Source organism: Carcharodon carcharias, chromosome 6 (genome assembly GCF_017639515.1).
Source record: "Carcharodon carcharias isolate sCarCar2 chromosome 6, sCarCar2.pri, whole genome shotgun sequence".
In the NCBI taxonomy this organism is placed as follows: Eukaryota; Metazoa; Chordata; class Chondrichthyes; order Lamniformes; family Lamnidae; genus Carcharodon; species Carcharodon carcharias.
In genome coordinates this window covers 183,929,675-184,057,281 of record NC_054472.1, presented here as the reverse complement: position 1 = coordinate 184,057,281, position 127,607 = coordinate 183,929,675, and the positions used below count along the sequence as shown (strand labels likewise).

Sequence of the window (127,607 nt, the reverse complement as noted above, 5' to 3'; positions counted from 1 at the left end):
GCCCCGAAAGGCAAAAAGACTGTAGCCCCCAAGGTTCAATGACGCGTTCCTCGAGTTCTTTTTGGAAGCAGTAGAGGCTCGTCGAGATGTCCTCTACCCCCTCTCTGGCCACAGGAGGAGCAGCAGCATCACCTATCCAGCGGTGGTCGGTGCCAGTGGCCTGCAAAAGAGGACCCAGATCCACAAGAGGATGAATGGTCTGATCCGTTCTGCCAGGGTAATTCACTCTTCTCCTCACTCTCAACTCACACTCTCACAAACCCATCACACATCCACAGGATCTCACACCTCTAACCCTCACACACCCCCTCACATCTCCATCAGGCTCATACCCTCTGGAGCTCACATCCTCATCCTGTCCATGTCTCCGCTCACCACAGAAACATTCCCCTCAGTGCCATGTGTCCTGCTCACACTCTCTCCATCTGTTTTCATGCAGGAGAAGCTGGCTCACATCAGCAGGGAGAGGTCCCAGACCGGGGGGTGGAGTGGTCCACATTAGGCCCCTCACTCACTTTGAGGAGTGAGCTGACTGGTGAGGGTGGGGACCGTGCCTGTGGTGACAGTGAGGTCAGCGGTGAACACCCACGTGAGGATCCTGCACCACATCATCCCTCTCTCAACGCAACTGTGAGTGTCTCTCTCTCTCCTGCTTTTGACTCTGCTGCCATGCACTCATTATCTCTACTTTGGGTCACAGGGAGCTCTGCCAAGTGACCAACACCCTCAGCCAGCCAGTCCCTCAGCTCCATCCACATCCTCACCTCCAGCCAAGAGGACTCCTCCTCCATTGAAGAGCTGGAAATAAGCAGCCTGGAAGACCCATCACAGCACTTACCCACGCCCTGCACCAGCGCAGAGACACACACCTCGGTGGGACCTAGATCTAGAGCAGGCTCGGGTTCACAATCTGGTGGTCACCACACGGACACGTGTCCCCAGCAGCAGGAGGAGGCAGGTTCAACCGAGCTCCCTGGTACACGGAGGACTGCTGGGTAAGAGGCATCTGTGAGGCCCGAGTCAGATGACGAGCCTCTGGATTCAGCCTTCCAACTCATCGTGGAGTTGGCAGAAGGAGAAGGTGGGGGGGGAGCATCACGTTGAGCTGTTGGAAACCCTCAGCAGAGTGGCACGTGAGTTGGAGGAGTGCGTCCGCTTGCTTTCTATTGAAGTGGTGCCCACATGTGCGTGTTTGGACGTCTCCATGGGGAGGATGTCAGATACCTGAGCCCTTGGCTCTCCACAGGAACCACGCTGAAGGCATTAGAAGCAATAGGGCCAACCATTACACAGGCTGTCTCCACCCCTGCTGAAGAAGGCAGGACAGCAGCTAGAAGTCAAAGGCATTCAAAAGTTAAGAAATTCTGATCGCAGTTGATTGTACGAGTGAATGCATCTTGTCACTTTACAATCTGGATATATATTAACTTTCAGTGAATAATGTGCAATGATGTCTTTCAGCTTCATTGACAGGCTTCGTGAGTTCTCCCACTGTACCGCACCTCCCCACATCACCCCCCACATCCCCCCCACACCCCCCCACATCCCCCCACATCCCCCCCCCATATCCTCCCCCACATCGTCCCCCCACATCCCCAACATCCTCCCCACATCCCCCCCCACATCCCCCCCACATCCCCCCCCACATCACATCCCACATCCCCCCACAACCCCCCCACATTCCCCCACACCCCCCCACATCACCCCCACATCCCCCCCCACATCCCCCCCACATCCCACATCCCCCCCACACCCCCCCACATCCCCCCCCACATCCCCCCCCACATCCCCCCCACACCCCCCCACACACCCCCCACATCCCCCCCCACATCCCCCCCCACATCCCCCCCCACATCCCCCCCACATCCCCCCCAACACCCCCCCACATCCTCCCCACATCCCCACATCCCCACATCCCCCCCACATCCCCCCCACACCCCCCCCACATCCCCCCCAACACCCCCCCACATCCCCCCCCACATCCCCCCCCACATTCCCCCCACATCCCCCCCACATCCCCCCCCACATCCCCCCCAACACCCCCCCACATCCCCCCCCACATCCCCCCCACATCCCCCCCCCACATCCCCCCCCACATCCCCCCCAACATCCCCACATCCCCCCCACATCCCCCCCACATCCCCCCCAACAACCCCCCACATCCCCCCCAACATCCCCCCCACATCCCCCCCCACATCCCCACATCCCCCCCACACCCCCCCACATCCCCCCCCACATCCCCCCCACATCCCCCCCACATCCCACATCCCCCCCACACCCCCCCACATCCCCCCCCACATCCCCCCCCACATCCCCCCCCACATCCCCCCAACACCCCCCCACATCCTCCCCACATCCCCCCCCACATCCCCCCCACATCCCCACATCCCCCCGCCACAACCCCCCACATCCTCCCCACATCCCCCCCCACATCCCCACATCCCCCCCAACACCCCCCCACATCCTCCCCACATCCCCCCCCACATCCCCACATCCCCCCCAACACCCCCCCACATCCCCCCCACATCCCCCCCACATCCCCCCCCACATCCCCCCCACATCCTCCCCACATCCCCCCCCACATCCCCACATCCCCCCCAACACCCCCCCACATCCTCCCCACATCCCCCCCACATCCCCACATCCCCCCCAACACCCCCCCACATCCCCCCCCACATCCCCCCCACATCCCCCCCCACATCCCCCCCCACATCCCCCCCACATCCCCCCCAACGCCCCCCCACATCCTCCCCACATCCCCCCCCACATCCCCACATCCCCCGCCACATCCCCCCCACATCCTCCCCACATCCCCCCCCACATCCCCACATCCCCCCCACACCCCCCCACATCCCCCCACATCCCCCCCCATATCCTCCCCCACATCCCCCCAACATCCCCCCCCACATCCTCCCCACATCCCCACATCCCCCCCCACATCCCCCCAACATCCCCCCCCACATCCTCCCCACATCCCCACACCCCCCCCACATCCCCCCCAACACCCCCCCACATCCCCCCCCACATCCCCCCCACATCCCCCCCCACATCCCCCCCCACATCCCCCCCAACATCCCCACATCCCCCCCACATCCCCCCCACATCCCCCCCAACAACCCCCCACATCCCCCCCAACATCCCCCCCACATCCCCCCCCACATCCCCACATCCCCCCCACACCCCCCCACATCCCCCCCCACATCCCCCCCACATCCCCCCCCACATCCCCACATCCCCCCCACACCCCCCCACATCCCCCCCCACATCCCCCCCCACATCCCCCCCCACATCCCCCCCAACACCCCCCCACATCCTCCCCACATCCCCCCCCACATCCCCCCCACATCCCCACATCCCCCCGCCACATCCCCCCCACATCCTCCCCACATCCCCCCCCACATCCCCACATCCCCCCCAACACCCCCCCACATCCTCCCCACATCCCCCCCCACATCCCCACATCCCCCCCAACACCCCCCCACATCCCCCCCCACATCCCCCCCACATCCCCCCCACATCCCCCCCACATCCTCCCCACATCCCCCCCCACATCCCCACATCCCCCCCAACACCCCCCCACATCCTCCCCACATCCCCCCCCACATCCCCACATCCCCCCCAACACCCCCCCACATCCCCCCCCACATCCCCCCCACATCCCCCCCCACATCCCCCCCCACATCCCCCCCCACATCCCCCCCAACACCCCCCCCACATCCTCCCCACATCCCCCCCCACATCCCCACATCCCCCGCCACATCCCCCCCACATCCTCCCCACATCCCCCCCCACATCCCCACATCCCCCCCACACCCCCCCACATCCCCCCACATCCTCCCCACATCCCCCCCCACATCCCCCCACATCCCCCAACATCCTCCCCACATCCCTCCCCACATCCCCCCACATTCTCCCCCACATCGTCCCCCGACATCCCCCCCACATCCACCCCCACATCCCCCCCCACACCCCCCCCACATCCTCCCCCACATCCCCCCACATCCCCCCCCCGACATCCCCCCCACATCCACCCCCACATCCCCCCCACATCCTCCCCGACATCATCCCCCCACATCCCCCCCACATCCTCCCCCACATCGTCCCCACATCCCCCCCCCACATCATCCCCCACATTGTCCCCCCACATCCCCCAACATCCTCCCCACATCCCCCCCCACATCCCCCCCCACATTCCCCCCCCCACATCATCCCCCACATTGTCCCCCCACATCCCCTCAACATCCCCCTCCACATCCTCCCCCACATCCTCCCCCACATCCCCCCCCACATCCCCCCCCCACATCATCCCCCACATTGTCCCCCCACATCCCCCAACATCCTCCCCACACCCCCCCCACATCGTCCCCCCACATCCCCTCAACATCCCCCCCCACATCTTCCCCCACATCCTCCCCCACATCCTCCCCCACACCCCCCCCACATCATCCCCCACATTGTCCCCCCACATCCCCCAACATCCTCCCCACACCCCCCCCACATCCTCCCCCACATCGTCCCCCCACATCCCCTCAACATCCCCCCCCACATCTTCCCCCACATCCTCCCCCACATCGTCCCCCACATCCCCTCAACATCCCCCTCCACATCCTCCCCCACATCCTCCCCCACATCCCCACATCCCCCCCAACACCCCCCCCCACATCCTCCCCCACATCCCCCCCCACACCCCCCCCACATCGTCCCCCCACATCCTCCCCACATCCCCCCACATCCTCCCCCACATCCCCCCACATCCCCCCCCACATCCCCCCCCACATCCCCCCCCCACATCATCCCCCACATTGTCCCCCCACATCCCCCAACATCCTCCCCACATCCCCCCACATCCTCCCCCACATCCCCCCACATCCTCCCCACATCCCCCCCACATCCCCCCACATCCCCCCCCACATCCCCCAACATCCTCCCCACATCCCCCCACATCCCCCCCCACATCCCCCAACATCCTCCCCACATCTCCACATCCCCCCCACATCCCCCCCACATCCCCCCCACATCCCCCCCACATCCCCCCCACATCCCCCCACATCCCCCCCACATCCTCCCCCACATCCTCCCCCACATCCCCCCCCACATCCCCCCCCCACATCCCCCCCCACATCCCCCCCCACATCCCCCAACATCCTCCCCACATCTCCACATCCCCCCCACATCCCCCCCACATCCCCCCCACATCCCCCCCACATCCCCCCCCCACATCCCCCCACATCCCCCCCACATCCCCCCACATCCCCCAACATCCCCCAACATCCCCCCCACATCCCCCCCCCCCCCATTAACAGTTCAGCTGCACGCAGCTGGCCCACGAGTGATTCTGGAGAGAGAGGTGTGTGTGGGGCAGGGCCTGTCAGAGCCTCGTGCAAGCACTTTCCCACCCACATGGATCCTTCCTGTATCACACTCACCTCAATGTCCTGAGCATTTTGAATGCTGCCTGCTGGGATTCGCTTTCAGTTGTCCATCTGAGCTGACCCACATCTCCGCCCACCCACTGTTCACACTCCCATGCAGCACCTGATCTCGCCCACCACGACTCTCATTTCACTTTCCATTTAGCGAGTTTGGTATCAATAGTTTTTCTTTCGTTGCCCCCATCCTTTCCCCCTCCCCCAGTCACCCATTTCCTATCCCCCGTTAATGTCCAACCCCTTGGCATTACCTTCCACCTCTCACCTGTGACCTGCCAGCCACACCCCTTTACTTCCGGGGATGTCCAGGTGAATGTGCACGTTCCTTTCCTTCCCAAAAATCCCACCCCCATCCACTTAACCTCCCTGACCTCCTCCTTCCCACCCCCAGGAAAGTTGCCTCTGAGTCCCCACCAACCACCCTCACCATCCCTTCTACCTCGACCATTGAACCCTCACCCTCCCACCCTACTGCCTCACTCTGTCCTCGGTCATTCTCACCATTCTTTCATTCCATGCCACCCTCAGTTCACTCCCCAGGAGGTAATCATGGACTCATCTGAGCCCTCCCTTGCATGTTCACCTGGACATCAGCCTCTCCTGACTCCTTCCACCTCTGGAACTCCCTCACTGGAACTCCTTCCACCTCTGGAACTCCCTCACTGGAACTTCTTCCACCTCTGGAACTCCTTCACTGGAACTCCTTCCACCTCTGGAACTCCCTCACTGGAACTCCTTTCACCTCTGGAACTCCTTCCCCCTTGCAATCTCTTTGCCCCTCCCTGGACTCCTCCACCCTTAGTCCTTCTCTCCCTGCCCCAGACACACCTCGACTCCCCACCCCCGTCCCAGCCTCCCCACTTAGTCATTCCCCCTTTCTGACGCCTTCAGGCACCCTTACTTCTTCCGCCACCCTTGGTCCTTCTCCCCTCCCAACTCCTTCCTTCAGCTTTGCTTCTTCCTCCACCCTTACTCTCTCCCTTCTCTGTACTCCTTGCTCCCCACGGACTCCTGCCTCCTCCAGACTCCTTCCCCTCTTCGCACTCCTTCACCCTCCGAACTCCTTCCCTTACACTTTACACCCTCCCTTACACCTACCTCCCAAGTTGCTGTCTTTCCCCCGTTAATCCCTCCTCCCCCTGTAGTCCCTCCCACCCCAACCTCCCCCACCAACACTTTTGTTCCCTCCTCCCAACCTCACCCAACCCCCCCCCACCTGACCCTGACACCTCTTCTTCTCCCATTCGATCCTAGACCTTCCTCTCCTCCTGGCACATCTTCCTGTCCCAAACACAGCTGGACCTTCCTCTCCACCACCTCGACCATCATCCGTTGTGAACAGACCCTCAATGGTGACTTTCCAACATCCGTGAGCTGCTTCATGGTGGAGCCATGTCCATGAGAACCCACCCAGGATGCCATGGACGTTCCTCCAGTGTGCCGTTGCTGTCTTCTGCCCCTCGGAAGTCTGCGATGTGGGCAAGGCCCTGACGGTAAGTCCTGACTTCTGCGCGTCACATTTGTCAAGGCGTGTTCTGCACCGGCCTGTTTTCCCACCGATGTGGGCAGACGATCCAGTGTGGTAGGGGGCGGAAACGATTCAGGCGGGCTGGTCTTATAATGATATGCAGGCCTATCACAATGAGGTTCCTGATGTCCGATGGCGGGAAATGTGGTCCGGCATTGACGGGCTGAGCGGATGATCTCAAACTGGTTTCACGACGTCATGACGTTTGCTTTACTCGCCATATCGTCCACTCACACCACCGAACGTACCTGACACCCGCAAGCGTGGAAAATTCCACCCTTGGAGAGGGCTGCAGGTGGGCAGCTGACCTTTTTAAGTTCTTTGGGCAGAGGACTGGCCCAGTGCCTGCGTGTTAGGGTAAACAGCGTGAAAATCTGAGTCGGCTGACCAGGAGTGAAGCTCCGTTAGAAACAAGTGCCCCAGGCAGGGGACAGGGAGAGGGGACAGGCAGCGGTCCCAAAGGGAGGGGAACAGAGAGAGGTCCCAAAAGAAGCGCACCAGACAGGGGGCAGGGACAGGAAACAGTCCCGGTTCAGTCAAAAAGAGAGGAGCAGAGAAAGAGGCTCCAAACAGGAAAAGGATGATGGGTAGCAGTGAAAAGGGCTCAGGAGAAACGCCGGCAATCAAAGAGAACTACCCTGAAAATCCAGGAAGCAGAATGTCAGTGACTCCGTGCCGTGTGCCGTTTGGGCAAAGCTCCCCTGTTTGGAGCAGTGGTGTTCTGGTCGATGCGGCCGAAGAGCTGAAGCTATGAGTCGGTGCTGGAGTGCAGGCTCAGAAATCCAGGGGAACGGAAGCTTGGGAGACGAGATTGAAACCCTGCGAGGTGGGCCATCGTTGATGCCGCTCAAGTTGGAGCGACTTTTGGAGAGAATTTCCAGGTTGGATCTCCGAAGATGAAGACGGGAATGCCTCGTGAGTTTACAGCATTGTTCAACGATCCTCCCATTGGGAATCGGAGGATGTGGCAGAGGCATTGCTGATGAAATTTTCCTAGTGCTCTTATGTGTCACTGATACAAGCCCAGGTCTCACTGCAGTACTGGAGTGTGGTGATGGCAAGTGCTCTGTCCAGTAGGTCGTTTGTTGACTTGCGGAGGCCTTTGTTGTCAAACTCTTGCTGCTGTAGATTGTGGAAGGCTGAACTACTACAGCTGATCCAGTGTTGGATCTCCTCGTCAATGGTAGAGGTGCGGGCTGCCAAGGAATGGGAAGTGCTCAACATATTCCAGAATATCTCCTTCAACATATACGAGAGGTGGAATATTTGGCTGACCAGGTGTAGGTTGATATATGGGTTTGTTTTGGCAACATTCAAGGCCAGGCCGAGTCTCTTTGCCGAATTGAAGAGATTGAGACTGGCTTGCAAAACTGGTGCGGAGTGAGCAATGCCATTGCAGTCATCGCAAACTGTAGATCTTGCACATCTACGGTGGTCAGTTTAGTTTTGACACAGAGCTGAATAAGGATAAAGGGTTTTCCATCTAGGCAGTGAATAATATTGACACCAGAGGGCAGTTGTTGAGGTGAAAAGCCACTTTCAGGCAGATTGTAAATAGTATAGGGGCTATCAGACTATCTCTTCTTACAACAAGTAACTTGTATTTATATATAGTCTCTTTAACATGATAAAATATCCAAAAGGCACTTCATGGAAGCATTATAAAGCAAAATTCGACACCGATTAGGGCAGAACGTCAAAAGGGTAGGTTTTAAGGAATTTCTTAAGGGAAGAAAAAGATGTTGAGAGGCAGAGAGGTGTAGGGAGGGAACTCTAGTGTTTAGAGCTCAGGCAGCTGAAGGCACAGCTGCCAATGGTGGAGTGATTAAAATCTGGAAGTGCACAAGAGGCCAGAATCGGTAGAGCACAGAGATCCTGGAGGGTGTGGTGGCTGGAGGAGATTCCAGAGATGGGTTGGGCCGAGACCATGGCCAGATTTGAAAGCAGCGATGAGAACTTTAAGATCGAGGCAATGCTTCATCAGTAGCCAACGGAGGTCAGCGAGCACAGGTGAAAAGGACTTGATGCAAGTCAGGACATGGGCAGCAGAGTTCTGTGTGACCTCGGGTGTACAGATAGATGGTCAGAGATTATAGGTAGATTACTGACTGTGATTACCCAGCACTTGTGTGGCATAATAGCTATTTATGAGCCCAAGCCTGTTGTTCAGGTCACGTCTGTGAAACCCTTGATGAAATATATGCTAAGAATTGGATGGGTTTTTAACTGAAAGCCCTAACTTTATGTAATTAAGCTGTTTATGAATATGAAATAATTCAATTCTGTTCTGTTTCACATGCAAATGTGGAGAAAAGTCAAGATTTTTTTTGTATAAAATGGTTATGTAGGATGTACTACCAGGAATAAAGTTCTTTTCCATGTTGCCTTGTCTAAAATGAGAAGGAGAACTTAAATTCAACTTGACTTTATCTGGTCTTGTAGCTTCCTGGAATCCTGTCACTAATGAGAAAATTGTTTTGATCAGCTGACAGGGGGAAATTCTGATCCAATATTTGCGGGTATTGTGTATGTGAATGAGGTAGCAACCACAGTAAACAAATTCATCAATCCAAAGGCCCTCGGCAATCTTCTGACCTTTACTCCACACAAAGGAATCATTTTCAAATAATCACCTTTCCTTTGTAACGGAAGTACTCGATGTTAAAATGTGACTCAACAAATGTGGCTTAAGTCAACCTATTGTGGATTATATTAATGTTTACACTGGCAACACCCCATTCTGAATCACACAAACCATCGGAGTAAATAGATTAATGTCTTCTTGCAGCCCTGACAATCAGTTCAATTAGGTAACTAATGGCCTTAACAGGTCTTTGACGGTTAGGCAGGTGCACAGCCCACTCCGGTGCGCGTCCGCCGAACTGAAGATCGGAGTGACATGTCATTTTACGCATCGGCGCGTAGGGCCCACCCCTACATGCCGAACAGAAGATTCTGTCCTTGAACTTCACAACCCACCTCAAACAAGAATCCCACGTACATTCTATTATCACATGGCTCGTGGCTTCACCTCCAAGTTTAAAAATTGCAAACCCTTCCAACAAAGTAGCACCACCCAATTGACCTTCAATAGTGTGCTATTTCTATCCACAGAAGTGGACTTTTGCTAACAGAAAAATTACACTTTGCACTGAGTGATAAATATTTTCTCATTTTAAATTGAAACTCACCGCTCTTACAAATGCCAGCACGGAGCATATCACAGGTGAGCAAAGTACTGCAGGTGCTGGGAATCTGAAATCTAAACAGAAAATGCTGGAATTACTCAGCAGGTCAAGCAGTTTCTGTGGAGAGGAACAGAGTCAACGTTTTGATCTGCAAGGGTCACTGACGTCTTTTTCTCTCTGCACAGGCGTGACCAGATGTGCTGAGCATTTCCAACACTTCCTGTTTCTACAGGAGCGAAAATAACCCCTTTTTTTCCAGCCCATCAAAAAGCAATCAGACTCTGTGAGCCTTTCACTGCTCTCAGCAAGAAAACCCCAGCAGCAGCTGCCTGACATCTGGACTGGCACATAATTAAACACGAATTTCAAAAAAACTATGCTAAGCTATGAAGAAAACATAAACAACTTGCTGAGCAAAAAAATACAAAATGTCAAAGCAATAAATTGATCATTTAAAAAAATAATAATTAATAAAAATGACCATTAAAAAGTGCCAAGCAGCAGAGCAAACTAATAAAACCTTGCTTAAGAGGCAGAGCTTCTTCTTCAGAGGAGGAGAGGCAGACCAGGGCCCAAGTCCTGATCAACAGGGAAAGGGGAGGGGACCAGGGCCAAGCTAAGGAGCTGGATTTAACTAACATTGAACTTGCGATCGCCTCTGGTAGCGCACATGATGAGCTGACCTCAGCAGAGTTCATATGTAGGTGGGTGTCAGAAGTGAGTCGCCTTTTAACCTGGGTGTTCCTCCTCTCCCGTCTCAGTGGGTGGATAGAAGGGAGGAGGTGGATGGGGAGGGTGTCTGTGTGTGTGTGTCCCCATACTGAACAGCCTGTGTGTGTGTGTGTGTGTGTGTGTGTACATCTGTGTGTGCGTACGCATGCGTGTCCAGCTCATTCCCAGACTCAGAGTTCACACATGCTCACTCGCACTCACACACACTCACTTGCTCTCACGTACAGACTCGCTCTCATGTACACACTCGCACTCATGTGCACACTCACTCGTTTTCAAGCACAATCGCTTGCTCTCACACGCACTCACACTCTCACGCACACTCACTCTTACACACACACTCACTCCCTCTCACGCACTTTCACATATTGTAATAACTTGATGGAGCAGCAGGTTTGGTGAAAAGGCTAAACTTTATTTAGGAGACATGTGGAGGTGCTTACACACTAGACGCGATCTCTCTGTCGGAACTCCCCGCCCAAAAGATTATTAATCAAAGCCCCCTGTAATTGCATCACAATGATGAGTGATTGACAGGAGGGAGGGAAAATACATCTAGTTACTACACTTCTTCCCCTTTTAGGTTTCTTACATTTACAATTAAAAAAAAATGTCAGAAAAACCAGCAAACATTTGTACAGTCTCTGGTGATTATAAATCAAGTCTCTGAGGAGCTCGACGGAGATGGTTAGAGTGGCGTAGCTCTACTGAAGCAGGTTCCTGAACAGGATTCACGGGATCTGGATCTGTACTAGGAGATACATCCTTGTAATTGCTTGGGTTCTGTATTTGGCAACTCATTAGATAGATCTGGAATATAGCTCTAGGATGATCACACACCTTAGAAGCGACAAGCACAGGCTGATCTTGCATTCGTTGGGATGTTCCTCTAGCCCCCAATATGATCTGCGTGCTTACATACAATTCTATCTTCTACTTACGCTTGAAAAGATAATGGACCAGTCTCTGAAATGATGGGTCCTGGAGCCCAACGGGGTCCACTTCCAAAATGACACACGTGCACAGGGGCACATACATGGAACCCACGAGCCTCGCTGGTCCAGTTTTTGATTATTCTGGCCGTGCCACCTTGCCCTCCGGATTTAGAAACACCGAGTGCAAACACGTACACAAAAGGCATCTCAGCATTAACTCTGACAGTGCTGAGCCCGTAGTAGTACGTGGTGTTGTAAGAGAAATCTGGAAAGGCGAGACTCCAGAGTCCCTCCACCTTGCTTCTTCATACCAGCTTCTGAGGCCATTAGAGAAGTCATTGAAAGCTATTTTTTGCCTCCTGTCCATCCTTACGGTTGGCAGGTGCTGAATAGGCCAAGCGGCCTTTGCATTTTTTAGGAAGCCTCATCCACGGGCGGGACGATGTTTCCAACGGCAAATTTTAAAAAAAAATAAACCATTTTTAACACCATTTTTGAAACATGTCCCTCTTCATGTGACTGAGTCACATGTGGGGATATGTTTATATCATCGTTTTAAAATTCTTCAGCTTCCTGAGGCAGCTCGCGCTCCACCCACCCCCACCCTGGCAACGCTGAGGCTCTCACGCCTTTCACGCTGTGGCTGGTCATTAATCGGCCAGTCAGCGTGAAATTGCGGCTGGAGCCCGGTCGCGGGCGGTGGTCCGTGTGTGAACTCCGGGTCTGCCCGCCATACCCACCGACAAAGGGGAAATCCTGCCCGATCTCTCTGTCAGAAGCCCCGCCCAAAGGGTCACCCGTGCAATAAGCTTATTGGCCGGAGCCCCCGCAATCTCATCACATGATGAGTGATCAACAGGAGGGAGGGAAAACACATCTAGTTACGAACATACTAAATAGGAGAAGTAGGCCATTTGGCCCCTCAAGCCTGCTCCGCCGTTCAATAGGATCTTGGCTGTTGTGTTTCCAGTTCTACATTCATTTACCCTCGATAACTTTCGATTTCTTTGCCTAACAAGAATCGGTCTACTTCCGCCTTAAAAATATTCAGTGACCCCGCTTCCACCGCCTCCTGAGGCAGAGAGTTCCAAAATCACACGACTCTCTGAGAGAAAAAATTTCTCCTCATCTCTGTCCTAAAAAGGTGACGCCTAATTTTAAAACAGTGCTCCCTAGCTCTGGACTCACCCACAAGAGGAAACATCCTTCCCACGTCCACCTTGTCAAGGTCGTTCAGGATCTTGTAAACTTCAGTCAAATCACCCCTCACTCTTCTAAACTCCAGTGGAAACAAGCCCAGTCTGTCCAACCTTTCCTCATAAGACAACCCACTCATTCCAGGTATTGATCTAGTAAACCTCCTCTGAACCGCCTCCAATACATTTACAACCTTCCTTAATAAGGGGACTAAAACTGCACACAATATTCAAGATGTGGTCTCACCAATACTCTGTATAACTGAAGCATAACATCCTTACTTTTATGTTCAATTCCTTTCATAATAAAGGATAGCATTCCATTAGCCTTCTTAATTACTCACTGTACCTACAGACTAACTTCTTGTGACTCGTGCACTAGGACACCTGGATCCCTCTGCACCTTGGAAGCTAGGGAATTTTGCAAAATTAACACAACGCATCTACAACACAGTCACTCACTCTGACACACACACTTACTCGCTCTCACATACACATCACTCGCTCTCACACACACATTCACTCGCTCTCATATACACACATTCACTCGCTCTCATACACACACACACACACACTCACTCGCTCTCACACACACATTCACTCGCTCGCTCGCTCTCACGCAGCTGCGATTTCCCTCGCATGACCAACCCATAGCCCAACCTATCAGCTGGAATTCTGCCCTGTGCAGATGGTGGCAAACTCAAGAGGGGAAGGGAAGGGCCCTGGCTGGCTGAGGGCCTTCCCCTCCTATCCTCTTCTCTGAGTCCTGAATTCTTTTCAGTCCAGTCCCCTGGCGGTGGTTTGTGTGGCTCAGGGCTCTGCCCCTCCCAACCTCGGTGAAATTTGAATCCCACGAAACCATTACCAATTGTTGTAAAAACCCTTCTGGTTCACCAATGCCTTTTAGGGAAGGAAATCTGCTGTCCTTAACTGGTCTGGCCTACATGTGACTCCAGACCCACAGCTATGTGGTTGACTCTTAAATGCCCCAAGAACAAGAGCAATTAGGGATGGGCAATAAATGCTGACCTAGCCAGTGATGCCCACATTCCATGAATGAATTTTTTTAAAATACATTTGTAGATGGAGCAGAGATCACTGTATGAGTGTGGCCAAGTCAAAAAGAATCGGGAGGGAAGGGCCTTCAGAGGTGAAGTAAAGTAAACATAGAGGCACTTCGCTTGCGCTCTAGCAACCTCCAGGCTCCAGCCAGGGGAGAAAGCAGCACAGGAATCTGGGAAAATGCCCAAGCAGAAGTCCATGAGGAGGTAGGTAAGGGAAAGCAGGCCTGGGGATTGTGGCACATCCCACTGGGAGCATGATTGCTGCTGCTCAGAACAAGAGGAATCATTGGCCAAGTAGCCTGTCAATCAGGATGTTCTACATGCCTGATTGGCTGCTTTGGGCACTGACCACCCAGAATAATAGGCAGCTTGACCAATGACCCCCAACCCCCCAGAGTACAGGCCCCGGTGATTAGCATTGTCTGCTCCGCACCCCCACACCACCCCCCCCACCCCCACCTCCCCCCCACCACCCCCGCCCCTGGGAGGGTAGATGGGTGCGGTAGTTGAGGTTGGGTAGTCAAAATGGTAATCGGTCTTGGGGGTATGGCAGAGTTTATGGGGTGGGGGGAATGGGTGGTGTAGGTTAATTGGGGGGGCGGGGTGGATTGGGAGAGGAGTGGGAGATGGGGTAAGATAGTTGGTGGGTGAGGGTAGTTGGGGGGGTGCTGGTTGTGAGGGTAGTCAGGGTTGTGGGTGTTAGTTGGAGTATCGGGGTGCGGTCAGGGATTGGGGGTATAGTTGGATAGGGGTTTCTGGGGGTTGCAGGTGTAGTTGAGGCGTGGGAAAGTTGTCAGAGATGGTAAGGGGGTAGTCGGGGGGGGGGGTTGTTGGGGGTGGGGGGGATCGAGGCAGAGTGGGGAGGTGGCAGAAGTGAGAGTGACGGTTCCTCTGGGGAGTGCAGCCACGCTCATGGCACTGAGAGGTGGTCAGTACTATATTTATCCACGAGTTAGAAGTGGTTTTAATTCTTCTAACTTCTCCTCTGCTGAGAGTCAGAGCTATCCAAAGTCTCCAATTTTAATTGGAGTATTGGATGGTTCCCAGTTCAGTGGAAGATTGAACTTTATAGGCAATCCCCGTGCAGTCATTGTGTGGTGACTTCCAGGTGGTCCTTCAGAGCATCTTCTGGGGTATGACACCACCCCCACCCCCCACCCCAGAAATCGGACGTTCTGGGCCTGCAATTTTCCAAGTATGTTAGCTTTGATGTAATCTTTAGCCAATCAGAGTGACTATTGCAAGGATTTCCTTTTGACATAAATACATTGGAGATGTACATAAACAAAAGAACGATTTACATTTATATAACACTTTCACAACCACTGGACATCTCAAAGCACTTTACAGCCAATGAAGTACTTTTGAAGTATTGTGTGGAAAACATGGCAGCCAATTTGCGCACAGCAAGCTCCCATGAACAGCAAAGCGATAATCACCAGATAATCTGGTTTATTTTGTGATGTTAATTGAGGGATGAATATTGGCTAGGACACCTGGGATAACTTGTCTTCAAAATAGTGCCATGGGGTCCATTATCCACATGAGCAGACAGTTTGATGTCTCGTCCGAAAGGCCATACCACCAACAATGCAGCACTCCCCCACCACTGCACTGGAGTGTCAGCCTTGATTTCTATGCTCGTAGACATGAATCCAGGATGGTGCATGGGATTTGAACTCAGAATCTTGTGACTCAAGGGAACCAATGCTACGAGCTGAAGTGGGAAGTCTGAGACACTCCTTGCGCTCTGACCGACCATGTGTGCAGGAAGTGCCACCAGCTACAGCTAGTTCAGCTCCGGGCTTCAGGGCTTGAGCGGCAGCTGGAGGCACCGAGTTGCATCCACGAGGCTGAGAGTTTCGTGGATAGCACATTTTTAGACATTTTAACTCACGGAAGTGCAGACAGAGAGGGAATGGGTGACCACCAGTCAGAAGAAGAAAGATGTCAGGCAGGTAGTCAGGAAACCCCCGGGGCACATCTCGCTCGAGAACTGGTTTTCTGCGTTGGAAAACGGTGAGAGTGACGGTTCCTCTGGGGAATGCAACCACGCTCACGGCACTGAGAGTAGCTCAGTTGCACAGGGGTGGGGAGGGAAAAGAGGGGAAGAGCAATAGTGGGAGGAGACTCGATAGTTAGGGGAGCAGACAGGTGTTTTTGCGGCTGTAGACGTGACTCCAGGATGGTATGTTACCTCCCTGGTGCCAGGATTAAGGATGTCACTGAACAGCTGCAGGGCATTTTAAAGAGGGAGGGCAAACAGACAGAGATCATGGTAAATATTGGTACCAATGACATAGGCAGAAAGAGGGATGAGGTCCTGCAAGCAGAATTTAGGGAGCGAGGAAACAGATTAAAAAACAGGACTTCAAAGGTAGTAATCTCTGGATTACTTCCAGTGCCATGCGCTAGTGAGTATAGAAATAGGAGGTTAGTTCAGATGAATGTATGGCTGGAGAGATGGTGCAGGAGGGAGGGCTTTAGATTTCTGGGACATTGGGGCCATTTCTGGGGGCGGTGGGACCTGTACAAGGTGGATGAGTTGCACCTGAACCAGAATGGGACCAACATCCTTGCAGGGAGGTTTGCTAGTGCTGCCGGGGAGGGTTTAAACTAACTTGGCAGGGGCATGGATCCTGAGAGGAGGTTCAGCAGGGGGAGATGTACAGCCAAAATTAGAAGAGAGAGCAAGTGAGTCTGGAAGGTATAGAAATTATAGGCCAGTTAAGGCACAAGGGAGTTTGGCAAGGTTGGATGTTATTTATTTTAATGCAAGGAATCTGACGGAATGGCCTTTCATTCGCCGTTGACAAACCTGGTTCTTACCTAAAGTTCTGGATACTGGTCAGATGTGGAAGTGCATTGAACAATTTTGCTAACTTTAAGAGCAACTTTCCTACATTTTCTACCTTGAAATGCAAGTTGTGTTTGCTCATTCCAACAGTGAATGATTCCTCGCCTTCTCTTTCCTTTTCCCTCTCTCTCCACAGTTGCTGCCAGACCTGCTGAGTTTTCCCAGCACATTCTGTTTTCATTCCAGACCTCCTGCATTTTGCTTTTGTTTCAAGGATTCTTTATGTCCTTGTGCCATCTTGAAGTGCCCATGGCTTTCAACATTAGCTCTTCCCGTTTTCCCGGAAGTCTGCAGGTTTACTGTAAGCAACATTTTTGGCTACGTTTGCTACAACTGACACAATTTGCTCAACTGCTTTTTGGAAATTTTTTTTATTATTCGTTCACAGACCAGCATTACTGCGAACAAATTTCCTCGCGGGAAATTCCTCTAAATGTCGAATCCTGGTCATGCTGTGCACCTGGCAACAACATATTTTGAGGTGCATTTTTCAAGAGAAGTAGCAGCTAGTTTTTTCACATACTTGTATCGATAAAAGACTTGATAAGCATCTATCAAAGTTGGATATCAAACACAGGAAGACAGAAATCATCTGAGCATAAACGCTAAGCAGAAAACAAGACACAGTGCAAATGACCTCCACAATAATAAGAATGTTTATGAAAGTATCTTTATAAAATGGAATTTGCTCACTTCGGAAGTGCCAAGTTTGCCACTTGGAAGATACAAAACTGTTGTTGCAACATGAGTGAATTGTTACTGATCTGTTACCACGATAATGCTGATTATCAGGGAATTTCCAAGCAGCCTTATTTCTTGGACCACAGCTGCAGAGCCAACATGCCAACAGTGCAGTTTCAATTTCTCCCAAAGATATGCCGCCTGTCACAAGGTCCAGCGTAGGAAGGTCCTTGATCCTGTTCTGCTGGACCTAATGTCTAAACTTTCCGGTCCTGCCCTCCGCAGGAATTGTAGCGGGGCAGGGCGGATAATTTGACGGACTCCAGCCAAAGGTCCGGTGACTCCGGGCAGGAACTTCTGGTCTTGTGGTGGGTGAGTCTCTTTTCTGGCACTGTTGGTGGGCCAGCAAGAGGAGGTGTCATTCTACTTGCCCCCCACCATAAGCTACGCTGCTTCATTTCCCCCTGATCGGTTGACCACCCCATTATGCTGCGATTGGACCTTCCCCTCCCCATGACCTGATGTCCTCCCTGATCTTCACCCCTCCCAGTGGGAGGCCATTTGGCCCATTGTGCCTGTGCTGTGTAGGGGTTCCCCTTTCCCCTCAGAGACCCTGCCCACATTCAAGTTTGTGACACCAGATTCACAAGTGTATGGCTTGAACAGAGTGGCCACTAGGACAAGTTTCTTCTGATAATTCACAATTGCTTTATTGAATCACCCACAACCTCACAGTATAAAACCCCCACATTTAAAACAACCGGTTCCCAGTACCCAACACAATGTCCCCACGACTCGGTTAAAACTTACAAAAACACAGGCAAAAACACAGGCAAAACACTACGTCCTGTCCTAAAACCATAAGGAAAAAAAAACCCCTCATATCAATATCACCAAGATATGGCTGAAACAATTTACAAGGTACCAGCAAAAAACACCAAGCTTTCGCCCCAAGCCTTCACAAAACTCTCAGACCAATATCACTACAATTTGACAGTATCGGCGGAGAAAAAAAGAGTTGACGTTTCGAGTCCTCATGACCCTTCAACAGAACTAAGTAAAAATAGGAAACGGGTGAAATATAAGCTGGTTTGGGGGGCGTGGGGGGCAGCTGGGGTTTGTTGGGACAGGTAGCCAGTAATAGATAACCAACAGATGTTACAGACAAAAGGACAAAGAGGTGTTGAAGGTGGTGATATTATCCAAAGGAGTATGCTAATTAAGAGTGGAGAGCAGGACAGACAAGGTACAGATAGCCCTAGTGGGGGTGGGGGAATATTAAAAGGGCTAAAAGGTAGAGATAAACAATGGGTGTAAATACATTTAAAAATAATGGAAATAGGTGGGAAAAGAAAAATCTATATAAATTATGGAAAAAACAAAAAGGAGGGGGAAGAAACGGAAAGGGGGTGGGGATGGAGGAGGTAGTTCAAGATCTAAAATTGTTGAACTCAATATTCAGTCCGGAAGGCTGTAAAGTGTCTAGTCGGAAGTTGAGGTGCTGTTCCTCCTGTTTGCATTGAGCTTCACTGGAACAATGCAGCAGGCCAAGGACAGACATGAGAGCAGGGTGGAGTGTTGAAATGGCAAGCGACAGGGAGGTCTGGGTCATGGTTGCAGACAGACCGAAGGTGTTCTGCAAAGTGGTCGCCCAGTCTGCGTTTGGTCTCTCCTATGTAGAGGAAACCACATTGGGAGCAACAAATGCAGTAGACTAAGTTGAGGGAAGTACAGGTGAAATGCTGCTTCACTTGAAAGGAGCACCTTGGATGGTGAGGAGAGGGGAAGTAAAGGGGCAGGTGTTGCACCTTCTGCAGTTGCATGGGAAGGTGCCGTGGGAGGGGGTTGAGGAGTAAGGGGTGATGGAGGAGTGGATCAGGGTGTCACGGAGGGAATGATCCCTACGGAATGCCGCCAGGGGGTGGTGAAGGGAAGATGTGTTTGGTGGTGGCATCATGCTGGAGTTGGCGGAAATGGCGGAGGAAATTTTTAAAATTTACTTTTTAAATTTTTAAATGTTTTAAATTTAATTTTCACTCATTTTCATCTGCATCCCCTGTTTGTACTTTGAAGTAATCACACAGTGCAGAAGAGGCCCTTCGGCCCATCGAGTCTGCACTGACATGTGAGAAACACCTGACCTACCTACCTAATCCCATTTACCAGCACTTGGCCCATAGCCTTGAATGTTATGACATGCCAAGTGCTCATCCAGGTACTTTTTAAAGGATGTGAGGCAATCTGCCTCCACCACCCTCCAATTTTTTTACCCAGAGGGTGGTGAGGGTCTGGAATGCGCTGCCTGGGAGGGTGGTGGAGGCGGGTTGCCTCACATCCTTTAAAAAGTACCTGGATGAGCACTTGGCACCGTCATAACATTCAAGGCTATGGGCCAAGTGCTGGTAAATGGGATTAGGGAGGTAGGTCAGGTGTTTCTCACATGTCAGTGCAGACTCGATGGGCCGAAGGGCCTCTTCTGCACTGTGTGATTACTTCAAAGTACAAACAGAGGATGCAGATGAAAATGAGTGAAAAGTAAATTTAAAACATTTAAAAATTTAAAAAGTAAATTTTAAAAATTTCCTCCTCCATTTCCACCAACTCCAGCATGATGCCACCACCAAACACATCTTCCCTTCACCACCCCCTGGCGGCATTCCGTAGGGATCATTCCCTCCCTGACACCCTGATCCACTCCTCCATCACCCCTTACTCCTCAACCCCCACCTACGGAACCTTTCCATGCAACTGCAGAAGGTGCAACACCTGCCCCTTTAATTCCCCTCTCCTCACCATCCAAGGTGCTCCTTTCAAGTGAAGCAGCATTTCACATGTACTTCCCTCAACTTAGTCTACTGCATTCGTTGCTTCCACTGTGGTTTCCTCTACATTGGAGAGACCAAACGCAGACTGGGCGACCGCTTTGCAGAACACCTTCGGTCTGTCTGCAACCATGACCCAGACCTCCCTGTCGCTTGCCATTTTAACACTCCACCCTGCTCTCTTGCCCACATGTCTGTCCTTGGCTTGCTGCATTGTTCCAGTGAAGCTCAACGCAAACTGGAGGAACAGCACCTCATCTTCCGACTAGGTACTTTACAGCCTTCCGGACTGAATATTGAATTCAACAGTTTTAGATCTTGAACTCCCTCTTCCATCCCCACCCCCTTTCCGTTTCTTCTCCCCCTTTTTGTTTTTTCCATAATTTATATAGATTTTTCTTTTCCCACCTATTTCCATTATTTTTAAATGTATTTACACCCATTGTTTATCTCTACCTTTTAGCCCTTTTAATATTCCCCCACCCCCACTAGGGCTATCTGTACCTTGTCTGTCCTGCTCTCCACTCTTAATTAGCACACTCCTTTGGATAATATCACCACCTTCAACACCTCTTTGTCCTTTTGTCTGTGACATCTGTTGGTTATCTATTACTGGCTGCTTGTCCCAACAAACCCCAGCTGCCCCCCACACCCCCCAAACCAGCTTATATTTCACCCCTTTCCAATTTTTACTTAGTTCTGTTGAAGGGTCATGAGGACTCGAAACGTCAACTCTTTTCTTCTCCGCCGATGCTGCCAGACCTGCTGAGTTTTTCCAGGTAATTCTGATTTTGTTTTGGATTTCCAGCGTCCGCAGTTTTTTTGTTTTGATCACTACAATTTGGCTGAACTTGCAATCCCCAACGTGGCTGGTCTGTCCGGTGTTGGCTGCCGGCCTGAGTCAAGGTGACCAAACTCAAGCCTTCTTCCAACTGCAGCCTCTCAGCCCCAGATCTGCTCCTCTTTTATAATAATTTAGCTCAGACATGTCAAAATATATTTCCTGTTATTCCAATGTCCATTTACTTGATTCCACAAAGTCCAGACAAATGTCATCAGCTCCTGCTGGTTGCAACAATAATGGGTTTTCCATGGACGATGTATCCAGATGAATATTATCAGTTCTCAGTGTACAAGCCATTCTCCTGCTATTTGAGGTGGCACAGTTTCAGCTCCAAAGTTAATGAGGGTTTGAATGACCCTATTCCAGTACTATTGTATGTGGTGCTTGAATAATTCCTTAAGTGTATTGGATTGATGATATGCCATTTGTACCATTGTATTGGGTAATCAGACTTCTTGATCACGTTAGTCAATGTCCAAACCCTTTTGATGAGTCACTGTGTTTTCACTAAATGTCGGAATTAACCCCTTGCTGCCCAGTCCTGTACTGCTGACTGCAGCTTATCTGTTTGAAATTTATAGTTCCAACCATGAGGTCAAAAAGTCCGTGGGTTTGAAATTATGTTCCATAAATTTCCCAGTTGGAGGGGATTTCAATCCTACAGCTGGCTTTTGAAAGAGCTCTCTAATTAGTCCCATACCTCTCTTCTTTACCCATAAGCATTTTTGTTATTTCCTTTACTAGTACTTTCCCAATTCTCTTTTGAAAGTTACTATTGAATCTGTTTCCAGTGCCCTCTCGGGCAGAATTTCCCAGATCATAACAAATTCCTCCATATCCCATCCGTGTTTTTTGCCATTTTACTTGTCACCCCCCTCCCTGCCGGCAGCGGGTGAAAGGCCAGTGCAAAATACACTTCCCATCAACTGTTTAGCATAAGAAATCAGACACTGCAGCAAGTTTTAAGGAAGTTGAAATGTGAGTTTTAATTTTGTGGCAATAGCAGGGGAAGAAGTTTATGAAGCTGCAGGAACTTTATTTTTATTCATTCACGGGATTTGGGCTTCGCTGGCTAGGCCAGCGTTTATTGCCCATCCCTAATTGCCCTTGAGAAGGTGGTGATGAGCTGCCTTCTTGAACCACTGCAGTCCATGTGGTGTAGGTACATCCACAATGCTGTTAGGGAGTGAGGTCCAGAACCTTGACCCAGCGACAGTGAAAGAATGGCGATATATTTCCAAGTCAGGGTGGTGAACGACTTGGAGGAGAACTTCTAGGTGGTGGTGTTCTCATCTATCTGCTACCTTCAAGATGGTAGTGGTCGTGGGTTTGGAAGGTGCTGTTGAAGGAGCCCTGGAGATTTCCAGCAGTGCATCTTGTAGATGCTACACACTGCTGCTACTGTGCATCGGTGGTGGAGGGAGTGAATGTTTATGGATGTGGTGCCAATCAAGGGGGCTGCTTTGTCCTGGGCCATGTCAAGCTTCTTGAGTTTTGTGGGAGCTGCACTCATCCAGGCAAATGGGGAGTATTCCATCACACTCTTGACTTGTACCTTGTAGATGGTGGAAAAGCTTAGGGGGGTCAGGAGGTGAGCTACTCATCGCACAATTCCTAGCCTCTGACCTGCTTTTGTAGCCACAGTAATTATATGGCTGGTCCAGTTCAGTTTCTGATCAATGGTAACCCCAAGGATGTTGATAGTGGAGGACTCAGTGATGGTAATTCCATTGAACATCATGGGGTGATGGTTGGATTCTCTCTTGTTGGAGATGGTCATTGCCTGACACTTGTGTGGCACAAATGTTACTTGCCACTTGTCAGCCCAAGCCTGGATATTGTCCAGGTCTTGCTGAATTTGGACATGGACTGCTTCAATACCTGAGGAGTTGCAAATGGAGCTGAACATTGTGCAATCTTCAGCAAACATCCCCACTTCTGACCTTATGATGGAAGGAAGGTCATTGATGAAGTAGCTGAAGATGGTTGGGCCGAGGACACTACCCTGAGGAACTCCTGCAGTGATGTCCTGGAACTGAGATGACTGACCTCCATCAGCCACAACCATCTTCCTTTGGGCTAGGCTCCAACCAGCAGAGAGCTTTCCCCCTGATTCCCATTGACTCCAGTTTTGCTAGGGCTCCTTGATGCCACACTCAGTCAGCTGCAGCCTTGATGTCAAAGGCAGTCACTCTTACCTCACCTCAGGAGTTCAGCTCTTTTGTCCATGTTTGAGCCAGGGCTGTAATGATGTCAGGAGCTGATTGGCCCTGATGGAACCCAAACTGGGCATCAGTAAGCAGGCTATTGCTAAGCAAGTGCCGCTTGATAGTACTGTTGATGACTCCTTCCCTTACTTTACTGATGATGGAGAGTAGACTGATGGGACGGTAATTGGCTGGGTTAGATTTGTTCTGTGTACAGGACATACCTGGACAATTTTCCACATAGCCGGGTAGATGCCAGTGTTGTAGCTGTACTGGAACATGTTGGCTAGGGGCGCAGCAAATTCTGGAGCACAAGTCTTCAGTACTATTGCTGGAATATTATCAGGGCCCGTAGCATTTGCAGTATCCAGTGCCTTCAGCCATTTTCTTGATATGATGTGGAGTGAATCAAATTGGCTAAAGGCTGCCATCTGTGATGCTGGAGATCTCTGGAGGAGACCAAGATGGATCATCCACTTGGCACTTCTGGCTGAAGATTGTAGCAAATGCTTCAGCCTCATCTTTTGCACTGATGTGCTGGGTTCCCCCATCATTGAGGATGGGGATATTTGTGGAGCCTCCTCCTCCAGTGAGTTGTTTAACTGTCCACCACCATTCAGGACTGGATGTGGCAAGACTGCAGAGCTTAGATCTGATCCATTGGTTGTGGGATTGCTTAGCCCTGTCTATCACTTGTTGCTTATACTGTTTGGTACGCAAGTAGTCCTGTGTTATAGCTTCACCAGGTTGACACCTCATTTTTAGGTATGCCTGTTGCTGATCCTGGCAGGCCCTCCTGCACCCTTCATTGAACCAGGCTTGATGGTAATGGTAGAGTGGGGGATATGCCAGGCCATGAGGTTACAGATTGTGTTCGAGTGCAATTCTGTACGCGACAATGACATTATCATCGCTGAATACCCCACTGTTAATAGCCCTGGGGATTACCATTGACCAGAAATTGAACTGGACTAGCCATATAAATACTGTGGCTACAAGAGCAGGTCAGGCTATGAATCCTGTGGCAAATAACTCACCTCCTGACTCCCCAAAGCCTGTTCACCAGCTAAAAGGCACAGGTTAGGAGTGTGATGGAATGCTCCCCACTTGCCTGGGTGAGTGCAGCTCCAACAACACTCAAGAAGCTTGACACCATTCAGGACAAAGCAGCCCACTTGATTGGCACCGCATCCGCAAACATTCACTCCCTCCACCATCAACGCACAATGGCAGCAGTGTGTACCATCTACAAGATGCACTGCTGGAACTCACTGGGCTCCTTGGACAGCATCTTCCAAACCCACGACTGCTACCACCTTGAAGGACAAGGGCAGCAGACACATGGGAAACACCACCACCTGGAACTTCCCCTCCAAGCCACTCACCATCCTAATTGGAAATATATCGCCATTACTTCACTGTCGCTGGGTCGCAATCTTGGAACTCTCTTCCTAACAGCACTGTGGATGTACCTACACCACATGGACTGCGGCGGTTCAAGAAGGTAGCTCACCACCACCTTCTCAAGGGCAATTAGGGATGAGCAATAAATGCTGACCTAGCCAGCGATGCCCAGATCCCATGATTTTTTTTTAAAATGCCTGTTATGAAAGTACTATTGTGCTGAAATGCTCTGTTGTTTGTGTGACCTCCGAGCTATGTGAGTAAGCATTGAATGTCCCTAATTACTGCAGCCAGATTCAAATGAAGTGAGGTAGCACTGATAACTTGCCAAACCCATCCATGCATTCACCTGAGGGCATTGATGCCAAGAAATGTTCCCCACTGGCGTCAATCAGATGGTTGGGAAATTCTCAAATTGTACAGCTTTCAGATTCTAAGAACAAAATGTCACCTTTAAATGTTCACAGAATCAACTATGCTTACAGAAGCCTTGGTGATAACAGGGCCAAAAACATTCCTTTTCTGGCCTCTTGAGCATTCGTGATTTCAATTGCTCCACTGCTGGTGGCTGTGACTTCCAGTTACCTTGACCCTAAAACTTACAAGTTCCCCCCCTACACCTCTCCGTGCCTCTACCTCTCTTTCCTCCTTTAAGATGCCCCTTAAAACCTACCTCTTTGACTAAGCTTTTGGTCATTTCAACTAATATCTCCACACATGACCGGATGTCATATTTTGTTGTGCAACGTTCCTGGGAAGCACCTTGGGATGTTTTTTGATGTTAACAGTGCTATATAAGTGTAAGTTGTTGTTGTCTTCATGTCACGACTCATAGGCTTAGACTCTCTCTGATTGAGTGAACTAGATAGTGGACATCTATCACCACCACTACTCCGCTCCCCCCGTCCACAACGCCCCCCACCCCGCCCCCACATCATGGAAAGTCATTTCCTATTGGGTGATTGAGAATTATGCTAATTAAGTCTAACATTAATATTGCAGGCAAGCGCCATGTTTTAAGAATGCTGCTCTTTGGGAGTTTGCCTGTTGCATCTGGCGATCAGCGAGCTGTCACAGCAATTTAAAGCCTGTAGCTGCTAAAGCGACAGGCGCCCACCAGGACAGATATATGGGGAGAGGGGTGTGGAAGGTTTTCTTCAGCAAATAGGCCCTCAAGAGGGTAAAGAGGCCTCCAGTTCACTGATGCAGCTGTAGAAATTCTGCTGCAGGGAGCCAGACAGATGAGGTTGGCTCTGGCTGGAATGGAGCGATGCAGACCCTCAGACTTGGACTTCCAGAAGGCCTTTGACAAGGTGCCGCACAGGAGGCTGCTCAGTAAGATAAGAGCCCATGGTGTTAGAGGCAAGGTACTAGCATGGAACGAAGATTGGCTGTCTGGCAGGAGGCAGAGAGTGGGGATAAGGGGGAACAAAAACAGAAATACCTGGAAAAACTCAGCAGGTCTGGCAGCATCAGCGGAGAAGAGCACAGTTGACGTTTCGAGTCCTCATGAACTAAGTAGAAATAGGAAAGGGGTGAAATATAAGCTGGTTTAAGGGGGGGGGGGGCGAAAGAGGTGGGGGGTGTTGCTGGGACAAGCAAGCAGTGATAGGAGGAGATAACCAAAAGATGTCACAGACAAAAGAACAAAGAGGTGTTGAAGGTGGTGATATTATCTAAAAGAATGTGCTAATTAAGAGTGGAGAGCAGGACAACAAGGTAGCTCTAGTGGGGGTGGGGTGAAATAAGCGATGGGTGGAATACATTTAAAAATAATGGAAATAGGTGGGAAAAGAAAAATTTATATAAATTATTGGAAAAAACAAAAGGGAGAGGGAAGAAACGGAAAGGGGGTGGAGATGGAGGAGAGAGTTCATGATCTAAAGTTGTTGAATTCAATATTCAGTCCGGAAGGCTGTAAAGAGCCTAGTCGGAAGATGAGGTGCTGTTCCTCCAGTTTGCGTTGAGCTTCACTGGAACAATGCAGCAAACCAAAGACAGACATGTGGGCATGAGAGCAGGGTGGAGTGTTGAAATAGCAAGCGACAGGGAGGGCTGGGTAATGCTTGTGGACAGACCGAAGGTGTTCTGCAAAGTGGTCACCCAGTCTGCGTTTGGTCTCTCCAATGTAGAGGAAACCACATTGGGAGCAACGAATGCAGTAGACTAAGTTGAAGGAAGTGCAAGTGAAATGCTGCTTCACTTGAAAGGAGTGTTTGGGCCCTTGGACAGTGAGGAGAGAGGAAGTGAAGGGGCAGGTGTTGCATATCTTGCGTTCACATGGGGAGGTGCCGTAGGTGGGGGTCGAGGAGTAGGGAGTGATGGAGTAGTGGACCAGGGTGTCATGGAGGGAACGATCCCTACGGAATGCCGCCGCGAGGGTGAAGGGAAGATGTGTTTGGTGGTGGCATCATGCTGGAGTTGGCAGAAATGGCGGAGGATGATTCTTTGAATGCGGAGGCTGGTGGGGTGATAAGTGAGGACAAGGGGGACCCTATCATGTTTCTGGGAGGGAGGAGAAGGCGTGAGGGCGGATGTGGGGATAAGGGGGTCCTTCTCAGGATGGCGGCCGGTGACTAGTGGAGTTCCGCAGGGGTCAATGTTAGGACCACAACTTTTCACTTTATACATTAATGATCTGGATGAAGGAACTGAGGGCATTTTGGCTAAGTTTGCAAATGATACAAAGATAGGTGGAGGGACAGGTGGTATTGAGGAGGCAGGGAGGGTGCAGAAGGATTTGGACAGTTTAGGAGAATGGGCAAAGAAATGGCAGATGGAATACAATGTGGGGAAGTGTGAGGTCATGCACTTTGGTAGGAAGAATAGAGGCATAGACTATTTTCTAAATGGGGAGAGAATTCAGAAATCTGGAGTGCAAAGGGACTTGGGAGTCCTAGTCCAGGATTCTCTTAAGGTTAACTTGCAGGTTGAGTCGGTAGTTAGGAAAGCAAATGCAATGTTGGCATTTATTTTGGGAGGACTAGAATATAAAAGCAGGGATGTGCTGCTGAGGCTTTATAAGGCTCTGGTCAGACCACATTTAGAATATTGTGAGCAATTTTGGGCCCCGTATCTCAGGAAGGTTGTGCTGGCCCTGGAGATGGTCCAGAGGAGGTTCACGAGAACGATGCCAGGAATGAAAGGCTTAACATATTAGAAACATTTGAGGACTCTGGATCTATACTCGATGGAGTTTAGAAGGATGAGGGGGGAACTGATTGAAACTTACAGAATACTGAAAGGCCTGGATGGAGTGGATGTGGGGAAGATGTTTCCATTAGTAGGAAAGACTAGGACCCAAGGGCACAGCCTCAGAGTAAAGGAAAGACCTTTTAGAACAGAGATGAGGAGAAACTTCTTGAGCCAGAGAGTGGTGAATCTATGGAATTCATTGCCACAGAAGGCTGTGGAGGCCAGGTCATTGAGTGTATTTAAGACCGAGATAGATAGGTTCTTGATTGGTAAGGGGATCAAAGGTTACAGGGAGAAGGCGGGAGAATGGGGTATAGAAACTTATCAGCCATGATTGAATTGAAGACTCGATGGGCCGAATGGCCTAATTTCTGCTCCCATGTCTTATGGTCTTATGGTCTTAAATGGCCGAAGGCACTGGGTACTGCAAAGGCTATGGGCCTATTCCAGCAATTGTACAGAAGACCCGTGCTCCAGAACTTGCCGCACCCCTAGCCAAGCTGTTCCAGTACAACTACAACACTGGCATCTACCCAGCATTGTGGAAAATTGTCCAGGTATGTCCTGTATACAGAAAGAACAAAGAACATAGAAAAGTACAGCACAGGAACAGGCCCTTCAATCCTCCAAGCCTGCGCCGATCATATTGCCCATCAACTAAAACATTTTGCAATTCCGGGGTCCATATCCCTCTATTCCCATCCTTTTCATGTATTTGTTTTCATGTATAAAAGCAGGACAAATCCAACCTGACCAATTACCGCCCCATCAGTTTACCCCGATCATCACTAAAGTAATAGAAGGGGTCATCAGCAGTGCTATCAAGTGGTACTTGCTTAGCAATAACCTGCTCACTGGCATTCAGTTTGGGTTCCACCAGGGTCACTCAGCTTCTGATCTCATTACAGTCTTGGTTCAAACATGGACAAAAGAGCTGAACTCCAGAGGTGAGGTGAGAGTGACTGCCCTTGACATCAAGGCAGCATTTGATTGAGTGTGACATCAAGGAGCCCTAGCAAAACTGGAATCAATGGGAATCAGGGGGAAAACTCTCCGTTGGTTAGAGTCATACCTAGCGCAAAGGTTGGAGGTCAATCACCTCAGTTCCAGGACATCACTGCAGGAGTTCCTCAGGATAGTGTCCTCGGCTCAACCATCTTCAGCTGCTTCACCAATGACCTTCCTTGCATCATAAGATCAGAAGTGGGATGTTCACTGATGATTGCAGGATGTTCAGCACTATTCGCAAGTCCTCAGGTGCTGAAGCAGTCCATGTCCAAATGCAACAAGACCTGGACAATATCCAGGCTTGGGCTCACAAATGGCAATTAACATTCACACCACCCAAGTGCCAGGCAATGACCATCTCCAATAAGAGAGAATCTAACCACCTCCCCTTGACATTCATTGGTGTTACTATCACTAAATCCCCCCATTATCAACATCCTAGGGGTTACCATTGACCAGAAACTTAACTGAACTAGCCATATAAATACTGTGGCTACAAGAGCAGATCAGAGGCTAGGAATCCTGCGGCAAGACTCCCCAAAGCCTGTCCACCATCTACAAGGCACAGGTCAGGAGTGTGATAGAATATTCTCCACTTGCCTGGATGAATGCAGCTCCCACAACACTCAAGAAGCCCAACACCACCCAGGATAAAGCAGCCCGCTTGATTGGCACCACATCCGCAGACAAGCAGAAACGTGGGAACACCAACGCCTGGAGGTTCCCCTCCGGGTCACTCACACCCTGACTTGGAAATATATCACTGTTCCTTCACTGTCACTGAGTCAAAATCCTGGAACTCCCTTCCTAACTGTGGGTGTACCTGCACCACATGGACTGCAGCGGCTCAAGAAGGCAGCTCACCACCACCTTCTCAAGGGGCAGCGAGGGATGGGCAATAAATGCTGGCCCAGTCAGCGAAGCCCACATCCCGTGAATGAATAAAATGAAAAACAAACTTTCAGGGTGCCCCATTCTTTCAGGTTTTCGTTGTTGGAGAGCGTAACACTGCAAATCTTTAGTTTGAATTTGTTTTTATTGGATAATTATTTAAATAGAAGCAACGTGCAGGGTTATGGGGGTGGGGGTGGTGAAGGCAGGAAATTGGCACGGAGTTAAAATGCTCAGAGAGCCGGTGCAGAGACGATGGGCCGAATGGCCTCCTTCTGCACCCGTAACAACTCCCCGTGAATCTGTAGTTCCTTCCAGTCTGTCTTCTCCCCTACCCCACCTCACCCCTGGGGTAACTTTTGGGGGGAATTTTGAAGTGGGTGGGGGGGGGGTGGCTGGGGTGGGGGGGTCGGTGCCCGACGTGAAATAAGCATCTTTTGGCTTCGCCCGGTCGATCTCATCCCGCGGCGAGTACAGAATCCGAAAGGGAAAGTGCGCTTCCCGCCCCCGCCCCCGCCCCCGCCTCCTGGGGGATTTCACGGCGTAATTTGGGATCCCCCTTCTCCAACCAGTGAAGTCAGAGCGAAGCGAGCTGCCGCCGTGCCGGTTTGCCTTGCCCTCGGATATCCCCTACCCCCTGAGTCTCTCGCTTTGCCTTTCCCTGCCCCCTACCCACCCACCCACCCGCCCGCCCGCCCGCCCGCCGGGAGGGTGCCCGAACCCTTGATGGGCTCAGCCCACGCCGCCCTCCGGTGTGAAGCCACCGTCGAGCTGGACCGGTTAGACTCCGGGGAAGCGGCGGACTATGAGTGCCCGATCTGCCTGCAGGCGCTGGAGAGACCGATCGAAACCCGGTGTGGCCACATGTGAGTAACCTTTGGAAATCAGCGGAGGGTTCGAGCAACTCCTTTCTGTGGAGTTGGGACTGGTTTTCCTTGGAGAAGAGAGAAGGGGGTGCCTGGAGGAGATTGGATGGGGCTATTCAAAGTCCTGATTGGGGGTGTGGGGGTGGGTCAGGACAGAGTAGATCCTTTACCCTTTCACAGGCTGTGGGCATCGCTGGCGGGGCCAGCGTTTGTTGCCCATCCCTAATTACCCGCAAACTGACCTTGCTAGGTCATTTCAGAGGTCAGTTAAGAGTCAACCATGTTACAGTGGGTCTGGAGTCACACGTAGACCAGGTAAGGACAGCAGACTACTGAAGAAGAAATCACAGAGTGCAGAAGAGGTCCTTCGGCCCATTGAGTCTACACTGACACATGGGAAGCACCTGACCTACCTACCTTCCTCACCCCATTTACCAGCACTTGGCCCATAGCCTTGAATGTTATGACTTGCTGGGTGCTCATCCAGGTATATGGACTCCGAACCTTAACTCTGTTTCTCTCTCTCAAGATGCTGTCAGACCTGCTGAGCTTTTCCAACATTTTCTGTCCTTGTTAAGGATGGCAGATTTCCTTCCCTAAAGGAGATTAGTAAACCAGATGGGTTTTTTAACCACAATCAATGATAGTTTCATGGTCACTGTTACTTTCTATATTCTGGATGTATTAATTTAATTCAAATTCCACCAGCTGTTGTGGGATTTGAACTCATGTCCCCAGAGCATTAACCTGGGTCTCACTGAATTACTAGTCCAGTAACATAACCAATGCAACATCATCTCCCTCAGATGGGGGAGGGTCGGGTGGGGGGGGGGTGGGTGGGTGGTGGGATCTGTTCCTTTTGTTGGAAGGGTCCAGAAGCAGAGGGCACTGACTTAAGGTGATTGGCAAAAGGGGCAAGCGCAATATGAAGAAATACCTTTTTTTACACCGCCAGTGGTTGGGATCTGGAATGCGCTGCCTGACAGTGTGGCAGAAGCAGGTTTAGTCATGACTTTCAAAAAGGAATTGGATAATTTTCTGGACAAGATGAAAATTGCAGGGCTATGGGGAAAAGGTCGGGGGTGGGGGTGGGGGGGGGGGTGGGGTGCGGAGTATAATTGAGTTGCTCTTGCAGAGAGCCAGCAAGGACACGATGGACAGAATGACCTCTTTCTGTGCTGTAACCATTTGTTCTATGGTTGCGAATAAATACTATCAAATTATAACCAACTTCAAAGATGCTCAATTTGCTTTAATCCCTGATTAAGTTGATTAAACTGTTTCTGCAGGTTGATAAATGACTTGTACAGATACAGATTTATCCAATACTAGTTTGAAAGGAATAGGATTAAGAGAGTGAGTGAGTAATGTTTTCAGGAATTTAAAATCCATCTACAAACTCACTTCAAAATACTGGGAGATAAAGTAATCCATATTGAGGTCAGCCTGTGTAAATCCACAGCTGTTACAGTACAGAAGGAGACCATTCAGCCCATTCTGCCGACATTGCCTCTTTCAAAGAGATATTCAGCTAGATCCATCCCCCTGCTCTTTCCACCTATCCCTGGAAATATTTCCTTTTAATGTTTGTCCTGCCTGCACGTGAATAAAATCAGTGCTTTTACATCCTGATGGAATATACTTTCAACTGATAAAACATCACAATGTCTATATTTTTCAGATGTTTTTTAAATTGAACCAATGGAGTCAGAATTCAGATGTGGATGTCTTTTTTTGAGGTGTGAGACAAGAGCAAAGCATACTGATTCAACAGTGGCTGGCCATGGGGGGAGTGGGGTGAGGGAGGAGAGGAGGGGAGAGGAGTGGACGAGAGTAGAGGATAGGATAAGATGATGGCCATAATGGCAGGGGGTGGTGGTGTAATGGTAACGTCACCAGACAAGTAATCCAAAACAAAAACAGAATTACCTGGAAAAACTCAGCAGGTCTGGCAGCATCGGCGGAGAAGAAAAGAGTTGACGTTTCGAGTCCTCATGACCCTTCAACAGAACTGATTTTTCTTTACAAGGAGAGGGGTGAAATATAGGCTGGTTTAAGGTGGCGGGGGGTGGGGTGGGGTGGGGGGGGGGGGAAGTAATCCAAAAGATGGATTCTGGGGACATGGGTTCAAATCCTGCCATAGCAGTGGTTGCCTAATGTTGTCCAACCCTAATTGCCCTTGTACTGGCATTTAAGAGTCAACCATATTGTTGTGGGTCTGGAGTTACATTTGGCCAGACCAGGTAATTAATAATCTGGGATTGAAAGCTTGTCTCATTAATGGTGATTATGAAACTATTGTTGGTTCACTAAAAAATTCTTACCCAGTCTGGCCTACATGTGACTCCAGATCTACAGCAAATGTGGTTGTCTCATAATGAATGAGCCACTCAGCTCAAGGGCAACAAATGCTGCCCTTGCCAGTGATGCCCACATCCCACAAAAGAGTTTTAAAAAACCATGCTGGGTCAGAGGCAATAGAAGCTCTGATGTTCTTGTGAGTACAGGCACTAAGTGCTGGCCCAACTATTCCTTACTCAGTGTGTGCTTTACAGTCTGAGTCATATAGCGGGGGAGATCCAACATGACAAAAGATGCGTTGGTGACATGAACAAATACCTTTTCACACGGCGAGTGATAAGGATCAGGAATGCACTGCCTGAAAGTATGCTGGAGGCAGGTTCAGTCGAAGCTTTCAAATTCCACCAGCAGCTTCAAACACAGGTCCCCAGAGCATTACCCTGGCTGTACTGGATTACCAGTCCAGTGACAATGCCACAACACCACCACCTCCCCCATAGATAATTGGGAAAAAAATAGAGGTGGCATGAATATTTTACATGGCAAGATGTTGTGATCTGGAGTGTGCTGCCTGAAAGGGTGGTGGAAGCAGATCCAATAGTGACTTTCAAAAGAGAATTAGATAAATACTTGCAGGGAAAAACAGGGCTATGGGGTAAGAGAAGGGGCATGGAACTAATTGGATAGTTCCTTCAAAATCCAGCACACAACCGATGGGCCGAAAGATCTCCTTACGTACTGTATCATTCAAAGTTTGTGAAGAGCAATGATCTCTGTGAGACTTTAGTAATTGTTACTAGTACCATTAACATTTGCTTGCTGAGAATTCCATCAATTCCAACACAAGATTTGCCAAAACAAAAACAGAATTACCTGGAAAAACTCAGCAGGTCTGGCAGCATCGGCGGAGAAGAAAAGAGTTGACGTTTCGAGTCCTCATGACCCTACGACAGAACTTGAGTTCGAGTCCAGGAAAGAGCTGAAATATAAGCTGGTTTAAGGTGTGTGTATGGGGGGCGGAGAGATAGAGAGACAGAGAGGTGGAGAGGGGGGTGTGGTTGTACGGACAAACAAGCAGTGACCTTCCCCTCTCCGATGCTGAATGTTCAGTGCTCAGCAAAGGACTTAGTTTCATACCCTTACGCCCTCACCTCAATGAATTTCGGGCTCGGCATGATACTGAACTCTTCTTCCGCCATCTTCGTCTCCGGGCTCACTTCTTTGGGCAGGAGTCCTCTCCCAGTTCAACGGATCCTTTTACCCATTTCCAATATTCTCCCACCACCTGGACCCCTCCCTCTGGATTCTTAACTTCTCTCGATCTTTTCATTGAGAACTGTCGGCGTGACCTTAGTAGTCTCAATTTCTCTGCTCCTCTCACCCATTCTAACCTGTCTCTCTCTGAACTTACTGCACTCCATTCTCTCAGGTCCAACCCTGACATTGTCATGAAACCTGCTGACAAGGGTGGTGCTGTTGTTGTCTGGCGCACTGACCTCTACCTCGCGGAGGCTGAGCGTCAACTCGCAGACACTTCCTCCTACCTCTCCCTGGACCATGACCCCACCACTGAACATCAAGCCACTGTTTCCAGGACTGTCACTGACCTCATCTCCTCTGGGGATCTCCCTCCCACAGCTTCCAACCTGATAGTCGCCCAACCTCAGACGGCCCGCTTCTATCTCCTACCCAAAATCCACAAACAGAATTGCCCCGGTAGACCGATCATCTCAGCTTGCTCCTGCCCCACAGAACTCATTTCTCGTTATCTTGACTCCCTTCTCTCTCCCCTTGTCCAGTCCCTTCCCACCTACATCCGTGATTCCTCTGACACCTTACGTCACATCAACAATTTCCAGTTCCCTGGCCCCTACCGCTTCCTCTTCACCATGGACGTCCAATCCCTCTACACCTCCATCCCCCACCAGGATGGTCTGAGGGCCCTTAGCTTCTTCCTCGAACAAAGGCCCGAACAATCCCCATCCACCACTACTCTCCTCCGTCTGGCTGAACTTGTTCTCACGCTGAACAATTTCTCCTTCAACTCCTCTCACTTCCTCCAAATAAAAGGTGTGGCTATGGGTACCCGCATGGGCCCCAGCTATGCCTGTCTCTTTATGGGGTATGTGGAAAATTCCTTGTTCCAGTCCTACTCCGGCCCCCTTCCACAACTCTTTCTCCAGTACATCGATGATTACTTCGGTGCCGCTTCATGCTCTCGTCAGGACTTGGAAAAATTTATTAATTTTGCTTCCAATCTCCACCCCTCCATCATTTTCATGTGGTCCATCTCTGACACTTCCCTTCCCTTCCTTGACCTCTCTGTCTCAATCTCTGGTGATAGACTGTCCACCAATATCCATTACAAACCCACCGACTCCCACAGCTACCTCGACTACAGCTCCTCACACCCCGCTTCCTGTAAGGACTCCATCCCATTCTCTCAGTTCCTTCGCCTCCGTCGCATCTGTTCCGATGATGCTACATTCAAAAACAGTTCCTCTGACATGTCCTCCTTCTTCCTTAACCGAGGTTTTCCACCCACGGTCGTTGACAGGGCCCTCAACCGTGTCCGGCCCATCTCCCGCGCATCCGCCCTCACGCCTTCTCCTCCCTCCCAGAAACATGATAGGGTCCCCCTTGTCCTCACTTATCACCCCACCAGCCTCCGCATTCAAAGGATCATCCTCCGCCATTTCCGCCAACTCCAGCATGATGCCACCACCAAACACATCTTCCCTTCACCCCCCTTATCGGCATTCCGTAGGGATCGCTCCCTCCGGGACACCCTGGTCCACTCCTCCATCACCCCCTACTCCTCAACCCCCTCCTATGGCACAACCCCATGCCCACGCAAAAGATGCAGCACCTGCCCCTTCACTTCCTCTCTCCTCACCATCCAAGGACCCAAACACTCCTTTCAAGTGAAGCAGCATTTCACTTGCATTTCCCCCAACTTAGTCTACTGCATTCGTTGCTCCCAATGTGGTCTCCTCTACATTGGAGAGACTAAACGTAAACTGGGCGACCGCTTTGCAGAACACCTGCGGTCTGTCCGCAAGAATGACCCAAACCTCCCTGTCGCTTGCCATTTTAACACTCCACCCTGCTCTCTTGCCCACATGTCTGTCCTTGGCTTGCTGCATTGTTCCAGTGAAGCCCAACGCAAACTGGAGGAACAACACTTCATCTTCCGACTAGGGACTTTACAGCCTTCCAGACTGAATATTGAATTCAACAACTTTAGGTCGTGAGCTCCCTCCCCCATCCCCACCCCCTTTCTGTTTCCCCCTTTTTTTTCCCAATAAATTATAAAGATTTTCCTTTTCCCACCTATTTCCATTATAAAAAAAAACCCCACTAGAGCTATACCTTGAGTGCCCTACCATCCATTCTTAATTAGCACATTCGTTTAGATAATATCACCAACTTTAACTTTAACACCTATGTGTTCTATTGTACTATTGTCGTTGACATCTTTTGATGATCTGCTTCTATCACTGCTTGTTTGTCCCTACTACCACACCCCCCCTCCACCTCTCTGTCTCTCTATCTCTCCGCCCCCCACACACACACCTTAAACCAGCTTATATTTCAGCTCTTTCCTGGACTCGAACTCAAGTTCTGTCGAAGGGTCATGAGGACTCGGAACGTCAACTCTTTTCTTCTCCGCCGATGCTGCCAGACCTGCTGAGTTTTTCCAGGTAATTCTGTTTTTGTTTTGGATTTCCAGCATCCGCAGTTTTTTTGTTTTTATCACAAGATTTGCCAATGTGATCTCACAGGACTCGGTCTTACAAAGTAGAATTACATAGAATTTACAGCATGAAACAGGCTATTGGGTTCAACAAATGTCTGCTTGTGTTTTTGATACACATTATCCTTCCAACTATTCCCAAGGTAATGGAGAAGAGTCAGCAGGTTTTAGAAAAGGGAAATCATGTTTAGCCAATTTATTGGAGTTCTTTGAAGGAGTAGCATGTACTTTACTTGGATTTCCAGGAGACATTTGATAAGGTGCCACATCAAAGATTATTGCAAAAAATAAAAGCTCATAGTGTAGGGGGTATCATATTAGCATGGATAGACGATTGGTTGGCTGGCAGAAAACAGAGAGTATGCACAGATGGGTCTTTTCCTGATTGGCAGGATGTGACAAGTGGGGTTCCACAGGGATCTGTGCAGGGACCTCAACTTTTTACAATTTATATCAATGACTTAGATGAGGGGAGTGAAGGCATGATAGCTAAATTTCAGATGACAAAGATAGGTAGGAAAGTGTGTTGTGAAGAGGATATGAGGAGGTTGCAGATGGATATAGGTACATTGAGTGAGTGGGTAAAAATCTGGTAGATGGACTATAATGTGGGAAAATGTGAAGTTTGGCATGTAGAATAAAAAAGCAAAGTCTTAATTAAATGGAGAACGACTGCAGAACTCTTGAGGTGCAGCGGGATCTAGGTACTCAAGTGCGTGAGTTAGTATGCAGGTATAGCAAGTAATTAAGAAAGCTAATTGAATGTTATCCTTCATTATGAGAGAATTGGAACATAAAAGTAGGGATATTATGCTTCAGTTATACAGGGCATTGATAAGACCACACCTTGAACACGGTGTGCAGTTTTGGTCTCCTTATTTAAGGAAAGATGTAAATGCATTGAAGACAGTTCAGGGGAGGTTTACTAGATTGATACCTGGAATGAGGTTGGACAGACTGGGCTTGTTTCCACTGGAGTTTAGAAGAGTGAGGGGTGACTTGATTGAAGTACATAAGACCCTGAATGGTCTCGAAAGGTGGATGTGGAAAGGATGTTGCCTCTTATGTGTGAGTCCAGAACTAGGGGGCACTGTTTTACAATTAGGGGTTCCCCTTTTAGGACAATTTTTTTTTCTCTCAGAGGGTTGTGCAACTTTGGAAACTCTGCCTCAGAAAGTAGTAGAGATGCGGTCATTGAATATTCCTAAGATGGAGGTAGATAGATTCTTGTTAGGCAACCGAATCGAAGGTTATCAGGGTTAGGTATAAATGTGGAATTTGAAACAAAAACAGATCAGCCATGATCTTAGTGCTTGGTGGAGCAGGTTCGTGGAGCCAAATCTGCTTCTATGTTTGTTTGTTTGTTTGTTTGTATGCTCATTTCTCACTCATATATATTAAGTTCTCCTTAGATACATCTATGGCTCAACCACCCAACATGCCGGAAAGTTTCGCAACAGTCTCTGGGGAAAGAAGTTTCTTCTGAATTCCCAGTTGTATTTATTAGTAATTATCTTACATTTACAGCCCCTAGTTTCGGCCTTGTCCACAAGTGGGAACATTTTTTCTATGTCCACTCTATCAAACACCATCATAATTATAGAAACATAGAAACTAGGAGCAGGAGTAGGCCATTGGGCCCTTTGAGCCTGCTCCGCCATTCATTATGATCATGGCTGATCATCCAACTCAATAGCCTGCTTCCGCTTTCTCCCCTTTTTCTTTGATCCCTTTTGCCCCAAGAGCTATATCTAACTCCTTCTTGAAAGCATGCAATGTTTTGGTCTCAACTACTTTCTGTGGTAACAAATTCCACAGGCTCACTACTCTCAGGGTGAAGAAATTTCTCCTCATCTCAGTCCTAAATGGTCTACCCCGTATCCTCAGACTGTGAGCCCTGGTTCTGGACTCCTCCACCATCGGGAACATCCTTCCTGCATCTATCCTGTCTAGTCCTGTTAGAATTTTATAGGTTTCTGTGAGATTCCCCCCTCATTCTCCTGAACTCCAGCGAATATAATTCTAATCGACTCAATTATAAAGACCTCGATCAGGTCACCACTGCTCCCTCTCCCCACACCCCTGCCCCCCTCTGTCTTTTCTTCCAATTAGGACAGAGCCTCAGCCTCACTGTGTCTATACACCTTTCTCTTTTAGCTTTTGCCAAGCGTGCCATGAGAGAAACTTCAACATAAATAATAAAAAATGTCCTTTATGCCGGAAAACCACTTCCTACATGGAGCAATATGCAACGGACATTGAGAAGCAGATGATGATCAAGAAAGCAAGCTGCAGAGGTTGTGACATTCAGGTTAGTTAATGAAGAGCAGACGCTTGGTGTTTTGACTGCTTTTGTTGGGTTTGGTTGCAGGGGCACACCTCATCCTGACATATGGAATTTGAACAAACTCTTGAGGGATTTCTCATGCTTCATCTGCGAAGCTGAAATATGTACAAGTTCTAACTAAATTGGCAACACAGTCTCACAGCAAAGAGAAGCCAGATTTGGTAGCACACCTGCAGACCTGGGCTCATGAGTCTAGGAGTTCCAATGTGCCAGTGTAACAACAATCAAATAGGACAGTTCACCCATTGCCAACCTGTGCCCTTGAGTTGGTCTAAATATCCAAAATTAGTGCCAACTCCATGATCTGGGCCATTTAAAAAGAAAGGTTCTATTTATTCCTTCACAGGATATGGTCATTGCTGGCAAGGCCAGCAATCGTTATCCATCCCTAATTGCCCTTGAGAAGGTGGTGGTGGGCCACTTTCTTGAACCTCTGCAGCCCATGTGGTGCATATGTACCCACAGTGCTGTTAAGAAGGGAGTTCCAGGATTTTTACCCATCAATGGCGATATATTTCCAAGTCAGGATGGTGTGTGGCTTGGAAGGGATCTTCCAGGTGGTAGCGTTCCCATGCGTCTTCTGTCCTTGCCCTTCTGGGTGGCAGAAGTCACAGATTTTGGAAATGCTGTTGAAGGAGCGTTGGTGAGTTGTGAGCAGCATCTGTTACATAATGCACACTGATGCCACTGTGTGTCAGTGCTGGAGGGAGTTAATGTTTGTGGATGGGGTACCAATCAAGCGGGCTGCTTTGTCCTGGATAGTGTTGAGCTTCTTGCATATTGTGGGAGCTGCACTCATCCAGGAGAATGGAGAGTATTCCATCACACTCCTGACTTGTGCCTTGTGGATGGTTGACAGACTTTGGAGGTGAGTCACTTGCTGCAGAATTCCCAGCCTCTGACCTGCTCTTGTGGCCACAGTTTTTAAATGGGTAGTCCAGTTCAGTTTCTGATTTATTTGCAAAGAGATGCCCATTAAAAGCTTGTCAAAAGTGTTGCACAGGAGCATCAATGTCAACAATGTCAGACAAAGAATGTCAGACATAGTGACATGTGAAAACCGTAGTTCAGTGAGACTGGTAGGCTCACAGCATGACAAGCATCTGGGGAGGTGGGGGGAGTTGATGAGAGATCGATAGCATCTGGTTGAGGTGGCATCTGTCACTTGGTCCAGAGTGTGGTGTGTCTGACCATAGGGTGCCATGGATTTACATGGACTGTGTACCTACTGGTAACATTAGAGTATAAGATAGCTTTTTTAACTTGTGTTATCCTTACAAATCTGTATATACCTGTAAAGGTATAGTGGTGGGTGAAGGAGTATTGTAATGTAGTTCATCTTTTCTTATTTAATAAATACTTCATGCTTTTGTTAAAAGTTCATTGGCTGACTCCAGTGATTCTGTTCAGTAGCCACTCTTCACCTATCTAAACAAACAAATAAAAGTTGGAATCTATCAAGCTGGGATCAGGCTTGTCCAGGGACATCCTCAGCTGGGATCATAACATCTAGTTTTGGTCTCCGCCACAAGTGGAAACATTTTCCCTACGTTTATCCTATCAGAACTCTTCATAATTTTAAAGGTATCTATGAGATTACCCCTCAACCTTCTCTAGAGAAAAGAGCCCAGTCATGTTTAAAGAAACTGTGAATTATAACGGATCTGCTTCATGAAATCTTGGTTACTCTCCGGATGCTTGCCCAGAGAGGATGTTTGCCCTCGGAGGGGTGGGGAATCTCGAACTATGGGCCACGGTTTCAGAAGAAGGGGTCTCTCATTTGAGATGGAGAGGAGGAGGAGTTCTTGCTCTCAGAGACCATAAGACGTAGGAATAGTAGTAGGCTATTCGGCACATCGAGTTTTCTCTGCCATTCAATGAGATCATTGGCTGATCTGGTGATCCTCAATTCCACTTTCCTGCCTTTTCCCCATAACCCTTGATTCCCTTACTGATTAAAAATCTGTCTATCCTCACCTTGGATATTCTTAACAACCCAGCCTCTACAACCCTCTGCAGTAAAAATCCAACATATTGACTACCCTCCGAGAGAAGAAATTCTTCCTCATCTCTGTTTTAAATGGGTGCTCCCTTACTCTGGGACTGTGCCCTCTGGCCCTAGACTCTCCCACAAGTGGAAACAACCTCTCAGCATCTACCCTGTCAAGAACCTTAAGAATCTTACATGTTTCAATAAGGTTGCCTCTCATTCTTCTGAACTCCAATGAGTACAGGCCCAACCTAGAGCGTTGTTGGTCTGTGGAATTCTCTTCCCCAGATAGCAGCGCAGGCCAGGTCATTGAATGTACTCATGACTGATTTGGACAGATTTTTGATCGACAGAGTTTTATGGAGGGGGTGGGGGGGTGGGGAGACAGGAAAGTGGAGTTGAGACCACAATCAGATCAGTCATGATCTTATTGAATGGTGGAGCAGGCTTGAGGGGCCGAATGGCCTACCCCTGCTCCTATTTCTAGTATTCTTATGCGCTCTTAGTGGAGGAATGACTAGATCGAGCTGGTTGGAACTCCACTGGATGACATTATCCCAATAGATCCTCCTGTGTCAGTGATATTGACAGAGAAAGGAAAAGAGTGGAAAGAACCTTTTCTCACCACCTCCTGCCCCTTCCACTGGTGGGTCAGAGATCTGGTGAACTTCCACTCACGAATACATCATCGTCCCGCTAAAGTGGAAGCGTTATCACTGGCTGCTAACTTCATTATTTGTACTTCATTTTTTGTAAGGATGCAGTGAGAATAGATGTCGCAGGGACACACGTGGTAAAGTTTGTTTTATTAAAGCTCGGTGATGTCGAGCCCAAATGCGAGAGTTTCACCGGTTTGGAAGGAGTTTTAAGGATACCGAGTGTCGCTTTCACTGCTGACCAACCACAACCAGGAAATCTGCAAATGCATCAAGGGCTTCCCGCCGAGTATTAATGGTAAGACGAAGGCCGGGATTTCCCGGCCCTGTCCTGGCGGAACCTGCTGCAGGGGGTGCGGCAGCCCAGCCAAAAGCCCATTGGCTTTCAGTGGGACCGGACGATCCCTGAGGCAGGTGGGACCAGAAAATCCCACCCCAAGATACTCACAACATTGAAGAAGTATTCAGATGAGCACTTGAAAAGCCACAGCATGCAAGGCCGTGGGCCAAGTGCTGGAAAATGGGATTGGAATGGATAGGTGCTTGATGGCTGGCACGGACACGATGGGCCGAAGGGCCTGTTTCTGTGCTGTATGACTCTATGACTCTAAGATACTGATTTTTGAAAGGAACGCCAACACTTTTATTTAATTTTGTTAAGAAATGCTTTCAGGTAATTTGTTTAATTCAGAGAAAAAGCAATGTTAATATTGCAAGATATTAAGGGAAACTGACAGGGTGGGCAGAGAGAAACTATTTCTATTGATTGGGCAGTCTAGGGTTAGTGGGCGCAAACCAAAATTTAGAGCCATACCTTTCAGGAGCAAGTTTAAGAAACATTTTGACACACAAAGGGTGGTAGAAGTTCGGAACTGTCTTCTGCAAATGGCAGTTCATGCTCGGTCAATTGTTAATTTTAGATTTGAAATTGATGGATCTTTGCTATATTAAAGGATATGGGCAAAGACAGTTATATGGAGTTAGATCGCTGATCAGCCATGAACTCATTGAATGGCAGAACAGGCTCCAGGGGATTATTTGGCCTCCTCTTGTTCATAAGAACATAAGAACTAGGAGCAGGAGTAGGCAATTCAGCCCCTCGAGCCTGCCCCGCCATTCAGTACGATCAGGGCTGATCTCATTTTGGTCTCAACTCCATAGGAATCAGTTCCTATGTTTCTACGTATGACAAAAGTTTCGGGTCTTATTCAGGTGTGCTTAATCAACATGAGGGATCACACAAAAACCTGCTCAAGGTACCTGGAGGAATACGGTTCAGCCTCAGATGCCGAGACACTACCACCACCGACACCTGCCTCACACAGGTAAGCTCTTAACCTGCCAGGAGAACAAACATAATTCCAAAACAAAATGTCTACTGTTAGATGTGATTTTGCGATTGGGTAGCACTTGTCCAACACCCCTAAGCATGCTAATAGCTACACTAACAACCAATTTAACATAATCAGTTGAGCTTGTAATGTGGCTCATTTACACTTGCTGGAAGCGACGTGCATTCAAACACATTCCCTGCAAACAAAAGGAATATGTTTAAGCCTTGCACCTTTTGTAAATTACCTAGGAGCTTGGGGAACCTATAGTTCCCCAATGCTTTCTCCATGGCAACACCTCGGCCAATCAGAGTCGACTTGCCAACCAATCATCATCCTTTTCTCCTGTAGTATAAATTGTTGCCATCCTTTGAAATTTGGCATTCTTGCATTTATCCTGATGAGTGCAAGACAAAAAACTTTGGCAACATGCCTCTCTTTTCAGCAATATTCATAACTCCATATGCATGATCCCATCTGATCATATGTTCACCGGGTCCCTCTGGTGGCGTAGTGCAGCTCATCCCGAGAGAGGCTCACATTCAGTCATGAATGGATGGACTTGGTAAATCAGTATCTTAGAGTCATAGAGTCATATCATTCCTACTACCTTGTGACCGTGTTAACAGATGATTTAATCTGGTTTGTTCATGATTATCCTCTGGGGCAGCTTTGATTTGAAGTTAGTGCAAATAAAATCCCATGCTTTGGTAAACCTAATTTAGCACTTGTAAACAGTGCCTCTTTGTTGCTCAACACTTCATTAGGTATTCAGTCACAGGAGGAAATAGTTTTCATGTACTGTGTTACTGTTTAGCAAGTGGCTTACTGGATTATGTACACGGCTGATTACAAATCTCTGAATCAATTAAAGTAGTGATATTTCAGTGGGCTCTGCTTGTTTATATGGTCCCTAAAACATTTCTGGAAGCAATTTGAAAGTTTCCTGACAGAAATCCTGCCCTGCTGCACAACCCTCTCCCACCCCTACCCCCTATATCCCACCTAGACAACCCACCCCTGTCAAGATCAGGGCCATAGAATCCTACCAAACGGAAGAAGGCCATTCAGCCTGTCATGTTTATGCTGGGCCTTTGAAAGAGTTGTCCTATTTAGCCCCACAGCCCAACTTTGTCCCTTTAACCCTGCAAATTGGCCATCTTGCCTTTGCCAAATGTCCAATTGCCTTTTGAAATTCTCTGTGGAGTCTGCTTGACCAGTCATTCCAATTAGTGCAGCACAGATCCTAACAACTCTCTGTGTGAAATAATTTCCTCTCATCTCCCCTCGAGTTCTTTTGTCAATTATTTTAAACCTGTGACCCCACCCCACTTCAGAGACAAAACCGTTTTTTTTCCCACTTTCTCTATCAGGACCTCCCATAATTGTCAATACCCCTGTCAGGTCTGTAAGAGATTCTCTATTGCAATATGATAACATTATGGGATTATTAATAACCAAAAATGAGGAGGGAATCATAACTGTACAAGTGGTGGCCATTCAGCCCATTGTGCCTCTGGCGGCTCTTTGATAAAGCTATCCAATTAACCCCATTCCCCTTAAAATTCCTCCTTATAAGCATTTTTCCAATTTCTGTTTTGAAAGTTGCAATTGAATTTGCTAACACCGTCCTTTCAGACCCTGCCTTCCAGGTCACAATAATCACTGGAGCTTCTTTTTCACCAATTATCTTAAATCTGTGTCTTTTGGCTACTGACCCTCCCACCCCCCATGGAAACAGTTTCTCCTTATTTACTTTATCCAAATCTATCTCTATACATATGCATATTTATATGTAAAGGGTGACCGTTATAAATAAGTGAGGAAAAACTCAGCAGGTCTGACTGTATCTGCGGAGAGGGACACAGTTAATGTTTCGAGTCCATATGACTTAATCAGAACTGAGGAAATATAGAAATGAGGTGAAATATAAGCTGATTGAGGGTGGGTGGGACAGGTGGAGCTGGATAGGGGGCCAGTGATAGGTGGAGGCAAAGAAGATATTGCCAAAGATGTCATAGACAAAAGGACAAAGGGGTGTTGACGGTGGTGATATTAGCTAAGAAATGTGCTAATGGGGACATTAAGGGTGGAAAGCAGGAGGAGAAAGTAACAGATAGCCCTGGTGGGGGTAGGGTGGGGGGAAGGGATCGAAATAGGCTAAAAGGTGGAGGTGAAAGGTTAACTGTATCCTTCTCCACAGATGCTGTCAGACCTGTTGAGTTTTTCCAGCTATTTTTATTTTTGTTTCAGATTTCCAGCATCCGCAGTATTTTGGTTTTATTTTATATATAAGTGAGGGTTTGTTTTGAGGAAGCAAAGTGTGATGAGATGAGAGTGTGAGTGCTGCTGCCATAATTAAGCAACGTTGGAAAGGAGAGATTTTCCTGTGCCTGCTCTAAGGTCCACAAGAAATAGACCATATAAGCCCTCGAACCCGTTCCACCATTCAATATGATCTTCTGCTGCACTTTCCAGTCCACTCCCCTTATCCCTTGATTCCTTGAGAGATCAGACATTTATCTATCCCAGCCTTGAATATATTCAATGGTGGAACATCTACAATCCTATGGGGTAGAGAATTCCAAAGATTCACTATCCCTTAGGTGAAGAAATTTCTCCTCATCTCAGTCCTAACTGATCGGCCCCTTATCCTGAGACTGTGTTCTAGAGTCCCTGAACAGTGGAAACAACCTCTCAGGGTCCAACTTTTCGAGCCCCTTCAGAATCTTGCATGCCTCAATGAGATCACCTCTCATTCTCGCAAAATCCCAGAGAATATTGGTCCAATTTACGCAGCCTCTCATCACTGGGACAACCCCCTCATCCCAGGGTCCAATCGAGTGAACCTTTGTCATGCTGCTTCCAATGCACTGGATTTTCTGGGAAAAACATCAGCCAGATGGGGGCAAAAGGCATCAGGAGGGAAGCCCAAAGTGTTTACCCCTCCAGGGGATATTCCCAATGGTGGGAACAGTGGTGCTTCGGCCAATTTACAGAAATAAAAAGCCGATTGATGGGTTGCTTCCCCTTTGAAGGCACCTGAAAATGGAGGTGCCCTCCCTTCCCCCTTGCAGCCTCAGCAGCGGCCCCTCTGATTGGGCCAAAAGCTTGGAAGTGGCCTCCAGATCGGCCACTGCCAGGAAGGTTGCTGCCGGGGTCCCGCTGCCCCACCCCCCTCCCCCGCTGGGACTTGCCTCATCATGGCCAAACCTTGGCCAGCGCTTCCGGTCTTGTGACCTTTTGTGCCAAATAAATATGCGTATGGTGAAGAGAAGGCTGAGAGGAGGTTTGATAGAGGTATTCAAAATTGCGAGGGGTCTGAACAGAGCAGACAGGGAGAAACTGTTCACACTAGTGAGCGGATCGAGAACAAGAGGACACAGATTTAAAATTGGCAAAAGAAGCAAAAACGACATGAGAGAAAACGTTTTCACACAGCGAGTGGAGAAGGTCTGGAATGTTCAGCCTGAAAGTGTGGTGAAGGCAGATTCAACTGAGGCATTCAAAGGGCAGTTAGATGATTATTGAAAAAGAAGCAATCTGCAGCGTTATGGGGAGAAAGCAGGAGAATGGCGCCAGGCGAATTGTTCATTTGGAGAGCCGCTGCAGACATGATGGGCTGAATGGCCTCCTCCTGCACTGTAACCATTCTGAGACGTACAGCAAGTTTCTGAACGTTGTATGTTGTTGCTTTTCAATCAAACCAACCGACAAAGTCAGTATTCTAACCTGGAACCTAAGAACAATATAACGTGGCAATCTTTTCTATTTTCAAGTTCCATGGAATCAGATGGACATACATATACCTGCCCATATTGCCAAGAGAGGAACTATGATGAGGAGGACTTCATAGTACACTGTTGGGCATTTCATTATAATGACCCTCAGCGAGTGGTAGGTGCTTTAATATTCCTTCTTCTTTATCTTTATATTATTTGTGCAATGAAAACATTTACAGTGTGTGAGTGTCATGTGGAAAATCAGTCGATGCACTCTGACGGCTCCTTGAGTTTGCCTAACATTCAAACCTGGAGCTCCCTCTATCCTTTGCTGAGTCAGCCCACATTGGCAAGATTGACAGAAGAAATTCCACAATTGGTCTCAGCCCCTCTGGTTTAGAAAAGGAGAGACACACACACTGACAGAAGTTGCATTTGTATAGCACCTTTCTTACCTCAGGATGTCCTAATGCCAATGAAATACTTTTAAAAAGGTCATGAAAGCCATTCATTCTTTATTTATAACTCAGTCAGCTCCTGACTAAACCAAGCCTTGAGTGTGGAGCATAGTTCCCTGGAAGATTCACACTTAACTCCTGTAAAACTCTCCCCATCATACTTTGTTGATAATATTTGTACAAGTACTGTTCAATGAAAGCAACATATTGGACTTACCATGACCATTGCCATGGGAGATGTGCTGGATTGTCAATTATGTATAGCATTTACTTTTTTTATTTGTTCATGAGATGTGGGCTTCGCTGGCTAGGCCAGCATTTATTGCACATCTCCAATTGCCCTTGTTCAGGGGGCATTTAAGAGTTTACCACATTGCTGTGGGTCTGGAGTCACAGGTAGACCAGAGCAACAGATTTCCTTCTCTAAAGGGCATTAGTGAACCAGATGGGACAATGATTTCATGGACATCATTAGACTTTTAATTCCAGATTCTTATTGAATTCAAATTCCATCATCTGCCTTGGCAGGATTTGAACCTGAGTCCCCAGAGTATTACCTTGGGTCTCTGGATTACTAGTCCAGTGACAATAGAACTAAACCAGCACCTTCCCTTGAGAGTTGATGGAGCTGCACTCATCCAGGCACGTGGAGAGTATTCCATCACACTCCTGACTTGTGTCCTGTGGATGGTGAACTGGTTTTGAGGAGTCAGGAGGTGAGTTACTCATTGCAGGATTCTCAGCCTCTGACCTGCTCTTGTAGCCACAGTGTTTATATGGCGAGTCCAGTTCAGTTTCTGGTCAATGATAACCCTCAGGATGGGGATTGATTTGTTCAAAAATTACTTCGATATTATCTGCGAAATTCTTTACATTGGTAGAAAAAAGAGAGACTTGCACTTTTATCACACCTTTCATGACCAATAGACATCCCAAATTACTTTACATCTAATGAAGTACTTTTGAAGTGTAATCACTGTTGTAATGTAGGATCCACTGCCTCCAATGTTCACACAGCAAGCTCCTACAATCAGCAAAGTGATAATTATCAGATAATCTGTTTTTACTGTTGAATGGGAGCTGAATATTCTCCAGCAGCCCAGGTTAACTCTCCTGCTCTTCTTGAAAATATTGCCACGGGATTTTTTTATATGTCCACCTGAGAGACCAGAGGAGACCACGGTTTAACATTGCATCTGAAAAACAGCACCTCTGACAGTGCAACACTCCCTTAGCGCTGCACTGGAGCGTCAGCCTTGATTTTTGTGCTCAAGCCCTGGAGTGGGAGTCAAACCCACAATGTTCCGACTCAAAGATGAGAGTTATATCAATGGCTCTTTTAATATTTTTTACCTGAAACTTTGGATTCGTGTCCTGTAGGTCTGTCCTATCTGTGCATCGATGCCATGGGGAGATCCAAGTTATTACAGCAGAAATTTCATGGGGCACCTTAGGCTGAGACACCAGTTCCAATATGAACACTTTGTGGTGAGTGTAATTTCATACCTTATTTATATCTAATGGATTCACAAAGGGGTTTTTTTTATTACTTATTCATTCTTGACATGTGGCATTGCTGGGAAGGCCGACATTGCCCATCCCTGGTTGCCCTTGAGAAGGTGGTGGTGAGCTGCCTCGCTGAATCACTGAAGTCCATGTGGTGTAGGTACACCCACAGTGCTGTTAGGAAGGGAGTTTCAGGATTTTGACCCAGCGACAGTGAAGGAACGACCGATATAATTTCCAAGTCAGGATGGCGAGTGACTTGGAGGGGAACCTCCAGGTGGTGGTGTTCCCATGCATCTGCTGCCCTTGTCCTTCTGGGTGGTAGTGGTCACAGGTTTGGGAGGTGCTGTCGAAGGAGGCTCGGAGAGTTACATCTATAGATGTTAAACACTGCAGCCAAGGTGCACCGGTGGTGGAGGGAGTGAATGTGTAAGGTGCTTTGAATTCACCTTGCTTATGGTTGTGAGCATTGACAGCAACATTGAATTGATTGCATGTGGCAAGAGTACAAACATGGGTGAAGCTGAACAAAAGTTCTGGGGCAGTCTGTGGAAATTCAGCAGTCTAAAAAAATCTCCGGAGATGTATAGTTCTGTCTGCGGAGGAACTAAGTACCTGAAGCACTTCCTTTACATTAATAACAATGCCATCATACCCGGGGCTGTGCCAAATATAAGCATGGTATCAACTCTGTGACTGATGGGTTCATGACAAGCCCAGAAACAACTTTGTCCGAGATACCAGCCGCGAGGTCCCAGCAATGAGCTGTTATACTGGGTTTATTTAACAAACAGGTCATGCTGACCTGAAGGGAAATCACACCGCATGGAGATGAATGCCATCTAACTTCATTCAAATCAGTGAGAAGTGAGTGGAGCAAAGTTTGCGTAAGATGAGGAATTTTCTGACCTTGCTGTGCCACACATCTGGAGGGTACATCAGAAATCCAGTTGCAAATATATTTAGGCGGCTTGCTGCTTATATTAAAACAGAATTACCTGGAAAAACTCAGCAGGTCTGACAGCATCTGCGGAGAGGAGCACAGTTAACGTTTCGAGTCCGTGAGACTCTTCATCAGAACCTTTTTGGATCAGTTTGGTTACCCAATCACGTTCCTACCTCAGTCAATGCTGCAAGTGGCAGATTTGGGTCAGAAATCTGATTTTTAAGACTTGAACCTCCACCTTTCACCGCCCCTCACTCAAACCCACCTGTTTTTTGGGGTTAAAAGCTCTCCCTATGTAATTCAACGTAACAATTTAAACTAACTGAGCTGAACTATACACACCAGGAGATTGATAGTTTAATTCCAGTCTGTATTGAGTTGGATGATTACAATGAGGATTGTGTTAGTACAAAATAAATATTCTCATATGAACATACGAATTAGGAGTAGGAGTAGGCCACTCGGCCCCTCGAGCCTGCTCTGCCATTCAATAAGATCATGGCTGTACTCAACATAACCTCAACCCCACATCCCTGCCTATACCCCCGATAACCTTTCACCCCCTTGTTAATCAAGAATCTATCTAGCTCTGCCTTAAAAATATTCAATGACTCTGCTTCCACTGCCTTTTGAGGAAGAGAGTTCCAAAGACTCATAACCCTCTGAGAGGAAATATTTCCCCTCATCTCTGTTTTAAATGAGCGAACCCTTATTTTTAAACAGTGACCCCTCGTTCGAGATTATCCCACAAGAGGAAACATCCTCTCCACATCCACCCTGTCAAGACTCCTCATTATCTTAAAGTCACCTTTCACTCTTCTAAATTCCAGTGGATACAAGCCTAAACTGTCCAACCTTTCCTCATAAGACAACCCACCCATTCCTGGTATTAGTCTAGTAAACCTCCTTTGAACTGCTCCGAATGCATTTACATCTTTCTTTAAATAAGGAGCCCAGCACTGTACACAATACTCCAGATGTGGTCTCACCAATACCTCGTACAACTGAAGCATAACCTCCCTACTTTTATAATCAATTCCCCTCGCAATAAGTTATAACGTTCTATTAGCTTTCCTAATTACCTGCTGTAACTGCATACCAACCTTTTGTGATTTATGCAATAGGACACCCAGATCCCTCCGAATCTCAGAGCTCTGCAATCTCTCACCATTTAGATAATAAGCTTCTTTTTATTCTTCCTGCCAAAATAAACGATTTCACATTTGTCCACATTATACTCTGTCAGATCTTTGGCCACTCACTAAGCCTATCTCTACCATTTTGTAGCCTCCTTACATCCTCTTCACAATTCACTTTCCGACCTATCTTTGCATCATCAGCAAATTTAGCCACCATTCCTTTTGTCCCTTCATCCAATTCATTTATATAATTGTAAAAAGCTGAAGCCCCAGCACTGATCCCTGTGGCACACCACTCGTCACATCTTGCCAACCAGAAAAAGACCCATTTATGCTTGCTCTCTGTTTCCAGTTAGGTCGCCAATCTTCTATCCATGCCAATATGTTATCCCTTACACCATGAGCTCTTATTTTCTGCGATAACCTTTGATTTGGCACTTTATCAAATGCCTTCTGGAAATCTAAATACAGTACATCTGCTGGTTCCCCTTTATCCACAGCGCATGCGGCTCCTTCAAAGAACACCAATAAATTGGTTAAATATGATTTCCCTTTTACAAAGCCATGTTGACTCTGCCTGATTGCCTTGAATTTTTCTGAGTGCCCTGCTATAGCATCTTTAATCATAGCTTCTAACATTTTCCCTGTGACAGATGTTAGGCTAACCGGCCTCTCATTTCTCAGTGAGCCCCCTGAACTCAGGAGTGAAAAACCAGCCACGGTTACCAATCCGGATCACTCACTTCAGACATGTCTGCATGGACATTTGCCAAGGATGTTTCTTGTTTATTCATTCCTGGGATGTGGGCATTGCTGGCTAGGCCAGCATTTATTGCCCATCCCTAATTGACCTTGAGAAGGTGGTGGTGAGCCGCCACCTTGAACTGCTGCAGTCCATGTGGTATAGGTACACCCACAGTGCTGTTAGGGAGGGAGTTCCAGGATTTTTGACACAGTGACAGTGAAAGAACGATGATATATTTCCAAGTCAGGATGGTATGTGGCTTGGAGGGGAAATTGCAGATGGTGGTGTTCCCATGTGTTTGCTGCTCCAGTCCTTCTAGGCAGTAGGGGTCGCAGGTTTGGGAGATGCTGTTGGAGGGCTTTGGCAAGTCATGACATGATCTGGCTTGGCGTGGTTGCTCTGAATAGTCTAACTCACCTGTGTCAAATACGTTACCTGCGGAACAAAAACAGAAACAGAAATACCTGGAAAAACTCAGCAGGTCTGGCAGCATCGGCGGAGAAGAGCACGGTTGACGTTTCGAGTCCTCATGACCCTTCAACAGAACTAAGTAAAAATAGGAAGGGGGTGAAATATAAGCTGGTTTAAGGGGGGGGGGGGGTGGGTGTTGTTGGGACAAGCAGCCAGTAATAGGTGGAGATAACCAAAAGATGTCACAGACAAAAGGACAAAGAGGTGTTGAAGGTGGTGATATTATCTAAAGGAATGTGCTAATTAAGAGTAGAAAGCAGGACGAGCAAGGTACAGATAACCCTAGTGGGGGTGGGGTGAAGGAATACTAAAAGGGCTAAAAGGTAGAGACACCTGCGTTACCTGCGGAACAGTTTCATCCAGCCCATTGTGTACTGTGTGTTTTTAGCATGTGGGAATCCTCTGCCACTTGCCCTTGATGAGTGAGTCATGCGTGTACTGATGTTGCAGTCACGGATCAGTAAAGCTTCTATCTGCGCTTTGCATTGCGGGTGAGTGAGAGCTGGGACCAGGGTCACCATTGGCAAGACAGTGGGAAGCACCTTCCTGGCAGCCTTGACCTTTTTGCCAAATCTTTCCATTGTTCAGCAGAAGTTGGTGTGTTGAAGCCGAAAAAAATCAGAGCCATGGAGAAACAGGACGGAGTCTTACCCTGTAAATGTTAACCTTAAAAACTGTTCTGCCTCCTCCATTTCAGGACTTCACTCAAGGTGAAGAAATCATGTTGCAAGATATGCTCTTGAATTCATATCAGGATTTTGCTCGATTCCCAGCCTAAAAGATATTTCCAGCAGCAAATCGATCACTCCAAAAATAAATTAAATCGTGATTTTCAAATCAGCCTTTTAAAAGTGAATTCACAATCAAACATTGAAGTATCTCATCAAAACCCCTGACCAAAGTTGTTCTGGATTCTTGCTTAGAACAATGTTGAAGGATTCTTTCAGCCTGTCAGAAGGAACGTTGTGAATCTCGAAGCAATAATTTCTAATGATAAAACTATTTCATTGTATTAATGGAGGCTTCTATTTTTATGAATTTTAATTGTATATTTAATTGTAAATCTTCACTTTCAGGTTAATAATCAATGCATGAAAAGACTTTTTTTTCTTTATTCTTTCATAGGATTCTTTCATAGGTGTCACTGCCAAGGCCAGCATTAGTTGCCCAGCCTAATCACCCTTGAACTGATGGCTTGCTAGGCCATTTCAGAGGGCAGTTAAGAACCACTGCTGTGGGTCTGAAGTCACATGTAGGCCCAGCTGAGTAGAGATGGTAGATTTCCTTCTCTCAAAGCCTGTGGTGAACCAAATGGATTTTTATGACAAAATATGATCATTGAAACTAGCTTTCAATTCCAAATTTACTAAATGAATTCAAATTCCACAAGCTGCCGTGGTGGGCATAACCCATGGGATTACGAGTCCAATGATATTACGACTACACTACTGTCACCTCTTTTTAATGTACTTTGTGACTCTCTGTCCCTTCTCCATCACTTTCTGATCTGTTGGCCATTCTGTTGCTCTGTATCTCCTATACAGCAGTCTTCATATGTGTTACCCTCTCATCATCCCACAGTCGCTACTTCTTGCGATATCTGATCGCTCCTCTCACCTGTCCTCATATCCAATGATCACTTTTGCTCTTGAATTATGCATAAAGACCAGCATAGACCAGCTGAACCTTTTCCTTTGCTGTGACTATTTAAATACCTCGGTCAAAGGGACAGAGGACATGGGAGCAAGAGCACACCACTTGGTTCTTTGGGCCTGCCTCACCATTCAGTAATATCATGGCTGTGGTCTGAATTCCACTTTCCTGTCTGCACCCATAACCCTTGACCCACTTGTCTATCAAAAATCTGGCTAATGCAGCTCTGAATAAATTCAATGACCCAGCTTCCATTGCTCTCTGGGGATGGGAATTCCACAGACTAATGACCATCTGAGAGAAAAAAAGTTCTTCTCATCACCGTCTTAAAAGGGACACCCCCAATTCTTAAACTGTGTCCCTTATTTCTAGTCTCGGCCACAATAGGAAACATCCTCCGCATATCCACCTATTCAGTCCCCTCAGGGTCTTATCATTTTCAATTAGATAACCCCTCATTCTTCTGACTGTTCTAATTATTTCTCTCCTGACCAACATTTATCCCTCAACCAACATCATGAAAAACAGATCTTGTCATTATCACATTGCTGATTGTGGGATCTTGCTGTGTGTAAATTGGCTGCTGTGTTGCGATGTTACAACACCTCGAAAAATATCTTATCGGCCGAGGAGCACTTTGGGACATTCTGAAGTTTTGAAAGTTGCTATATAAATGCAAGTGATTCTTGTGGATTTCCCCTGACGCTCTCTAACGCTTGAATATTACCTTTTGCACTCTGAAACTAGAACTGTATATAGAGCTCATTGCATAAAAAGCAAGTTTCTTTACATCAGTATGTCATTACCTTGCCTTAAACATTTTAAAAAGAATCTTGGAAGTACCTGTGTTTTATTATCTATTTTTGTTTGCATTTGAAGAGAGCAATTTGCACAATAAATATTTATGAACTTTAATCTGAAATGGTTTTCCGAATCTCAACGCTATTTATCATGGTTTATTGTAGTTAGTTTTTGTCACACTTAAAAGAATGATTAGGAACAACAATAGTGCAATAAACAACAACTTATCTTTGTATACCACCTTTGACATAATGAAATGTCCCAAGGCTCTTCACGGGAGCATTGTGAAACAGAGTATGACACCGTGGTCATGTGAGGATATATTGGATGGAATCTTTCTGTCCGCCAGCGGCAGGATGTGTGGCGGGTGGGGGAGCTTAATTTGGCGTGAGGCTAAAAACCAGTTTCCTGATGTCAGGATGAACTGTCGGAATTCTGTTCTTGGGACTTTAAAGATGGGTTAAAGGCGAGCCGAGCTTGCTGGTGAACAATGTTGGGAAACCCTTTTTGCATGTATTAGCGTATCAAGCACCCTCATTAATAGGCCACCTCGCTGGAATGATGTTCCCCCTCTAAAGTAAACTCCCCACCAGCAAAAAATTAAAAGGTTCACACTTATAAGTGGGGCGCGCCTGGCGAGCTACACTCCTTCTACAACTTTGGGGTCAGCCGACGCTTCCGCCTACTTGTGGACCACTCACAACTTGACTCATATCAGGTGCTGGCAGGACAAGCTACGTGAAGGCTGGACGTGGGAGGCAGGTGAAGGTTGGAAGTGGGTGAGAGTATCCGGGGAAGGACGAGACTGTCTGGGAAAAGGGGAGGGGGAGTGGTCAGGAGGCAGCGAGGGAATGCAAGGACCAAAGCCACGTGGGATGCAGGGAAGGGCCTTTTGTGTTGGGCCTGCGGGTTCTTGAGTGGGGTGGGGGAGGGGGAGGAATACAGGCAAGGATGGTGGGAAAGAGATGCTCCGAATCGGAGGGGGCTGGTTCTGTCGACATTGGGGTCCTGGGGGTTGCATTGTGGGTACTGGGCAGTGGAGGGAACAGTCACAGTGTGAGGAGGGAAGGGGATGGGGTAGGGTGGCAGGTCCAGGGTGATAGTTGGGTAGGTGGAGGTTTCATGGGGGCGGGTAGGGGCGTGATCACAGAGGCGGACCACACTGGGATAACGGGAGGGGGTGGGCATGAGGATGGTAATGGGCGGAGGCTCAGAGGAGAGGCAAGGCATGTGGAGGTGGATGGTTATAGGGTCCAGGGTAACGGTGGAAAGTTCAAGGGTGACAGAGGGGAGAGAAATGATTATATTAGATGGTTAAAGGGTGATGGTGGGGGCTGTTGGTGGGTAACAGGGGGAGGGTAGAAAGTAGCGGAGCGAGTCTCAAAGCTAACATGTACCATTTTTCCAGGAACACTGCAATGCAGACAATTTAAAACTGCAATACCTCAAAGTGGGAGGATGGGTGGGTAGATCCAACTAACCCACTGACCAACGGAAGGGTTCAGATGAGGACCATGCTCAGTTGTGCTCTCCTCTTCATGGCGAAGCCCACACAGCAGCAGGTTTGCTCCATGGCTCCTGCGTCTCATAACATCAAAATCCCAGCAAGGTGTGGAGCTGCCGTTCATTCTGTGCCATTTGCCATCTGCCGCTGTCAGAGGTAGGGATGAAGGGAGGGAGGGAGTTGGATATCTTCAACAGGCACAGCTAGTGAACGGCAGCAAACTCCCGATTCCAAACCTCTATCCTCCCAGGTCATGGCCGACAGGGTCTCATGTGGTTAGTCTTTCTAGGCTGCCAAGGCAATGGTGTCTCGATAGAGTCTCGAAGGTAGCGGAAGGAAGCTGAATAGTGTCGGAGGGAGAGTTGTTGCACTTGGCTCTCATCAACCCGGTGAAAGATCAATGTCTACATGCATGGTCATGTACGAATGCAAGGAACACCCAGCTACGGTCCTCCAGGATGTCCTCCACCTGGAAGGGGTAGATCGGGATGTCACGTCTAGACAAAAGCCAGGCACAGGGCTTAGCACTGGCTTGGTGGCTATGAGATAAATGCAAACCTGAAAAGGATATGGATTTATTACTTCAATTCGTTCAAAGATCAGCTGAGGCCTATAAGCTGCAGGCTCCAGGCAACCCTCCCTTTCTACTGGCTCTTGTCCAGATGAGGAAATGGAGGGCCCAGAGCCAGGAGGAGCAAAGGCCTGAGCAGCTGGAGGCAGCAGAGCCTCAAGAAAGTCAGGATGCTGGCGACCAGGGGCAGAACACAGTTGACTGGATGCAAGCGGCCCTGAGAGCTCTCTGGCAATAGCCAATCATGTTTATCAACAGGAAATTTGCAGCTCACAGAAAGCTGATTTGGCTGTTGCCTCCTTACTTGCAGACTTCACCTCCACGTTAGCTCAAAATGACACATCACCAAGGAAGACCATTCATAATGTGGATGTGCCCACCGCAGCTTTCTCCAGACATGTAGGGCAGCCTTTGGTTTTCTACTGTTAAGAAGACAGTAAAGAGTTTCACCCTCACAGCCCCGAAACTACAGCTGCAGTGTTTCTTGCCACTCACATAGCAGACTTAACTCCCCTTGAGTACTCGTGGCATCCAGCCACAGCCTACATCAGGGCAACAGCAGTGATATCCAATGCTTGTATACCCATACCTATGTGCCTTTAATACACCTTAATCTTTCTTTGCCTACTGCTACATCTAGGTGCAGTGCTGACATTCTGAGCTGAGGAGGAGGCAGCCTGCTGACTGCTATGTCCTATTGCCTGAGATGACTTTGGCGGGTGTCTTCCGAGGTCTAGAGCGCCCCAGTCTGCTAAGGGTCTCCTGCTCAGGTGCAGTTATGCCCACCTGAGCCTGACCTGCCGAACGTGATGGGGTCACTGATGGGGGGTGGTGGAGTGGCATGACACCCTTGGAGTATCCTGGGATGAAGCCCCCAGGGTGCCTGGCTGGTGTTCCTTCGCCCTATGCTTCCTGACACCTTCCTGACTCCTTGAGGAGAAGGGGCACCTGGGGTAAGGTCGAGGTGCCCTGTCCCCTCTCACCTAGCCACTGCTGCACTGTGCCATGGCTAGAGTGATGGAGTGCAGGTCCGAGCGCAGATCCAGCAGCCACTGTGTGTTCTACTGGACCTGGGTCTCCAAGACAGCTGTTATTCCTTTCTAGCTAGCACAAAAAGAGCAGCTCATCCCTGGGTGCAGCTTATCACAGAGCGTGAGCTTGGGAATTTGATGAGTAAGGGAATTTTAAAGGTTAAATTTAAGTGTTAACCTCTTTCTGAAACCTAGTCTAATTTGCATTTAGAATTTAAGAACAATTTACTGTTAAAGTTATGTTTTTTCCAGTCAGTTAGGGATAAATAAGCTCCCTACAGGAGATGCAGCTGCAGTTAGTTAATTAGGTAGCTAGTTTAGTTAGGTTCTCTAGCCAGCAGTGCTGACCCTAGAATTTCAGCTAGTATAAATAGTGTTGCTAAGCACACAAACCAAGCAGCACAAATACAGCAGCTCATCACTAAGTGCAAGAACTTGGGAATTTGGTGAGTGAGGGAATTTGGTGCAGTGAGGGAAGCAGGCAAGAGATTGGTTGGTGAGTATTCTGCTCACTTATTTTTCAAAACTCAGGTAATTTAACAGTAATTATAATGTTTCATTAGTAGTAATAAAGTGTACTAGCAATAGTAAAGCTCATTGGAGTAGTAGGGTTATAAATTAATTAAGAAAACAATAATACATTAATTAAGATATCATAAAGATGACAAGGCAGGTGATGTGTTGTGGTTGCAGAATTGAGAGTTCCTAAACACTGGTCTGATCCAGGGTAAACACGTCTGCAGTAAGTGTCTGTGGCTTGAGGAGCTTCAGCTCAGAGTCACTGAGCTAGAGGCCGAGCTGCAGACACTGCGATGCATCACGAGGGGGACAGTTTCCTTGACACTTTGTTCCAGGAGGTGGTCACCCCACTTTGGTTAGGGTATTCTGCTTTCATGAATGGTCAGGGACAGGAAGGTGTAACTGTGAGTGAGGCAGCTAAGGGGTTTGAGAAGGTGGAAATGGAGGAGGCACAGCACTTGCAACTGTCTAATAGGTTTAAGGCTCTTGCAGCTTATGGGGATAAAAGCAGGGGCTACAGGGTTGATGAGCAAACTGACCATGGCACCATGGTACAGGAAGCCATTCAAGTAGGGGAAGTAAATAGGAATGCAGTTGTGGTAGGGGCCAGTATAGTCAGAGGGATTGACAGAGTTCTCTGCAGCCAAGAGTGAGAGTCCAGACGGCTGTCTTGTCTGTCTGGTGCCAGGGTTGGGGACATCTGCTCAGAGTTGGAGAGGAACTTGCAGTGGGATGGGGAGGATCCAATCGTTTTGGTCCATGTTGGTACCAATGAAATAGATAGGATGAGGAAAGAGGTTCTACTTATGGATTATAAATGGCTAAATTAAAAAGCAGAACCTCAAAGGTAATAATCTCTGTATTATTCCTGAGCTGTGAGCAAATTGATGTAGGGCAAATAAGATTGGAGAGATGAAGGTATGGCTCAAAGATTAATGTGGGAGAAATGGGTTTCAATTCATGGGGAACTGGCACCACTACTGGGAAAGTGGAAGCTGTACCTTTGGGACTGGCTTCACCTGAACAGTGCTGGGACCAGTGTTCTGGTGAGCCATATAACTATGGTGGTAGAGAGGGCTTTAAACTAAATTGTGGGGGAAGGGATCATGTGAGAGGAGGAGTAGTAAATCAAAGGGTAACAACGAGGTAACAGAGTAGGGTAGCAATTTGGGTAAGGATAACCAGAATGTGGCAGGAAGCAACAGAGAGTACAAACTTAAGAGTGCACCAACAGGTAAGGCCAGAGATTGCAAAAATGGTATAAAGACCGAATTAAAGGCTCTGTATCTGAATGTCTACAGTATTCATACCAAAGTGGATTGAATTGTTAGCAGAGATAGAAATAAATATGTGTGACATCATAGTCATCACGGATACATGGTTGCAAGGTGACCAAGGCTGGGACCTGAATATTGAATGGAATTTCACATTTCAAAAAGATAGGAAGATAGGAAAAGGTGGTGGGGTAGCTCTGTTAATTAAGGATGACATTAGTACAGTAATGAGGGATGAACTTAGCTCAAAAAAGAAAGATGTAGAATCAGTTTGGGTAGAGGTAAGAAATAGGAACAGTAAGAGGTCACTTTTGGATGTAATTTATAGGCCCCCTAACAGTAGTTACACTGTAGGACAGAAGATACGGGAAGAAATTAATGGGGAGTGTAGGAAAGGCACCACAATAATCATGGGGAACTTTAATCTACATGTTGATTGGACAAATCAGATTGGCACATGTAGCCTGACAAGTGAGTTCATGGAGTGTGTGCAGGGCAATTTCGTAGAGTAGTACATTCTGGAGCCAACTAGGGAGCAGGCTATCCTAGATTTGGTAATGTGCGGTGAGACAGGATTAATCAATAATCTCGTGGAATAGGAGGTTTCAGGTGACAGTGATCATAACATGGTAGAATGTCATGTTCTGTTTGAAGGGATGAAGTGTGGGTCTAAGACTAGTGTTTTAAAACTGAATAAAGATAATTATTAAGATATGAAAGCAGAGCTAGCTGAAGTGAAAATAAAAGCAAAATACTGCAGATGCTGGAAATCTGAAATAAAACCAGAAAATGCTGGGAAAGCTCAGCAGGCCCTTCAACATCTGTGGAGAGAGAAGCAGAGTTAATGTTTCTAGTCCATACGACTCTTCTTCAGAGCTAATGAGCTAAAGTGAATTGGAAAACTAGTTTGAAAGATAGGACAATAGAAATGCAGCGGCAAACTTTTACGGAGATATTTATAACTCTCAGCAAAGATTTATCCCAGTGAGAAAGAAAGTTATCCTCTTACCCTTGGGCCTGAATCTTCTGGTTGGTGTGCAGGGACCCCACACGCCGACAGGTAAAATAAGGTGAAGTGACTCGGGCATGCGACCCCCATGTCAAAGCGCATCATCCAGATCTTCAGTTTGGCTGCGTGCCTGCCGAACTGTCAAAGGCCTATTAAGGCCATTAATCAACTAATTGAGGCACTTGTCAGGGCTGCCCGTCCAACCTTAAGCCCAGGCGGCCTTCATATTTTTTATGGAACCTCATCCATGAAGGCTTTATAACTTTAATTAAGAATTTTAACAAAATTCATGGACGTGCACCAGCTCATGTGACTCTGTCACATGAGGGGACACGGCTGAATAATTTTTCTTATTCTTTATTTCAAGTTTACACAATCTCCCTGAGGCAGCTCTGTGTCTCAGGGAAATTTCTACACTCTTTTGCGTGCATGCACGAAAGAGCGCCAGCCCCGACTCTCCCTCCCCTCCCCCCAACACCAGCACAGGGAGAACAGAGCTCTTCCGGGTGCGCCTCACGCTGGGCAGGCCTTAATTGGCCCACCCACGTAAAATGGCGGCACACAGTCAGGAGAGTTGGACAAATATAAACAAAAACGTGTGAATTACCTCACCAATTATGTTATCAAGTTCTATAAATTTATGAAGAATTCCTTCTCTTTTCTTTCCTAATTCACCTTTTGATGGCACCCCTCCTCTTTCTACACTCCCCCCAGCTTTCTGTGGTATTGAGTTCTCGGTGTCTGACATAAGCTTTCATTTTCTGCTTTACCTTACCCTGCAAGCTCCTTGACATCCAGGGGGCTCTAGTTTTGATGTCCCACCCTTTTTCTTTGTGGGAACGTGTTTACTCTGAACCCCTTGAATCTCCCCTTTGATTGCTTCCCGCTGCTCTGACACTGATTGACCTTCAAGTCGCTGTTTCCAGTCCACTTTTGCTAAATCGCTCCTCAGTTTAGTAAAATTGGCCTTACCCCAATTTAGAACATTAACTCCTGTTGTTTCTTTGTCCTTTTCCATAAGTATGTTAAAACTAACTGAATTATGATCACTATCACCAAAATGCTCTCCCACTCTCACTCCTGCCATCTTCCCAGCTTCATTTCCTAAAACCAACTCTAGAACTGCCCCCTCTCTTGTAGGGCTAGCTACATACTGGCCAAAAAGGTTCTACTGAATGCACCTCGAGAATCCTGTTCCCTCCGATCATTTCACACTAAAACTACCCTGGTAATATTGGGGTAGTGAAAAATCCCCTACTATTACTGCCCTACTGTTCCTGCACTTCTCAGAGATTTGCCTACATATTTATGCACCTATCTGTTTAGGGGTCTATAGTACACTCCCAGTAGTGTGACTGTCCCTTTTTTATTCTTAAACTCAGTTCATTTGATGGTCCTTCTCACATATCATCTCTCCTCAGCTGTAATTGTTCCTTTGGCCAAAATTGACACCTTCCCCTCCTCCTTTTTTATACCCCTCTCTATCTCGTCCAAAAACCCTGTAACCGGGGGTAGAATTTCACCCTTGATGGGCAGGCGGGCCCGACCAGCTTGGTGGTGGGTGGGCAGTTGATCGCCGCCGCCGAAGAGGGCCCTGCCACCATTTTGAGTGGGCGGGCTGCCCGATGGGAGGCGCTATGCACTTCCTGTTCCGGGGGGGGGGCGGGTATACACTTCCTGTTCGGGGGAGGGGGTGTGGGGTAGGGATTCCCCAACTGTCAGAGTGTGCTCTTTTGCACATGCGCATGAAAGAGCGCACATCTCCCTGAGGCTAAGTGCTGTCTCAGGGAGATTGGTGAAAGTTTCATAAACCTCAAAAATAGAATAATGAAAAAATTATTAACATCTCCTCCTCATGTGACAATGTCACATGAGATGGGACATGTTAATAAATATGACTAAAACTTTATTAAACTTCTTCAAAATAGACATGAAGCCTCATCCCGCCAGTGGATGAGGTTTCATGTGTTATCAGAAGCCCGCTGGGGCTCCTGGCCTGCCCGCCAGCCTTAAGGTTGGACGGGCAGGGCCTTTAATTGGCTTAATCGTCCTGTCAATGGCCTCAAGGAATAAAAAAAATCAATAAATCAGAGGGGGTAAACAGCCCCTGATGGGGCACTTTAATAAAAATCAAAACGTCAAAGGAAGCTTAACTAAATAAACCAAAATATAATTTCCGGGGCTGACGATGCATCCCAGTTCCCATGGTGCCCACCAATCGCAGAAGGCCTCTAGTGTACCATGACGTCTCTCTCCAGGGCCCCGACGGAAAAATTCTGGCCCAGGAATGTTGAGCTGCCATTCACGACGTATTGTTTTTCCAGTAGCTACGATCTCATACTTGCACATTCATATCTGTGCCTTCAATTTGACTTCTTTATTTTCTACACTCCTGGCATTGAAGTACATTCTCTTGAGCACTGCCAAACGCTCTTTTTTTATTTTCCAACCTTTGTTTCCTCTGCTTTCCAGACTCATTCGCTAACCTTCTGCCTTACGTTTTCAAATCCTTTTTAAATATTGATAAAATGCCACTTTTCATAGTTTCCATCATGCTTTTGTGCAGAGCATCCCAGGTTATTAAAGGTTAAGAGGCGACTTGATCAAAGTTTGCGAGATAAGAGAAACAGATACGGTAGATTAGGAGAATGGCCTAAGACTGTGTCTTGTCCTGAACACCTTGGTCTGTCAAAGACCGGGACGCACATTTTCATGCCTCTATCGTGTTGGAATGGAGATGGGGTTGGGTGCGGGCGTTCGGGGGGGGGGGGGGGATTTAAAAATGGCCGCAATGATTCCAATTCCGAGATTCCACCCCTGTTCCAGTGGGATTTTTATGGCCCTGGAGATAAGGGCGCAGGTAGTGAGCCTGTACTCAGCAATCCAGGCCTTGCCTACTCCATTGCGGGAGTCGGTATTTCAGACCACCGGCAATTTTCATGGAGTCGGACCTGTTTTGGTAGGGGGCATGATTCCACACCTCAGCGGAGTCACAAATGACGGGGATGCCCCAGTCCCAAGTGGGAACCGAAAAAGAAAAAGAACAGTCATTTGCTCCTGGAATTCTGTCATTGACAGGCTTTGAAATGCACAAATTTGTTCTTTCAATTTCAATGGTTAGATGCTGCTTTGTAGGTTAGATGCCCCGGCAAATTAACAAGATCCAAGCCAGTTGGTGAAGCCGAAACCAAGACACGGAGCTTTTCTCTATTGAGAGAACTTGTTGACTTGTTCAGTCTCAAGCTCTCCTCCAATTCAACCCAGTGTCCCAGCTATCCCCTATTTATAGACTCTTTTGAGAAAACAAAAATCAAGAAATAAAAAAAAATCAATAAATCAGAGGGGGTAAACAGCCACTGATGGGGCACTTTAATAAAAATAAAAACCTCAAAGGAAACTTAACTAACTAAACCAAAATATAATTTCCGGGGGTGACGATGCATCTCAGTTCCCATGGTGCCCACCAATCGCGGAAGGCCTCTAGTGTACCAGTGGACACCATGCCCTCTCTCTCCAGGGCCACCCGGCTGCAATCAAATCCACGGAGGAGGGGCAAACAGTTGGGCTGGACGACCCCCCTCAACTGACTGCTGGCCGGACCTTGGCTTACGAAGATACATGGGAGCATACAAAAGAAGGGCAAAAGTAGGCCTTTTGGCCCCTTAAGCCTGCACTGCAACTCAATAAGATCATGGCTGATCTGTTTGTGTTTCAAGTTCCATATTCCCATCTACCCCAGATAATCTTTTCTAATTCTGATTCCCTTATCTAACAAGAACCATTCTACTTCTGCCTTAAAAATATACCATGACCCCACCTCCACTGCCTTCTTAAGGAGAGAATTCTAAAGTTGCACAACTTTCAGAGAGAAAAAAATTCTCCCCACCTCTGTCCTTTAAGGGTGACCCCTACTTTTAAAACAGTGCTCCCTAGTTCTGGACTCACCCATAAGAGGAAACATCCTTTCCACATCCACCTTGTCAAGGCCATTTAGGATCTTATATACTTCAATCAAGTTACCCCTCACTCTTCTGAACTCCAGTGGAAATAAGCCCAGTCTGTCCAACCTATCCTCATAAGGCATTATTATTAAGATATTAAGACATTACATCCTCATAAGCTCTTCCCAGGCATCAATCTAGTAATCCTCCTCTGAACTGCCTCCAACGCATTTACACCCTTCTTTAAATAAGGAGACCAAAAGTAGTATTTGAGGTCTGGTCTCACCAATGCCCTGTATAACTGGAGCATAACATACTTACTTTTAAGTATCCTTTCATAATAAAGGATAGCATCCCATTAGCCTTCTTGATTACTTGCTGTACCTGCATAATAACATTTGTGACTCAGCACTAGAACACCTAGATCCCTCTGCATCTCGGAATGTTGCAGTCATTCTCCATTTAACTAAGACTCTGCTTTTTAATTCTTCCTACCAAAGTGAACGACTTCATATTTTCCCACATTATACTCCATCTACCAGATTTTTACCCACCCACTCGACTTATCTATATCTGCCTGAAAACTCCTTATATCCTCTTCACAACATACTTTCCTACCTATCTTTCTGTCATCTTCAAATTTAGCTACCAAGCCTTCACTCCCCTCATCTAAGCCATTGATATAAATTGCAAAAAGTTGAGGCCCCAGCACAGACCCCTGCAGGAATCCACTCATCACATCCTGCCAATCAGACAAACATCCATTTATGCATACTCTCTGTTCTCTGCTGGCCAGCCAATTTTCTATCCTTGCTTATATGTTACCCCCCACACCATGAGCTTTTATTTTCTGCAATAACCTTTGATGTGGCACCTTATCAAATGCCTTCTGGAAATCCAAGTCCAGTACATGTAGAGGGTCCTCTCTATCCACCACACATGTTACTCCTTCAAAGAACTCCAATAAATTGGTTAAACATGATTTTCCTTTCATAAAACCATGCTGACTCTCCCCAAATACCTTGTGGTTTTCTAAGTGCCCAGCTATAACCTCTTTAATGATTGACTCTAACACCTTCAACATGACAGATATCAAGCTAACTGGCCTATAGAGAGGTTATATTTGCTACTTTCCAGTCTGATGGAACCTTTCCAGAATCTAGGGAATCTTGGAAAATTAACACCAACGAATCTATTATCTCATTAGCCACCTCTTTTAAGACCTTGGATAAGTCCATCTGGGCCCGGAGATTTGTCAGCTCGCAGCTCCATCAGTTTGCTCAGTACTGCTTCCCTAATGACTGTAACTTTACCAAGTTCCTCTCTCCCTTCCACCTCCCATTTTACAGCTATTACTGGAATGATTTTTGCATCCTCCATAGTGAAGACAGAGGAGGTCCTTCACCCTCCCCATCTCCCCATATTTACAGGCTCTTTTTAGAAATAACATCAATAAATAAAACTAAAATCAATAAATCAGAAGGGGAAGACAGCCCCTGGTGGGGCACTGTAGCTGAAGCAAAAATCAAAGGAAACTTAACTGATTAAACCAAAATGTCATTTCTAGGGGTGATGGTGCACCCCAGCCCCTGGGGTGCCCGCCGATCGCAGAAGGCCTCTAATGTACTGGTGGAGATGGTGTGTCCCCCTATTTCTAGGTGCTTAAAGACAATTAGTGCCCATCGCCTGTTTCTCTTAACCTTAACAATGTAATTGACATGGCATTAACGTACGAGCATAAGAACAAAGAACGGGAGTAGGCCATTTAGCCCCTCGAGCCTGCTCCTCCATTTAATAAGGTCATGGCTGATCTGATAGTAACCTGAAATCTGCATCCCACCAATAGCTTATCACCCCCCCCATCCTTGCTAACCAAGAAGCTATCCACCTCTGCCGTAAAAATATTCAAAGACTCTGCTTCCACTGCCTTTTCAGGGAGAGAGTTTCAAAGACTCATGACCCTCTGAGTGAAAACATTTTGCCTCATTTCTGTTTTAAATTGGCAATCTCTTACTTTTAAACAGTCATAAAAATGACATTAACCATGGTAGACACATCATATTGGCCTGTGCCTGCACCACTGAACTTAAAGGCTGAATTTTACATGCCACCGGTGGGTGTGTTTCCTGTATAAAATAGGGCACCCACATTTGTAACACACTGTGTTACTTTTATAGCACACTATTTCCACTATCTCAGAGCCTTAGCTGATAAGTCCAAAACTGGTGCAAGAGAGTTAAATTAAGTACAGCCCATTTTAAATGATACATTAATGATTATATCAGAGGCTGTTGTGAACCTGTCAAACACACACATTCGATTGATGTCCCAAATAACTGATTCTCGCTGTCCACAGTTTATATGTAACTGTGGGTGAATTATTTTTTGTGAAATAACTGAGAGAGACAGGTATCAAAGTTCACAGGCATTCCCTCTCCTCAGGCCAGCAATTATCCTTTTTCCATTAACACTTGGTTTCCTGCTGTCAAAGCACTTGAGTACCAAAGTCCTTGTTCATATAATCAACTCAAATACCAAAGTCCCAAATTACACGGAGATAGATGTACCTCATACATCATGGCTTCCAGCTTTGTTTGCTTGCTTTTGGGTTCTCTTGCAGTTTCAACCGTTACATTTACTTTGGTAAGTCAATTGTACAAAAGTAATGACCTTTTTCCTGACAGACAGTGGCTTGCAATGATTAATCGAAGGTTATTAACTTTCAAGTCTTTGTATGGGTCAGCAACCTTTTGTCTCAGTAATATGGCAATTCATGTCTTTTCATGTTAACAATTGGCACTGCACCTGGGGCTAAAAGGGTTAAAGTATAAGGACAGGCGGCATGGACCAGGCTTATATTCCCTCAAGTATGGAAGACTCAGGGGTGACCTGACTGAGGTGTTTTTACAAGGATTAAAGGAATTGATAGGGTCAATGGAGAGAAGCTATTTCCTCTGGATGGGAGGAGTCCAGAACAAGCAGGGGAAAGTCCTTAAAATTAGAGCCAGGGGTTACGTCAGGAAGCACTTCTTCACACAAAGGATAGTGGAAATCTGGAACTGAGTCTGAACCTGAATCTCCCCCAAAAAGCTGTTGAAGCCGGGATTCGATTCAAAATTTCAAAACTGAGATTGATGAATTTTTGTTAGTTATGTGTTACGGAACCAAGGCGTGTAGTTGGAGTTAAGACACAGATCATCCATGCTACTTGAATGGTAGAATAGGCTCGAGGTGCTGAATGGCCTCTTCCTGTTTCTATGTTCCAAGTAAAGTGGGATTTTTTATTAGTTTAAAATGGTGATGCTTGTGAATAAATGATTATGTTTTATATTATGCCTTTGGATGGAAAGGGCATTATTTAATTATATTACCTAGCTTCCTGGTGTTGTCTTTTCAAATAAACCTTATACCATTATGTCAATTATATTTCTAATGAGTTTTATCAATGTAAACATGTCATACTGCATGGACATTACCAGTTGGAAACCCCATTTAGCCTTAATTTTCACCAAAGACTTTAGGAGCAGAACATGAGAAATACTGAGGAAATTTCTAATCTTTGTTTTCCTTAAATTTATTTCTATCAACTTTCTTAGTTTTTAATTTTTTAAAAAATCTTATATGAGTTTTACTTTAGAACTATTTCCACCTTTGTTCCTGTTAGCTGCTTTCTGCAAACTCCAGCAATCACCGCTCTGTCCCTCGGCCTACAATCACCGCCCCTCCCCTGGCAATCACTGCACCCCCCGCTCCCCACAGTGATTGCCATAGTCCCGCTCCTCTGGCAATCACTGCACCACCCCCCCACCCCACCCACAGTGATCGCGATAGTCCCCCTCCCCTGGCAATCACTGCACCCCTGCTCCCCCACAGTGATTGCCATAGTCCCGCTCCTCTGGCAATCACTGCACCACCCCCCCACCCCACCCACAGTGATCGCGATAGTCCCCCTCCCCTGGCAATCACTGCAACCCCCCACTCCCCACAGTGATCACCACAGTCCCCCTCCCCTGGCAACAACTGCACCCCTCCGCTCCCCCACAGTGATCACCACAGCCCCCCTCCCCTGGCAATCACTGCACCCCTGCTCCCCCACAGTGATCGCCACAGCCCCCCTCCCCTGGCAATCACTGCACCCCTGCTCCCCCACAGTGATCACCACAGCCCCCCTCCCCTGGCAATCACTGCACCCCTGCTCCCCCACAGTGATCGCCACAGTCCCCCTCCCCTGGCAATCACTGCACCCCCACTCCCCCACAGTGATCACCACAGCCCCCCTCCCCTGGCAATCACTGCACCACTGCTCCCCCACAGTGATCGCCACAGTTTCCCTCCCCTGGCAATCACTGCACCCCCACTCCCCCACAGTGATCGCCACAGTCCCCCTCCCCTGGCAATCACTGCACCCCCACTCCCCCACAGTGATCACCACAGCCCCCCTCCCCTGGCAATCACTGCACCCCTGCTCCCCCACAGTGATCGCCACAGTCCCCCTCCCCTGGCAATCACTGCACCCCCACTCCCCCACAGTGATCACCACAGCCCCCCTCCCCTGGCAATCACTGCACCCCTGCTCCCCCACAGTGATCGCCACAGTCCCCCTCCCCTGACAATCACTGCACCCCCACTCCCCCACAGTGATCACCACAGCCCCCCTCCCCTGGCAATCACTGCACCCCTGCTCCCCACAGTGATCGCCACAGTCCCCCTCCCCTGGCGATCACTGCACCCCCGCTTCCCACAGTGATCGCCACAGTCCCCCTCCCCTGGCGATCACTGCACCCCCGCTTCCCACAGTGATCGCCACAGTCCCCCTCCCCTGACAATCACTGCACCCCCACTCCCCACAGTGATCACCACAGTCCCCCTCCCCTGGCGATCACTGCACCCCCGCTTCCCACAGTGATCGCCACAGTCCCCCTCCCCTGGCGATCACTGCACCCCCGCTTCCCACAGTGATCGCCACAGTCCCCCTCCCCTGACAATCACTGCACCCCCGCTTCCCACAGTGATCGCCACAGTCCCCCTCCCCTGACAATCACTGCATCCCCCTGCTCCCCCACAGTGATCGCCACAGTCCCCCTCCCCCTGGCAATCATTGCACCCCCCCCCCAGCTCCCCACAGTGATCGGCACAGTCCCCCACCCGTGGCAATCATTGCACCCCTTCTCCCCCACAGTGATCGCCACAGTCCCCCTCCCCTGGCAATAACTGCACCCCTCTGCTCCCCCACAGTGATCACCACAGTCCCCCTCCCCCGGCAATCATTGCACCCCTGCTCCCCCACAGTGATCGCCACAGTTCCCCTCCCCCTGGCAATCACTGCACCCCTGCTCCCCCACAGTGATCGCCACAGTCCCCCTCCCCTAGCAATCACTGCACCCACACCCCCTCCCCCTCCCACAGTGATCGCCATAGTCCCCCACCCCTGGCAATCACTGCACCCGCACCCCCTCCCCCTCCCACAGTGATCGCCATAGTCCCCCACCCCTGGCAATCACTGCACCCCCCTGCTCCCCCACAGTGATCGCCACAGTCCCCCGCCCCTGGCAATCACTGCACCCCTGCTCCCCCACAGTGATTGCCACAGTCCCCCTCCCCTGGCAATCACTGCACCCCCCTGCTCCCCCACAGTGATCGCCACAGTCCCCCTCCCCTGGCAATCACTGCACCTCCCCTTTGCCCTGTGATCACCACGCACCACTTCCCCAGAAATCACCATACCTCCCTCACCCAGCATGCCCCTCCCTCCCTGGCAATCATCACACCCCCTCGCCCCGCTGATGCCCACACACCCCTCCACCAACAATCACTCCGAACTCCCCCTCACCAGGCGATCACCACATTCCCCTCCCCTGGAGATTACCACACTCCTCCACCCCTGGCAATTGCCCATCTGCTGTAAAATTATTCATTTAATACAAATATGAATGGATATTTAGTACCCATATCAAGTTATTTGAGTTAAAATAATAACATTGGCCTGGATTTTCATCCTCGAGGTAGATAGCGGGATTCGGGAAATTCCCGGCTCAACATGCCCACCTCAGGAGGAAGTGCCCACAATGGCAGGACCTTCATTGCTGGGGGGGGGGGACAAGTGCGGGCTGGGGTCGTGTCAGCTGACCCAGGAAGAAGTGCAGTGGCAGCCATAGGGCCTGTCGGGTGCCAAGGCAAGCTGTTTAAAAGGTCCACCTTGGCGCCATGGAACTTTGACCCAGTTAAAATAAGAACATAAATTCCCTCCAGCTCCTCACCCCTCACACCCCCTCACCCTCCAAACACTCTCCTTACTCCATCCATGCCACTGCACCCCCCCCCCGACCCACCCACACCCCATGGCTCTTCATGCCCCCATGCCAAGCTGTGGTCTTTCCATGCCCATTCACCCAGTATACACTGTCTCAAACCCGTAGTGACAGTGGGATGTGTAAAAAAAAAGCTTTGAGAAAAACTAATTCATTTTCTCCCATGTTGAAAACAAACATCATTTCACTGCAAGCTAACAAAAGGGTCAATCGTCCAGACCCTTTGAAGTATTATTAATGAAACCACAAACCCTTTGCAACCACTTAATGTGTATAAACAAACATTGTGTAATTGACAGCAGAGATCAGAGAGCATGAGCTGGGGAGCAGCTGTTTCAAAAAATTTAATGGATGTCTAAGCTCTCAGGTAAGTTTCATTATGTATTCGTGGCTGAGAGCCCGGGCAGCTTTTGGAATACTACAACACCTGCTCCTCAGAGGAACCATTGCTTGATTTACAGCTCAGGCTGGCTGATCTCTGCTGTTAATTTCACAATGTTTGTTTACACAAGTTAAGCAGTTCCAAGAGTTTCTACTTTTTGTTATTGATACATTAAAGGGCCTGGATGATTGGCACTTTTATTAGCTTAAAATGAAATTATATTTTTCAACATAGGAGAAAGTTAAGAATTAATTATTTTTTCAAAGCTTATTTTTACACATCCTACTGGTGCTACAAGTTTATTGACCCACTATATACTGTCTATAACCAAAAGGTAGGAAGTACAATAGCTTGGCATGGGGGACATGAGTGGCCATAGGTGGTGGTTGGAAGGGCAGAGATTGGCATAGGAAGCATAAGGAGGGCCTTTTGAAAAGGTTCCCTCATGAAGACTGGGGTTTGTGACCCCTTTAAGGGGCCATGAGCCACGGCTCTTAAAAAACCTGGCCTGACTCCATGAAAATAGTGGTGAGTAGGACATGCCTATCTCTAGGGGGAGGCTGTCCAGGTTGGGAGTGCCAAATGCAGGCTTCTGACAGGAACCCAGCCTGCACCCCTTCAAGGCACTCCCAAAAATCAGTCAGCCTGGGAATGGGGTCAGGAATCCTGGGACTGGGACCTGTCCATCATTTTTAAAGGGTTCCCAAGACATCCCGATTTGGTGAAAATCCAGGACATTGTGTCCCAAGCCTGTGAATGTAATACTAAATTAAACACATTAACCAACATTACATAGAGTTATGTCAAAGCACAGAAACAGGGCATTTTGCCCAACTGGCATATCCTGGGCTTTATGCTCCACATGAGCCTCCTCCCACCACTCTTCTTCTCACCTCAATTACATAACCTTCTGCTCCTATCATCCTTAGGTACTTAACTGGTTTCCCCTTAAATGTATCAATGCTACTCACCTCTACCATTCCCTGTGGTTGTGTGCTCCACATTATCACCAATCTCTGGGTAAAGAAGTTTCTGCTGAATTCCTGATTGGATTTATTAGTGACTGCCTTATATTTATGACCCTAGCAAAACTGGAGTCAATGGGAATCAGGGGGGAGAACTCTCCGCTGGTTGGAGTCATACCTCACACAAAGGAAAATGGTTGTGGTTGTTGGAGGTCAATCATCTCAGTTCCAGGACATCACTGCAGGAGTTCCTCAGGGTAGTGTCCTCGGCCAAACCATCTTCAGCTGCTTCATCAATGTCCCTCCATCCATCATAAGGTCAGAAGTGGGGATATTCGCTGATGATTGCACAATGTTCAGCACCACTCGCGACTCCTCAGTTACTGAACAGTCCATCTCTAAATGTAGCAAAACCTGGATAATATCCAGGCTTGGGCTGACTAGTGGCAAGTAACATTTGCACCACACAAGTGCCAGGCAATCACCATCTCCAATTAGAGAGAATCTAACCATCACCCCTTGATGTTCAATGGCATTACCATCACTGAATCCCCCACGATCAACATCCTGGGAGCTATAATTGACCAGAAACTGAACTGGACTAGCCATATAAATACTGTGGCTACAAGAGCAGGTCAGAGGCTGGGAATCCTGCGGCGAGTAACTCACCTCCTAACTCCCCAAAGCCTGTCCACCATCTACAAGGCACAAGTCAGGAGTGTGATGGAGTACTCCCCACTTGCCGGATGAGTGCAGCTCCCACAACACTCAAGAAGCTTGACACCCTCCAGGACAAAGCAGCCCACTTGGTTGGCACCACATCCACAAACACTCACTCCCTCCACCACCGCTCACAGTAACAGCAGTGTGTACCATCTACAACATGTACTGCAGGAATTCACCAAAGCTCCTTCGATAGCACCTTCCAAATCCACAACCATTACCTTCTAGAAGGACAAAGGCAGCAGATAGGTGGAGACACCACCACCTGGAAGTTCCCTTCCGAGCTACTCACTGGAGGGAGTGAATGTTTGTGGATGGGGTGCCAATCAAGTGGGCTGCTTTGTCCTGGACGGTGTCAAGATTTTTGAGCGTTGTGGGAGCTGCACTCATCCGGGCAAGTGGAGAGTATTCCATCACACTCCTGACTTGTGCCTTGTAAAAGGTGGACAGGCTTTGGGGAGTTAGGAGGTGAGTTACTCGCTGCAGGATTCCCAGCCTCTGACCTGCTCTTGTAGCCAGAGTATTTATATGGCTAGTCCAGTTCAGTTTCTGGTCAATTATAGTTCCCAGGATGTTGATCCTGACTTGGAAATATATCACTGTTCCTTCACTGTCACTTGTTCAAAATCCTGGAACTCCCTTCCTAACAGCACTGTGGATGTTCCTTTGACAACACCTTCCAAACCCACGACCACTACCATCTAGAAGGACAAGGGCAGCAGAAAGATGGGAACACCACCACCTGGAAGTTCCCCTCCAAACCACTCACCATCCTGATTTGGAAATATATCGCCGTTCCTTCACTATCGCTGGGTCAATATCCTGGAGCTCCCTTGCTAACAGCACTGTGGGTGTTCCTACACCACATGGACTGCAGCAGTTCAAGAAGGCAGCTCACCTCCACCTTCTCAAGGGCAATTAGGGATGGGCAATAAATGCTGACCCAGCCAGCAACGCCCATGTCCCATGAATGAATAAAGGAAAAAAAGCCTCTAATTCTGGTCTCCTCCACAGATGGAAACATTTTTTCCATGTCTACTCTATCGAACATTTCCCACCTGCCCACCCAGGCCACTATATTCTTGAACGTGGGTCGGGCTGTGTTACTAAATAAATTATTTCATAATTCATATGAACAATTTGGCCTCTGGAATTGGAAGTACAATTTCCAAATCAGCAGACAGCAGCCTATACTTTGGAAGGATGTGACAAGAGGACATTAATAAACTTGTCAAATGTGTTTGTAATTGCCAAATTAACGTCAATATAGATAATTGGTAGGCAGTGCATTTTGGCCAAAAGAATAAGGAGGCCACATACTTCTTGGGAAATAAGACTCTAAAGAGGCTAGAAGAGCAGAGGGTACTGGGAGTGGTGGTGGTAGTGTGTTACTGGGAGCCCGTGTTGCTGTGGCAATATGTACTTTTACATACACCTTGTAGCCTGGAGCTATGGATGGTGATGGTAGAGGCTTCAACTTTCTTTCCATCATATGGCTGACCAGGAAACTCTCCAGTTCTTACTATCTGCTATTGGTATATGTTGGAAGGATTTGCAGGTCAACCTGTTCGGCCACATTATGAGCGCAACTTCCCTGGCCATCAAGACGTGTGGTAGCTCTCAAACCCAGAACTTCTGGCTCAGAGGCAGGGACATTACCCACAGCACCACGAGACTTCCAATTAACCTGGGAGTCCAACACAAATCAGTAAACACAGGTTAATAAGGCCATTAAAGAAAGACAAACTAAGCACTGGTATTCAATCCTGAGGGATAGAAATGAATTGCAGAAAAGTGATGTTAAACTGGCACACAACCATTGTTAGACTACACTTGGAGTATTCTGCACAGTTCTTGTCCACATATTATAAAAAGAATTAGCGAAGGTGTTCATTTTTGATTCATACATGGGATGTGGGCAGTGTGGCAAAAGTCCCCTTGAGAAGGTGGTGGTGAGCTACCTCATTGAACCTCTGCAGTCCATGTAGTGTAGGTACATCCACAGGAAGGGGTTTCCAGGATTTTGACCCAGCGACAGTGAAGGAACGGCGATATATTTCCAAGTCAGGATGGTGTGTGGCTTAGAGGGAAATTTGCAGGTGGTGGTGTTCCCATGCATCTGCTACCCCTGTCCTTCTACATGGTAGTGGTCGTAGGCTTGGAATGTGCTGCCGAAGGAGCCTTGGTGAGTTGCTGCAGTGCATCTTGTAGATGCTGCCACTGTGCATTGGTGGTGGATGGAGCGAATGTTTAAGTTGACCCAAATTCTCCTGCAGTCTAAACTGGGTCTTTTATTCAAGGGCAGAATTTAATGGTTGGCAGGGTTTCTCCTTTCTAGCAATGCTCACAACCCTTGAATAAAGAACGTGACCATGTCATTGGAAGGCAACACCATTTCAAAATCACATCTTCCATCCTTATTTACACATTTGAATCTCTGTGATAGTTACATGACAAAATGTAGAGAAATTTGGGAGGCAGAATTGATTAGACAGTAGTTTGGGAATAAGAAGTGAATCTGAATAAACCATGAAGTATAAACAAGGGCATTTACCAATGTAGAAATGAGCAAGTGTGCCAAGTGAATTGGTCACTGGGAAAATGGGACAAATCAATTCCAAAAGCAAAATAAAATCCTTCCCATAAGTTAGAAATTAAAAGACACTAAGAGAATGTACAGCAAATGTACTTCATTTTATCTTTATCACACTTTATCATTCTTATGATAACATAAGTGATTCCATCAACTAGGTTGGTACAGAGGAAAAAGGTTAACTTAATATTGCTGGCATGTAATTGATGGGCTGCACCGCAATAATTTTATGACGTTATGACTAATGTCTTGATGTTGCTAGAAGAGAACATTTTCTAACTTGCACATTCCTTTATGTTTTCACTAGCCAACATCACGTGAGATCGGTAAGTTCAATGTTCCTTTGTTTTTAAAAATGATATTTTATATACAATCACAAAATATTTCAGGAATACCAAGTGTCTCAATATCCCTGATCCAGAAATTATTCAAGTTACCTCTTGGACCCGCTCATATTGCGCATTTCAATCTTATTCCACCAGCCTTTTTGTAAACAATTTCACCCAACCGAACTGCTTATTTTAATTTCCGATTTTTTAATCAGTCTTCCAATGACTCGAATTTAAAATTCTTATTCTTGATTTCAAATCCCCCCACCCTATCTCTGTAACCTCCTCCAGGCCTACAACCCTCCAAGGTTTCTGCGCTGATCTAACTCTGGCCCTCCTGCACATCTTCAATTTTACTCACTCCACCATTGGCGGCCGTGCCTTCAGCTGCCTGAACCCTAAGCTCTGAAATTCCCTCCCTAAAACTCTCTTCCTCTCTACTTCCACCCCTCTTCCCCTTAAGAAGTTCTTTAAAATTTACCTCTTTGACAAAGCTTTTTGGCCATCTTGCAATGTCACCTTTTTTGACTCGGGTGTCCAATTTTGTAAAATAACACTCCTGTGAGATGCCATTGGACACTTTACTACATTAAAAGCGCTATATAAATGCGGGTTGTTGCAGATACCAGGTCTCCTGGTATTGGTACATCTTGCCAAAGTGCAAAGCTTCTCCATTCTCTTCATAACATTACATAATGGCCATTGAATTGGCCATAACAAAGAAAGGTGTACGTTTATCTGACATCTTGAATGACTTCAGAGCTTCGTGAACCAGTGAAGTACTTCTGAAGCCTAATGGCTTCAGTAATGTTGGAAAGCACTTGGAGCTTTTATGAGATACTAAGGTTAGTGACATTAGTGTAAACAGTCTTGGTTGCTAAAACATCAATCAAATCACATCGGACTGGATTTTATGGTACGTGTGCTCCCCACCCTCTGAATAAAAAGACAGACAGGATCCTGCACATGAAAAAGTTGGTTGCTCCCCAGTCATTTAGTGTTTGGCAGGGGGTTGATTGGCTTAGGATGAGACTTCCATCCCCATCTTGGGATTAAGTTCCGCCTTAGAGACTGTCAATCTGATTGACCGGCTGCTCTGTAGACCCCCGCAGCTCCAGCTTCCAGCGGTGGCCACTTCTGGGGCCTGAGCCAGTCCTCAAAGAAGATGGGGGGGTTATGGAAACTGGGGTAGCAGCGGGGCCTGGGTGACAGGCCCCAGGGGCGGGGTGAGGGAGGTGTGGGGCTGGGCTTAAGCTGCCTGCAGGGGATGGGGGAGTTGAAAGGGTGGTATGATCTTGGGAAGTGCCCTTTCTATGGGCACAAGGGGATGCCCAAAAGGGGATTCTCCTTTCCCACTTCTTGCCCGGCAGCAGCTTGCCCAGTAAAACCTACCGGTTACCTGCTTGGCCTGGACCTCCCCCTGCCACAGGTAAAGTAGCGGCAGGGGTGGGATGATGCACTTAAATGACCATTAATTGGCCACTTAAGGGCCTCAACAGGCCCAAAGGCTGATGGGCTGCCTGACACCTCCACCAACCCCTCTGTAAAATGGGAGACAGGTCGGGAGTGGGTGTGAAGGCGGTGGGCAGGCCACGCGCTGGGTTTACGAGTTCCCCTGCCTTTATGTATGCCAGGAGGGGTGGGGGTGGGGGAATGGCTGTAAAATCTTGCCCAATGAAAGCTCACCCATTTCGCCAAGCAGAAGAAGGGTTATGTTGTTATCTTCACCTTTATATCCCAAACACCTCAAAGTGCCTTGGGCATCATTGAGCAATGTCATCAGGTGACGTTTACTTGGTCACTTGTCTCTTTAGCTTCTCTCAGCCAATGATCTCAACACTGTTTGGTGATCAGAGCTGCAAACTGTACTTCAGGAGTTTAATTTGATCTCACTGCACTGGTTATGAGAGGGGTTTCTCTTTGTTGATCTTGTTTTTGTTAGTGCTTTTCCAGGAGCATGCAGGTCTACTCCATGCTCATTCTCAGAGTAAGGATACATCATGAGTAATGCACAACATCACTCGCCTGGGTGAGTGCAGCTCCCACAACACTCAAGAAGCTTGACACCGTCCAGGATAAAGCAACCCGCTTGATTGGCACCCCATCCACAAACATTCACTCCCTCCATCACTGACACACAGTAGCAGCAGTGTGCACCATCTACAAGATGCACTGCAGGAGTTCACCAAGGCTCCTTCAACAGCACCTTCCAAATCCACTACCATCTAGTAGGACAAGGGCAGCAGATAGATGGGAGCACCAGCACCTGGAAGTTCCCCTCCATGTCACTCACCATCCTGACTTGAAAATATATCGACATTCTTTCACTGTCACTGGGTCAAAATCCTGGAACTCCCTCCCTAACAGCACTGTGGGTGTACCTACACCACATGGGCTGCAGCGGTTCAAGAAGACAGCTCACCACCACCTTCTCAAAGGCTCACTAGGGATGGCCAATAAATGCTGGACCAGCCAGCGAAGGACACTTCCCGTGAATGAATAAAAAAAAGGCAAGGAAATGGAATAAAAACCGAAAAGATGATGCAGAATCATATTATAAACAGCCTCAATACAAACAGAAGTTGGCCAATAAGCCCCTGAAGCTTATTCTGCCATTTTATGAGATCAGCGAGTAATCAGGAAGGCTAATGGAATGCTATCCTTTATTACGAGATGGATTGAACATAAAAGTAAGGATGTTATGCTTCAGTTATGCAGGGCATTGGTGAGACCGCACCTCGAATACTGTGTGCAGTTTTGGTCTCCTTATTTAACGAAGGATGTAAATATATTGGAGGTGGTTCAGAGGAGGTTTACTAGATTAATACCTGGAATGAGTGGGTTGTCTTATGAGGAAAGGTTGGACAGACTGGGCTTGTTTCCACTGGAGTTTAGAAGAGTGAGGGGTGATTTGATTGAAGTATACAAGATCCTGAACGGCCTTGACAAGGTGGATGTGGGAAGGATGTTTCCTCTTGTGGGTGAGTCCAGAACTAGGGGGCACTGTTTTAAAATTAGGGGTCACCTTTTTAGGACAGAGATGAGGAGAAATCTTTTTCTCTCAGAGGGTTGTGCGACTTTGTCTCAGAGGCAAGAAAATCGAATACTGTTAAGGCAGAGGGAGATAGATACTTGTTAGGCAAGGGAATCAAAGGTTATCGGGGGTAGATGGAAACGTGGAATTTGAACCACAAACAGATCAGCCATAATCTTAAGGAATGACGGAGCAGGCTTGTGGGGCCGAATGGCCTACTTCTGCTCATATTTCATATCTTCGTATGGTTGAACTTAATAGATTCACAACCACTGTAAATAATATTCAGTCCAAGGTTCCAGTTGTGCATGTGATTTTTGCGCATTTCTGACTTTAATCACTCTACCATTGGTGGCCAATGTTCAGCTGCCTGGGCCCTAAGCGTTTTCCCTCCCTGAATCGCTCCACCTCTCTCTCTTTCCTCCTTTAAGACTCTCCTTCAAATCTGCCTCTTTGACCAAGCTTTTGGTCATCTCTCCACAGGGGTACGAGTGCCAATAACCAGGTGCTGGTAGAAATGGCAAAAATGTTTGAGTGAATGGTTTCCTAACAAATTCATATTAACGACCATCTGGTAACAGTGAGGAAATTTCTGAATCATTCTGAAGTCGGCCTGCCTGAAAGGCTTGGCTTATAGCTGGTGGGCTTGGGGGGGGAGTGGGGGGGCACTTCAGAGGGAGGCTCCGAAAACAGGTGGATACAACCTCTCTATCCCTGGGGCAGGATTTTTCCTGAAGCATTGATCAAGCGAATAAATGAATTTTCATAAATTTAAAAACATGTCCCAACCCATGTGACACAGTCATGTTTAAATACATTTTTAAAATCATTTATTTCATTGTTTCAATATCCGTTCAATCTCCCTGAGGCACGGAGCAGGCCCCGACTCTCCCACCTCCCCACCCTCCCCCGCCCGCACAGGTAGCGCTGAGCGCTACTGGTCGCGTATTACGCTGGGCAGGCCTTAATTGGCCCACCCGCGTAAAATGGCAGCACGGAGTCAATCGCGGGCAGTAATCTGCTCCGCGCCCGCTCCCGCCTAGCCTGCCCGCCATAGGAAAAATCCTGGCCCTGGTGGTCTTTGTTTGGAGTACAGGAACTTGGTGAGGTCAGGGGAAGTTTTCCTGCTCTTCCTGGCCCACAGCTTTGCTGTACTTACCTCCTCCCTGAAGATGTCCTTGCCTCCATTTATCTGCTGGGTTGCCCAAAGGCCTGTAGAAGCCAACCGGCCACATATTAAACCAGCAAAGCAGGTTCAAGGTGAGTCTGTCTGCCTACTTAAAGCACTTAAATGGAAAACCCTTGCCCTGGCACCTGATTGGTTGCTGCCCCTTATGGCCCCTCCATTGAGCCTGGAAGCAGAATGGGTTGGAGCTGGGGAGGGGCTGCGTTTCAGGTTTTTAACATCTGACCTGGCCCCAACCCACCCATTTTTGGGGTTACAATTCTCCCCATGGTCTCTCTTTTTAATGGAGCGAGCCAGTTCAATGCAGGCTAAGTTATGACATTCTGAATCGTCATTCTGAAAGGCACTGGGTCAAACACACAGGGGGATTTTATTCCTTCTTTTCCAGGGTTCCTTAAACACTTTCCACCTTTTTTTTTCCTGTCACTCTCCAAACCCCAATAGGGTCTTTTTCACTTGATTTCACATTTCCGTCCATCCTGCTTATTTGAAATGCAGTCTTCTTGTGTGACTGCTGCTTGTGTCTGAACTCGCACCAAGTCCCACTCCCCTAACGCCCCTGTGCTCACTGACCTGCATTAGCTCCCGGTCAAGCAATATCTTGATTTTCAAATTCTCGACCTTGCTTCCCAAGCCTTCCACGGCCTCGCCTTTCCCTACCTCCACAATCTCTGCCAACTCGCGCCTCTTGAGCATCCCTGATTTTAATCTCTCCGCCATTGGCAGCTGCCTGGGTCTTAAGCTCTGGAACTCCCTCCTTAAGCCCCTCCATTTCTCCACATCGCTTTCCTCCTTTAGATTGCTCCTTAAAACCTGCCTCTTTGACCCAAACTTTTAGTCATCTGGGTGTGATACTTTGTTTTATAATGGTCCTGTGGAGCGCTGGGGTGTTTCATTATGTTAAAGGCTGTATATAAATATAAGTCGTTGTTGTTGTAGCTCGGTCACAGCCTCCTTGGGGAAGTAATGACACCTTGCCCATTGTTCCTCAGCGATGATGAGATAGGTGAAGTGACCACTGAACACCTATGACCTCCTGCGCAGTGACCTCTCCTTCTCCCCCCATTTCTCAGCCGTTCCTGCTCTCTCCTGTTTCTTGTCTGTTTCCCCCTCATCCTCTGGGCTCGAGGGCTAACAGACAATACCCGTGACTGCCATCCTTACCTGGTCTGCCCTACGTGTGACTCCAGACCCACAGCAACGTGGTTGACTCTCAAATGCTCTCTGAAGAAGGGCAGTTAGAGATGGGCAATAAATGCTGGCCCAGCCAGTGACACCCACATCCCATGAACGAATAATAAAACAAAATTGCAATACAACGCAATATGACGGACAACGCACTTCCCGTGCAGAAAGATCACGCGCACATACCATATTGGTCTTTCTGGCATCTGCCTTATGCCAGTGAAATAAGCACAGTGTGGTCGAATTTCTAGACCATAACATTTTAATTGTAAGGACTTTGGCAATGCATTGTATCCTTTACAACAACTTGCATTTAGATAGCATCTTTAACATAGAAAAACGTCCCTTAAAAGCAGAAACAAACATTTACCAAGCACACTTCCATGAACACAGCGAGGCATCAGGGGAGCAATGCCTAAAGGAAGGTTAGTAAGGTTCTCAGCGCCACAGTCTCCCTATGTTCCTTTACAAATTCACCAGGGAAGATCCATGGGTGTCAGCAGCTGATCATAGTATAAGAACAGCCTTGATAAAAACCTTAACCTGTGTTATCCATACTGAAGCTGTCTATCACAGGCAAGAATATACACAGAAATTGTAGTAGAAGGATCTGGTACCTAAAGGGTTAACATGGGACTGAGTACAGTACTGGTGATGTACAAAGGCACATGACCTAGAAATAGGGTCCAGACTGGAGATAGGTAGCAACAGGTAAGGACCTAGAATGGAGCTCCCTCCACACCTTTATCTCCGACTGTAAATATATACATTGTTCAGTGCTGTTAATAAAGACTTCTTTGTAACTTCAACAAGACTGCATTATGATGTCCAAGCTGTGCACATCATGGGTAGCGACAACAGAACAGATCAAAAATCATCGCAGAGAAACAACAATCAACTTGTGTTGGTGGGAATTGAGAATTTGTAATGTGTTGAATTGTTGTGATCCGGAATGTGCTGCCTAAAAGGCTGGTGGAAGCGGGTTCAATAATCATTTTCAAAAGGAAATTGGATAAATACTGGAAGAGAAAAGAAAAATGACAGGGTAATGGGGAAAGAGCAGGGTCATGGGGCTAATTGGATAGCTCTGACAAAGAGCTGCCGCAGGCATGATGGGCTGAATGGCCTCCACCTGTGTTGTATCATTCCATCATTCTAATGTAATGTCCTGAACTTGTATAAAGAAAATCACTGAATGAAGTCCATTTTCATTTACCTTTTAGAAGTGGACGTTGACAATGGATTAGATCAAGACATATTTGAGATAAATGAAGGTAACTTGCATTTATTTTATATCAGTTAAGATCGATCTCTCAGTTGCTGTGTAGCACAGGCATCCTGTATAACAATGACATTGAGATGATGGGAGCTGAGCAATTTCTTTTCAATGGGAGACATTTAGTCACACTTGATTTCCTCACCTTCTGCTTTTTGGATCAAAATTCCTTTCTCATCGCCTGCGCGGTAAGCTAGCTGTGTGCTGACCATTAGCCTGGGGTTGAATTTTGGATCCTGACCACTGGTAACATTGTGGCTCCCAGTGTCCACTGCATTTGCAATTCGCAGAGATTCCAGACCATGTGCAGGGAAGTGAGTTACAATTACTGACTTGTGATACTGACTAGTCTCAGCAACAGTGACCATGACTATTTTTGTATTCAATCACTGGTTATTTTCGATAGATGTAAGCCTAATGTCCTACCTAATTTTATATGGAATTACATAGAATCTACATCACAGAATAGGCCATTCAGCCCAACTGGTTCATACCGGTGTTTATGCCGTGCATGAGCATCGGTCAACCCCTCTTACTTCATCTCACCCCATCATGAGGTGGGGGTGGGGGGGGAGACAGTGGTGTAGTGGTAATATCACTAGACTGGTAATCCAGAAGCTCAGGCTAATGCTCTGTGGACAAGGATTCAAATCCCACCACAGCACATGGTGGAATTTAAATTCAGTGAAGAATCTGGAATTGAAAAGCTAGTCTCAGCAATAGTGACCATGAAACCCCTGTTGACTGTTGTAAAAACCCATCTGGGTCACTAATGTCCTTTAGGGAAGGAAATCCACTGTCCTTACCTGGTCTGGCCTCCATGTGACTCCAGACCCACAGCAATGTGCTTGACTCTTAATTGCCCCTCTGAAATGGTGTGGCATGCCAGTCAGTTTAAGGGCAATTAGGGATGGCAGCAATTGCTGGCCTTGCCAGTGACACCCACATCCCATGAAACAATTTTAAAAAAATCATTTTATTCCTTTCTCCCTCATGTGTTTATCCAGATTCCCCCTTAAATACATCCATGCCATTCCCTGCGGTAGCAAGTTCCACATTCTCACCACTCTCTTGGTAAAGACCCATTGAATCTCATTCGCAATAGGAACTGGGAACTCCCTGTTGGATTTATGAGTTCTTGGTCCTTGGTTGTGAGCTGCTTTGCAACTAGAAACACCTTATTGATGTCTACCCTCTCAAATTCTGCCATCATTTTCACATTTCTATCAGGTCATGTGCAACCTCCACTTGTCCCCCCACACCTCCACCAACCACCCAACTACCACCAAACCCCCCCCCCCAACCTCCATCCCCTCAGTCTTCCCTTTTCTAGAGAAAAAAGCATCAACCTATTCAATCTTTCCCAATAGGTAAAACCTCCCAGCTCTCGAATTGTTCTGGAAAATGAATTTTGTACCTTTTCCAGTGCCTCAAATTTTTTATTTCTGCTCCCTGCAGATTTAGGATTGAATCTTGTAGAAGGGGACATGAGAATTGACAAGGTAAGTTTCTAGCAGGGAGTTAAATTAAGCAGATTGCTTTCAGAAGCATGTTCCATTTTATATCTACGATTGCGACCAGGATGACTGATTTTGTTTCCATCTCTTTCGGTGCCAGAAAATTGACAGAAGCTCTATCATTGGTGCCAAATATAGGTGGCCAAAAACCATTCCGTACTACCTGGAAGATAATTTAGGTAGGTATTAATACTAATCTCAAGCTGAATCTTTCACCTTCTTGATTTGTATTTCTCTGAATGTCTAAAGGTTTAGGAAGGATTTTGAGGTGTGGCTGGAAATGGAATGGAGGAGGACGACAGACAAAGATAGCATGGTGGCGGGGACCAGTCACCTCCTGGTGACAAGGTGCACTTCAGTGAGGCCTATCGAGGCCCTCCATGCCTGCCTGGGTGCCATTGGCCACTTTGTGAAGGGGTTCCCCCCACCTCCAGAGAGAGCACCTCCGTTTTGAAGCACCTTCTCCCTCAATTACCTTTCATTACAGCCTGCTGCTCCTTTCAAGCTAGAAGGCCTCTGATTGGCAGCCCAGCTATGAGAGCCCACCCATACTGCCCTGAATTGGTTGGTGAGTCTGTCCTCTGGACATTGAGACATTGCTTCCCCCGCAGGGGTGGGATTCTGACCCACGTTCCAGTCTGGAATCAGAAACCCGCTGGGAAAATTCTGCCCTTTGTATTTATTTAGATCCATTGTAAAGTTTTAACAAATGAGCATTCCTTTGCTGTGACCCCCCACATCAAGGATGCCATTAATTCCTTCTACCATCTCCTTTTTAGCCAGGTTAAGTTGATTGGGAAGGGGTTGTAAATACCCCACAGTCGGTGGGGTGGGTACAAACCATTCCAACAAACTGGGAAACAGAGGGGCCAAATTCATCCGAAGCTACGTGCACGCCAATGTTAGTCTCTTAGTAAAACAAAATGGTAGTTTATATCTTTCACACAAGGCTAGTCCTTCATTTCCTAATTAGTGTCAAAAAAGCTCTTGCAGGCTCCAACTCTGTAAATGACGCGCCCTTGAATGTCCTGAGATCTGATGCATTAACTGTGAGTCGTTAGGTTATTGCTTTTTTTTTAAGGGACACAAATAATTCATCATCAATAATAAAGGAATAACCATTCAATTTATTATTGCAGGAAACAAGCTGACATTCAGTCGTTACCTCTTTAATCACAGCCCTTGGCCCACTTAAGCTAAAGCAACACACTGTGGATGCTGGAAAACTCAAACAAGGAAATCTGTTGGAAGCTCTCGATTACTCCTGCTCTCCATCCAATCAAAACTTCCTCGGTTGCCCTTCCTATCTCCTACTTTACCTCCTCTTTCCCCCATCACCAGCCCCTCCCCACCTGGCTAAACTGTTAAGCATTGACCTTTCCCCAGTTCTGACGCAAAATCACCAACCTGAAACGTTAACCCTGTTTCCCTCCCCACAGAACGCTACCAGACCTGCTGAGCATTTCCAGCATTTTCTGCCCTCATTTCTTGACTCACTGATTCAGTCTGGAGCTGGCGGATTGTCGTTGAATTAAATTGTTGATATTTCAAGGAGCATGCGCACATTCAAAACAAAATACAAGTCCACCCATGAAGCCAGAAAAACACTCAGCCATTGCCTGCAAGACTAAATCTGTTAGTGATCCTGACTGGGCCTTGTAAACAAATACCATGGTTTTTTTACTGATAAATCTGAATAATTAACGTGAGAAACATAAGGACATAAAGAATAGGAGCAGGAGTAGGCCATTCAGCCCCTCGAGCCTGCTCTGCCATTCAATAAGATCATAGCTGATCAAATGCCACTTTCCTGTCTATACCCCATAACCTTTGACTCCCCTACAGTTCAAAAATCTGCCTATCTCAGCCTTGAATACAATCAATGATTTAGCATGCACAGTTCTCTGAGGTAGAGAATTCCAAAAATTAATGACCCTCTGAGAGAAGAAATTCCCCCCACATCTCCATCTCAAATGGCCAACCAATTTCTCCAAAACTGTGCCTCCTGGCTCTAGATTCCCTCACAAGGGGAAACATCCTCTCAGCAACTACTCCTTCAATCCCCCTCAGAACCTTATGTTTCAATAAAATCACCTCTCATTCTTCTAAACTCCAATGAGTATCGACTCAACCTGCTCATAAGACAGCCCCTTCATCCTAAAAATCAACCAAGTGAACCTTCTCTGAACTGCTTCCTTAAGTATGGAGACCAAACCTGTACAGAAGTTCTCCAGGTGTGGTCTCGCCAACGCCCTGTACAATTGTAACAAGTCTTCCCTACTTATATATTCCATCCCCCTGACAATAAAAGCCAACATTCCATTTGCCTTCCTACTTGTCACGCTAACATTTTGTGATTCATGTACAAGGATACCCAGATCTCTCTGCACCACAGCGTTCTGCAGTCTCCCTCCATTTAAATAATATTCTGCTTTTGGACTCTTCCCACCAAAGTGGATAACCTCAATATTGTCAGCAAATTTCACTGTGATACTCTCAGTCCCTAGATCCAAGTGATTAATTTGAGTTGTAAATAGTTGATTTATTGAAAAGGAAATGGTTAATCATCATCTGAAAAGGAAGCAGATTGATTCTAATGAAAGGTTACAGTCAAAATGTGGCATATTCCTGCAATTAATTTATGTATCAGCTGCTGACTAACCTGCTATACATTTTCAGAATTATTTGAGATTTCTAGTAATCATATTTTCCTTTTTATTTGAATTGGATTTTATTAATTTGTCTTGTTAATCTGTCAATCAAATCATAACATTGTCGACTGAATAGTAATGAGTAAATCATTCTCAGCCATCAGTGAGTTCCCCCTTCAGCCTTAAAGGATGGTTATTATTTACAGCTAAATCCAGCACCACGCAGAAAATAGGATCACAATGATCCGCTGGGATCAGGTGATTTCAGACCGAGAAGCGAATTCAGAGCCTCTGTCTTGGAGTCATTGACACAAAACTAATTTCTGATAATGCTGAAAACCTAAAATAAAAGCAGCAAACGCTGGACACACTCAACAGGTCAGACAGCCTCTTTGGGGAGAGAGAAACAGAGTCAATGAGCAGAATTTCCCACTCCCACCAGCAATAGGAATTGCGGCGGGTGGGGGAGCAAGATTTGACCAGAGTTCAAAAATTAGTTTCCCAACGTCAGGAAATTAGCTTGGAATTTTGCTCTCCTGGTTTTCATGGCAGGTTCAAGGAGGGTCGAGTGTCCCTGGGATCTATGTCGGGCGCTCCACTTCCATCCCATGAATGCTCATTAAGAGCACCAGAATCTTGTGCTCCCCCCCACCCCCACCACTCCAAAGTTAGCGTCCCGCCAGTGGGAATTTAGAGTGTTCCATATCTCGACTGTACCTAAGTGGCATGCAGCTGGAGAGGTAGGCTCTTTCCTGGACTTTCAGTTCAGTAGATGCCACTTCTTGCCTCCCTGTCACACCTTCACTGAGAGATATCACTGCCTGTCGCACGTGCTACACCAGGGCACGGGGGAGGGTTGGGACCGAGCCAAGGCTGAGGGGGAGTCGAGGAGCAGAGTGGAAGAGCGAATGGCTGTCTCGCTGCTGTACAAATACGGTGCCCGATCGATGGAGCCTATGAGGTGATGGCAGGGTGGGCAGCTTCCTGTCCGCCCCACCGTGTGACTCAACATGCTCCTTGTGGCTGCGTAACTAATAAACGCAAGATCTCAGCCATCCCGACCTCCAGGGGAAGACACTCCAACTTCTGCTTCAGCCACGGGACTTAGGGCAGAATTGTCCGGTTCCGTTGGTGGTGGGCGTGACAGCGGCCGGTGGGCAGTGGGGGTGGGGGGAAATGACAATATGGCGAGAAGGCCACAAATCGGTATCAAGCCATTGTGAAACTAGTTCGCGATTGTGCGCTGCGCCCTCCAATGGCACGCTGACGTGTTTCGAAGCTGTACATAGGTGATGTGCGCCTGGCAAGCTGAACTTCGAGGGAAACTTGGAGTTGAGTGCACACAACCTTGCGCGGTGTTTGTGAGCATCGCCATGGGACATCAAGGAAGAGGCACCGTGCATTTGAGTTGGGGGGCGGGGTGGTGGGTACACGGGCAAGTCACTTCTTCCCGGCTGGTGCAGACTGCAAATTAATTTTAGGGGACAGCAGAGCAATTGGACGACTGGGCAAGTTGTACAATCCCCTTGTGAAAGGTGGACATGGCGCAGTCACTGGTGGAGGTGTTCACAGCCCCTTGCAATGTCTTTATTAAAGGTTTGGACCAGTATCCCCCATGGTTCAAGCTAACAGCGCAGCCTTGCAGTGCGGGTTAGGAGAATGCCTGTGCCTGAGCTGAGAGCACAGCCTGCAGTCCAGTGGGTGAAGCTGTCGCCAATCGGTCAGGTGGAGCGGGGCGGAGGTGGGTGGGGTTTCGGACAGCCAATGAGAGCACCACACACTGGCCATCCAGGTGGTGACCATCTCTTTCCGGGATGCGTGAAGGGGCCTTAAGACTTAACCAAGGGGCGTTCTTAGTACACCTTATGCTAACCCACACGTATTTCTCTTTGATCCTGCAGGAGGAGACCATCAGGATCATGGAGCTGGTGATTTAGCGGGTATGTCTCAGGGCTTACAGGGAGCTGAGAAGGAGAAGGGAGCGGTGTAGGCACTTGGCTCGGCCAAGGGAGGAGCACCTCCCTGAAGGTGAAGGGGCAGCAGCACCTGCTGCACAAGCAGCTGAAGATCCACAGAGGGTCGTCGTTCATAGGCACCTTGATAGATCCGGGGTCTATAGGCGGTGCCTGTCATCCCTGCAGAAGACTGAGAACCAGTGTTCCAAAGACTGCGCATGTCCAGGCAGCTGGTCAGTCACATATGCCACCTTGTTGCAGGATTTAGCACCACAGGGACATAAGACCATAAGTCCATAAGACATAGGAGCAGAAATTAGGCCATTCGGCCCATCAAGTCTGCTCCGCCATTCAATCATGGCTGATAAGTTTCTCAGCCCCATTCTCCCGCGACATGGAGGACATCCACTGCCAGTGGCCGTGAAAGTGATCACGGCGTTCAATTTCTACGCTAATGGCTCCTTCCAGGACTCCACAGGTGACCTGTGCAGGATCTCGCAAGCCTCCATGCACAAGTACATCCAAAAGGTCACACTGTCATCTTCGTGAAGGCACAGAACTTTGTACATTTTGACCAGGATCTGGAAAGCCAGGAAGCAACAGTGCTGGGATTTGCCCAGATCTTCAGTTTTCTATAAGTGCAGGGTGCCATTGACCGAACTCACGTGGCGTTTAGATCTTTGTGGGATCAAGCAGTCATCTTCGCCAACCGCAAGGGCTTCCACTTGCTGAATGTTCAGCTTGTGTGCGACCACCACAAACACATCCTGCAGGTCTGTGCACCATTCCCAGGGAGGGTCCACACCCTTAGAAGGTCTCAGATCCCTGACATCTTCCAGGGACCAGACAGGCTGCAAAGATGGCTCCTCCGGGACAAGGGCTACCCACAGAGGACGTGGCTGATGATGCCAGTGCAGCGGCCTCAGACTGCAGCAGAGCGACGGTATAACCAGGCTCATGCCATGACCCGGGCTTTGGTGGAGCAAACGATAGGCATTTTGAAAACGAGGTTCCGGTGCCTCGATAGGCCCGGTGGAGACTGCAATACAGTCCACCAAGGGTGTTGCACATCATCGTCACTTGCTGCGCGCTCCACAACCTGGCGCTGCATTGTGGGAGAACCTGACTGGGGAGGAGGTGGAAGAGCTGCATGTCTCCTCCGATGAGGAGGATGTCGAAGGTGAAGATGGTGATGAGGTCCTTGAAGGCGAGGATGTTGGTGATGTGGCCATCGTACTGGCCAAGCGAGGCAGACGCACTCAGGACACATTCATAACTGCAAGATTCCAGAGGGATGATGACGAGATACAGAGAGGACAGTCCTGACATCCTCACATCGCATCTATGAACGTTTGACTCCTGTGTGGCTGTGACTCAGTGCTTAGACTCATGTCATGGAGACACAGTGGAGGCCCTAATAGTCACTAGATTACAGGAGGATGATGATGAAATGCAGTGAGGACACTCCATAGATCTTCACATAGCCTCTGTGAATGTCTGACTCCTGTCAGGCCGAGGGCAGCTCTCTTACATTCTGTAATCAGAGTCATCCCATAGAGAAGCAGCCATGAAACTTTAAAAGCACCTGATCCTTTGTCAGCCTTCAGCACCTCAACCCTTCAGGAGCACAGCGTCACTGGTCACAGATGCTGAAGAGATGGGGGTGGTGGTCAGCCCCACCTTAAAGGTGCTGAGAGCACACAGAGAGAATGATGGAACTCTGTGATGCCTGCCCACGATATTCTGGCAGCAATGACCAGCACCGTCAAGGTGCAGGTGTCAGTGATGAGTCCAGTGAGTGAGGCTGGACCATTACTCTGGTCTGAAGGCTACACACTGCACAGGGAAGAGATCTTGGACTGATACACCTGCCTTTATCTTGTGCAGAAAGGTTTCACATCTGAGTGACACAAATACTGCTCATCAGAACATGGAGCCATAGACAGGGAGATATTCTTGGGAGTTTATTTACAATAGTGAACATTACGTACAAGTGGTTAACACTCATGCCCAGACTGTGCAACTACATCTTCTTAACCTTCCTAACCCTGCCGCTACATCTTAGCGTTCCCTCAACATCCACAGCAGAGGTGGAGGCAGCCTGCTGACTGCTAAGCCCTGTCCATGATGACCTTGGCAGGCGTCCTCTGGAGGGCCTTGGCCTGCTTTCAGGGTCCTGCTGTGGGCCAGCTGAACCCTCCTCGGCCGGCCTGTGGAGCTGGAGCTGCTGGGGTCACAGGAAGAGGTGATTTGGATCAACCGGACATTAACAGAGTCACCTGGGTGGATGGCCCTGAAGTGTGCACCTGCTGATCCTCCTCCTTGTGGGTGCCTGACGGCCCCTGGATAAGTCCTTGAGGAGAAGGGGAAGTTGGAGTGAGATCAAGCTGCCCTGCACACCTCTCCTGTTGACACTGTTGGGGGCCAACTATGGCGTCAGTGATGGAGTCCATGAGCAGTGCAGGACCGATGTCCTGGACAAAGGTCTCCATCCTACCAGTGTTGACCTTGGTGTGTTGGCAAGCCAGCGCTATCACCTCAGGTTGAAGATGGACGGGCTCCACCTGCACTCCATCGCGGGTGAGTTCTTACAGTGGCAATACGCGAGGGAAACAGGGCACCTCGACGTCCCTCCAGGTGCTGCTGCCCCTCAAGGAGTCAGGGGCCCTCGGGCACCCGGAGGAGTAGCAGTTGGACACCCCTGGGTCATCCACTCAGGAATCTCTGAGGCTCTCCTCTCCCTCCGAATCCCCTTTGCCTGTGACCCCTCAACCTCGTCCTCTGTCACCTCAGAGGGAGCAGCTGGATAATGAGTGATTCTGGAGGGAGAAGTGTGCGTGTGTGCGTCAGGCCATTCCAGAGCCAATGGCTTGCCATCCCTTCTACCGATACCGTCGAACTCTCACCCTACCACCCCACTGCCTCACTCTGCCCTCAGTCATTCTCACCATTCCCTCACACCAAGCCCTCCCCAGGAGGCAGCCATGGACCCATCAGACCCCTCCCTTGCATGTTCACCTGGGCATCATCCCGCACTCTAAATCTCTTCCCCTCAGAACCCCTTCCCCTCTCCAGACCCACCCCCCCAACCCCATAACCTCTTCCCCCCAGAACCCCTGCCCCCCTAAACCCCTTCCTGCAGAACCTCTTCACCCCTCTTAGTTCTCCCCCACACACACCGCACCCCCGCCCCAGCTTGGTCCCTCCCGCTTCCTGACTCCCTTAGACATGCTTACTTCTTCAGCCATCCTTAGTTCCCCCATCCCGACTCCTTCCTCCAGCCTTACCTCTTCCTCCAGTCTCACTTCTTCCTCCAGCCTTAGTCCTTCCCCCTTCCTGGCTCCCTCAGACACCCTCACTTCTTCCTCCAGCTTTAATCCTTCCCGCTTCCCAACTCCTTCCGCCACCCTTATTTCTCTCCCCCCACCACCCCACCCCCCTGCCCTGCTGGGCTCCCTCCCCTCTCTGCACTCCTTCCCCTCACTGAACTCCTTATCTTATACCTTCCATCATACCTACCTCCCCAGTTGCCACCAACTCCCCTGTTACCCCCTCCTCCCTTGTAGTCCCTCCTCTGCCTCCTATCCTCGACCCCTGGCAACTTCTTCCCGCTCCTCCCAATCTCACCTCCTAAGCACCTTCATTCCCCCCCTCCCAACCTCACCCCACCGAAACATCTTCCTCTCCCAGTCAATCCTAGACTTTCCTCTCCCACCCCCTTGACCATCACCCATCGTGAGCTTCAACGGTGACTTTCCAACTTGCGCGAGCGGCTTCGCGTTGGACCCATGTCCGTGAGAATCCACCCAGGATGCCATGGATGTTCCTCCAGGGTCGCGTTGCTGTCACGCTTCAGTGTCTTCTGCTCCTCGGATGTCCGCAATGTGAGCAAGGCCCCGGCACTAAATCCTGACTTCTGCACGTCGCCCTTGTCAAGACGTGTTCTGCACCGAGGTGTTTTCCCACTGACGTGGGTGGATGATCCAGCGGTGGGGGATGAGTCCATCAGGCTGGCCCTACAATGATACGCTGATGTATTACAATGGGGTTCCCGATGTCCGATAGCGGGGAATACGGCCCACCATCGACAGGCTGAGCGGACGATCGCAAACTGGTTTCACAACGTCGTGAAACCGATTTTTGGCCTTCTCACCACATTGTCCGATCATGCCACCGATCGTGCCCGACGCCAGCGGGCACGGAAAACCCTGGCCTTAATCCCCAGCAGAGAAAATTCTGTCCAGCGTTCCAGGTCAATAATCTTTCATTCATAACCGATTCATTTCAGATTTCCCCCATCCATGCTAATTTGTGTTGGCTTTTAATTCGCTGCCACTTCCCTTTCAGGAACGCCCACCTTGGAGAAGCTCTGCGCTTCTGACAGGATATTTGCTTGCCTCTTTTACCTTGTTCCCGTTCACTTTCCCTCTTTCCCTTCTCATCATTGACCCTGTATCTACCAGAATTCACCAGCACCGTCACATCTCTTTCCTCAACAACGGTCTCCAGCTCCGACCCCCTATTTCCCACCTACTCTGACTATTGTAGTACAGTATAACTTGAGTGTAACATCAAGGTCAGTAACATTGTATGTTATACCAAGGTACTCACAGGGTAACCATTGCAATGACATATCACACGCAGGGTAACACACATGGATGTATAAATATTCCTGAGCAAGTCGTGGACATTTCACCCTGGCAATAAAATTCCATTTCTCCTGTAGATGTAAATGCTAAAGGTATTATCCTAAAAGCATTTGAACAGTATCGCCTCAAGTCTTGTATCGATTTTAAGCCTTGGACAGGCGAAGGAAACTACATCTCGATATTCAAAGGCAGCGGGTAAGAGCATTTTTCTCTTCTCAAGAATTTTCTCTTGACCCACTGGTGCATCCTCTCTGCTTCCTGTGCTGTCGTTACTCTTCACACTTCAGTTTGCTGGAGTCGAGATTTGAGTGCAAAATCTTGGCTGTTTCTAACCCTGTTTGGGATGATGTTGGCATATTGGTAACATCACTAGATTAGTAATTCAGAGGGCTGGCCTCTGGGGACATGGGTTCAAATCTCCATGATGGCAGCTGATGGAGGATAAAGCTAATCTTAGTAATCACAGAATCTTCACAGTGCAAAGGGAGGCCATTCAGCCCATCAAGTCTGCACTGGCTCACTGAAAGAGCATTCCACCTAGTTTCACTCCCCTGCCTTATCCCCATAACTTTCCACATTCTTTTTCAGGTAGCAATCCAATTCCCTTTTGAATACCTCGATCGAACCTGCCTCCACCACCCTTTCAGCAAGTTCATTCCAGGCTCCAACCACCCCTCTGGGTGAATAAAATTTTTCCTCACATTACTTCTACTCTTTTTGCCCATTATTTTGAATCTGTTCCCTTGATTTCTTGATGGTCCCTTGAGTGGGAACAGTTTCTCACTATTCACCCTGTCCGTACCCCTCAGGATCTTGAATATCTCTTTCAAGTCTCCTCTCAACCTTCTTAACTCCAAGAAAAATGGTCCCAACCTCTCCAATCTATCCTCATAGCTACAGTTCTTCATCCCGGGAAAGATTCTTGTGAATCTCTTCTGTACTCTTTCCAAAGCCTTCACATCCTTCCTCAAGTATGGTGCCCAGAACTGGACACCAGGTGAGGCTTAGCTAGTGTCTTATACAAGGTTAACTTGAACTCCTTACTCTTGTACTCAATGCCCCTATTATTAAAACCTAGGGTACTATATGCTTTATTACTGCTCTCTCAGCATGGCCTGCCATATTCAATGACTTATTTACATATACACTGAGGTCCCTTTGTTCCTGCACCTCCTTTAGAGTTTCGCCCTTTAATTTATACCGTCCCTCCACATTCTTCCTGCCAAAATAAATCACCTCACACTTCTCTGCATTGAACTTCATCTGCCACTTGTCTGCCCGATCCACCAACATGTCTATGTCCTTTGAATTTCAAGACTACCCTCATCACAGTTGACAATGCTTCCAATCTTTGTATCATCCGCAAATTTTGAAATCATACTCTGTACACCACAGTGTAGGTCATTAATATATATCAGAAAGAGCAAGGGTCCTACATTGACCCCTGCGGAACTCTGCTATAGACCTTCCTCCCATCTGAAAAAAAACCATTTATAACTACTAAAACAAAAACAGAATTACCTGGAAAAACTCAGCAGGTCTGGCAGCATCGGCGGAGAAGAAAAGAGTTGACGTTTCGAGTCCTCATGACCCTTCGACAGAACTTGGTTCTGTTGAAGGGTCATGAGGACTCGAAACGTCAACTCTTTTCTTCTCCGCCGATGCTGCCAGACCTGTTGAGTTTTTCCAGGTAATTCTGTTTTTGTTTTGGATTTCCAGCATCCGCAGTTTTTCTGTTTTTTTTTGTTCTTACATTTATAACTACTCTCTGTTTCCTGTGACTCGGCCAATTTCTTATCCAAGTGCCTACTTTCCCTTTTATTCCATGAGCTAGAATTTTGCTCACAAGTCTATTGATTGGCACGGTATCAAATGCCTTTTGAGAATCTATATGCACCACATCAACAGCATTGCCCTTATCAACCTTCCCTGTTACCTCCTCAAAGAACTTCAGCAAGTTAGCTAAACATGATTTTCCTCAATGAATCCATGCTGACTTTCCTTAATTATCCTGCACTTGTCTAAGTCCTGAACAATAATTTCCAGAAGTTTCCCTACCACTGAGGTCAAACTGACTGATCTGTAGTTGCTGGCATTATCCTTGCACCCCGTTTTGAACAAAGGTGTAACATCCACAATTCTCCAGTCCTCAGTACCACTCCTGTTTCTAAGGAAGACTGGAAGATTATTGCCAGTACCTCTGAAATTTCCATTCTCAACTCCCTCAGTATCTTGGATGCATCTCATCTGGTCTTGGTAATTTATCAATTTTAAGTAAGGATAGCCTTTCAAATACCTCCTTCTTCTCAATTGTAAATTCCTCAAGTGTACCAATTACCTCCTCTCTCGACTTTCCATCCTCTTCCTTTATAAAGACAGATGCAAAGTATTCATTTAATACCTCCACTATTTATCCTCCTCCACATGCAATTCTCCTCTTTTATCGCTAATTGGCCCTACCCCTTTCTTTTACCACCCTTTTATTATTTACATGCTTATAGAAAACCTTGGGATTCTCTTTTATGTTTGCTGCCAGCCTCTTGCTTTTCATTTAGTTTTTTCACTTCCCCACTGGTCCTTCTATATTCAGCCTGATTCTCCATTGTATTTTCTACCTTACATCTGTCATAAACGTACTTCATCCTTTTCATCTTCACCTTTATTTCTCTTGTCATCCAGGGTGTTATGAATTGATTTATTTTACCTTTCCCCTTCAAGGGGATATACCTTGACATTGTCTGCAATACTTTTTCTTTGAAGATGGCCCATTGTTCACCATTTATATAATATGCTTTCTTATTATTCTTCTTGCCAAAATAAACGATTTCACATTTGCCCACATTATGCTCCATTTGCCAGATCTTTGCCCACTCACTTAATCTATCTATGTCACTTTGTAGCCTCCTTACATCCTCTTCACAATTTACTTTCCTACCTATCTTTATGTCATCAGCAAATTTAGCCACCATTTCTTCTGTCCCTTCATCCAAGTCATCTATATAAATTGTAAAAAGTTGGGGCACCAGCACTGATCCCTGTGGCACACCAGATGTCACATCCTGCCTACCTGAAAAAGACCCATTTATGCCGACTCTCTGCTTTCTGTTGGCTAACCAATTTTCTATCTATGCCAGTATGTTACCCACTACACCATGTGCTTTTATTTTCTGCAATAACCATTGATGTGGCACTTTATTAAATGCCTTCTGGAAATCTAAATATAGTACATCCACCGGTTCCCCTTTATCCACTGCACATGTGACTCCTTCAAAGAACTCCAATAAATTGGTTAAACATGATTTCCCTTTTACAAAGCCACATTGACTCTGCCTGATAACCTTGAATAGTCGAGGCAAGGGATCAAATTTGGGACCATGTGGTAAACCAAAGAATAGTGACGAGGAACTGGCAAATGAGGTTAAGGGATAAGTCAATAGAGGTTCAGTGGCAGACGTTTAAAGGGATATTTCAGAATACTGAAGCAGTCCATGTCTAAATGCAGCAAGACCTGGACAATATCTAGGCTTGAGCTGGCAAGTGGCAAGTAACCTTCACGCCACATGAGTGCCAGGCAATGACCATCTCCAACAAGAGAGAATCTAGCCATCGCCCCTTGACATTAATGGCATTACCATCGTTGAATCCCCCACTACCAACATCCTGGGGGTTACCATTGACCAGAAACTGGACCAGTCATATAATATTGTGTCTACAAGAGCAGGTCAGAGGCTGGGAATCCTGCAACAAGTAACTCACCTCATGGGCAATAAATGCTGGCCTAGCCAGTGATGCCCATATCCCATGAATGAATAAAAAAAAAAATCCTGTCCACCAGCTGCAAGGCGTAAGTCAGGCATGTGGTGGAATACTCTCCACTTGCCTGGATGAGTGCAGCTCCATCAACACTCAAGAAACTTGACACCATCCAGTACAAAGCAGCCTGCTTGATTGGCAGCCCATTTGTAAATGTTCACTCCCTCCACCACTGACGCACAGTGGCAGCAGTGTGCATCTTCTACAAGATGCAGTGGGTCATACTTTCACCTCTGAGTCAAAAGGTCGCAGGCTCCATTACCATTGACTTGAGTGCATAATCTAGGCTGATGCTCCAGGCAGTACTGAGAGGTTGCTGTACAGTAGGAAGTGCTGGTTTTTAGATGCCCTCTCAGGTGCTTAAAACCCCTCAGGGTGTATGCCTGACATCGAATGTACTTTGTAAATATCAAGAATATTGAAATTGCATTGAGGCACCTCAGAGGAACATGCTGTATGAAGGGAAGTTGAATTTTATTGCTTTTTATATCATTTTTCAATTTGAAATGTGTTGCCCCCAGTCTATATGCCTGACATGAAATGTATGTGGGGAATAATCTAGAGAATTACAATTGTGTAGAGGCATCTAGGAGGGGAGCGTAATGTATGGAGGCAAGTCAAATTTTATGGCACTTTCTGTAAATTTCAAGTTGAAATTTTTTGTAATGTCCTTTTACAAATTTTATGAATGAAGTATAATTTGAAAAAGAGGGGAAAGAAAGATCCTATGGCATTATTTTGAAGAGGAAGGGGGTTGCCCGGTCCAATGAAAGTCATCCCTCATTAAATTCCTAAAAACAGATGATTCAGGTCATTAACATATTGCTGTTTTTGGGAGTTGTTGTGTGCAAATTCATTGCTGTGTTTCCTAAGTTAGAACAGTGACTAAGGTTTAAAAGTACTTCATTGGCGGTAAAGCGCTTTGGGATGTCCTGACCTCATTAAAGGCGGCTCAGAAATGCAAATCTTTCTTTTCTCCTCGTGGGACATTACCAATGTAGAATGGCTTCCACGTGGCTTAAAAACTCTTACATTCCTACCTTTCGGATCATCAACCTGAAACGTTAACTCTCGGCAGGGTTTTCTGCACCGCCCCCCCCCTCCCCCCACCCCCGCATCACCACATCCCACCGTCGCAAGTCAATGGACCTCTGGCTGGGGTCCCACCCATAACGGCCTCTGTTTCTCTCCACAGACTCTGTCTGACCTGCCGAGTTTTTCCAGCATTTTCTGTTCTTATTTCAGATTTCAAGCCTCTGGCATCAGGCTTCCATGTCTATCTGAGTAACCTTAGTCACTTCATTTCACAGTGTGACAGTATCTTTACAGTGCAGGAGGCCATTCAGCCCATCGAGTCTGCACTGGCTCTCTGAAAGAGAGCATCCCACCTAGTCCCACTCTCCTGCCTTATCCCTGTAACCTTGCACATTCTCTCTATTCAGGTAGCAATCCAATTCCCTTCTGAATACCTCAATCGAACCTGCCTTCACCACCCTCTCACAATTCATCTTGTGGTGTGTTTTTGGATGGTCAACCTGAAAGGTGCTACATTAATGCAAAGTATTCTTTGTTATGAATTCTAAATTGTACGGAATTTACAATTCCGTCTCATTCATCTCATTCTGGACAGTCCTAAAGTGCAGCATGTGGCATCACTGGATGTACTATGAGTTCCTAGTCATGATTCTTTGTGTGTAAACGCAGAGAGAAAAGAAAGACTTGCATTTACGTAGCACCTTTCACAACTTCAGGACATCCCAAAGCACTTCACAGCCAATGAAGTACTTTTGACACTGTTGTAATGTAGGAAAAGCGCCAGCCAATTTGTGCATAGCAAGCTGCTGCAAACAGTAATGCGATAATAATTAGATCACCTGTTTTTTAATGATGTGGGTTGAGGGATAAATATTGCCCAGGACACCGGGGAGAATTCCCCTGCCCCTCCCCAACCCTGAACTTCTTCAGAATAATGCTGTATGTCATGTCTATACGTATATTCAGGTGGAGGTCTTGTGTAGGGAGCAGCATCCCCACCTCCGAGCTAGAAGCTCAGGGTTTGATTCCCACCCCAGGACTTAATGGCCAAGGAAGGTGTGTTCATAACATGGCCAAACAGATTGATTATCAACCTGTAGATCCTTCCAACACATACACCAATGACAGGCGGGGGAGATACCTGGTGAGCCATCTGATGGAAAGAATGTTGGAACCTCTGGTGTTGCCATAGCAACTCAAATTTCCTGAGTGAACTGTAACACACCACCACATATACTCAGGTCAAATGGCAAAGCTAATTAAGTGAGTACTATATTACATTAATGCTAACTACATTACATCGTTTTCAGTTTCTACACTCTATCTTATTTTAATCTCATTATTTTAACAGCCACTTTTTCCATCTATTATCTATCTCTTCATTTCCTAAAGGTTGTTTGTGGTTCCAAAGACATTAGCTGCTGCTGGCACATTGTTGATCAGGTTTCAGTCTTGACAGCAAATGCCTCCATACCAATAAGATTCTGAAGGGGCTGGACAGGGTAGACACAGTGAGGTTGTTTCCCATGACCAAGGAATCTAGAACATGGGGGCAAAGTCTCAAGATAAAGAGCTGATTATTTAGGACTGAGATGAGGAGAAATTTCTTCACTCAGAGGGTTGTGCATCTTTGGAATTCTCTACCCCAGAGAGTTGTGGATACCCCATCTTTGAAGATATTTAAGACTAAGATAGATAGATTTTTTGGGAATCAAGGGATATGGGGGGGCTGGCGGGAAAATGAAGTTAAAATTGAAGACCAGTGATTGAATGGTGGAGCAGGTTTGATGGACAGTATGGTCTACTCCTGTTCCTACTTACGATTTTCTTATGTTCTTATTTTGCATATTAGCTAACTGAGCACCATCCTACACACAATTTAAATTCCTATGAATGGCACTTCAGATTAGTTCAGAAACAGAATCCTAGGAGTTATAGAGCCCCTTAACCCAGGTATGGCAAGATTGGCTAACAGGGGTGGACTATTACTGGTCTTCATGGCCCAGCAGTACAGCAGGCTGTGCTACTGAGGTTCTATGCTGTGATACCAAACTTCATTGATCAGATTATGAACCCCTTGCCACAAAATGCTCCAACCCAAGGAACACAGTACCAACAACAGATTGCATTTATTTTGGGACAGTTTGCCAAAAGCTTGGTCAAGGAGGTAGCTTAAGTGGCTTGGAGGAGGACAAAGAGAGATAGAGAAGTAGAGAGGTCTAGGAATGGAGTTCCAGAGCTTAGGGCCCAGGCAGCTGAAGGCATGGCGACCAATGGTGGTGCAATTAAAATCATGGAATACTCAATAAGCCAGAATTGGCACTGCACAGAGAACTAGGATGGTTATGGGGCTGGAGGAGACTAGAGATTGGGAGGGGTGAGGCCATAAAGCAATTAAAATGTCACAAAGTGTAGAAACAAAAGATGTAGAACTTGGTTTTTCAAGTGTCTATACAAGGGCCAGTCTAGCTGCCAGTTCATCTTTTGGCACCTTGCACTTCTTTTGTACCTGTTAATGAACTAACAACAAGAGCAAGTTCAACATGAAGAATTCATTCCTTTTTAGGTGCTGGTCATCTGTAGGCAAGCAACATGAAGGGAGGCAGGAACTTTCCATCGGTAAGGGATGTGAAAGAATAGGAACCATCGAACATGAGTTCCTTCACGCCCTGGGATTCTGGCATGAGCAATCAAGAGCTGATCGCGATGACTATATCACGATAGTCTGGGACAGAATTGAAAATGGTAAACAGTGACGATTCCATCCCAGAAAAGAGAGGTTAATCACTGCCAACATGAGATTGTTACTTGATGTGTTCTTTTGTTGCTTTTAATTCAGGTAAAGAGTATAATTTCAATAAATATAACGACAAGAAAAGTAGTGACCTCAACATACCCTATGACTACACCTCTGTGATGCACTACAGTTCTACAGCGTTTAATAACGGTACCAAGCCAACAATAGTCACCAAGATTGAGGAGTTCAGTGATGTGATTGGGCAACGGTTAGATTTCAGTGACTATGATGTCCTGAGACTCAACCGACTCTACAACTGCTGTGAGTTCCAATGGTTTGGTTAGAATTGGGCGTGGGTGGGATTTGTGACAGGTTGGAAAAGACATTGGTTCATTGATCATAGGGGCTGAGATTTCACAGTTTCTGTTTACAGGCAATCACCGTTTATCTCCAATTAGTGGATGATTAACTCAATGTTTAAGTTGATTAAACTGCTCATAGATTAGGTAAATTAAATGGGGATAGATGGTGATTTACTGGTGATGTCACTGGACTAGTAATCCAGAGGACTAGGACAATGCCAATGTGGACATGGGTTCCAATCCCACCACGGAATTTGAATCCAATTGATAAATCTGGATTTGAAATCGAGAATCAGTAATGGTGACCATGAAACTATCATCGATTGTGGTTAAAAACCCATCCGTTTAACTAATGTCCTTTAGGGAAGGAAATCTGCCACCCTTTACCCTGGTCTGGCCTACATGTGACTCCAGACCCACAGCAATATGGTTGACTCTTAACTGCTCTCTGAAATGGTCTAGCAAAGCCACTCAGTTCAAGGGCAATTAGGATGGGCAATAAATGTTGGGCTTTGCCAGCAACACCCACATCCCCTGAATGGTTAAATAATAAAGCTGTAATGGTAACACAATGGTTATGTTACTGGACTAGTAATACGGTGGTCACACATAAATTTATCATCCTACCATAGTATCTGAGGATTTTAAATTCAGTTATTAAACCTGGAATTTAAAAAGCTAATAACAGTAATGGTGACCATGAAAATATGGGACTGTCATAAAAATTAATCTGGTTCACCAATGTTCTTTAGGGAAGGAAATTTGCCAACCTTACCTGGTCTGGCCTACCTGTGACTCCAGATCCACAGTAATGCGGTTGACTCTTAACTGCCCTCTGAAATGGCCTTGCAAGACGCATAGACTGCAGCGGTTCAAAAAGGCAGCTCACCACCACCTTCTCAAGGCCAATTAGGAATGGGGAATAAATGCTGGGTCCAGCCAATGAAGCCCACATCCCAGGAATGACTAAATTCAGTAAGCAAGGACAGTTCAGAGAGGAGTCTTTCTGTCTCTCAAATCTTCCTCTTCCCCCCCAATATAGAGGCATAATACTCTGCAACACCCTCACTGATGTGGACAATTTTAGAACTCCAAATGGGAGGGGTAAATCAAATCTTCAAACATTCCTGGTGTGTCCACATACATGTGTTCTGAGATATTAGGACATTAAGCTACAGCTGAACTGTCTTTCAGTATGGGAGTCAAGCCTGCACTCTCAAAACCAAACTTAATACTGTAATTTCCTCCAGCCCTACAAACTGTTGAGATCTCTACACTCTGCCAATTCTGGTCTCTTGCACTCCCCCGATTTTAACTGCTCCAACAATGGTGGCTGTGCCTTCAACTGTCCATGCACTAAGCTTTGGAATTCCCTCCCTAAACCTTTCCTTCTTTAAGATGCTCCTTAAAACTTAACTCTTTGACGAAAGTTTTGGTCATCTCTTCTGATGTCACCTTTTGTGGCTAAGTCATTTTTTTTTACTTGACTAACGCTCTTGTTAAGCACTGTGGACATCTTGCTCTGCCTCGCCTCTGTGCCACAAGGTTGTGAGTTTGAGTCCCACTCCAGGACTTGAGCACAAAAATCAAGGTTGACACTCCACCGCAGTACTGATGGAGTGCTGCACTGTCAGAGGCGCATTAAACCAAGTCTCCCATCTTCCCTCTCGTGCAGATGTAAAACATCCAAAGGCAATATTATAAAGAGCAGTGGTGTTATCCTGGTGTACTGATCAACATTTAATTCTCAACTAGCATCAGAAAAACAGATCATCTGGGTGTTATCACACTGCTGTTTGTGGGAGCTTGCTGTGTGCAATATGGCTGACGTGTTTCCTACACTCAACAGTGAACACACTTTAAATGTAGGCCCTTGACTGTGAAATGCTTTGGGATGTCCTGTCTTTGTGAAAGGTGCCAAATAAATGCAAGTAGTTGTTGTTGCTGAAGTAGAAGATAAACTCTCACCTTTCCGTTTGCATTTTTGGCAGCTTCCTCGCTTAGCTTTATGGATAGGTGCAGCTTTGAACTGGAAAGTATTTGTGGCATGATTCAAGGCCTAGGAAACAATGCAGTTTGGGAACGAGTCACCCAGGTCTCGGCTGGACCTGACCAAGATCACACCAACATGGGTAACTGTGCAGGTAAAGAGACACACTTTCATCACTGTAAAGTGTTACATCAGAAAATGCAGTGGCGCGGCCCCAATTTCACTCTTGGTGAGGATGTGCCCACTGCAGAAAACTGCAGCTAACTCCTCCGTGATGTTTGGCATTAGGTCGGCACTCACCCAGAGAAGCTACAAGGTGCCATTTGGGAAGGGAAAATGATGCGCTAATCATACATTCTTAAAGAACAGGAAATCGGCCTAATTCGGCCCATCAGAAGATTATGTGCCGGCTCTCCTATCCAACCAGCACCACCCCCTTCCACATCGACCCACAAACTTGCCTTGGGGCAATGGGGTTTACTGCTTGGATTATACAGAACCGCGGTGAGTTTTCCGCACGGAAGCAGGCCATTCAGCCCAGGCGGCTATTGCTGTTTATGGAGATAAGAGGGCCACTTTAACTCCTGCTGGGGGCGGACAGCATTCGCCTGTATGAGTGAGAGCAAACTGCCGGCCTGACTTTAGTCCCACCAGTCAGATGCCCAGCTACTCCAGGCCACGTGTGTCCCGGTATCCTTGGCTGATGTCTGGTAACGCTGATCTTCCCAGAGCCTCATCCACAACTGAAAGCAGCGGAGTTAAAATCACAGGTCAGCTGAATCTGAGAAGGAAATTGAGCCACTCCATTTTAAAAGGCCCCCCCCCCCACAACCACCTCTCCATTTTTGTCCATCGGAGAGGCACAGGTATAGGCCCCTAAGCTGCTGTCACAAGTTTGGGGGTCTAATTCAGTCATTCCCAGTAGAGTGGTAGGTGCACAAAGAGGAGAACGTAACAAAAGTGGGGGGGGGGGGGGAAAACGTTCCCTTCCGATGGTGCCCAGTCACTGGAATTATACCCCTTAGAGAAGAGGCTCCCACCTACTGACCTGGTGAACTCAGGCAGGGGTCAAGCCGGAAAGTGTCGGCAGATGACAGGATGAGCACCTGGTCATTTTCGCAGCACTAATCTCCTTTAAAGATCTTTAGAAACCACAGTTTGATAAATATTTGATGATAAAAAAGATCTGGTGTTGAATATATATCATGTTGTATAAATACTGTCACAAAAGCAGGCCATTCAGCCCATCAAGTCCTTGCTGGCCCTCTGTAGAGCAATGCAGTCAGTCCCATTTTCCCACTCTATTCTCGGAACGATGGAATATTTCCTTCCAGTGCCCATCCATTTTCCTTTTGAAATCATTGATCATCTGGTAAAAGTAGGAAAAACCCCGAGATATTCTATATCAACGGGAAGAGGATAACCAAGGAAAGAATACGGCCCATCAGGGACCAAGGGGGCAATCTATGGGTGGAGCCAGAGGACAACGCTAGAGTGTTGAATGAATACTTCACATCCGTCTTCACCCAAGAGAATGAGGATGGAGGCATGGAACTCGGGGAGAGAGACTGCGAGGTTCTTAAGCAAATTGATATAGGGATTGACAAGGTACTGGAGGTGTTGGCAGACTTAAAAATGGACAAATCTCCAGGTCTGGATGATTTGTGTCCCAGACTGCTGAGGGAGGCAAGGGAGGAGATCGCAGGGGCTCTGACCCAAATTTTTAATTCTTCTCTGGCCACGGGGGAGGTGCCAGAGGACTGGAGAACAGTTAATGTGGTTCCGCTATTTAAGAAGGGTTGTAGAGATAGGCCAGGGAACTATAGACCAGTGAGTCTCACGTCAGTGGTAGGGAAACTATTGGAGAAAATTCTGAAGGAGAGTATCTATCTCCACTTGGAGAGGCAAGGTTTGATCAGGGATAGTCAGCATGGCTTTGTCAGAGGGAGGTCATGCCTAACAAATTTGATTGAATTTGTTGAGGAGGTGACCAGGTGTGTAGATGAGGGTAGTGTAGTTGATGTAGTTTATATGGATTTCAGCAAAGCCCTTGACAAGGTCCCACATGGGAGGCTTATAAAGAAGGTAAATGCACATGGGATACAGGGTAATTTGATAAGGTGGATTCAAAATTGGCTTAGTTGTAGGAGACAGAGGGTGATGACAGAACGATGCTTTAGTGACTGGAAGCCAGTGTCCAGTGGCGTACCACAGGGTTCTGTGCTGGGTCCCCTATTATTCGTCATTTATATAAACGACATAGATGACTATGTGGGGGTTAGGATTAGTAAGTTTGTGGATGACACAAAGATTGGCCGGGTGGTTAACAGTGAGGTTGAGTGTCTTGGGCTACAGGAAGATATAGGTGGGATGGTCAAATGGTCAGATAAGTGGCAGACGGAATTTAACCCTGAAAAGTGTGAGGTGATACACTTTGAAAGGAGTAATTTGACAAGGAAGTATTCAATGAATGGCATGGCACTAGGAAGTTCTGAGGAACAAAGGGACATTGGCGTGTGTGATAGATCTCTGAAGGCGGAGGGGCATGTTAGTGGGGTGGTGAAAAAGGCATATGGGACACTTACCTTTATCATTCGAGGCATAGGTCATGTTAGAGTTGTATAGAACCTTGGTGAAGCCGCAGCTGGAGTACTGTGTGCAGTTCTGGTCGCCACATTATAGGAAGGATGTGATTGCACTGGAGGGGGTGCAGAGGAGATTCACCAGGATGTTGCCTGGGATGAAACATTTAAGTTATGAAGAGAGGTTGGATAGACTTGGGTTGTTTTCATTGGAGCAGAGAAGACTGAGGGGCGAACTGATCGAGGTGTACAAGATTATGAGGGGCATGGACAGGGTGGATAGGGAGCAGCTGTTCCCCTAAGTTGAAGGGTCAGTCACAAGGGGACATAAGTTCAAGGTGAGGGACAGGAGGTTTAGGGGGAATGTGAGGAAAAACTTTTTTACCCAGAGGATGGTGACGGTCTGGAATGCGCTGCCTGGTAGGGTGGTGGAGGCAGGTTGCCTCACATCCTTTAAAAAGTACCTGGATGAGCACTTGGCACATCATAACATTCAAGGCTATGGGCCAAGTGCTGGTAAATGGGATTAGGTAGGTTGGTCAGGTGTCTCTCATGTGTCGGTGCAGACTCGATGGGCCGAAGGGCCTCTTCTGCACTCTGTGATTCTGTGATCTCTGCTTCCACATCCTTGTAGACAGAGAGATCCAGGTCATTACTACTCACTGTGTAAAACTGTGTAAAAAAGCTCTTCCTCACATTCTCCCTGCTCTTACCCAAACCCTTAATTCTGTCTCCCCCGGTCCTTGCACCATGAACTAATGGGAACAGCTTTCCTTTGTCTGCTGTATCTAAACCTGTCATAATGTTGTACACCTCTATCAAATCTCCCCTCAAATTCCTTTGCCCCAGGGAGAACAACCTCAGCTTTTCCAAATTAACCTTATAGCTAAACCCACCCCCCCGCCACCCATCCCTAGAAACCATTCTGGTAAATCTCCTCTGCACCCTCTCAAGGACTCTCATATCTTCCCTAAAGTGTGGTGACCAGAACTGAATGCAACGCTCCAGTTGTGGCCTAACCAGAGCTTTGTAAATGTTCAGTCTAACTCCCCTGCTGTTGTACTCAATACTCTGTTAATAAAACTGTGGAAGCTTTATTAATTTAACATTTCAATCATGTTATATGGCAGGTATCGGGTACTTCATGTATTTCAGTACCAGCACTGGACTGGCGGGAAACAATACCCTTTTGGAAAGTAGGATCTATTACCCTAAGCGAGGCTTTCAATGTTTGGAGTTCTATTCTTTCAACAGTGGAAGCGAGAACGATGAGCTGAACATTTGGGTCAGAGTTTACAATGAAACTAATACCAACGGTATTCTAACAAAAATCATTGGAATGAAAGGTATGTCATTGATGGCCGAAGAATGAGCTTAACATCATTTATTAACGTGCAATCTGAAAGGTGATATAACCCTCACACATCAATACTGCTTCTGGACATATCTCATTACACTAATTACAAAGTGATGTCCCCTTGATCTTTATGGAACATCATTCCCACCGGTGGGTGACAGGGGTTCTATGTGGTGCAGTGGGTAGCACGCTTCTCCCTGTATCAACGGATCATGGCTCAAGTCCCACTCCAGAGACTTGAGTGCAAAGACCTAGGCTGATGGTCCAGTGAGGTACAGGGGGAGTGATGCACAGCCAGAAGCTGCTGTCTTTCAAATGAGCAGTTAAACCAAAGCCCAATCTGCCCTGTTGGGTGGAGATAAAAGATCCCATGGTGTACTACTCTGAAGAAGAGCAGGGGATGTGTCCTGGTTCACATTTATCTCTCAATCAATGTCGCAAAAACAGATTATCTGCTCATTATCTTATTGCCATTTCTTGGACCTTGCTGTGCACGAATTGGCTGGCATTACATGACAACAATGACTACGTTTTAAAGGCGCTTTGTTGGCTGTCAGGCGCTTTGGGAAGTCCCGTGGGGCGGAACCTTCCGGTCCCCGTCATGGCGGGGGTAGAACTGGAAGATGTGGCGAGCTGCTCGAAGCTCCGCTCGCTTCAGCGGGACCGGGAGATCCCGCCAGCGGGAGGGGCTGGAAAATTCCAGCCATGGTCATGACGGGCCCTATAGAAATGCTGGCTCGGGTCAATTAAACAATATCTCCCCACAAGGTGAAATCTTCCTCGATATCTGCTTGTCAGGATAGGTGTTAATCAGAAGCTTCAGCTACGAGGAGATGTTAGGAGAAGTGGGTTTGTACACTTTGACAAATATTAGGTGACCTAACCAAAGTTTTCAAGATTATACAAAGTCTTTGATTTTGTTAAGGCATTTAAAATCAGGAAGGTAACCAGAGGGTAGGGTGATTGGCAAAAGAACTAAAGGCAACATGAGGAAAAATAGTCTACACAACAGTGTAGAATGCGCTGCCTGTTAAGATAGTGCAATAGTATTCAATAGTAGCTTTCACAAGGATAAAATGTGAAGGAGGAAAAGCTTGCAGGGTTATGGGAAAGAGTGAGGGAGTGGGACTAACTGGATTGCTCTTTGACAAACACAGTCTTGATGGGCTGAATGGCCTCCTGGTGTGCTGCATTATTTCATGATTCGACGATGGATCGACAAGTTTGGCTCAGATATTTTCTTTCAACGTGGCAACTAGTTCAGATACCAAAGAAAAAGAAACTAGGAGTAAGAAGGGAGGGAGATTGAGCGGATTATTTTATGCACAGTGTAATTGATTCTGAGACTTGGGAAAGCTCATCTGGAAGTAATGGTTCAAAGCATTTTGAGGGTCAGCAGAGCGTGTTTCTAGAGAGCATGTAGAGTTATAGAGATATCTAGAATATACAGCACAGGTTGATGTGATGTGTCTATAAGGTGGGTAAAGAGAGCTAGCGTTCCTTCTACTTTTGTGTGCTAGTTTGCCTCATTTTTTCAGCCTACAGTGCTGGCAGCCATACAAGAAAGAGAGCCAGATGTGAACGTCTCTCCCTGTCAGTACACAGCCTCACCATTGGCACCGCCTCTGCTGTGTCTCCCCTTGACGACACATGGAAACTGGGTCCCTCGCAGCCCCAGGCTGAAACTTCAGAGGAACTCGGAGGAGAATCAGTCCACAAGCATGACTCCTTCCTTCCAGTTTCTTGCCATTTCAAGTCATCACCTTGATCTCATGCTCACTTTCCTGTTCCCAACCTGCTTCAATGTTCCAGTGAAGCCCAAAGCAAGCTTGAGGAACAGCACCTCATCTTCTAGCTAGGCACTGTACAGCCTTCCGGACTCAACATTGAGTTCAACAAATTCAGACCATGAAGTGTTCTCCATTTTGTATTTTTTTTCCCATGAGTTCCAGCTTATACCTTGTTCTCATGTTTTTGCTTTCAGACAGCACTGATCTTTATTCTGCTACTCACACATTCTGCTATTTTGCTTTGATAAGCGCTCAACTTTATTCTGCTGTTTAACATTAACTCTGGACCAATGCTTTGTTCCTTTACTGCTACATTCTGCTATTTTGCTTTCAGACAGTGCTGACCTTTATTCTGCTATTAACACCTACTCTAGACCAATTCTTTGTTCCTCTATTACTACCATTCCCATTTTCTTTGCCTTTTGATCCAAGTAAACCCCGCCAAAAAATCTGGAGTGGAGCCCAAAAGCAGACTGATGTCTAAATATGTCACCTTTCCAGCAACTCTTGCAACCAAGCTGGTGCCAAACGTAGTGTTTTGTATTCCTTTAGGCTCAACCAGCAAGGTTGGGAGGGGGACCCTGATGTTTTGGCACCCCAGGGTCTCTAGACTGATGCCCTGGAGAGAACACACACCTGCTTCAATGAGTGCTTGGAGCTTGGTGCCTCTGTTAAACAAATGGACGGAATCCATCGCACCAGGCAAACAAACGGAACAAGCAAAAAGAAAGAAGATGCTAACTCTGCTATTGGCAAGCGGGAACATCAGGACCACTTGCACAGGGCTGGCAGTTGATTTGTAGCTTGTCAATAACACCCTGCAAGACAGTTGTGATCGACATGGAACTCGATAGACTGAACATTACTTAGCTTCCCTACAAGGACCAGGCTTGCCGAGAGTGGCTCTCTGAAAGAAAATATTATACATCCATCTGGTAGGGGAAGAGGAAAGAGAAAATGTGTGAACAAGGTGTAGGCTTTGCTATAAGGAACTTGCTACTCTTGGTGACTGAATGCCACATAAATGGTTCAGCACATGTTTCTCTCCATCTACCTCTCAGCCCAAACAGGGCCAGTTAACCTCATGAGTTCCTATGCTGTTATGACTGATGCAGTTTGTAAAGCTGAATGATTTAAAAATCCCAGAGGGAAACTTTAAACAACTGTCATAACCTATAATTTTCAGTGTTATGTTTGAGACTCTAAATTCAGGAATCGGACCACCAGTTCTTGAGGTTTTACATTAAACTAAATGAAACATTTTATTAACTTACACAGGTTAAATTATATGTACACATGGTTACAAATTACTACTATCATAACTTGTAACAAATTTCCAAACTAATCTCCATTAAGGCAACAACAACCCATAGACTTAACCAGACACCAGGCAAAGCATTTTTACCTTATGAATTCAAAACAAATTTCCAAATTTCCACTTCACTTCAGCTCTGCAGAAGGGTCATACGGGTTCAAAGCATTAACCTTGTTTTTTTCTCTCTCTCCACCGATGCTGTCAAGCCTGCTGAGTTTTTCCAGCATTTTCTGTTTTTGATTCAAAATGAAATTCTTTTCACTTTGGTTCCTGTGGAGACAGTTGGAGGCTTACAGCTGTCCTTTGATCTCACATTGCCTCTGACCTGTACACCCAAAAACTGCTGTCCATTAAAGTAAATTCTCATTGTATCACCAGCCTCTTCTAACAATAAAACCCCTTTCATAGTACCAATTTTATTAGTAATATAAACATATTGCTTGGTATCAACTAGATAGGTATCAGTTTTCAACCCACTTCTTGAATGTTTTATTCAAAAAATGAATATGCTGGCTATCTCCCTTACATATCAAAACTAGTACACACCAAAGCACCCAGACTGGCTGGTTTTAATCCAATTAAGACACACCCACAGACTAAAGCTCTATTTTAAAAGAAAATTATTTTCCAATAATATTATATACTTTAATAGCTTCATGATAATGCTCCAGCGCTGTGCTCCACAACAGAGGTGAAGCACCAGTTCTATGAGGAGATTGACACTGCCAGAAGCAGTTAATAGAATGTTATTGTTTATTGTGAGGGGTATTGATTACAAAAGTAGAGAGGTTATGCTTCAGTTGTACAGGGCAATAGTGAGACCACATCTGGAGTACTGTGTACAGCACTGGTTTCCTTATTTAAATAAAGATGTAAATGTGTTAGAAACAGTTCAGAGAAGGTTTACTAGAGTAATACCAGAAATGGGCAGGTTGTATTCTGAGGAAAGGTTGGAAAGATTAGACTTGTTTCCACTGGAGTTCAGAAGAGTAAGAGGCAACTTAATTGAAACCTTTAAGATCCTGGATTAAAGCCAGCTAGTCTGGGTGCTTTGATGTGTACTAGTTTTGATATGTAAGAGAGATAGCGTGTATTTGCACCTTGACAGGGTGGATGTGGAGAGGATGTTTCCTCTTGTGGGACAATCTAGAACTAGGGATCAATGGGTCACTGTTCAGAAATAAGGGGTTGCTCATTTAAGTCAGAGGTGAGGAGAAATATTTTCTCTCAGAGGGTCATGAGCCTTTGGAACTCTCTTCCTCAAAAGGCAGTGGAAGCAGAGTCTTTGAATATTTTTAAGGCAGAGCCAGATAGATTCTTGATTAACAAGGGGGTGAAAGGTTATCATGGGTAGGCGGGAATGTGGAGTTGAGTTTACAACTATATCAACCATGATCTTATTGAATGGCAGAGCAGGCTCAAGTGGCCGAGTGGCCTACTCCTGCTCCTAATTTGTAGGTTTGTATGAACCCATAAGTCAGAACATCTTTACCAACCGGGGAATTTCAACACAAGAGTGGGTGCAGACCATGAGCCATGGCTCCTGCCTTGGACATCATGGCCTGGGAAAGATAAGTGAGGAGAGACAGAGACTACTTGAGTTTTGCTGCTGCCATGACCTTTCTGTAACTAACACCTTCATTCAGAACAAACCATACCACAAGATTTCCTGAAGACACCAGATCAGGGCCTTGGCATCAGCTGGACTCTCCGAAGATCATTCTCAACACACTCAGCTACCACTGCATTGACTGTGATACAGAGAACTCCCCAGTGTACGTCAAAATTAGGATAAGACCATAAGACCATAAGACATAGGAGCAGAAATTAGGCCATTTGACCCATTGAGTCTGCTCCACCATTCAATCATGGCTGATAAGTTTCTCAACCCCATTCTCCTGCCTTCTCCCCGTAACCTTTGATCCCCTTACCAATCAAGAACTTATCTATCTCGGTCTTAAATACACTCAATGACCTGGCCTCCACAGCCTTCTGTGGCAATGAATTCCATAGATTCACCACTCTCTGGCTAAAGAAGTTTCTCCTCATCTCTGTTCTAAAAGGTCTTCCCTTTACTCTGGGGCTGTGCCCTCGGGTCCTAGTCTCTCCTACTAATGGAAACATCTTGCCCACGTCCACTCTATCCAGGCCTTTCAGTATTCTGTAAGTTTCAATCAAATCCCCCCTCATCCTTCTAAACCCCATCGAGTATAGACCCAGAGTCCTCAAACGTTCCTCATATGTTTCATTCCTGGGATCATTCTCATGAACCTCCTCTGGACCCTCTCCAGGGCCAGCACATCCTTCCAGAGATATGGGGTCCAAAATTGCCCACAATATTCTAAATGTGGTCTGACCAGAGCCTTATAAAGCTTCAGCAGCACATCCCTGCTTTTATATTCTAGTCCTCTCGAAATAAATGCCAACATTGCATTTGCCTTCCTAACTACCGACTCAACCTGCAAGTTAACCTTAAGAGAATCCTGGACTAGGACTCCCAAGTCCCTGTGCACTCCAGATTTCTGAATTCTCTCCCCATTTAGAAAATAGTCCATGCCTCTATTCTTCCTACCAAAGTGCATGACCTCACACTTCCCCACTTTGTATTCCATCTGCCACTTCTTTGCCAATTCTCCTATCCTGTTCAAATCCTTCTGCAGCATCCCTGCCTCCTCAATACTACCTGTCCCTCCACCTATCTTTGTATCATCTGCAAACTTAGCCAGAATGCCCTCAGTTCCTTCATCTAGATCATTAATGTATAAAGTGAAAAGTTGTGGTCCCAAAACTGACCCCTGCGGAACTCCACTAGTCACTGGCCGCCATCCTGAGAAGGACCCCCTTATCCCCACTCTCTGCCTCCTGCCAGACAGCCAATCTTCTATCCATGCTAGTACCTTGCATCTAACACCATGGGCTCTTATCTTACTGAGCAGCCTCCTGTGCGGCACCTTGTCAAAGGCCTTCTGGAAGTCCAAGTAGATAACATCCATTGGCTCTCCTTTGTCTAACCTACTCGTGACCTCCTCAAAGAATTCTAACAGATTTGTCAGGCATGACCTCCCCTTGATGAAACCATGCTGACTTTGCCCTATTTTACCATGCACTTCCAAGTATTCTGAAATCTCATCTTTAATAACGGACTCTAAAATCTTACCAATTACCTGTTTAAGAAGGGAGTGAGGCAAAAGATGGGAAGTTACAGACCGATTAGCCTGACCTCGGTGGATGCAACCATTGAAGTATTTTCATCCAAATCAGATCTCACATCAACGTCATCAACCCTGCTAAAAACCAGCTCCTCGACTTGATTGAACAGGTGCTCTCCTGCATTCCTGCACAGCGCAGGAGCAAAATGGAACCTATTTTGAGACACTAGCTACAATACCACACAATCAACATAGGAGAAGCAAGAGGGGAAAAATGCTGACTGGTTCGAGGCTAACATCACTGTGATGGAACCCATCATTGGAGCCAAGCAGTCCGCTTTCATTAATTACAAGAGAGACCCGAGCGAGGAGACTCTGAATGCACTAAGAAACACTCAAAGTAAAGTTTAACGAACTGCTGGGTGGTGTGCCAGTGACTAGTGCTGCAACTTTACCAGAATATCCAGCTGTCATTTGATGCAGGGAATGCTAGGGGCATGTATGATGGAATCAATAAGGCAAGAAGTCAATCAGCAAAGAAAATGGCTCCATTGAAAACAAAGGCAGGGGAAATATGAAGTTAGCAGACATTGATACTGACTCCTGGGAGACAGCTGCTGCCAGCTGTGACCTCTGGAGGCTGACTGTTTGGAAGGGCATTGGAAGGACCGAGCAAAAGCGAAAAGTTCAGCTGGCCCAGAAGAGAGCCCAGAGAAAACAGAGGCCAGCGAAATGTGCACCTTCGTAGCCCACTACCTCCCTCTGCAGCAAATATGGCAGAGACTGCCATGCCAGGGTGAAGTTCCTGAGCCACACCAAGCAGTGCTTAACACAGAGTTGACTGCCATGGCGTAAACCATCGTCTTTAAAGACAGAAGGCTGTCACTACAGCACAGAAACAGGCCATTCATCCCATTCAGTCCATGTCAGCCTTTATACTTCACTCAAGCTTTCTCATCCTTCCTCATTTAACTATCAGCATTACCCTCAATTTCCTTCCCTCTCATTTGCTTATCTAGTTTCCTATTAAATGCACCTATACTGTTCATCTCAACCACTCCTGTGGTAGTGAGTATCACATTCTCATCACTCTCTGGGTAAAGAAGCTATGAATATCCAATTGCATTTCTTAGCGCCCATCTTGATGGCCTGATGGCTTCTGGTCTGCTCTTCCCCATACGGGTGGAAACATCCTCTCTGTGTCCACTTTATTCAAACCTAGATTGTGGCTTCCTTCACGGTTATCGCTCATTATCGTTCATTTAGATACTTCCCTCCGTTTACGCTTTTCCGCCAGTTTGTTAGTTTGATACTTTGGCAGTGCTGCTGAGTAAAATTGCTACCTGTTTCACAAAGGCAGAGAAGCTGGACTCACATGAGACATTGAACTATAACATATCAGGATTAATAATGCAGCTTTGAGGATTTGCTTCAAGGCTGATTTGGTGAGGATTCAGTTGGTGAGGATTTATATATAGTCAGCAGAGAGCAAGGAAAGTAGTCACAGTGATACCACCGGTCAGCCTTGATATCAAGAAGAATAGAATACAAGTCCGGTACCGAAGGTATGGTTGCTAAATTTGCTGATGATACAAAGATAGGTAGGAGAGTAGGTTGTGAAGAGGGCTCTGCAAAGGGATAGGTTAAGTGAATGGGCAGGTAGAGTATAACGTGAATATGTCCACTTTGATAGGAAGAATAGAAAAGCAGTGTACTATTTAAATGGAGAGAGATTGCAGTACAGAGGGATCTGGGTGTCCTGATACATGAATCATAAAAAGCTAGTCTGCAGGTACAGCAAGTAAATAGGAAGACAAATGGAAGTTTGTCATTTAATGCAAGAGGAGTTAGAGTACAAAAGTTGGGAAGTTTTGCTACTGTTGCACAGGGTTTTGGTGAGACCACATCTGGAACACTCTATACAGCTTTGGTCTCCTTACTTAAGAAAGAATATAATTACATTAGAAGCAGTTCAGAGAAGGTTCACTCAACTGATTCCTGGGTTGAAGGGGTTATCACATGAGGAAGGTTTGGAAAGGTTGAGCCAGTATCCATTGGAGTTTAGAAGAATGAAAGGTGATCTTATTGAAACAAAAAAGATCCTGAGGGGACATAAGAACATAAGAACTAGGAGCAGCAGTAGGCAATTCAGCCCCTCGAGCCTGCCCCGCCATTCAATACGATCATGGCTGATCTCATTTCAGCCTCAACTCCAATTTTCCATCCTCTCCCCTCAACCTTTCAACCCGTTACTAATTAAAAATCTGTCTATCTCCGCCTTAAATTTATTCAGCGTCCCGGCATCCACTGCACTCTGAGGTGGTAAATTCCATAGATTCACGACCCTTTGAGAAAAGTAGTTCTCATCTCTGATTTAAATCTACCACCCCTTAGCCCCACAAGGGGAAACATTCGCTCCACATCTACTTTGTCTATCCCCTTTAACATCTTATTAGATCTCCTCTCATCCTTCTAAACTTTATTGAGTATAGGCCTAAACTGCTCAGAATCTCCTCATAAGAAAAACCCTGCATCTCTGGAGTCAATCTAGTGAACCTTCTCTGAACTGCCTCCAATGCAAATATATCCTTCCTCAAGTAAGGGGACCAAAACTGTGACTTAACTTGATAGGGTGGATGCTGAGAGGATGTTTCCCCTTTTGGGAGAGACTAGAACTTTGACTCTGAATCTCTGAAGAAGAGTCATAGGGACTCTAAACATCAACTCTGTTTCTCTCTCCATAGATGCTGCCAAACCTGCTGAGTTTTTCCAGCATTTTCTGTTTTTATTTCTGGAATTGTCGTTGTTGGGTTCAGAGCTGTATGCTTATAATGTGCATCTCTGTAAATAAATGCTTATAAAAGTGTGTAAAGATTGGCTCCGGTTCTATCCTTCACCAATTTGCTTTCTGGAATGTAACATATCAGCCTTGGAAGGAGAGGAGTGTAGATTTACTATAGAATGATACCTGAACTCTAATCTATGAGGACACAATAAACACATTAGTGTTATCTTCCCTGGTGATTTGATCCAAGTTTTCATGATATTAAGGGGAATAGATAGGGTAGATTGGGAAAAACTGTTTCTGCTGTTTAGAGTCTGGCGCTAGGGCACAAAGTCTAAAATTTAGAACCACAGTCTAAAATTTAGGACTGAAATTAGGAAACACTTCTACACACAAAGGGTGGTAGAAATTTAGAATTCTCTTCTGTAAATGGCAATTGGTTGTTAATTTTAAAACTGAGGTTGATAGATTTTTGTGAACCGATGTAAACAGGGATATTGGGTAGGAGTGGATATATGTAGTTTGGTTGCAGATGATAATCTCATTAAATGGTGGAACAGGCTCGAGGGGTTAAATGTGATAGAAGTGTAATTGGTGGGGTTGAATAACCATTTCAGTTATCATGCTTCGAGTTTCTTAGGTTGAGTATAGGAGAAGTGCAGAGGCAAAATTTGGGCACAAATCAGAAACACAACACATTTCAACAAATAGGGGTCAATATTCATTTTGGGTGCATAGAAATGAACAACAAAAGTCATGGCCATGTACCATTCAGGTAGACTCACAGCAGAATGCAAATGGAATTATTGATCAAACAGAGCAATCAAACCCTATCAGTCACCATTCTTACTGATACAGCCTGCATCTACCGTAATCAGAAAGCACACAAGATCAAAGTGGTGTGGAGGTTGCGGAAGAATATTTTTTAAATCTGCTTTTTCATATTTATAACCAGGAGCAGGTCTGAATTATTGGCAGCTTCACCACGTTAGCTTGGCTATCTCCGACAAGTTCCGTGTTGTGTTCGAAGGAGTGAAAGGGACTGGTAGCTCCACTGGAGGAATCTCAATTGATGATATTAACCTCTCGGAAACGCACTGCCCCACACATGTGTGGCACATCAAGAACTTTACCCACCTTTTAAAAACAAGTCCATCGGGGAAAGCCGGCAAAATTTACAGCCCAAGATACTACTCGAGCGACGGATACGCCTTTCAGATTGCCGTGTATGTAAATGGGACGAGCAGACGGCCCTTTTACCTTGCTGTATTTTTCCATTTGGTCAGTGGAGTTAATGATACCAATTTACAATGGCCATGCCCTTGGAAGCAAGGGACTATGCTGTTAATGGATCAACATCCAGATATTAGGCGTCGCATGTCCCATCAAAGAAGTGTAACCACGGACCCCAGTGAAGGTCAGTCAACTTCTTAATTAGCCTTTCTGCATTCATTTCATATTTTGACTGTCCATGTTAATTATGGTCTGACTTTTCTTCATAGGCAACCAAACATTCCACATTTGGGACAGGCCAGACCTTGTAGGAGATTTAGTGACAGAGTCCGATGGCACCTCGTACTACCGGGGGCCGGGAAAAGGAACAATGGTATTTTTGTCCCATGAGAGATTGAAAAGCAGAGAGTTCATCAAGGGAGATGGCGCCTATTTCCTATTAACCATGGAAGGTACGATTCTATATTCTGGACATTTTTACACCTTATGGTTCAAGAACTTTCAAGTAGGAAAAGGCCATCAAATAGTAAAACAGCATCTATTAGTCACTTGGTAGTACAGAACTTGAGTATTGTTGAAAAAAATACATGCTGTCAAAGCTTTAAATCATCCACACAAGAATGCCAAACTTCAAAAGGTGCAACAATTTATACTTCATGAGAAAAGGAGACTGATTGGTTGGTAAGTTGACTCTGATTGGTTGAGGAGTTGCTATGGCGAATGCACCAGGGAACTAGTGTCCCCTATGCTTTTGTTTCATTCAATGAAGGTGCAGTGAGTGCTCATGTTCCTTTTGCCTGCAGAGGACAGGTCCTGTGTATGAATATATGCAGTTTTCAGCAAGCGTAAGTGAGCTACATTGCAAGACCAATTGATAATCTTGAATTGATTCTTAGTGTACTTCTTAGCACACTCAGGATTGTTCAGCAAGTGTTGCCTAATTGCAGAATCACACTTAATGTTAGACATCATGTTCTGCATTTTGCAAGTATGAGCTGGTTGAGTACAGCCAGTCCTCTACCTATTGTGGACAGCCAGAGGGATGTGTTTTTCAGCAATTTCCAATTATCTAATACAAGATTTCTTTTTATTCATTCACGGAATGTGGGCTTCACTGGCTGGGCCAGCATTTATTGCCCATCCCTAACTAACCTTGAGAAGGTGGTGGTGAGCTGCCTTCTTGAACCTCTGCAGTCCATGTGGTGTAGGTACACCCACAGTGCTGCTTGGGAGGGGGTTCCAGGATTTCAACACAGTGACCGTGAAGGAATGGTGATATATGTCTGAGACAGGATGGTGAGCGACTTGGAGGGGAACTAGCAGATGGTGGTTGTTCCCCTGTATCTGCTGTCCCTGTCCTTCTAGATGGTGGATGTCATGGGTTTGGAAGATACTTTCAAAGCAGCCTTGGTCAGTTGCTGCTTTTGGTGATATTCTTTTGGTGATGTGGAATCCAGAACTGCAGAGAGTTCATTTATAAAGAAAACAAGAATTTGCATAAAAACAAAAAACTGCGGATGCTGGAAATCCAAAACAAAAACAGAATTACCTGGAAAAATTCAGCAGGTCTGGCAGCATCGGCGGAGAAGAAAAGAGTTGACGTTTCGAGTCCTCATGACCCTTCGACAGAACAGTTCTGTCGAAGGGTCATGAGGACTCGAAACGTCAACTCTTTTCTTCTCCGCCGATGCTGCCAGACCTGCTGAGTTTTTCCAGGTAATTCTGTTTTTGTTAAGAATTTGCATACCTAATTGCAAAAAACGTAAATCATTTTTGAATAAGTAAGTACATTTATTGTGACTTTGGTTAATAAATAACCATCATTTTGCGAAACATGATGATAAAGTCATTCTTGACATTGCTGAGCTCTGCAGGATGAACAGTGCAACAGATTAGAGGTTAACTGCTGAAAGAAACCTGCACACATATCGTAATGAAGTAAAATTGCATTGAGTCAGATGTGAAGACACGACTGTGCATAGTTGGCAGAACCTCAGTCCTGATAAAGGTTTGCAGGTGGGGAGCCCATAAAATGCCATGGGCGCCTACCCTCCTACACTGCCCCCTGCTGCTATTTTACCAGCGGCGGAAGTGCGGTCAGGCAACCTGCCCCCTGATGAGCCAATTGAGGTCCTCAGGTAGACAACTATTGGCCACTTAAGGGCCTCACCCTCCTGCTGTTGGATTTTAACTAATGGTGGGAGAGGTCCACACCAAACATCCAGTCCAGTAGCTTTCACTGTGCAGGCTGCTGGCAGCCAAGGGTCGGGGTGCCTCTTTAATGGGCTCCCTGGATTCATCAGAAGGCCCCAAGATACTCTCCTGACCCCAGATCCCCCCCAACCCTGCTCGCTCCCCCTTCGCCTGGGCCTTCCAGCCTGGCCCAGGTGATTTCTCCCTCCCCCAACCCCCCATCCTGCCACATCCCACATCCCCCCCCCCCCCCCCCCCCCCCCCACCCTCCGCCAACCACCATTTTCTTAACTCCAGCTCCATGGTTCCTGAACATTGGGCTGCAGTTCCAACAGTGGTCACTGCTTCTGGTGGCGCTGCTGGGGCCAGACAGCTGCTGGCCATTTGATTGGCCAGAGGTTCTCTGAGGCGGGGCTTCCTGCTGAGATGGCGGCTGGGCAGAAGTCCCACCTTAAACTTATTAATGGCCAGACGGAATCCGCTAAAAGAGGGGCGAGCTTGCTCCCGCCTCTTTTCATCGAGGGGGTGGGGAGTGGAGTGGTGGGGTAGGGCCCCATAAAATCCAGCCTGTTAAACTGTCTCTCTCTTCCTGACCTGTTGAGCAGGTCCAGCATTTCCTGTTCTCATTTCAAGTTTCCGGTCTCCATGTTATTTTGCTTTTTGCATGCTTCACGTCACTGAGATTTGACAGGTATTGTACTTTGCTCTTTTAGACGTATCCCATCTAGTTGGTCCCCAACCGACACCATCAAGACCGACTCCCACCTCCCCCTCTACTCCCACCTCTCCCTCTACTCCCAGTGCCAAACCCACCGCCAGTGCTACTGAAGGCAGCACCACTGAACCATCAGCTGAGATTCCAGGATTATGCTCTGACCTTCAGTGTCAAAATGAAGGTATCTGCGTTGTAGATAATGGAGAACCAGTATGCAGGTAATGCCTTCTGTTATTGTTCCTGTGTTGGACTGGTTATTAAAAACTAGAAAATTACTACAAAGAATTTTTATGCACACAGCACCTTTCACAACCTCAGGTTTTTTTTTTATTCGTTCATGGGGTGTGTGTGTCATTAGCTGGACCACCATTGCCCTCAAGAACTGAGGGCATTTAAGGATCAGCCGCATTGCTGTGGGTCTGGAGTCACATGTAGGCCAGGCCAGGTAAGGACAGCAGATTTCCTTCCCTAAAGGGCAAGAGTGGACCAGATGGGTTTTTGTGACAATCATTAGACATTTAATTCCAAATTTTTTTTTTAACGAATTCAAATGTTACCATCTGCTGTGGTGGGATCCGAACCCAGGTCCCCAGAACGTTACCCTGGATCACTGCTCCAGTGACAACATCACTACGTCAGCACCTCCCCTGTAACCTACAGCCAATGATGTGCCAAGTGTATACAGTGTTGCGATGTAGGAACTGCAACAGCCAATTTGTGCACAGCAAGCTCCCGCAAACAGCAATGTGACACTGACCATGATGATCTGCTTTTTGTGATGTCGATTGAGGGATAAATATTGTCCAGGATGCTCCCTTGCTCTTTCTCGAATTGTGGCCTCTCGTTCCTCTGAAATGGCAGACAGAGCCACCCCTACCTCTCACATTGGGGCTACAGAGCTGCCAGCCCTCTGGTTAAGCCTGTGGCACTGGGAGCAGGTCTGCCATCCTTAATGGCCTGTTCCTGTGCTGTAAAGCTCCATGTAACCCTTAAGGAAATTCCAGGCGTATTCATTAGTTAATATTCAAAATAAAGAAACTCCTTTCTTCCTCGCGACTGCATGTATCATCCTATTAAAGTATTCATGTGCCTCAGTAGCTGAGATATTACCCACTATTATTTTACAGGTGTACAACAGGTACGGATTGGTGGTATTCTGGCAAATACTGTGAGACTCATAGCAAACAGGAAGACACTGTTGTAATTGCAGTGGCCTCATCCATATCTGTGTTCCTGGTCATGCTGATAATCACATTGCTTAGTGTATACTGCTTGAGACGAAAATATCAGAAGGTGGGCAAGAATGATGGAGAACAAGGAATGGGTGTCATCAACGTAAGTGTTTGAAATCAATCCTTTAACGATTGATTTTGAGCGAACCCAATATTCAAATACATCAAGTGCAGCTGATGGCAAATGTAAGTGCTAACTTACTAAAGCAGATAGACAAAAAAAATCCCCCCAAAAAGTATTGATTATCTCACAACATAAAATGCATTTCACTGAAAAAAAATAATGAAAAATTGGCACTGTGCCAGACAAGGGACTATTAGGACGATGACCAAACATTTGGTCAGAGAGATGATTTTTCAGGAGAGTCTTAATCATCTGCAGATGTAGTGTGTAACTGCTAGGTAATACTTGAAAATTTTCTGTCATTTTTTTCAGCATTATAACCCCCTATTCTTATCCACCCCCCCCACCCCCTCTGTGACCTCCCCCTCATCCCCAACAGCAAAGAGGCCTCCAGGTGAGGACTTAGTCTGACTGGGTCCTACCCCAAATTCCAGCCCCTCCCTCAAAGCACCCACAAATTATTTTCTTGGAGCCCCACAGCAGCAGAAAATTGGCTTCGCTGACTCATTTCTGCAGCCTTCAGCAGCTCTCCAATACCTTACCCACATCACCGTTCTGGGGGAGTGAATTTAGGCAGGAACTGCTGGCCAGCTATCCCGCTTTGGCAGCATCACAGACACGCTGGATTCCCTCCTGGCCCAGTGTCCACAACAGAGCCTTGCAGATTGGTCACTGGGTCGCAAGCGGTAGTGCACCTGCCAACTTTAATTTTCTTTTCCCTCCTTAATCCAGGGATGTTTGTGTTTATTTTATTCATTCACGGGATGTGGGCTTTGCTGGCTGGGCCAGCATTTATTGCCCATCCCTCGTTGCCCTTGAGAAGGTGATGGTGAGCTGCCTTCTTGAACCGATTTAGTCCATGTGGTGTAGGTACACCCGCAGCGCTGTTAGGGAGGCTGTTTCAGGATTTTGACCCAGAGACAGTGAAGGAACGGCCGATATATTTCCAAGTCAGGATGGTGAGTGACTTGGAGGGGAACTTCCAGGTGCTGGCGTTCCCATGTGTCTGCTGCCCTTGTCCTTCTGGATGGTAGCGGTCATGGGTTTGAAAGGTGGAAATTCCAAAGTGACATCCCATCCTTCCTTAACTACAATCAGATAACTCAGCACATTCAGGGGGAATCATGCCCCTCTGTTCTTTCTAGTTAATCTGTAACCTGGGCAGTGCACTTGTCAAGGGGCCAATTAAAGGAGTTGGTTTTACAAATTATTGCTGTTTCTTTCGATAGGTCTTCTCAGTGTATTATTTCTGAGTCTAAACTATTATAAATGAATTGTCTTTACAACAGACTGCAATGTGAAAAAACTGGAGAGAATCTCAAGGCTTTGGGAAGATCACGGGAAGACATTGGGAACAGTGGAACTAAGTATATCATAATCAATTAGCGAATGGTGATTTTTCTTTAAAGACATTCGCCATTCTCTTGAAAGTTCTACAAAGATACATCCCATCACTTGATGGTTTGGAGACAAAATCTAGTACTCAGCAATGCAACAAAATGCCAAAGGAGAATTACCAAAAATAATGCAACAATTACATACAGACATAGGAATTAGGAGTAGGAGTAAGGCCACTCAGCCCCTCAAGCCTGTTCCGCTATTCAATAAGATTATGGCTGATCTGATTGTAACCTCAGCTCCACATTCCCACCTCCCCGCCCCCTTGCTTATCAAGATCCATCAGCCTCAGCCTTAAAAATATTCAACGACTCTGCTTCCACCGCCTTTTGAGGAAGAGAGTTCACAACCCACTGAGAGAAAAAAATTCTCTTCATCTCTGTCTCAGACGGGCGACCCCTTATTTTTAAACAGTGACCCCCTAGTTCTTAAGCTTAGACTAGACATGAAAATACCGAAACATTTCCCACTCCAGTTCAGGGTGTTTTACTGATTCCCTGATGGTGCTTTCTCACATTGTCAAAGGGCATAATTCAAGATTTAAGAATGTAATCTAAGGCCATGTTAGCAATGATCTTTACAGTGATTCCGAACTCAGTATGAATTTTGAGGAAGAACACAATTACTGCGGAAATGCTTTCATTGTCTGTAAACTATTTTCAAGAACTCTTCTAATTGTGCCATTAAGTATACCAACCAATTTCATTGAAGTTTAATTAAACAAGCAATCCCTCATAAAAATTAAGTCTTGCGTTTGCCATCATTCCTCACTAGGAGGCAGTAGCCAGCGATCTGACGGTGATAGGTTTTGCGATCGAAGGTTCAACTCCCCACTGATTGTGGGTCAGAGTTCAAGCGTCTGGGCAGGAATTTCATCCCCCCCCCCCCCCCCCCCCCGACACGGGGGTCAAATGGAGGTCCTGACCACACATAGGATTGGGAATGCTCTGGTAGTGATTTCTCCAAAATTGGCCAAGATCTTGGCCCGTCATCCGCTTTAGGGTGGTGGGTGGGTTAACGAAGCTGGAGGCCTGGAGGAAGCCCTCCAGCTTTGAAGAAATGGCAGCCTGCATTTTAAGGTAAGCAAGAGAGAGAGGGCAACATCTCCAACTTAAATAAAAATTATAATCAGAGGTTAGTTATGTTACCATTGCATGGTGGTGGGGGTGGGGGTGTGGTGTGGGGAGAAGACCCTTCACCACAGGGTGGCCTGCAGCTGCAGTAAAGCCAGGCAGGTTGGGTAGGCCTCTATTCCCGCTGGGGAGCTGGTCCCCTGGCCTACCATCGGGAGGCCGCTGAAGCAGGCAGCTGTGCTAGCTGTTCCCCTGGCACCTCTGATAACCTGGCTCCAGTGGTCTCCGACATAGACTTGAACGGCAGGCGTTTTAAAGGGCTTTCGTTGCAGTGACCCGCTGCTTTCAGGCAGATAGCCCTTACTCCTCCTTCACCCCACCACCGGGAAAATGGCCCCGAGGCAAGGAGGCTGCCGGCTGGAGGACTGACACGGTAGCCGGCGGTGCAAAGTTCCATGCCAGCCCCTCCCCGTGGTCAGCCACACCAGGGCCTAGAATTAGCTCTTTGTCTTTCTTCCCTGCTGAATAGGAAGAGCCTGATGTGGAAACGATGGTCGAGGGAACTTATCCCTTCCAAAGGTTACAGTGGGTCAGCTCTGTGAACAGACACCTACACTGTGACTGGTTGTGTCATTTGATTTAGCTCTCAAAAGAGCAATGGAGGTTAGATTGAATTTTAATGAACACTGTTGGTCATTGCACTTAGTAATTTATTACTAACTACTAACCACGTCAAGGCTTTCACCTAGCTTTGTGTTACTATCAGTCTGCCCTCCACTGAATAGGAAAAGTATATGAGGGGGAACATGCAAATTTACAGTATCCAGTGCGCACAGAAATGTTATTGTCATGACACATGTCAGGCTGGGCAATAAAGGTAACTCTTTGATCGTAAGGTATATAGGCTCCACTGACGCAAATATAAGAGAATATCTATAGCTTCAATAACACTGAAGAAGCTTGACACCATCCAGGCCAAAGCAACCCGCTTAGTCAGCACCCCATCCACCACCTTAAAAGATTCATTCCCTCCACCACTGATATAGCACCGTACATATGCCAACTAGAAGATACACTGCTGCAACTTGCCAAGTCTCCTTCAACAGCATCTTTCAGGCCTGCCACATCCACTGCCTCGAAGAGCAAGGGTAGCAAACTATTTTTCTAGGTTGAAGGTACTATATGCTAAGTGCAGGTGGTTGTTGTTGCAATTTCAGATTTGCAAGTCCAGCATTTATTGCCCATCCTTAATTGCCCTCAAACTGAGTGGCTTGCTCGGCCATTTCAGAGGGCAGTAAAGAATCAACTGCATTGCTGTGGGTCTGGAGTCACGTGTAGGCCAGACCAGCTAAGGAGGGCAGATTTCCTTCCCTGAAGGACATTAGCGAACCAGATGGGTTTTTACAACAATCAATGATAGTTTCATGGACACTATTATTGAGATGAAAGCAAAATAATGTGGATGCTGGAAATCTGAAATAAAAACAGAAAATGCTGGAAAATCTCAGCAGGTCTGACAGCATCTGTGGAGAGTCTATAAGGCTCTTCTCCAGAGCTAAAGAGGAGTAGAAATGTGATTAATGGATTATGAGGGGGTGGAGCAGGGTGGAACAAAATAGAAGGTCAGGGGCAGGTGGGAGCTCAGGAGAGGTTGACAAAGATGTCATGGACACAAGACAAAGAGAGAATTAATTGTAGTGTTAAAGACTAAAGAAGGTACTGTTAGTGGCATAAAGGTAAGAGTACAATGTGCTAATAGTAGAACAAAGGGTCTATTACTGAGACTCATGTTTTTAATTCCAGAATTTATTAACAGAATTTGACTTACACCAGTTGCCATGGTGGGATTTGAACCCATGTCCCTTGAGGATTAGCTTGGGCCTCTGAATTATTAGTCCAACTATATTGCCACTATACCACCATCTCCCTCAATTGCCCTTAACAAGGTGATGGGGGTGATCCATCTTCTTGAACCGCTGCAGTTCATGTGGCATAGATAAACCCACAGTGCTGTTGGGAGGGAATTCCAGGATTTTGGCCCAGTGACAGTGAAGGAACGATGATGTCGAATAGAAAAGCAGCTTATTATTTGAATGGAGGGACACTGCAAAACTCTATGATGCAGAGGGATCTGGGAGTCCTGGCGCATGAATCACAAAAAGTTGGTGTGCGGGTACAGGAGGTGATTGGGAAGACAGATGGGATGTTTGAGTTTATTGCAAAGGGAATGGAATATAAAAGTAGGGAAGTCTTCCTGCAGCTGTACAGGGCCTTAGTTAGACCACACTTTTATCATGATCCAGTTAACTTGTTTCTTTTAAAGTAGGTGGAACTTGAAATCCCAGGTATTTACTAAGAGAATAAAGCAGCGAGATTCCATGGTTTTAAACAAACAGAAGAGTTTTTCCCACAAATACAAGAATCAACAAAGCAAACAGTCAATATTATCTATCCTATACTCCAACAAGCAAAGCTAACATGAGTCAAACATGGATTAACAGGAAATTTGTGATCAAATGTAAACTATAAATTTCACCTTAAGTGGCAGTTACAGCTAAAATTGATTTTACTAATTTACTCAGCAATCCACTCAGATTTTACTAATCACCGTAAATTATAAAGTCCTGCAACCTTTGTCTTCCTCGTGGGGGATTTCAGCTTCCCTCTAAAGATCTGGCTACTGATTTCCCTTCCACAGCAGCTCCAATTCAGCTTGGAGTCTATTGGCTTCTTCTGCCTGTAAACACTGATCAGGCAACGGCTCTCAAACTCAGAATGCCTCAACGGCCAATCACCTCCCAGCTTCACAGAACAGACGGTCGCTTCAGGCTTCACCGAGCTGACAACTGCTCCTCCTGGGATTTCTCCCATGCCCCGGCCCCCAGCAGTGCAGAGTCAACACCTGCCATCCAACCTCCTCTGCCCCAGCTAATCTGTTCGTGTGGGGCTAGTATTGGTGCCCAAAACCCCGGCCTCCCCAGGTCCCACGGTCAGGTTTTCATCCTTCAGGCCGCAGTGCGCTCCCTATCCGCCCCGGAACAGTAAAATTCCCAAAAATATAGATCACCTCGCACAATTTTTTTCCCTGGGGAAAAAGAAAGCTTCACTGTCATGAAGGTTTCTTTCACAATCGCTTTGAAATACAACAATTTCTTACCATCATAAACACTTTTAACAAATAATTTATTCACACTAAACTAGTAACCTTTGAACATTTCACAATTACACATATGGTATTTACAAAGTTACAAAGGCATAACTAAGACAAAAGCAAGTACATGTCACAAATAGAATTAGCAGGAATTAAACATCGTAAAATTATCACAACGTAGAGCCTACATTTTCTCCTCCATCCTTTCTTTAAATTCTACAAAGAACAGCTCTGCTAAGCCCATAGTTAAAGTGTCTCCTTCTTTATCTGAAGGCATATCTTCAGTTTTAAGTTTATTTTT

General features: G+C 47.0%; 1 protein-coding gene across 1 annotated transcript; it reads left to right on the top strand.

The window, feature by feature from the left end:
• Positions 1–30,707: 30,707 nt before the first annotated feature.
• LOC121278860 (meprin A subunit beta-like) lies at positions 30,708–123,919 on the top strand. Its single transcript, XM_041189316.1, has 23 exons — positions 30,708–30,847; positions 39,063–39,216; positions 43,111–43,223; positions 56,773–56,976; positions 61,719–61,806; positions 64,096–64,223; positions 67,140–67,162; positions 71,127–71,194; positions 75,798–75,816; positions 82,448–82,498; positions 83,959–84,002; positions 84,118–84,196; positions 93,350–93,467; positions 100,687–100,865; positions 100,960–101,178; positions 103,211–103,363; positions 106,922–107,137; positions 117,143–117,604; positions 117,690–117,872; positions 119,504–119,558; positions 120,415–120,546; positions 121,456–121,663; positions 123,857–123,919. Exons 1-23 carry the CDS (start codon positions 30,708–30,710, stop codon positions 123,917–123,919), a joined length of 3,099 nt encoding a protein of 1,032 aa, XP_041045250.1.
• Positions 123,920–127,607: the final 3,688 nt, after the last annotated feature.

What these genes read in the sequence shown, in the direction of transcription:
- LOC121278860 (XM_041189316.1), top strand. Translation starts at nt 30,708, where the DNA reads ATGGGCTCAGCCCACGCCGCCCTCCGGTGTGAAGCCACCGTCGAGCTG. An exon ending in CCGACACCTGCCTCACACAG is followed by an intron (nt 43,224 to 56,772) that starts GTAAGCTCTTAA and finishes ATTCGTTCAAAG; the next exon opens with ATCAGCTGAGGCCTATAAGC. An exon ending in AAAAATCATTGGAATGAAAG is followed by an intron (nt 107,138 to 117,142) that starts GTATGTCATTGA and finishes ATTTATAACCAG; the next exon opens with GAGCAGGTCTGAATTATTGG.